Source organism: Pelophylax lessonae, assembly GCF_965119305.1.
Source record: "Pelophylax lessonae genome assembly, chromosome: 6".
In the NCBI taxonomy this organism is placed as follows: Eukaryota; Metazoa; Chordata; class Amphibia; order Anura; family Ranidae; genus Pelophylax; species Pelophylax lessonae.
In genome coordinates, this window is record NC_138773.1 from 165,651,567 (window position 1) to 165,795,745 (window position 144,179).

At 45.3% G+C, this 144,179-nt stretch overlaps 2 protein-coding genes across 2 annotated transcripts in view; one reads left to right on the forward strand and one right to left on the reverse strand.

The window, feature by feature from the left end:
* The first annotated feature begins 1,047 nt into the window (after nt 1-1,047).
* Nucleotides 1,048-70,162, forward strand: EEF2KMT (eukaryotic elongation factor 2 lysine methyltransferase). Its single transcript, XM_082260988.1, has 9 exons — nt 1,048-1,124; nt 11,543-11,636; nt 21,688-21,744; nt 25,758-25,838; nt 44,266-44,367; nt 47,880-48,013; nt 58,979-59,268; nt 62,201-62,350; nt 70,046-70,162. Exons 2-9 carry the CDS (start codon nt 11,553-11,555, stop codon nt 70,150-70,152), a joined length of 1,005 nt encoding a protein of 334 aa, XP_082117114.1. The 5' UTR covers nt 1,048-1,124; nt 11,543-11,552; the 3' UTR covers nt 70,153-70,162.
* A 22,861-nt stretch (nt 70,163-93,023) lies between these two features.
* ALG1 (ALG1 chitobiosyldiphosphodolichol beta-mannosyltransferase) overlaps nt 93,024-144,179 on the reverse strand; it is a 66,813-nt gene continuing 15,657 nt past the window's right edge. The window contains exons 6-13 of the mRNA XM_082261385.1: nt 141,225-141,335; nt 134,976-135,097; nt 125,021-125,059; nt 118,707-118,766; nt 116,875-116,985; nt 107,245-107,359; nt 95,543-95,618; nt 93,024-93,220 (exon numbers count right to left, since the gene is read on the reverse strand). Coding sequence (XP_082117511.1) covers nt 93,089-93,220; nt 95,543-95,618; nt 107,245-107,359; nt 116,875-116,985; nt 118,707-118,766; nt 125,021-125,059; nt 134,976-135,097; nt 141,225-141,335 — 766 coding nt within the window. The 3' untranslated portion in view covers nt 93,024-93,088. The remainder of the gene's footprint in view (nt 93,221-95,542; nt 95,619-107,244; nt 107,360-116,874; nt 116,986-118,706; nt 118,767-125,020; nt 125,060-134,975; nt 135,098-141,224; nt 141,336-144,179) is intronic.

The following is a 144,179-nucleotide window of genomic DNA, read 5'->3' on the forward strand; positions in this document are numbered from 1 at the left end:
TGTATTGGGGATGGGAGAAGGGAATGAGTGGGATACTCCTCTGGCTCAACTAGGTTTAACCGGGACACTTTGTAGAAAAATACCTGTTAGCGTTGTCCTGACACCAGCTGAATGCCGACCAACGCTTCCTGGCGCTTGAAAATACTGTTTTGCTGAAATGTGCTGAAACTTCGACTTTAACAAATGTCATCCGCTCCGTGAAAAAAAAAAAAAAAAGGACCGGAGCGGATCGCAATGCGGTCCACTCCGTGTGAAAGAGCCCTTACACTGCATCCGGTGGTAAATGATAAGCTACATCTGGTGTCAGGAGACTGTGGTAAGTGACACACTCAGGGCTCCCACTGATTCTGCATTATGGTCAGTTAAACTATTTAAATATTAGAAATAATGTGCTTCAATCATCCTGACACCATACCAACCATGGTGTCGTCATGATTGAAGCACTACCACCAGCCATTGCCCAGACAAATTGGCAGCGGAGACCACCTTTATCGCAAAGTTTTCTTCCACTGAACCGCTGCTCTACCTGAGATGTCATCAGGCACTGCATGCAATCAGACGCCATGCCAGCCAATGACATAATTGGGATGCCGCCTTCACTTCTTGGTGTCATCACCCACTTGGAGGGCCAAAGGAAGGTGTCAGCAAGGGGTTAAACAAAATTCACAGAGAAAGAAACCAGTAATTTGATAATTCCTCCCAGTTCATGTAATGGGAGGTGGGGGTGTCCCTCTTTAGAACTGAACACTGCAATAAAACGTGTGACACCATCGTTCCACACTCTGTCAGAGCTGATATATATACATTCATGTTTCTCATAGTAAAAGTGTCAGATCACGTCCTTCTCTTTACATCTGGTAACAGCTCTGATAACATCCGTCCTGGCCTGAGACATGGACACAACACAGCTTCCTCTTCCTTCTCCTAGGTCCCGCCCACCGGCGATCATATTAATGACGTTTCCAACGTTACATCCAATCACAATGATGCTTTTATGTCCTGTCGGCATGTACAGCGAGGAAGGGGTGGGGCTATGTGTGGCGCTGTCTGGGCCATGTGGGAGCTTGTTGTGACTGACAGGAGGTTGGCGGTGTCACTTAGCACAAGAACGGACATCCCTATTGGTGAGGAAGAATAGCAAACCCCGGTAATGGCAGGCTTCCATAGTACCACAGTACATGTTGCATCTTATAGATTCATGTAATCTGCTCTTAAAAGTACATTACCTAAAAACTAGCTGTCAGCAAAGGCTTTATATTGTAGCAGAGGGTTTCTGTAATGAAATGCTTCTTATCTGTTTACTAGCAAAGTGCACAGCGCAGTGTTCAATGTCTTCATGTCTGTACCAGGATGAATGACCTCCTTGTCACACGTGGGTGTTAGGGTTGTCACCTCATCCCTTTAATCCAGGACACATTAATTACACAGGTTCTGAGGCTGATCTAAGGAACTAAGTGAGTTTATTTACCACCTTAAAGCTGTAGTATAGTCATTTTGTTGACTTTTACATACAGGTAAGCCTATAATAAGGCTTATCTGTAGGTACAATTAATATCTCCTAAATCTGCACGTTTTAGGAGATATTTGCACTGCATGCAGCCGCTGACGCTAGCGGTGCATGCGCTCTTAAGGTCCAGCGGACCTTCAGAATTCCTTGCCGGAAAATTAATCCCCCACGCGCATGCGCGGGAGTGATGTCATCGCGTCTCCAACCATTTACAGCGCCGGAGCCGCCGAACATGGAAGAGACGCAGAGGGATCATGTCCTCTCCCACAGCGGTGTTCGGGGGTCCGTGTCAGGAATTCGTTTTAAGGTAAGTATTTCATAATGAGCTAGTATGCGATGCATACTAGCTCATTATGCCTTTGTCTTGCAGGGGTTTTTTTTTTTTTTTTGAGTAAAGAACCGCTTTATTCAGCCACAGAACCTGTGTAAATTAATGTGTCCTTGTTTAAAGGGACGAGGTGGTAACCTTAGTGGGTGTTAGGGTGCTTTCACACTTGCAGGGCCCTCTGAAAAGGAATCTGTTCAGATTGCTATTCAGAGGGTGATGAGCATGAATTAAGGCTGGCCATACACTATACAATTTTCTTGTTCAACTTTCCTTTAGCTTTACCAAAACCATATAATATGAGGTCAAACCTAAACACTTTCAATTTGTATGCAATCAGGCAGGCCCTTGCACTACATAGTTGAAGGTAAAGCCCCGTACACACGTACCGATCGTCGGCCGTCTTTTGTCCAGGGCTGTCGTGTCTGTTGAAAACTGCAAAAGACTGCACACGAATTTTGTCGGCCAACAACAGCCGACTGCAGAAGTGATGTCATGTGATGGTTAACTTTCCGTGTGTTTTTTCTTTTCTGAGCATGCTCAGTCTTGCAAATCTGCTGTCTGTCGACCGAATTCTGTACTGACTGGTGAACAATCGGCCGTTCTGGTGTTGGCCAACAAAAATTTTAATGCTTGCACGACAGATTCTTTTCGGCCGAAAGTGCGCTGTCGGCTGTCGGAAGCATCATACTAACAAGCTGAAAATCGGCCGATCGTTCGGCGGCCGAACATTTTCGGCCGACAATCGGTACGTGTGTACGGGCCTTGGATCTCAAGGAAATTGTATAGTGTATGGCCACCCTAACACTAACTACTGCACTGTGCCGCATTGATCTAAGTAGGGGAGTTTGACAGGTGGTGCTGATTAAAAATACTGCATCACGTGCGTGACGTGAACAGCACTGTCAGTCTATTGTTAGAATTTGGGTAGGTGGCCTGGGGGCAGTAAAACCACAGCTCAGCTGTCTGTCTTTTTTTTTTTAGAGCCCTTATGTCACACTGCTAGGGAATTGACAGTCCAGAAAGTAAGGCAGGTTCACACATGTGCAGCGGCGGTTCCCAGCATGGGGTCCACAGTGAATCAGGTCAGAATTTTTCCCTAAATTCGCACCTGAACCAGACCCAAACACGCACAGAACCCTTCTGGAATGCGGACAGCTGCTGCCCCGGACCTGTGTGAGCCAGCTTCTTTGAGAGCTGGTCACACTCGCATGTCATGCGAATTGGGACTGGGAAACCCACATCCAATTCCCACATATGTGAACCCAGACTAATCCTGCATCTTCCCTTTACATCATAGCCCTCTCCTCTTGGGAATGTCTATTGTTTGGGCTGGTGCTGCTCCTCTTCTCCTCCCCACTCTACCCAGCTTGTTATGTAGCAGCTCAGCGAGGCCCAGAGGAGAATATTATAGATCAGTGTTTGTCAGCCTTAGGCTTGTGACGGAATCAGATTTTCATGCTGCGATTAATTGATTAAGGTTTTGCCACGGTATACGGTATTATCACGGTATTCTATTATTAAATTTAAATTATTAAATTTCCACCTCACTTCAATTTCATTGCTGAATTTAGGGGCTTTGGTTCACTTATGCACATTATTATATAGTCAGTCAGTACAGACTCTGTGAACCAGGCCTAAAATAGGTCATCAAGCAGTGTCTGGCCTAACTGGTGATAACTGGTCCTGGCGCTCGGCTCCGATCCGATGGCCTGGTCATTAAGAGGGCAAATCCTTTTGGTCAAGAAGTGGTTAAACCTGAAGGAGGTGTTGTTTATAAATTACTTTACTATTGCTTTAGGCCTGGTTCACATGTATGCGGGTTGGTGATTCACATGTATGCGGGTTGGCGGTTCACATGTATGCGGGTTGGCGGCCAAACATTTGCACAGGCATAGCAGCCCATTGATTTGAACGGGCTGCTATGCCCTCATTTTCTGCAGAAAAAAGGTGCATGCAGCATTTTTTTAAAATTCAGTGGCCTTGAAATCCATCCTGCTTTTGCACCATGCGACTAAACTGCAGTTCCTGCTCTGGCAAGCTTTCTGCATTTTTTGTATACGTGGGCACGGCATTTAAAAACAGTTTGCGTGTGCAGCAACGGCAGGTAAGTCGCATGGTGCAAAAGAAGGATGGATTTCATGGCCACTGCATTTTTTTAAATTCTGCATGCACCTTTTTTCAGCTGAAAACGCAGGCATAGCAGCTCAAGCCCATTCACATCAATGGGCTGCTATGCCTGTGCAAATGTGGGCCCCCAACCCGCATACATGTGAACCAGGCCTAAAGCAATAGTAAAGTCATTAATTGGTTAAACCTGCAGGAGGACCGGTGTTTTTATCTTGATTTGCCCCTTTAAAGACCAGGTCATCGGATCAGAGCGCCAGGACCAGTCATCACCAGGTAGGCCAGACACTGCTTGATGGCTATATAATAATGTAATGTGGGCTGCTATGCGTGTGTGTGTGTGTGTGTATATATATATATTAGAGCTGCACGATTCTGGCCAAAATGAGAATCACGATTTTTTAGCTTGGAATAAAGATCACGATTCTCTCACGATTCTCTGTGTAACAAAAAAAAAAAAATGGGATAACTTTACTGTTACGTTTTTTTTTATTCATTAAAGTCTATTAATTGCGTTTGAAAGACTGCTGCGCCAATACAGTGTGACATAAAATAATACAACAATCGCCATTTTTTTCTGTAGGGTCTCTGCTAAAAAAATATATAAAATGTTTGGGGGTTCTAAGTACTTTTCTAGCAAAAAAAAAAACTGATTTTAACTTGCAAGCAACAAGTGTCAGAAAAAGGTCCAGTCTTTAAGAGGTTAAACTTCCTTTCTCCCTGGCAGAGGGAAGGAAAAAATACAATGTAATCATTTTTGTTTATAGTTAGGAGACTTAATGCTGAAAGGCATTAGCTGTGTGAGTGAATGAGCCCCCGTTCACACTGGGGCGACGCTACTTCGGACCGCGACCTCCGAGGTCGCGGTGCGAGCAGCGCGCCGCGACCTCGGAGCGTCCGCCACGGACTTCATAACATTGAAGTCTATGGCGGTCGCCTCCTGGTCGCCCCAAAGAAGCTCTGGACCCTTTTTCTGAGTCGGAGCGACTTGTGTCGCTCCTATCAGAACGGGTCCGCAGCTTCCCTATGGGAGGCGACCTGCGGCGACCTGTGAGGCGACCAGGTTGCCTCACAGGTCGCCCCAGTGTGAACGGGGGCTCAGTCATCCAGCTCACTGAAATGTATCAATTCACAAGTCAGACCCAGGAGCAGAGAAACTCGGTATTTTAAAAATGCCACAATAACAATACCGTGGCTATGCAATACCGCGATATATCGAATTACCGAAAACCGGCATATGTCTAGTCAGCCTTTATCCAGTCATCGCACCCTTTAAAAGTGTTTTCCGGCTTGAGGCCCCCCGGTCTAATGCTTGGTTCACATTACTACTGAGTCAGAAGTGCACATAAAATCATGTGTGTTCCTAATGCACTGCTCTTTAGTAGACACACAGGGGTGCCATTAATTCTTAATAGAACCCCCACGCATTGGTAAACGCAGTGCATGCTCGGTGCTGTGCATTTAAAAAAAAAAAAAAAAAAGTTGCGTTTCTGCAGGCAGGACAGCCAGTTGAAATAAACTGGCTTCCCTACATGCAACACACAGCCGCACAGATGTGAATCAAGGGTTTGTTAATGTGTGAGGTTGGGGGATGTTATAGCTACACATATGAGCCTCGTTTTTACCACTCCCAACTGCTCCCTCTTTAGCTGCAGAGGTTGTACATATGCTGTGGCTGCAACAGGAAGCATACCCCCAGATGAATAGGGTCACACTGCATGCAGCATAGGGATGCTGTATTTAGGGGCTTAAAACTGGCGTTGAGGTGACATATGGCCTATTTGCTGCCTGTAAATGCTTCTCAAAAGCGATCAGAGCATGCATTGATTTTCAGAGGTGCAGCTGTCCTTGCCGCTATTGTGAACCAGCCCTAAAAAAGCAGTTCTGATCATACAGGATTAGGGGTCAGAGTTAAAGGTAGCCTAAGGGGTCTGGACATGGATGGCTGAGGCTGCTGTTTCTCTGAGCTCCGTGCCTGTCCGCTCCTAGCCCGGCTGATTTTGTCTGCAGACGGTTGGAAGGAGGTTGGCGAAACGTCGAAAGACTAAGGGCACCTCTGGACATTCGACCACCCCGCGGAGGACCCCGGTAGGGGGAGAGATTCAGCAATTTTTCTCTGCCTCCCCGATTCCCGCTTCTTCGAGCAAGATGGCGGCCGCCCGCTCAGCCACGCTGTCTGATACAGGTACACAGCTGGCCTTCCCAGCCACATCGGCTGCCTCAGAGACACTGTCTGATACACCGGCCGCCCTTCGCCCGCCGGAGCCCAGTCCATCGCTGTTGTCTAATCGGGTGGAAGTGGACGAGGAGCTCCGTTCCATCCTGCGCTCCCTGCCCAGCAAGGCCGACATTGAGGCCATAGTAGGCCGCTTGGAGGCGAGCCACCATCGTGAAGTGAGGGCGGAGGTGCAGCAGGTCGCAGAGAGGGTGACTGCAGGGGAAACAGCCCTGGGCACTATGGACAGACACATAGGAATCCTGGAGAGGGCCCAGGCTGAGGCAACCGTTGCTATGCATTTGCACATGGAGGACATAGAAGACCGTAACAGGCGGAACAATGTCCGGATTAAGGGCTTACCTGAGGCAACTGGCCCGGAGGATCTCTCGGAAACTATATCTGCTATCTTTGCTCAACTGCTGGGACAATCCCTGCCCCCTAATTTGGAATACGACCGGCTGCACAGAGCTCTAGGCCCCCGTAAACCGGATCCGGAGAGACCGCAGGATGTTATCTGCCGCCTGCATAGATTCACCCACCGTGAGATGATCTTCCGGAAGGCCTGGGATGCAGGTACATTGGACTTTGATGGGGCCCCACTTAAATTGATGCCGGACTTATCCAGGGCTACCCTGTACCGCCGAGCACTGCTTCGTCCCCTACTCGACCTGGCCAGAAGATCTGGAGTTACTTACCGTTGGGGTTACCCGCTCTCAGTCACCTTCCGCAAGACCAACTCCTTCTTCACGTTGCGGTCCCAATCGGAGTTGCCAGCCCTATTTGCATTCCTGGAGGTAGACCATATCCAGGTCCCAAATTGGCTCCTCTTACTGCCCCGACCCGCTGAACGCAGGACTGTGCCCTCCAGAGGTCTGTTTGGCTCGCCCCGCCCGCAGCAAACTCGGCGTAGCTCCAGACCGCGAGCCGCAGAGGCACCCAGGGAAATGTGACTGCACCTCCTTAGCCTCGGGGGCTGAACTCTGTTTCCTGGATGGCCTGTCCACTGTTGATTCCGCTCCCCACGGATGACCCTTGTCCTCCCATTAGGTCTGGTTGTTACTACCCTTTCCCCCCTGGTGCTGTTTGTGGGCCCCCTTTCCTCGCCCCCTGCCCACTTCTGCCCCGAACATGTCGGCTCAGACTGCTTTGACTGTCCCCGATTGCCCCCGTGTCATCTCTCGTCCATTATCTGCCTGCTCTGTAATAGACTTGCCACCTCCACCCCGCTGGTGTCCGGGGGATTAGAAGAGGACTGCCGCTCTGACCTGTTACATCCTCCTGCACGCATGATGAGATCGGGGACTTTCGGATGGGACATTGGCCTCAGCGGCCTAGTTTTCGTTGGTGGGTATGGGGATCTGTCATGTGTACCTACTGGGGGGGGGGGGGTGCGGTGGTTAGAGGGAGGGGGTACTGGTGGGGAGAGGGAGCATTTATGGTTATGTGGGTCAGGCTTGTCTGTTTTTTGGGGGGACAGATTGCCTGGATGGGGTGGGGGGTGATTCGGGGGAGACACTCTGACCCTTTGCTGAGGAAGCCTTGCGGCTTGGAGGGAGGGGGGTAACTCCTCCCCCTCTTTGTTTTGTTAAGGGTGAATACCCTGGGGATGTAAATTATTCCCTGTTGTTGATGACGGGGGATCCAGGCGATCTGAGCCTTCTGGGAGTTGTCGTTTTAATGCCTACTTTTTTTTTTTTTTTTTTACATGGGGCTCCCCTGGGTGCGGGTGGCACCTCCTCCGTGCTTCTTGACCCTGGAGAGTATCGCCTGCCTTACGATAGGTTGTTTTTACCTATAGTATGTCTCCTAATCCCTATGCCCTGAATAAGTTATGATTGTTACTGCACAGTATGGGGGTATGGTTTACGAGCTGTGCATTAGATTCCTACCTATATGTTTTCAGAATGTGATTTTATATGCCTCTACTTTACTGTTCTGATGTGTTGACTGAGAACTGCCTTAACATACTCATTCTTGCCCACACGCTTTCCTGTTAGCTCCCTTTCCCTCTAATTGCTTTACAGTTTTCTGGGCTGGGAGGACGGCCGGACTCAGGCTCCCTGGGCTGTGCCATCTCCGCCCTCGACCCCCCCGTAGGTTAGCACACGGTAGACTTATAGTCTCCCGGTGCTGGTGCAGTTCTTCTGCTCTCTAGTGCCTTCGGGCTATTCCATTTTTTTTTCTCTTCCTCCTCTACTACTGCTCTGCTCTACCCTACCTTCCTCCCTCATCCTCCCCCCGAGTCTGGGAGGTCTTTTCCCCTTCTCCCTTCCCTCCTCTCACTACGCCTCCTCCCCCCCTCCCTTCTGCCCATTAATCTCTACTGACCCTTGCCTCCCCTTTGCCCATTCCTCTATCCCTTCCCGTGGGTGTGCTCCGCGCTGGGCCATGGACGCTCTTCACGTGGTCTCTCTGAACGCCAAAGGGCTCAATATTCCGGAAAAGCGGAAGGTTCTCCTCAATGAGTTACACTGCTGCCGTGCGGACGTGGCATTCATTCAGGAGACCCACTTCAGAGACGATCGCCTTCCATTCCTCAAAAATCGTTTCTACCCACTCTCGTATCACGCAACCAATGCTGTGGCAAAATCCAAAGGGGTCTCCATTTTACTGTCCGCCAGGTTGCCCTTGCATTGTGACGGTTCCCTGCTGGACCCGGGGGGACGGTTCATATTTCTCAAGGGGTCCATTGGTTCCTTCCGCCTTACCTTCGCATGTATATACGCTCCTAATGATGGTCAAGACTCCTTCCTGGTGGGTGTGCTGGAGAAGCTAGCTGCATTCCAAGACGGACAATTGATCATGGGGGAGGACTGTAACATCCCCTTAGTCCCGACTGTTGACTCACGGGGTCCGGAAGTGATTCCTGCAAGCTCTCCACAGTGCGCAGTTGGTGGATGCATGGCGACTACAGCATAGTGGTCAACGTGACTATTCTTTTTTTATTCGCCGCCTCATAGGATGTATTCTCGCATTGACTTCTTCTTGCTCCCACATCGACAACTGCATGCGGTACAAGCCACTGATATCAGTTCGATCACCTTCTCGGACAACGCGCTCATATCTCTGACTTATAACCTGTCGGAGGGAACAGGGATGGGGACCAAGATCTGGCGTCTTAGTGACTCCCTGTTGCAGAATACGGAGGTGCACGCGGAGATCCTCCGGGAGCTCAGAGTATTTCCATGAAAATGTGACGGAGGATTGTGACCCTGGGATGGTGTGGGAGGCACACAAAATGGTGGTTTGAGGCCTCTTCATCAAACATGGCTCACGTCTTAAGACTCCGCCTGCAGATGTTGGAGAAATTACTTGGTGATATTCATGCCCTTGAAACTAGGCACAAACGCTCCCTGACCAGAGACGTGGAGATGGAACTCTTCTCCCTCCGTCAAAAAGTGAAAGACCTCTTCATGAAGGGGAAGGCGGATCTGCATCGGTCTCGCCAGGCGTTTTATGCCTCCAGGGAGAAGTGCGGCCGCTTACTGGCGGCATCTGTCCGGGCACAGAGACTAGCAAGCTATGTTCCACACATCCAGTCACCGACGTGTCGGAGGGTGGCCCTACCTAGACTGATCGCAGATGAATTCAAAAAGTTCTATTCTAATCTCTATAACCTACCTGTCTCGGTGGCCTCCCCCTCATAAATTGATGACTATGTGGCTACTGCGCAACTGCCCTGTCTTTCACAGGAAGAGAGGGATCAGCTGGAGGCCCCGATCTCTATGCTGGAACTTCAGGGCGCACTGAGTTAGTTTAAGACGGGCAAAGCGCCGGGCCCAGATGGCTTTACACTTCCCTATTATATGACTTTCCTCCCGATTCTGGGCCCCATTGGTTGGCTTGGCTCAACCTTTTGGGCTCCAACGAGTCCGCTTTTCCAGTGGACTCGCTTCACGCCCACATCTCTCTTATACCGAAGGAGGGGAAGGACCCAGCACTTTGTAGTAGTTATCGCCTGATCTCGCTCCTGAATGTGGACTTAAAAGTCTTCTCTAAGATTATTGCGAATCGCATGAGCCACTCATGAACCGACTGATTCACTTGGACCAGGTGGGATTTATTCCCACCCGAGAGGCGTGCGATAACACTTCTAAGGTGCTGAATATTATACATCTAGCGCAGAAGTCCCACACCCCTTGTGTTCTCCTGAACACAGATGCGGAAAAGGCCTTCGACCGCGTCAGTTGGCGATTCATGACGGGAACACTGCGATCTATTGGTCTCGGGTCCACCATGCTGTCGTGGATCGGACATATCTGGCCCTACCGTACAAGTGAAATGCAATGGCGTGCTTTCGGACTCCTTTGCCATCACCAATAGCACCCGCCAGGGGTGTCCCCTCTCCCCTTTGCTGTTCGCGCTATCCCTGGAACCGTTTCTTTGCAGAGTTTGCAGAGACAATACAGTTGCAAGACAATTGAATACAGGAGGACTTATAAGTCCCTGCTCGTTAGAGCTTACAATCTAGAAGTTGAAAGTCAAATGGCTTTTGTGAAGGTGATTAGCTAAACATGATTGAGTTTACAAGCCATTTAGGAGGGGGGTGATCCTTTTTCCAACTGGGTAATTCTGTTCTTCATTATTTTTTTTTTTCTGACATGTTTGTGTTTATATCTTTTACTTGGATGCTATGTGTTGCACTAAGTAAATACTACTGGATAAAATAAAAACTGTGTATGTCTTCATTTCAGGCTGCAAAGCAACAAAATGTGATTATTTTAAAGGTGGATGACTCTTTTCTATACCCACTGTAACTGCTTAAAATGTGTTAGCTGGTATTTAGCTTAAATGTATTAGGCATGTCCATCTAATGCTGCTTGTGCATCTAACACTCAACTCTACTCTTCCCAGATTGACAGAGCTGCTTTTCGATGGTGTCTCTATTTGTCCTCCAGTGAAGAGGAGACACTCTAAAGCTGGCCATACATGACTCCGTTTTTTTTTTTTTTTTTTTTTTCAGTCAGGAGGCTGAATGGAAAAAAAAAAAAAAATGATCCAATTTCCCTATCTACACATTGGAGGTGAATAGCTATGTCTGTTTTCTGACAGCAGGACTACCCCGCCGTCATAATACATTGATTAGTGCTGCGGCAGCCCATTGGCTGCACGAGTTGATCAAATGTGGGTTTCCAGCAGGACTGTATGACAAACGCAGATCTAATGACTAGCTTATGTTCAACAGAAAGAGCTACACTCTGGAATGAGCCAAATTTGAATCCATGTATAGCCAGCTTAAGACAGGAAGTACGATACTGGCTGGATTGCAAGATGAAAATAAAGGGAAAAGGAAAACCAATGCAGTCACCACATCTAAGAATTTCCATAAATATGGATCTAACCTGTTCCCTTTATGTTTACATAGATATATCTGCATGGACATTACAGAGAATACATTGTGTGATGCATTCCAACGCTACTTTTTTTGCTGCAGGCATATTGGTTCTTTGCCATGGCAGGTAAGTGCTTCTGTTCCCCTGCTAAAGTAACTGCTGCAATGTTTAACTGTAGCACTAGAAAAAAAGTATGTACTAAATTGTATCTAAAAACAAATTTTCCCCTATACACATATATCAGAACCTAATGTTGGCTGCTATCATCCCGATCATTGTAGAAAAAGAGAGATTCCCCCTATGTATATATGGGACTTTGAAAAGGCAACTAAAACATCAAAATTCATAAAAAACCAAATGTGTATTAGTATGTAAAAACAATTATTCACAAATATGTGTTACAAAAAATCCTAAAAGCATATCTTGCAGCCATGTTGGATATATAACCATACAAAGACTTAGTAATTCTTAGAACCCAGTGTGTTTCAGGACTGCGCCTTTCTTCAGGGGTAAGACAGGAGATGTATCAATTCAAGTAGTTTTCTATAGAGAAAAATTATAACATTATAAAATATGTACAGTAGGACTAAGTTTCTTCTAACTATAACGTCCATCAGAATTATACATACCACCAGATGTTCATACATATCATCTAGCCCTGTAGATACATTTAAAATGGAAGGAGTCAGCGCCTCACACAGACGACCGGTATCAAGGAGCTAGAGGCACCAGGGAGAGGGCTAGCATATAAGTTACGCACAGGGGTCCCCACACATTGTGGGTCTCCAGTGTTCCTCTGCCCCCCCAAACGATAATGCACTATAAAAAATAATGAAATGCCATGTAAGGTATTTATAAGTAAGGTATTCCATAGGCACCCACATGTCCTCATCAATCCCATAATGTGGCTTCATCAATATAGTCTCAGATTCTAATATGGGAAGGTATTCCTTTCTGTATTAGTGGGCTTGGTGCAACTCAATCTGATGTGTTCACCCTAGGGGGAAGTATGTGTATATATAATATTTTTTTTATTATCTCACCAAAGTGAGTACACCCCTCATGTTTTTGTAAATATTTTATTACAGTGCCTTGCGAAAGTATTCGGCCCCCTTGAACTTTGCGACCTTTTATCACATTTCAGGCTTCAAACATAAAGATATAAAACTGTAATTTTTTGTGAAGAATCAACAACAAGTGGGACACAATCATGAAGTGGAACGAAATTTATTGGATATTTCAAACTTTGTTAACAAATAAAAAACTGAAAAATTGAAAAATTGGGCGTGCAAAATTATTCAGCCCCTTTACTTTCAGTGCAGCAAACTCTCTCCAGAAGTTCAGTGAGGATCTCTGAATGATCCAATGTTGACCTAAATGACTAATGATGATAAATAGAATCCACCTGTGTGTAATCAAGTCTCTGTATAAATGCACCTGCACTGTGATAGTCTCAGAGGTCCGTTTAAAGCACAGAGAGCATCATGAAGAACAAGGAACACACCAGGCAGGTCCGAGATACTGTTGTGGAGAAGTTTAAAGCCGCATTTGGATACAAAAAGATTTCCCAAGCTTTAAACATCCCAAGGAGCACTGTGCAAGCGATAATATTGAAATGGAAGGAGTATCAGACCACTGCAAATCTACGAAGACCTGACCGTCCCTCTAAACTTTCAGCTCATACAAGGAGAAGACTGATCAGAGATGCAGCCAAAAGGCCCATGATCACTCTGGATGAACTGCAGAGATTTACAGCTGAGGTGGGAGACTCTGTCCATAGGACAACAATCAGTAGTATACTGCACAAATCTGGCCTTTATGGAAGAGTGGCAAGAAGAAAGCCATTTCTTAAAGATATCCATAAAAAGTGTCGTTTAAAGTTTGCCACAAGCCACCTGGGAGACACACCAAACATGTGGAAGAAGGTGCTCTGGTCAGATGAAACCAAAATCTAACTTTTTGGCAACAATGCAAAATGTTATGTTTGGCGTAAAAGCAACACAGCTCATCACCCTGAACACACCATCCCCACTGTCAAACATGGTGGTGGCAGCATCATGGTTTGGGCCTGCTTTTCTTCAGCAGGGACAGGGAAGATGGTTAAAATTGATGGGAAGATTTATGGAGCCAAATACAGGACCATTCTGGAAGAAAACCTGATGGAGTCTGCAAAAGACCTGAGACTGGGACGGAGATTTGTCTTCCAACAAGACAATGATCCAAAACCTAAAGCAAAATCTACAATGGAATGGTTCACAAATAAACATATCCAGGTGTTAGAATGGCCAAGTCAAAGTCCAGACCTGAATCCAATCGAGAATTTGTGGAAAGAACTGAAAACTGCTGTTCACAAACACTCTCCATCCAACCTCACTGAGCTCGAGCTGTTTTGCAAGGAGGAATGGGCAAAAAGTTCAGTCTCTCGATGTGCAAAACTGATATTACTGAGACCTACCCCAAGCGACTTACAGCTGTAATCGCAGCAAAAGGTGGCGCTACAAAGTATTAACTTAAAGAGGAAGTAAACCCTCCTCAGGAAGTTGTACCTATAGGTAAGCCTATATTAAGGCTTACCTATAGGTACTGTAAATATCTCCTAAACATGCACCGTTTAGGAGATATTTACCTTTAATGCAGCCAGTGACGTCACTGGCGCATGCGCTCTGAAGGAACGGCAGATCGTGCCGTTCCTTCAGAGCCCCGTGCCGTGACCGTCGGCTCCCGCGCGCGTGCGCGGGAGTGACGTCACCGCGGCTCCGGCCAATCAGATGGCCGGATGCCGCGATCCCGGAAGACGGGCGACTATACATGTCGCCCGTCATACAGGTAAGCGGACGGCACGGCGGGGGCTCGTTCTAAGGTAAGTATTTCATAATGAGCTAGTATGCGATGCATACTAGCTCATTATGGGTTTCTCTTTCAGGATTTAAAGAAGAGGAAAAAAAAAAATCTCGGTGTACAACCTCTTTAAGGGGGCTGAATAATTTTGCACGCCCAATTTTTCAGTTTTTTTATTTGTTAAATAAGTTTGAAATATCCAATAAATTTCGTTCCACTTCATGATTGTGTCCCACTTGTTGATTCTTCACAAAAAATAACAGTTTTATATCTTTATGTTTGAAGCCTGAAATGTGGCAAAAGGTCGCAAAGTTCAAGGGGGCCGAATACTTTCGCAAGGCACTGTATATATTTTCATGTTTATGGATCCTTCCATCAGTCAGTACAATACTGCATACAACAAACAAACAGTGATCTATAATGCAGGATGGGATGACAAGAACTTACTTTTTAAGCTCTCTCAGGGGTGATGGCGAGAAATTGAGAAAAACATGTCTTGCTGCCCTGGTGTATCTTCTCAAAATGGTGGTTGATTCACTTCCTGTACAAATCCTACCCGGAATGCTCTGGGATCCTAACAACTTTATTAAACACATTCTGAGTTTACAAGTTTTGCAGAACAGCTGAAGCTATACCAGAAAGGAACATTACATGGCGCCTGCGCTCTGCATATACAGTATCTCACAAAAGTGAGTACACCCCTCACATTTTTGTAAATATTTTATTATATCTTTTCATATGGCAACACTTAAGAAATGACACGTTGCTGTAATGTAAAGTAGTAAATATACAGCTTGTAAAACAGTGTAAATTTGCTGTCCCCTCAAAATAACTCAACTCACAGCCATGAATGTTTAAACCACTGGCAACAAAAGTGAGTACACCCCTAAGTGAAAATGTCCATAAAAAGGCCCAATTGGCCATTTTCCCTCCTCGGTGTCATGTGACTCCTTAGTGTTACAAGGTCTCAGGTGTGAATGAGGAGCAGGTGTGTTCAATGTGGTGTTATCGCTCTCACTCTCTTATTGGTCACTGGAAGTTCAACATGGCACCTCATGGCTAAGAACTCCCTGAGGATCTGAAAAAAATAATTGTTTCTCTACATAAGGATGGCCTAGGCTATAAGAAGATTGTCAAGACCCTGAAACTGAGCTGCAGCATGGTGGCCAAGACCATACAGTGGTTTAACAGGACAGGTTCCACTCAGAACAGGCCTCGCCATGGTTGACCAAAGAAGTTGAGTGCACGTGCTCAGCGTCATATCCAAAGGTTGTCTTTGGGAAATAGACGTATGGGTGCTGCCAGCATTGCTGCAGAGGTTGAAGGGGTGGGGGGGTCGGTCTGTCAGTGCTCAGACCATATGCTGCACACTGCATCAAATTGGTCTGCATGACTGTCATCCCAGAAGGAAGCCTCTTCTAAAGATGATGCACAAGAAAGCCTGCAAACAGTTTGCTGAAGACAAGCAGACAAAGGACATGGATTACTGGAACCATGTCCTGTGGTCTGAGACCAAGATAAACCTATTTGGTTCAGATGGTGCCAAGCGTGTGTGGCAGCAACCAGGTGAGGAGTACAAAGACAAGTGTGTCTTGCCTACAGTCAAGCATGGTGGTGGGAGTGTCATAGTCTGGGGCTGCCGGCACTGGGGAGCTACAGTTCATTGAGGGAACCATGAATGCCAACATGTACTGTGACATACTGAAGCAGAGCATGATCCCCTCCCTTTGGAGACTATGTCACAGGGCAGTTTTCCAACAGGATAATGACCCAAAACACACCTTCAAGATGACCACTGCCTTTCTAAAGAAACTGAAGGTAAAGGTGATGGACTGGCCAAGCATGTCTCCAGACCTAAAACCTATTGAGCATCTGTGGGGCATCCTCAAACAGAAGTTGGAGGAATGGAAGGTCTCTAACATCCACCAGCTCCGTGATGTTGTCATGTAGGAGTGGAGAGAAGCTCTGGTGAACTCCATGCCCAAGAGGGTTAAGGCAGTGCTGGAAAAAAAATGTCTGTTTGTTGGTTCCTCAAGCCAACGGAGAAAAAATGGGACTTTTAAGGCAGTAATAAAGTAATAGAAGTATAATGCGATTTTCAAATGCGATTTTTATATAAAAAATATATTCATTTATTTGTGATAACATAGATCATAAAATGTGCTTCATTTGGGCAATTGGCCCAAGAGTGAGTGGTGAGAAAGAGAGTGACATATGTAAGATTGGTGCCCCGTGTCGGCATCGTCTGTTTACCAGCTCTTAGAGCGAGCGGGCTCGCCGCGGCTTCGCGCGCGGCCGGGTCGCGCATGTGCGGCTGCTGAATCTGAAACCCTTCCGCCCTGATAGGACCGCGATGCGCTGTACTGCGTATGCGCGGCCCTAATAAAAAAACGCCGGGAATCCCTGGAGAGTGCCATTCTTCCCTGAGCAGAGGAGGAGAAGCACCTCCAGGAGGACGCACTACTAAGAGGAACTCGGCAGGTCTGGACCAACTAGCCACCAGGTATCTTCTTTACTTTCAATAGGGGATTACCAAGTACTATCTGAGCGATCCTAATACTCACCACAAAACTTTTTTCAATCTAGATTGGCTTGAACAAACTTTGAAACAAATCAATCCAGGCAAATCAGGAACCACTAGCCACCAGGTATTTTTCAACACATGTGAAGGGGGTCCTTCTACCAAACCTATAGGAATAATTAAGCACTGTATATATATATATATATATATATATATATATCCTGTATTTACTCAGATTGGCTAAATACTACTGCAAAACCGGATTGAGGAATCGCTTCCTCTAACCGCCAGCACAAGAGGAGACCTATATGGAAGTCCCTCGCAAGTAAGAATTTACTTATTAATTACTTTGAGTGGACCATTCACACCTCCCCACATAATTTACTGAAATGACTCTTATCTGGTGTCCTCCAACTTTTAGGGATTTTGCTGCTGCATTAGAGAAGATTGTTATGAAGGTACCCTATAAATCCTGATTTTAGTAAATCTGCACGAAAAAATACAATTGTAAGTGATCTGAGTATAAATTCACTAAACCATTGTAATTACTCCAACTGAAAAATATATATCTCACAATGATTTAATATACTCATAGATATGGTGAAATCCGTGAAAAAGGCAAGAGCCGAAAACGCGTGTGGACTGGGATGTCTCATGTAGAATCCAGAAATCGCATGGATAACAGAGCATCCTTAAAAGTCACCAATCTCACATATGTCACTCTTTCTACTCTTTCTCACCACTCCCTCTTGGGCCACTTGCCCAAATGAAGCACATTTTATGATCTATGTTATCACAAATAAATGAATATATTTTTTATATAAAAATCGCATTATACTTCTATTACTTTACTACTGCCTTAAAAGTCCCATTTTTTTTTTTTTTTTTCTCCGTTGGCTTGAGGAACCAACAAACTACACAACCATTTAAACAGGGATGTTGGCACACCTTACTGATAATACTAGGCATCTGAGGCAAACCCCCCCCCCCCCCCCCACTCCAATGGGAAAAAAATGTCCGCCACACAAAATATTGACACTTTGGGCCCAATTTGGACATTGTCACTTAGGGGTGTGCTCACTTTTGTTGCCATCGGTTTAGACATTAATGGCTGTGTGTTGAGTTATTTTGAGGGGACAGCAAATCTACACTGTTATACAAGCTGTACACTCACTACTTTACATTGTAGCAAAGTGTAATTTTTTCAGTGTTGTCACATGAAAAGGTATAATAACATATTTACAAAAATATGAGAGGTGTACTCTAGTAAGATAGCGAGTGTGTGTGTGTGTGTATATATGTATACAGTATGTATTTATATATGTATGTATGTATGTATATGTATATATATATATATATATTAGTGCTGCAATGATGCGTCAACGTAATCAATTACGTTGACTACAGAAATACGTCATTGTGCGTGAAAGGCGTCGACACATCACACGCCCCCTGCTCGTGCCGGCTGTTCTCCTCCTCCCCCCTCCTCGGACTGCACAAGACATGAAAAGACCGGGAAAGACTGAAAAGACTGGGAGATAAGGTAATCCCTCAGCTATGTAGGGGTCAGTGTTTGCTGCAACCCCTGCTGTGAGAAGATCCACAAAGTACGCCATGCTGCTGCTGATGGCAGAGAGCTGTTTCCAGCAGAAATAACAGCTCGTCGCAGCTTAGAGAAAGATTCATACAATACTGTGCAGGCTGATGGACCTGTCTGTAGGTTCAACTGAGAAAGATTTTTCTTAGTTTCGGTTATAACATTTTGTAAATAAGGAATTATTTTTTCTCCTTCACTGATGGGCACTGATAGGCTTTACCCCGCTCTGATCTAATAAAGTATATGCACACTATAGAGCTTTACCCTGCTCTTCTCTCATATAATAAAGTACACTATAGATCAGTGCCAGCAGCTTTGCTTGTATGCTATTTCACTCATATAATTTTATCTTTAGCGCAGAAATTTTTCCCTTTTTTACATTTTATTTTTGCCACTTCATTTTTGTATACTGTAAAAACTTCAACCACATTGAATTTTTTTTTTTTTTTTTCGAAAAAATGTATAATATTTTCAACAAAAGTTGAAATATTATATAAGAAGTTGTACGTATCATTTTTTTGTAAAGTTATTCAAATGATTAATTAGCTATTCAAAAAAAGAACACTCAAGCAAAAAAATAAAATAAAAATAATCGTTAGATTAGTCGACTAATCGGAAAAATAATCGCTAGATTAGTCGACAGACAAAATAATCGTTAGTTGCAGCCCTAATAAATATATATATATATATATATATATATATATATATTGTACATACAGGTTTTCCATGACAGAGTTGGGTTCATAAAAAGTAAAGTACAGCACTCTTAGTGTCAGTCGGGCTTACCTAATGTCATCTGGCTAGTGCAAAAGGCCTCTTTAGGCACTGTTCACATACCAGACTTCCCCTAGGTTTTAAAGATGGCGACGAACGCCCGCTCATGCGCATCTGGAACGTCGGGCATGTGCTCACCGAAGACCAATGGGACCAACTGTCTGTGGAATGCACAGCACCGCCGCTCAACACAGGTGGAGCGGCGTCATGCACTCCACGGACACCGGCGCTTGCTGCAGACCAAACGCTGATGACCACACAGTACCCCCCATTATGCAGGTAAAGGGAGAAGGGGCACAGCAATGATCCGCTATCAGGTGGGACCCACACAGCAAAGTGTAGAAGCCCCATGTGCGCCAGGTGGGTCTCTATGCTGCCTTCCCACACGAATGCATCCAGGTACCACTAACTCACCACCTAGTAGTGACACGGAGGCTCCTTCGTGGCTAGGAAAAGAAGAAAGTGACAATCACGGGGGGCTTCTGTACTTTGCTGTGCGGAGCCCACCTGATAGTGAATCATTGCTGTGCCCCTTCTTCCTTTACCTGCATGATGAGGGGACTGTGTGGTCATCTGCGTTTGGTCTGCAGCAAGCGCCGGTGTCCATTGGAGCGCATGCGCGGGATTCATTGCCATCTTTATAAACCTTGACGAAGTTTGCTATGTCAACAGCGCCTGGAGAGACCTGTTGCACTAGCCAGATGACATTAAGTAAGCCCAACTGACACTAAGATTGTTGTACTTTACTTTTTATGAACCCAATTCTGTAATGGAAAACCTGTGTGTGTGTGTGTGTGTGTATGTATGTATGTGTATAGATAGATAGAGTGTGTGTATATATATATATATATATATATATATATATAATAATCTCTGCTTCCCCCTAGGGTGAACACATCCAATTGAGTTGCACCCAGCCCACTAATACAAAAAGGAATGCCCTCCCTTATTAGAATTTGAGACTATATGTCAAACATTAGGGTAACAATGTACTTGATGAAGCCACATTATGGGATTGATGAGGACATGTGGTTGCCTATGGAATACCTTACTTATAAATCCCTTACATGGTGTTTCATTATTTTTTCATAGCGCACTATCCTTTGGGGGGGGCAGAGGAACACTGGGGACCCCCAATGTGTGGGGACCTCCATGGATAACTTATATGCTAGCCCTCTCCCTGGTTCCTCTGGCTCCTTGATACCAGTCGTCTGTGTGAGGCGCTGACTCCTTCCATTTTAAATGTCTCTACAGGGCTAGATGATATGTATGAACATCTGGTGGTATGTATAATTCTGATGACATTATGGTTAGAAAAAAACTTAGTCCTGCTGTACATATATTACAATGTTCTCTTTTTGCTCTATAGAAAACTACTTGAATTGATACATCTTCTCTGTCTTACCCCTGAAGAAAGGCGCAGTCCTGAAACGCATTGGGTTCTTTGGAGAATTACTAAGTCTTTGTATGGTTATAAATCCATCATGGCTGTAAGATATGCTTTCAGGATTTTTTGTAACACATATTTGTGAATAATTGTTTTTTACATACTAATAAACATTTGGTTTTATATCAGTTTTGGTGTTTTGAGCTGCCTTTTCCCATATATACACAGGGGAATCTCTCTCTTTTTTTTTTTTTTTTTTTTTTTTTTTTCTAAATTTGTATCTAAAGCTATGTTACATGTTACTAAGTAATATTTTAATTTACAATCATGCAGTTGTTGCAGTATATTGAAGGCTTTGACACCTTGCACACTGGGTGACTAGTTTCTGTGCATCCAATCCTGGTATCAGAGGCGCCGTTCACATCTAGGCGTTCTGGATCGCTGCGATTCTGTTTGCAATCCCGATTCACCGCAAAATTGCGCAACGCGCCTGCGATCCCCGTCGTGTCCAGTGGCTTCCAAATCGAGGTAAATTCGCGCAAATAGAATCCCGGGATGCCTGTCGCTCAAAAGAAGTTCCAAAATTGAATTTGAGCGACAGGTGTCCCGCAATTCTATTTGCGCCATTTTATTGCGATTCGGATGCCATTGGACATGATGGGGATCGCAAGCACATCCTGTGATTTGCGTTGATTCGGGATCGCGGGGATTCCTCCCCACGATCCAGAATGCCTAGATGTGAACCGAGCCTTAGTGTACATGGGAGGTACAGGGGCAGTCTGCAGTGTTAAGTCGGCTGAAATACAATGCGGCTGCACAGTGCTGAAAACTGTGCCCCATGCAGTAGTACTAAATATATTTAAAGAATCCTTACAGCATTCGTTTTAATAGCATCAAAATGTATTTTGTCTTTTCAAATACAGAAGAAATGCAAAGAACACAAAACTACAGTGAGAAAACCTTGTTTGCATTAACAAAAACAAAAGTTTAAACCTAATGTAAATAAAATAATAATTAAAATAAATGTCCATAATTAAAAAAAAATTGTTTTTTTCCCCAGGACCTGGCACAACATTTGATGCAGCAACCATCTTTGATTTTAAATATCTTGGAAAAGGTATAAAAAAATTAAGACTAAGTTTGCACCAAATATAGTTTTTCAAGTAAGAACGGCACGGGAATTCAGAGACTGTTGGGTCATACTACAGTAGGATTTAGGTACTGACAAACGAAAAAAAAAAAATTGTGGCCAGCCCCATATAACCCCTCCTACTCCCAGCATGCCTCAGTCGAGAAGGATGGATGACTTGTTCTGCTCAGAATAGTTTAAACCTTTTTGCTATGTTTTCTTTCTTTTAATAGAATGGGGTGAGGAATAGAGATTGGCTCGGGCATGTTTGAGTTCCCATGTGCCCAATCCTGCCAGGAAGCCGACACTTTACACCGCTAATCACAGGCAGCTGCGTTTCGGGAAATGTCTCAGTACCTTTTGATTAGCGGTGTGCAGTGTCGGCTTCCTGGCGGGATCGGGCACATGGGAACTCATACAGGCCTGAGGACATCTCTACTGAGGAATAGAGGCAACTCTAAATTGGTGTTTCCCATGATGCCAAAGGCTAGAAAGTCTACTTACGGCAAGGTATATATTCAGACATAGAAGGCGTACTTTACTTGATGCAATTCGAGAAACTTGCATCCCAGGATAAATCTTGGCCTTTCTGTAAATGAGCGCAGATTAGTATTTGTCCTTAAGCACAATCAAGGGCCAGATCTAGTCATTTGTGATCTTCTTCCAAAGAAAGCTTGCTTCCCATTCTTTGATGAAGATTTTTGGACATCGTTTCTCTCTGTGTCCTGTGGGATCTTAATTTTGGTTCTCCTGATACTTAAAAAATTGCCTTTTAGACCCATCAGGGATTTTCCCTATTGTACTCATGTGTTTGTGTTCCTCTGTTATCACCTCAGTAAGGTGAATGTCTGAGTTGGCGGATTTATCCTGGAAAGAACCCCCTTATATTCATACAGAGAAGGCGGTGTTGAGCCCTAGAGCTTGCTTCCTTCCTAAGGTGGTTTCAGCCTTTCTCTTTAAGCAGGACACTGTTCCTCCCTCCCTTTGTGTGGTTCCAGTTCATCAGACGATTTGCCTCCATTGCCTTGATTCACGCTGTGCATTTCTATCTTTTGACTGTTGCTTCCCTTAGATTGAGTCTCTTTCTCATGATCTCTTGATCTTCCCTGTGAAGGGGAACCTGCTTCTCATTGTATCATTTCTTGGTGATATTATCCAAACTTGGACTTGTGTATTGGCTACCTTTTCCTGTCAAGGCACACTCTATTAGTCTGTGAGTGCTGTCTGAACTTTTAACATCAAGCTACTGTTTCCCAGTTTTGTAAGGCTGCCACCTGGTCTTCTGTTCATACATTTTGTAAGTCTTATCAGGTGAATGTTCTTGCCTCATTTGATGCCAGCTATGGGAGTAAGGTCATTAAAGTAGCGCTTTGAGTTGCAGGCAGTCACTTTTGTGTTTATGGAAATTATAATGACTAGTACGCTGCTTGGGACCCAGTGAATAAGGGAAAAGGATCTGGAGAGGGGTTAAAAAAAGTTTGGTTTGATAACGGGGCGTGTTCTTTGTGCCGAAACACATAGCCATTCCCCCTGATGGAGTGATGTCATCCTCGGTTCTTTCTGGAGCCTGTGCCGATCTCCCCGAGCTGACAAACGCTACCCAGAAGCCAGTGACAAGCTTGCAGCTTGTGTTCCACCCTGGATTCTGCCTGGCAGCTTCCTTACCCATCTCTGCCTAACCCCCGCTACATGCCTGCCAAGCTCTGCTCACATACCAGCTACTTGCCACAAGCGAAGGGAAGTTTAGGAGTAATCCACAGTCTGTGTTCCACTTTGCAGTCTTTTCGGCAGTTTCCCACTCTCATCGTCAGCTTCCTTGCCGAGCTTTGTTTACCCTTTGCACAGTTCCAGGTCCTTGCCTGCCAAGCTCTGCATCTTACACCAGCGGTTTGGCACAATTACCAGTTAACTAATGAGCATCCACCCTGCAGCTCTTCTAGCAATTCTTTACAAGCTCTGCTTGTATGGTACACCAGCCGCTTGCCTGCTGATCTCCTGAATACTCTGGTTTGCCCCAGAAATGATTACTCTCCCGCATTGTGATATGCCCATCCACACTTAATGTAGTGAGTGCATTATTTTACTATTTTCTTTTTTTTTTTTTTAATGAATAGTTTACTCTTAAAGGGTGGTGCCCCCAATTCTGCTTTGTTTCTATGTTTTTATGGGCCTCTATGTGTTTTGTTGGTGTTACTGTAAAAATCTGTTTCTTAGAATATATTTAGGGACACAGGTCCCACCCTTCTGTTTCCATGATCGTGCTTGTGGTACTGCTTTCCCACAAAACTAAGGCATACTGGGAGAAGGAAGGAATAAGTAGTTGTGCTTGTGTCTTTGTTAGTCTCTTGTTGGGCTGCAAACCTCAATTTGAACCAAACCTTTAGTGCAATGTTTAAAGGCTCAACCCAAGATACACTGCAGTTAAAGTGGAAGTCCAGGATTGATTTAACTAAGCTTAAATCTGCTCCCACCCCCTTCAAAATCCTTTACTAACTACCGTGTAGAAGGAAGATGCATATAACTACCTATTCTACAGGCCTTCTGGTCCATTCTTGTGATCTCCCTAGCATCTGGCTTTAGGAAAGAGGAGAGATAGCGGACAATTACTGAAATGCTTGGGCAGTGACATCACCCATAGGCTTCTATGGGTCATCTTTTGTCAGCTGTCCCTCCTTTTTCCCCTGAAGTCAGCAGCTGGGAGCAAATCACATGACCGTACCGGAGCGCCCACAGAATAAGTAAGTCTAAGCATCTTTCTTCTATGAGGAAGTTTGTATAGAAAAAAAGCTGTTCAGTCGAAGGGATTGCATGAGGACAAGAGGGCATACAATGCGATTAGAGGAGAAGCATTTTAACCTCAGGCAACGTAGGGGGTTCTTTACTGTTAGGGCTACAAGATTGTGGAATTCTCTACCACAAGAGGTTGTTTCTGCGGTGAAGTATGGTGGCTTTCAAAAGACTCTTAGACTTACATCTCAAGGATCAGGACATTAAGGGCTATGTGAGATGATTACAGCCACACACACCCACACAGGTTGAACTGGATGGACTATTGTCTTTATTCAACCTCACCTAATATGTAACTATGTAACTATGTATAGGTGTTAGGAGCAGGAAAAACTAAAGGCAAAACTTTTTTTTTTTCATTTTAAATAAAGCAAGGAAGGGTTATAACCCTTTCAGATTTTTTTTTTTTCCATCTGTGTCCTATTGTGGAGGCTTCCCTTCACTTCCTGTCCCATAGCTAAACCGAAAGTGAGAGGAAATCCCTGCAAATTAAGGGAATTCATTGGGGACCCCCAGGTCACTAGAAATTGTGTCCCCATTGGAAGATTTCCCCTCTATTAATTTTCTGGGGGCAACCCAAAATTTCAATGATTATGGTAACAGGACAAAAAGAGAGGGTGACTCTCTCTATAACGAGGGCACAGTCAGCAAAAAAAACTGTTCTAATCCCTCTGCACTCTATCCAAAACTAAAAAAGAGTTTTGCCTTTTATTTCTACTAAGCTTAGTTGGATCAATCATGATCTTTAGGAGTGTATGCATTTGCTTTCTGTAACAGTTTTAGTGTACAATCTCAGAGTTCCCTAGTGCCCATTGCAGAAACCTTTTATGAAGTTGGACTATGTGGTCCCCATTTCCTTCTAGTCCTTAGCCCTGCAGTCCCTTGCTTCCCTGCTAAGCCTAGTCACTAAATGCCTGCCATGTGAATTTTCCCCATTGGTCGTGTGTGTATATTTTTCTTTGGTCCTTTCTCTTTACTTCACATTTCAGCAGGCAGTGCAGCTACTCCCACATTCAGCTAAGCTGTAATTTGCCGTGTTGCATTAGGAGCAAAGTGTAAATTTTTGTGTAAGAACTGGACTTTTCTAAAAGTTACTAGTAATCTGATTTGTGGATGAGGAAAGGTCATTTCTAGAAGAAGAATGCAGCTTCACATCATGCATTACATATTATGTATATATTTTTGTAAAATGTTTTTATATATTTATTTTCTAGACTGTTAATCATCCATTATGCCGAACCTACCCTCCTTCTTTGCAGTACAGAAGATTGTTCTTGCTGGAGTTAATCAAAAAGGTGATTATTGCTGAAAATGGAAATGACTTCCTATGTATCATAAAGCAATCCTGTTTTGGTAAAATAAATGAAATAAAAATAATTGTATTGATGTAAATGTAAAAGAAATTGTATACTTGTACTGATGCCCATTTATAGAATTTTTGCTCCTTTGCTAAGAAATATTGCTTGAAGGGTCTTCACATCCGATACTTCCAGGTTGTTGGATGCCTGTCTCGTCTGCCACATTCTGTGATTGCCACAATTCTTCATAGGGATAAAACCCAAGCTTTATATAGAACATTCCCCTCCCTGCTTCTTAGCGCTGGAAGAAACCTCTACCATTCTAGTTTTATTACTGCGGGAAAAATACAAATATGCAATTTTTTTTATATCTTTAATATTGTTTTATATTAAAGATGTAACAATATTAAAAATATAATATTGTTATATTGTTAAATAGTCATGTCCTAATATAGAACATATGTACAAAACTATAATATAATCCATTTTCCATTCCATTAAAGCAACATCTTTATAGGCAGATACTTTGATTACTCTGTTCATTTGTTTTTCAATACCACTAGACTATGCATCACTTGCTTCGTTTTACATGTAAAATGAGAACTTTTTTCCTTGCCAAATCGCAAGGAATTCCCCATGGCCAACAACATGGTTTAAATTATAGTAATAGTATCTGCATGATCTTTACAAATCAGAAGCACTGGTGGTGTGTGCCAACCATTAGTGCTATTCAAGCTGCCAAATAGCCAAAGTAAATATCCAGAGGCCATATACATTAGCCTAAACACCAGATATCATTTAGGCATAATAGCAAAACACCACCAAAACCACAGCCAGCACACGTCGTAATCATTATAAATATGTTGGTATTCACAATATGTTAAAAACCATTTCAGTAATACCTAGGTTTGGATTTGATTGCTACTTAAAGTGATTGTCACCTCGTAAAATGACCCATTCAGCTAAAAAAAAAATTGAAAAAAACAAAACATTTTTGTATAGATATAAAAAAATATATAAATACCATTTTCCCTTTTTTATAAATGATTGCATTCACTCTGTTCTCAGCTGCATAAGAGCTGGGGGGAGGAGAAGTGTCAGCAGTGGAGCTTGCCAGTGAATGGCTGTGCAGCGGGGGCATGTCAGGACAAGTCGGATCATTGGAGAGTACACTGAGTTCCCAGCAGCGCTAGAGAGCTGACCACGCTGTGCTCTCCTGCTTAGTGTGGTCATTTGTTAATAGGAAAACAAAGGGTTAACAGCAGGGATTTCACAGAAAGGAGATATGCAAAGAGAACAGGATACTTTCCCATACAGGTACATGGTACAGCAGGTACATATCAGTAATGTGCAGTGTTAGAATTACAAATGTTTTAAAGCAGATTCAAACCCAAAAGCAAACATTTATCTCTTTGCAGCTTACCAATTCTTATCTTTTCTGGCTGCATTTGTTTCCTTTTTTATGCTTTCTTCTATTTCTATTTTGTGATTCGGTCAGGAAGTCTGTTGTTTTTCAACAGAAAAGCTCCTTTGCAGTCACAGGGATGAGGCAGACAATTTAACACTGGCAGGGGTGCTTAAAATGGTCATAAATGTTATTTATGTAAAATCTTTTTTTGCAAAAAAGAAAAACACTGTTTGCTGTAACCAGAGTTGTATAAAGTACTCGAAACCCATACTTGAGTAAAAGTACAAGTGCTCGATTAAAAAGTGACTTGAGTAGAAGTGCTCGATCAAAAAGTGACTTGAGTAGAAGTACTAAAGTATTCAACATTTTTTGTACTTAAGTATTGCAAGTAGTTTTGAAAAAAAAATTGCTACTCAAGTACTGAAAGTAAAAGTACAAGTACTGTGTTATGTAGTTATTAAAGAAAGAAGTCAAAAGTTTGAACATCATATTGTTTATTATTTCAAATGCAGCTTTTATTTATACATAGAGTAGCATTTATTTTCGTATGCGCTGATAATACACATGTTTGAGCTTCATGAAACCTGCCATCTACTGTTCTGGCAGTGGTAATTTTTATAATAGTAACGAGTAACTATGCAGCACAAAAAAAAAAATATCCGAGTAGAAGTATTGAAATCATTGAAAAAATGTAGTGAAGTAAAAGTGGAAGTAGGAGAAAACAATTCTACTCTAGGAAAGTACAGATACTGCCTTTCGGTTCTTAAGTACAGTAGTGAAGTAGTTCTACTTAGTTACTATACATCTCTGCCTGTAACTGTTTATAAAGTATTAGCTGAAGTTTGGCTTCAGTTTATTGTATATAAATCTGCTAATACCTCCCTTCTCCCCAGACTGACTGCTGCTGTCCAAATCTGCCCCTTGTGGTCATTCATCCAGGAGGTGTTTTACTAGCCAGATCACCAGGTGAAACAAAGGGGAAATAAGCCTTAAAAAAGAAAACTAATGCAGCCACCACGTACTAATAATTGATGAGCTGCAATATTACAATAATATATATATATAACAATTTGGGTTTAATACCACTTTAAGTGACTTCGACTCAAATGTTACTGTAAACAATAAATACACTTCAAATGAACCTTTACATGATCAGGGATCACTGAAACCTGGATGCTCGGGCCAAATTTAAAGTGTTTGTTACCCCAACATTTCATATTCCTGACAAGTGGCTGCTGTACCATGTACTTGTACGAGAAAGTATTCTGTTCTCTTTGTATTGCTTACTTTGTGGGAAATCCCTGGTGTTCCTGCCAGTCCCTCTGCTTTCCTAATAAAAACTGACCACACTAAGCAGGAGAGCACACCATGGTCAGTTCTCTAGCTGTGCTAGCCTACTCTCCTCCAATGATCAGACTTGTCCTAACACACACCCCTCCTGCACAGCCATTCACTGGGAAAATCAGTGTACTGTTGCTTCTCCTCCCCCCAGCTGTTATGCTTTTGAGAACTGAGGGAGCAGAGGGAATGTGATCACAAAAAAAGGGGGGGGGAAGGTATTTATGTTTTTTTAGATCTAAACACAAATGTTTTGCCTTTTTTTTTTTTTTTTTGTTTCATTTTTAAACCGAATGGCTTCTTTTACAAGGTGATCGTTTACAATCACTTTACCAGTTTTAGTATGCACTGATCAACCTTAAGGCTCCGTTCACATGTCAGCGTATGGATCGTGGGCAGAACCGCCGCGGTTCTGCCCGCGATCCGTAGATTATTGCAAATCGCGGGACGCCTGTGCGTTTCCCGTTGATTTGCAATAGACCCCCAAACGCTGAGCGATGTTGCCGCGATTTCCGCCTGCCGAATCGCGGTAACATCGCGCAAAAAAAAAATCGCGGGCGCATTACGCCCAAAAAAGTACAAGAGCTTCTTTGGATCGTGTTGCGTCCCGCAATTTTTTTTTGCGCGATGTTATCGCGATTCGGCAGGCGGAAATCGCGGCAACATCGCTCAGCGTTTGGGGGTCTATTGCAAATCAACGGGCAACGCACAGGCGTCCCGCGATTTGCAATAATCTCCGGATCGCGGGCGGAACCGCGCCGGTTCTGCCCGCAATCCATACGCTGACATGTGAACGGAGCCTAAAATAACTCGGAAAGATGCAAGCTGCTACTGACTGCCTTCTTCTGACCTGAGAGGCACTGTTTCCCAGTAAAAGATTGTGCATTGCCATTTTTTTAATACCTAATTAACGTGCTATTATTAATGCACAATATCTGTGTTCTCTGCTTTTTTATTCTCTTCAAGCCACTACAATGGCTGTCATTTCCCAACTGAACTGGGATGACATAAATGTACAGCCAGGCTATTGTGAACAAATGAAATAGAAAAGATGATTATGTCCGTTTTGATAAATTACAAATTATTTCTAGGCTACAAAATGTGTGTTTGTGAACCTGTGAAAAGCTAAGATACCCTAAAAAATGCAAATAGATGTATGCCTATTTGACCCCTGATACCTCCCATCACTAGCTGAAGCAGATCAGGACAGAAAACCCTAATCTGCTTCTGCACCTAGCATCTATGCCTGGAGCTTCAAACTTTTAGCTTTAGTTTTAGCAGAAGGAATTTACGAATGGACATCCCTGAGCACCTTCTTTCATCCTTGCTTGTTAATGTGAGTTGTGTTACAGCAGCCCAATAAACTTTCATGCAGCATTTTTGGAAGCGCATGGCAACACATGTTTATTGTCCCTAATGCCTCGTACACAGGATCAGATAATCGGACGACTTATCGTTCGCATTTTGTTGTACAGAATGCAACAATGATTACTAAACGTATGATTTTTTTTTTTTTCGTACGATTCTGGAAAAGCTTCCTGGTTGCGTAGCTACGTATTGGATAGTGCAAAACAAAAACCATGGCAGACAGGTTTTTTGTGGGTTATTTTCGTGTTTCTGATCATGCGTGGTATTTGTCTATCAATTTTTAGCAGATGCAATATTTTTTCCTTCGCTAGGCTATCTTACGACAAATGTTTTCGTGTTTGTCCCTTCGGATTTTGTTGGACGAAATGTGGTGATCGGCTTACGATCAGATTATCGTGCGATTAATTCAAAAGTGATTTTTTTTTTCTGTAGGATTATCTGATCGTGTGTACGAGGCATAAATCTACATGGGATTAATTGTTGGCCAGTGTAATTGCTATGACCTTCATTTGTGACTTAGTACTGTGAATTGTCTTTCATTCATCTTTAATGATTATTTTTCAAGGTGTTTTGAATTGTTTTTTTTTTTATTCTGTATATTGACTAAATACATTTATAATTATTAGCTTTAAATTATCTGGATTATACAACACATCTGCATTTACAAACCCAATTCCAAAAAAAATTGGGACAGTGTACAAATTGTGAGTGTACAAAGGAATGGCCTAATTTACAAATCTCATAAACTTATATTTTATTCACAATATAATATAGATATCATATCAAATGTTGAAAGTGAGACATTTTGAAATGTCATGCCAAATATTGGCTCATTTTGGATTTCATGAGAGCTACACATTCCAAAAAAGTTGGGACAGGTAGCAATAAGAGGCTGAAAAAGTTTAATGTACATATAAGGAACAGCTGGAGGACCAATTTGCAACTTATTCGGTCAATTGGCAACATGATTGGGTATAAAAAGAACATCTCAGAGTGGCAGTGTCCCTCAGAAGTCAAGATGGGCAGAGCATCACCAATTCTCCCAATGCTGTGGCAAAAAATATTGGAACAATATCAGAAAGGAGTTTCTCAGAGAAAAATTGCAAAGAGTTTGAAGTTATCATCATCTACAGTGCTTAATATCATCCAAAGATTCAGAGAATCTGGAACAATCTCTGTGCGTAAGGGTCAAGGCCAAAAAAACATATTGGATGCCCGTGATCTTCGGGCACTGCATCACATACAGGAATGCTACAGTAATGGAAATCACAACATGGGCTCAGGAATACTTCCAGAAAACAATTTCGGTGAACACAATCCACCGTGCCATTCGCTGTTGCCGGCTAAAACTCTATAGGCCAAAAAAGAAGCCACATCTAAACATGATCCAGAAGCGCAGGTGTTTTCTCTGGGCCAAGGCTCATTTAAAATGGACTGTGGCAAAGTGGAAAACTGTTCTGTGGTCAGACAAATCCAAATTTGAAGTTCTTTTTTGAAAACTGGTACGCCATGTCATCCGGACTAAAGAGGACAAGGACAACCCAAGTTGTTCTCAGCGCTCAGTTCAGAAGCCTGCATCTTTGATGGTATGGGGTTGCATGAGTGTGTGTGGCATGGGCAGCTTACACATCTGGAAAGGCACCATCAATGTTGAAAGGTATATCCAAGTTCTAGAACAACATATGCTCCCATCCAGACGTCTTTTTTCAGGGAAGACCTTGTATTTTCCAACATGACAATGCCAGACCACATACTGCATCAATTACAACATCATGGCCCCATAGAAGAAGGATCCGGGTACTGAAATGGCCAGCCTGCAGTCCAGATCTTTCACCTATAGAAAAATTTAGCGCATCATAAAGAAGAAGATGCAACAAAGAAGACCTAAGACAGTTGAGCAACTAAAAACCTGTATTAGACAAGAATGTCTCCTCAGTCCCCAGACGTTTGCAGACTGTTATAAAAAGAAGAGGGGATGCCACACAGTGGTAAACATGGCCTTGCCCCAACTTTTTTGAGATGTGTTGATGCCATAAAATTTAAAATCAATTTATTTTTCCCTTAAAATGATACATTTTCTCAGTTTAAACATTTGATATGTCATCTATGTTGTATTCTGAATACAATTATTGAAATTTGAAACTTCCACATCATTGCATTCTGTTTTTATTCACAATTTGTACAGTGTCCCAACTTTTTTGGAATCGGGTTTGTACATTGTTACTTAAGTGGGCCCATCCCTAAAATGCACACTAGAATTTTTAAGGCACAAGGCAGCATTACCATATGTCACTGTATATAAAATGTACCTGTAATCTCCATTGGCCTAGTTGGGTCAAGATCAATGCCTCTGGCTGCCTGGAGCATTATGAGTGTTTAAAGCCAAGTCCAGACTGATATTAATACACAAATAAGTTTTGTATTCTTTAAAAATTTGCTGCCTGGAGGGAAGAGCAAAGTGCGCTTAGTTGGTGACTTTTCAGTGTGTTGCTGCTCCTGTGTTGTCCACTCAGCAAGATGCATTTGAGGTTATGACTCCACTCTATTCGTATAACCGAGAAATTATTGTCACTCTTTTAGCCTAACTTTCTCCTGCTAATGATCCCTCTAGTGATACATCCTGGAATTCTATTTGTTTTTCCCACTGCCTGGCCACAATCCTTGCTCACTTTGCAATCCGCACCTCCAAATCTTTTTCTACTGTAGCTTTGTCCAACACTGTACCCCCAAAATTGTACTCACTTAAGGGATTATTTTACCCTAGGTGCATTTTTATACATTTAGAAACATTGAGCTGCACTTTCCACTGCTTTGATCAATCATCCAGCAATGCCAAGTCATGGTTCATGTTAGACACCTCTAGGAGGGGGGCGTGGTCTAGCAGCGGGTGTAGCCTGGGCGCTTGCTGTGTCCTCTCCGCCAGGAATCCGTACAACAATCCTGTGTGTAACTATCCTAGTCAACTATCCTAGTCACCCAATCGGTCCCCATCCTACGCTGTGGGCTTCCTCGTACTTCAGGCTCCCCCCCCCCCCTCATACCCTCCGCGTGTGCCGCTGACATGTCCAAAAGGCGCAGAGAACACGTGCCAAGATGGCACTTTGCCACAGCGCTCCATGAAGGAGATGTATAAGGAGGCTGCACAGAAACTTTTCTCTCGGACGCTTGCTAAGGATTCACCTTTCCCTGCCATTCCACCAGAGGAATCCTCAGGGGGTCAGTCTGATGCGGATGACACAGTTCCCCTGGAAGATGCTGCCGGAAGAACTATTTATTGGAATACGTGAGTACACCAAGGGACATATTTGGTATGCCTTCTGCTCCCTCTGCTTACCATGAGGACCCTGAACCTACTTATTGGCAGTCACCTCCTGCAACTCCTCCATTACTGCCCTAACAGATAAGATTAAGGGGGTTTAAGCAGAGATCACATTCCTCAGGCAGGATATGCAGAAGTTGAGAGACCACACATCAGCATTGGAGGGGCTGGTCAGCACCATTGATGATATGGAGCCATTACAAAGGAATGTTAAGTATAATGTCCACCTTACTGTCCAGCATGCTGCCTGCCTCGATGATCCAGAGAATAGAATTCCCTGCAACAATGTGCGCGCCATCGGTATTCCTGAGAGAGTAGAGGGTAAGAACCCCGTTGCTTTCATTGAGCAGTGGTTAATCTCTGTATTCGGCAAAGACTCCTTCTCACCCATGTTTGCCACAGAGCGAGCACATAGCGTGCCGGCACATCCCTTACCACCTGGCAACCATCCGCACCCATTCCTATTCAAGCTCTTGAATTTATAAAGACAGGGATGCCATGCTCTCTAAAGCTAGAACTGCGAGTGGCACGCTGGTCATCTATAATTCCAAAATATCACTGTTTCCAGACTTTTCCGCTGATCCACAAAAGCAGCAAGCTAAGTTCATTGATGTCAAGAAGCATCTTCGTGATTTAAATCTACAATACGCAATGCTTTATCCTGCACACCTGCGAGTGGTTGCCAAGGGAGAAGTTCATTTTTTTTTTTGACTGTCCTTCGGCTGCTACACAATGGCTGGATAGGGAAAGAAAAGGAAGAAAGATCGCTCTGTGTCAACATGGCTCAATGTCCACCTACAGCCTGAAGTTTCCTCACTACAACTGCTTTGTTATGCTCATCGGGGGTCTTTTGTTTTCCTTTCAGACCCTGGCTTTCTCCTGTGCCAGGTGGAAACTAAAGACCACTATTGATTTGCCACAAGTACTGTGGCTACCAGTCTTCGGCTAATAGTGAAAATTTGCAACAGCTATCAGTGCTTCCACCGTTCCCCACTGTGGAGGTCCTATGCGGACTACTTGTTTCATTATTACAATGGCAATGGGCCCTGTTTGTTCCATATATGTTTTTGAGTGGTTGTTTTTTTTTTTTTTTTCTTTAAATGGTTATGATGCTATACCAATGAGTCTTATATGGAGCAATACATACAAAATCATCTGAATAGGACAATTACAGATATGACCTGTAAATGATTTCTGTTTTTTCATAGGCTGTGGATTGACATTACAGTACTGTGTTACATAGTTACATAGTTAGTGAGGTTGAAAAAAGACATAAGTCCATCCAGTTCAACCTATGATGTGTGAGTGTGATTGCTTTTAACCGTACATTGTATACCCCTGTATGTTGTGGTCTTTAAGGTGTCCATCCAATAGTTTTTTTGAAACTATCAATGCTCCCCGCTGATACGACTGCTTGTGGAAGAGAATTCCACATCCTTACCGCTCTTACAGTGAAGAACCCCTTACGCACTTTAAGGTTAAACCGCCTTTCCTCAAGTTTTAGTGAGTGGCCACGTGTCTTATTGTATCTCCTTTCTCTGAATAGTTTGTTCCTTATGCTAGGGTCGCCAGTACAGTATTTGTACATTGATATCATATCCCCCCTCAATCGTCTCTTCTCCAGAGAGAATAGGTTCAGTGCTTGTAGTCTTTCCTCATAGCTGATGTCCTCCATTCCCTTAATTATTTTTGTTGCCCTTCTCTGGACTTTCTCCAGTTCCAGCACATCCTTCCTGAGGACCGGTGCCCAGAACTGGACAGCATACTCCAGATGTGGCCGGACCAGTCTTGTAGAGTGGAAGAATAATCTCTTTATTTCTGGAGTGAATCCCCTTTTTTATACAACCCAGTATTCTGTTGGCTTTGCTTGCGGCGGCTTGGCATTGCATGCCACTGCCAAGCCTGTTGTCTACCAGTACCCCCAGGTCCCTTTCCATCCTAGACTCACCCAGAGGTTCCCCCCCTAGTGAGTAGCTTGCTTTCTGGTTTCTGGCCCCCAAGTGCATTACTTTACATTTTTCTACATTAAATCTCATCTGCCATGTAGTTGCCCACCCCGTTATTTTGTTCAGGTCTGCTTGCAAGATTTCCACATCCTGCATAGAAGATATTGGCATGCCTAATTTAGTATCATCTGCAAATACTGAGATTGTACTAGATATCCCCTCCTCTAGATCATTTATGAATAAATTAAACAGGATTGGTCCCAGGACAGAACCCTGGGGGACCCCACTTTCCACACCCGCCCAATCCGAGTACTCCCCATTAATCACCACCCTCTGTACTCTCCCCTGGAGCCAGTTCTCTATCCAGGTACTCACCTTATGGTCCATACCTACCTTCCTTAGTTTAAACAGTAAGCGTTTGTGGGGAACGGTGTCAAAGGCCTTTGCAAAGTCCAGATACACCACATCCACAGGCTTACCTTTATCTAAGTGGCAGCTCACTTCATCGTAGAAGGTTAATAGATTGGTTTGGCACGAACGATTTTTCATGAATCCATGCTGATTACTACTTATAATACCGTTTTCATTACTAAAGTCTTGTATGTGGTCCCTTATCATCCCCTCCAAAATTTTGCAGACTACTGATGTTAGGCTGACCGGCCTATAGTTACCCGGGATATACCTCGGCCCCTTTTTAAATATTGGTACCACGTTGGCTTTTTTCCAATCAGCTGGCACCATACCCGTCTGTAAACTATCCTTAAAGATCAAGAATAATGGTCTGGCAATCACCTGGCTGAGCTCATTAAGAACCCTTGGGTGCAAGCCATCCGGTCCCGGGGATTTATTTATGTTAAGTTTCTCTAGTTTAGCTCTAAGTCTATCCTCTGTTAGCCATGGCGGCACTTCCTGAAGGTGTATTATTTAGTTCGGCCTTACAAGCGGGGTTCGTGTAGCCCCCGATTCCTTTGTGAAGACTGAAGAAAATAAATTATTTAACACTTCCGCCTTTTCTCTGTCCTCTGTGGCCATTTTTCCTTTATCATCTTTTATGGGGCCAATGTGCTCTGGCCTCGCTTTCCTACTGTTTATATACTTAAAGAACTTCTTGGGGTTCATTTTACTCTCCTCCGCTATATGTCTCTCGTGTTCTATTTTAGCCGCCCTGATTTCGTCTTTACATTTCTTATTACACTCTTTGTAGTGCTTAAATGCTGCCAATGACCCCTCAGTCTTGTATTTTTTGAAGGTCTTTTCTTTAGCTCTAATATACATTTTTATGTTGGAGTTTAGCCACCCAGGGTTTAGTTTTGCTCTTTTAAATTTATTTCCCTGTGGAATGCACTGGCCCACCCCCTTGTTAAGTATGCTCTTGAAGCACTCCCATTTTTCCTCCGTGTTCTTTGTTCCCAGGGTTCTATCCCATTTGATATTTTCTAGCAGCGAGCGCAGTTTAGGGAAATTGGCTCTTTTGAAATTCAGTGTCCTTGTATTACCCTTGTGTTTCCTATTACTGTAATTAATACTGAAACCAATTGACCTATGGTCACTGTTCCCTAAGTTGTCCCGTATTTCTATATCCGTGAACAGGTCTGTATTGTTGGTAATCAGTAGGTCAAGTACCGCATTGTTTCTTGTCGGTGCATTCACCATCTGACCCATGAAATTGTCCTGCAAAACATTAAGGAACTGCAGAGCCTTGGCTGAATGCGCGGTTCCTTCTGCCCAGTCTATATCAGGATAATTAAAGTCCCCCATTATAATGACATTTCCCATCCTTGCTGCCAATCCTATCTGTAACATGAGGTCCGCCTCACCCTCCTCCCTCTGGTTGGGGGGCCTATAGCATACGCCCAATATTACCTTCCCCACCGTGCCTTTCCTTTGAAGCTCTACCCATAGGGATTCTGCCTCGTCCATAGCTCCATTATTATCATCTCTCATATTTACCTGTATTCTTAATATACAAACATACCCCTCCCCCTTTTTTACCCTCTCTATCTCTGCGATAAAGGGAATACCCCTGAATGGTCGCCATCCAGTCATGAGAGCTGTCAAACCAAGTCTCAGTTATCCCCACAAAATCTAAATCCACCTCAAACATCAGCAGCTCCAGCTCTCCCATCTTGTTGGCCAGGCTTCTGGCATTGGTATACAAACCTCGTAATTTTGATCGGTTACATTTATCCTCATTTGATGTTTTTAGGCTGCTCTCTTGATTTTTCCCCTTACCCACCCTGGGTATAGGAGCTCCGAACACCCTACCGCTAATGCCCCCATTTCTGCCCTCTGAAACTTGCTTTCCACTGGCTAATTCTACATCTGTACCCTCCCCCCCCATTCCCTAGTTTAAAAGCCCCTCTAACTTTTTGGCCATCCTCTCACCCAGTACGGCTGCACCCACCCCATTTAGGTGCAATCCGTCCCTACCAAAGAGCCGGTGACCGACTGAGAAGTCGGCCCAGTTCTCCAGGAACCCGAAACCCTCCTTACTACACCAGCTCCTCAGCCACTCGTTAACTTCCCTAATCTCCCGCTGCCTCTCTGGTGTGGCTCGAGGTACAGGTAGTATTTCGGAAAATACTACCTTGGAGGTCCTAGTCCTCAACTTAGCGCCTAAGTCCCTGAAATCGTTTAGGACTCTCCGTCTTCCTCTGCCTATGTCATTGGTACCCACGTGTACCATGACAGCTGGGTCTTCCCCAGCCCCACCCAATAATCTGTTCACCCGATCCGCGATGTGCCGAACCCGAGCGCCCGGCAAACAACAGACTGTTCGGCGCACACGGTCTTTGTCACAGATTACACTGTCTGTCCTTCTAATAATTGAGTCCCCTACCACCAGCACCTGTCTTTCCTTTGCCTTTCTCCCGGCCTCACTGGAGGAGTTCTTCCCCTGGCAGCTAGGGGCGTCGCTCTGCTCCAGCAATGCTGGTCCCTGACTGGTTTCCCCAACATCACACAACGGGGCGTATCTATTGGGGTGCTCCAGCCCAGGATCAGCCTCCTTGCCTTGTCCCCTTCTACCCCTCCTAACTGTCACCCCTCTACTCTGCTCTGATGCCTGCACCTCCAATACTCCGCCCACCTCTGTGCAGGCCCCTGTCTGCACCTGACTGGTACGATCCTGGCTCTCCTCCGGTATGGACATTCGTCTCAGTGTTGCCAGCTGCTTCCCTAGATTCAGGACCTGAGCTTCCAGGGAAGCAACGTGCTTACATTTTGCGCATTTGTATTCGCCCTCGATCACATGTCTGAGGAACGCATACATATTACAAGATGTACACCGAATCGCATCTCCACACCCGCTGGGCATTGTACCTACTATCTAATCTAATGGGGATTCAGCGATTTAAGTCTATCCTATGTGGCTATTTCCTGGCTTCCTAACGCTACCTTCTCACCCTCTGGTATTCCGCTCCACTCACTTGACACCGGTCAGTCACACAACACTCACAATCTCACAGCCCGGTCAGACGCACAACGCTGAGTCGCACAGCCCGGTCAGACGCACAACACTAAGTCGCACAGCCCGGTCAGACGTACAACACTAAGTCGCACAGCCCGGTCAGACGCACAACACTAAGTCGCACAGCCCGGTCAGACGCACAACACTGAGTCGCACAGCCCGGTCAGACGCACAACACTGAGTCGCACAGCCCGGTCAGACTCACAACACTGAGTCGCACAGCCCAGTCAGACGCACAACGCTGAGTCGCACAGCCCGGTCAGACGCACAACGCTGAGTCGCACAGCCCGGTCAGACGCACAACGCTGAGTCGCACAGCCCGGTCAGACGCACAACGCTGAGTCGCACAGCCCGGTCAGACGCACAACGCTGAGTCGCACAGCCCGGTCAGACGCACAACACTGAGTCGCACAGCCCGGTCAAACGCACAACACTGTGGTTGTTGTTTTGTTTTTTTTACTATGACTAATACAATAAAAGTACTGTCCTGGAACGTGCAGGGATTCAATAACCCGGTCAAAAAACTGGTGGTGCATAGGACTGTGAAAAGACTGGATGCCTCGGTTGCCTGTCTACAGGAGATACATCTATCCTCTTTTACTAAAACCCTACCTATCCTCTTGTCAATTTAGCCACCAATACCATTCCAGTTACTCCTCATATTCCAGAGGTGCGAGTGTCCTTATTCGTCATGGCATTGGGTTTACCTGTATTAATGTGGAAACTTATACTGAAGGAAGATATGTAATATTATTGTGTAAGATACAGGGTCTGACTTGAATAATAGCGGTTGTCTATAATTCTCCACCTTTCTCCTCTGAGGTTCTCAGGCATTTGGCGAGTTACATGGCTCTTTTTGCAGACTCTCCATTACTAGTGATTGGAGATTTTAACAATTATCTGGACCCAGAGTGGGATAAACTTCCCCCCCCCCCCCATTCCTCTTCTTGGGATGGGGGGTCCTACTCTCTTCGCTCGTTTGCTTGGGGAGCTTGGATTGGTTGACGCTTGGAGGATGAGACATCTTGACACAAAAATTTACTCTTTTCTGCCACCTATGTTGGGTTATCTAGAATGTATTTGGGGTTATGTAATACTTTGCTGCTTCCGCTATTGGGTTCCTTTCACTATGAAAGTAGAAATATATCAGATCACTCTCCCTTTTGGGTAGAGATAGTTGTGCCTACTTTTCTTAACCGCACGGCCTGAAAGCTGAATCCTTTCTGGTTATCTCTGTTTCCCGAACAGGGTCCGTTACCGAATATTATCAATGCTGTTTTTTTTCTCAGAATATGGGTACTGCAGAGATGAATACAATATAGGACACAACTAAGGCTTACATGCGAGGGCAGATCATAAAAATGATCGCATATATCAAGCCTGACACCAAGGCTTGGGAGACATTAGTTATTGCAGAGGCCCAAAGAGCGCAAGAGGTGTACATTGCAGGTCTGACTTGACACTAAGAGGGCCTGGCTTAAGGCTCAATCTATTTCTCAGCAGTTAGAGTTGCAGCTAGTGGAAAATGAGCAATTCTTTCTACAAAAAAAAAAACACTTTGAGGAAGGGGAGACTACAGAACATATGTTGGCAATGTTAGCAAGATCTCAACAATCCACTTAATTTATTACTTCTATACAGAGCGCTGAAGGTTCTCTACAATTTTCGATGGCTGACATCCTTACAGTATTCTGTAACTTTTTTTGCTGATCTGTACTCATCTAAAGTACACACTGTTGCGCTTGTCAGCCTCGGATGCTCAACAGCGGAATGCCACTTTTGCAGGGGAAAAAATATTGGCAGCACTGGCACAGTCCCATAACGGGAAATCTCCTGGGGCGGACAGCCTTCCGTCTGAGGTCTACAAGCTTTATGCTGGGAGCTTGATGCCGGTTCTCTTAAAAGTCTGTAATAATGCTTTTCAGTCAGGAATGTTACCTATGTCTATGAACAAAGCAGTAATTGTTATGTTGCTGAAATATGGGAAGGTTGCTTTTCTACCTGATTCATATAGACCTATATCACTTCTTACAGCAGATGTTAAGATTTTGGCCAGGGCACTCGTGTCTAGGCTGGCAAAGGTTATTCATAAACTGGTACATAGGGATCAGTCTGGATTTTATCCCTACTAGATCTACGGCTCAGAACATCAGGCAGCTCTTTTTAAAATTACAGCTACCTGTCGATAACCCTGGCAATAAAGCAAACTTCTCCCTTAATGCTAAGGCCTTCAACAGTGTAGAGTGGCCTTACCTGTGGGCCGTCTTGTAGCGATTAGGTTTGGGGAAAAATTTCAGGGATGCTGGGAGAGGGATTTGGGTGCCATTGACGGAGAAAACTGGGCGCTGTGTATCTTCTGCTCCCTTGATCTCAGTGTCGGCATCCCAGAAGCTTTCCCATTTATATGCCATATAAGGCCTATAGAACACCTGTTCAGCTACATAGGTGGGGAAATATTCACACCCCTTATGCCCCAAATGTGAGCAGGACTATGGTGATCTTCTTCACATGTTTTGGAGGTGCCCCAAGCTTTTCCGTTATTGGAAAGAGGTTTTGGATGCAATATCACAGGTTTTCATGTTTAAGACCTGGAGGGAACCCATTGTTTGTCTGCTTGGGTGTATTGGAGGAGAAGTCCCTTACCCCAAATGCACATACTGCTGTTTTACACTTATTATATGCTGCACTCAAGTGGATTGCGCGGTGTTGGATTACTCCTTGGGTGCCCACCAGGAGACAGTGAGTGGAACAATTGAATAACACACTTATACGTGAGTATACCATAGGAATGTTCTTTGCAAGTTTTATTCTATGTGGCAACCATGGCTGGATGTTCCGGAATTGGCCCCTAGTTGGTGGGTGACAGAGTTTTCCAGGGATAGGCTTTTATCAGGATTTATACGGATCTTATGCTAGATTGAACAGGTGATGATGCTCCATATGAATGTTTGTTTTTTTTGTTTTTTTTTCCTCACTGTTGGAGGAGATTCTGTATGCCCAGAGTTCTGGGCCTTATATCTGACTTATTAATTAAAATCTTTTGGGTACATATGGTTTGTTGCTTTTTTCTTTTATTTATACCTGTGTAAACGCATACCATTTTTTGATACGGGGTGTTTTATGCAATATTGGTGCTTGCTTATGTTTTGTATTTTTCTATTATGCCATATTTAATGTATGTACCATGCTTAACCACTTTCAGACCGGAGGATTTTCCCCCTTAATGATCAGGCCCTCTTTTGCGATTCGGTACTGCATTACTTTAATGGACGATGCTGTACTTAAATAAAATTGACGTCCTTTTTTTCCCACAAATAGAGCTTTCTTTTGGTGGTATTTGATCATCTGTGCGATTTTTTTTTTTTTTTTTTTTTTTTTTTTTTTTTTGAACAAAAAAAAAAAAAAAGAGCAAAAAAAAATATTTTTCAAATTCTGCCATATAACATTCCCCAAAAAAAATTAAAAAATCTAATTTTTTTTAACATTTTAGGCCAATTTGTTTTCTGCTACATGTTTTTGGTAAAAAAAATTGCAAGAAGCGTATTTTGATTGGTTTGCACAAACGTTATTGCGTTAACTAACTACAGGAAAGATTTATTTATGTCCTTTTTTATTGCTTTTTTTTTTTTTTTTTTTTTTTTTTTACTAGTAGTGGCGGCGATCTGCGATTTTAAGCGGGACTGCGACATTGCGGCGTACAGATCAGACCCCTAACTGACATTTTTGACACTTGACACCTATAGTATAGGTGATCAAGGGGTTAAATGTAAGCCTAGGGGAGTAATTCTAACTGTGGGGGGGTTGGGGTTGTGAGATGATCAGAGACATGTGATCCTATATAGCAGGATTACATAGCCTCTGTGATCATCCGAGGGAGAAGGACTGACGGCTGTGTTTACATCAGCCGTCCGTCCTTCTCTGTCAGCGGGGGGAGATCGCCGGTGTCAGGCGGCAATCAAAGCCGCCTGACACTCGCGCCAGCTTCCCCATCGGGGGGCGGGAGCGCACCACCGGCGGCACATGCTCACCCCCTAGCTCCTCCCAGGCACATGACGTTTATTAACGTGATTCTGCCTGGAACTGCCACTTTGCCGACGTAAATGTAAAGTGCATAGTCAGCAAGTGGTTAATGTGTATCTTATGGTTTACCCAATAAATATATTGTTCTGATTTTTTTTTTTAAAAGAACACTTTTAGGAATTTGAATCCTATTGCACACCAAATTTTTATTTAAATCACTTACAAGCAGATTAAATAGAACAGGACCTAGCACAGAGACATGTGGTACACTACTAGCGACTGGTCTCTGTTCTGAACAAACTTGATTTACAACCACATTCTGATATCTCTCCTTCAGCTAACTGCATATCCACTAAAGTGATTCTGAAGGTATATGTGTGTGTGTATGTGTATATAAATAAATAAAAAGATGTTCTACTTACCTGCTTTATGCAGTGTTATTGTAGAGCGCACCCCTTTACCTCCTCTTCTAGGACCTCCTGCCAGCGCTGTCTGCTTTTCATTACAAGCCCTGTACTATGGGGCACATGTGCAGACATGCTTCCGAGCCAGGCTTTGTGCGGTCATAGACAAACACAGCTTGTTCATACCCCTCGGCTATGCAATGTAGATGGTGGATGCATCCGCTAACGCGGGAGTGCCGACGAGGGAGTGGAGCCCGTCCCAGCTTCTGTGATCACTAGAGGGAGGAGGAAAGGGATCCCCGATGCCGCACATCCACACAAGTAGTTTCATGGTAGGAAAGACCACCACTGCCTGGGCTCCAGCTAGGCCCCAACGTGTTTCACTCTGCCCCCCCCCCCAGAGCTTAGTCATGGGGATCAGCAGGAAATTATGGCAGTGGGGGCAGTGGAGGAGGATTTTAGCTAATGGAGAAGATCGCATTGGAAGGGACACATACATCTGACTGTAAGTATGTCCCTTGTGCTGAGAGGTGGTTCATTTACTAATAGTAGCAATCGCATCTTTCAGGGTCAGTTCTGCTTCAGGCCTGGCAGAGTCAAAGGCAGCTAGCTCAGAGCCCTGTGCTAGGTTAAACTGTGCCTTTGAATAGTCTGTACTCACTGTGGCCCACTGCTGTTTAGTTCTTTATGATTTTCTCTTTCCTCATAGCCTTCCTTGGGATTAACCTCCGAGGTAGAGGCGGTAGTCGTGCAAGGCACTTTTATAGCTGTGGTACGATCAGATCTCTCCATTTTTTACCTGCTCATATTTACCCTGCCTCATTTACGGTTTTGCTCCAGGCGAGGCCCTGCAGTTTTGTTGCTCAGCCACAGTTGCCACATTTTCTCTGCTTTTGCATAGAGAGAGTGAGAGTCCCATGAGTCAGCGTGGGTCCATTTACTCACCTCTGAGCCTCCTGCACAAAAAAAAAAGGCGATTCACAGAAGAGGGAAGTACAAGTTGCATATGAGCTCTGTAAGGGTATATTTTTTTTTTCGCATGTCCATCTGGGCCATGGCCCCAGTATTTTTATTGTAACTGCGTTCTTCAGTAAAACAGAATAAAATAAACTATATATGATAAAATTCTCTTCCCTTTTTTTTTCTTTGCAGCATGAAAGTACTGAATCAGAACCTCAAGATGAATTATACAATGCACTTGCTGAAGTCTTAAATACAGAAGAAACTAAAAATTGCTACAAAAGTTACTTTCTGGTAAGTGGATACTTTTTGTTTCCTAACAATTGTTCAACACCTATTTTTTATGTTTTCACCTGTTTATGGCACATGTGGTGTTTATTTTCACAAGGAGATGGCGAATATGTATGATACATACTTTACTACTGACCCCAAACTCTGCGTGACTTTCTACTGACCCTGAACTCTGCATGACTTTCTACTGGCCCGGAACTCTGCTTGAATTTCTACTGACCCTGAACTCTGCTCGACTTTCTACTGACCCCGAGCTCTGCTTGACTTTCTACTGACCCCGAGCTCTGCTTGACTTTCTACTGACCCCGAGCTCTCCGTGATTAATAATGAACTCTGCATGACCCACTACTGACGCCGAACTCTGCATGACTTACTACAGAATTCAGGGGTCAAAAGTAAGAGATTAGGAAGTCAGTAGTGACACAGAGTGCAGTAGTAAGTGGCCCTCTGTCCCACAGTATAACCAACCCTCATTGCTTGCCTCTGTTTTGCTTCTTTCTGGGCTCTTCACAGTACTCGAAGTACTGCAAAGCAAGTGCACTGTCACTATGGTGACATTGTACTGCTGTCATGGTGATTATGTACAATGACTGGCTGTGCTGACATCACTGTATGTCGGTGCCACCAGGTGATCACCACTACAGCAGTTCAATGTCACCAGACCAGTGCTGCCAGTAAGTATCCCTAATCACCACCATCCACTCACAGTGGATCCCTAATCACTGCTGCATCATTCACAGTGTCTTTAATCACCGCCACACCAGTCATAGTGTCACTATAAGCACTTGTTCACATGAATGATCTTTGTTTGGATCGCTCTTCAGAGAGCATTTGGCAGGCAGTGAGGAAGTCTTGTATCACCTCCTCCCCACCTGCTTTAACCCCTTGGACCCCACACAAGTACCTCAATTCACTTGAATGCAACATGATCAGCGAGCGTATAGGAGCTATAATTCCTGCCACAACTACGAAGCAAAGCATGGCAGCCATAGCATGTGTACACCCTGGCCGTTGCCTTTACAGCTAAAAGAGGTAGCGGTTTAGGGGTGGTTGCCTTTAGCGGATAGAGGAAGAAGAGTACTCTTCCCACCTGTGAGTCCTTTGGTCAGTTCATCCAACAAAGACACAAATAGGTGGTCCCCTGGTGGCCGAGATCTTAATATGAACTGGCAGGCGGATTACTTGAGTCATTAGCTGTTGGATCGGGGAAATGGTCCCTGCACCCGGAGGTTTTTCACCCATTGTGTGTCCGGTGGGGGACACTGATGTAGACCTGTTACAATTACAAAACCCACCATTTTATTCTCTAGTGCCTCTGCTAATATATAAGATTTGGGGGTTCAAAGTAATTTTCTAGCAAAAATACAACTGTCAGAAAAACACAGTCCCAGCTGCTTAGAGAACTTAGGGAAGGCCTGGAAAAAAAACTGGGGGAAATTTTTTTTCCCAAAGCCGTTTCCCGAAACCCACAACCCCCCCCCCCCCCCCCCCCCAGGACAAATTGAAATAAAAAAGTGTGCGGAATATGTTCTCTTACAATGATAAATAAAATATCTATGACATGGTGTTTAAACTAACATGAAGACCCTAATAAAAGATTACTGAGACTTAATGTAAAGTCTTAAATTATTTCAGTTATTTCTCTGAGGCTCAGTTAAAGACAAGCAAACGCTAGAATACTATTCAGGCAACAATGGAGTTTTCAAACAAAAGAAATATGCATTACTGATCACTTCAACACACCATTGAAGGTAACGTTGTGTTAATATTGTGTGACGAAAAAAATGCACCTACCACCATTTTATTCTCCAGGCTCTGCTTTCAGAAAATGTTTGTGGGTTTTAAAGTGGAACTTCATTCAACAGTGACTATTTTTAATCCTTAAACTGCTAGCATAAATAGGGAGGTATATTACATTTACTTGTTTTTAAAGGTGTTGTTTTTTTTTTTTTTTTTTTTATATTCCTTCAGTTACTTTCTGGTCTCCATGCTCAGACATATGATATCAAACATCCCAGGAGTCTTCAGGAGGGGAGGAGGGGTTTTCTCAGCTAAGCACACCACCCTGCCTGCAGTTCTGAGCTAAGGCCAGGTGGATTTCGGTTTGTGGTGCTCAAATACCGCGTAGTTCAGCGGTTAATGTACTTCAAGAATAGGATTTGATGGTCCTTCAAATCAAATTTTTAGATGCTTTTCTTGTGTGGGGTAATTCAATGATGTCATCCAAGAAAACTAGAAGTCTGGTTCGCTGACCAGCATTTTAGCCGGGTAATAGGCTGAAGGACCACTGCTGAGACAGACAGTCTAGAAATCAAAGGAGCAGCATCCAGAGACATTACAGACAAACTGTAGCCCCTGGACCAACTGATCCCCCAGCTCCGCAAAGGAAGGGGGAAGCGGTTCCCCCTCCAGGTCCCGACGTAAAAGTTTAGCCCACTCGGTCAGAGTACGCCACACAAGGGCAATAGTAAATACCAGCCTAAGTGCCGAACCAGCCACAATGAACATATGGTGGGCCAGAGCCTCCGACCTCCTATCAGCTGGATCTTTAAAGTCCAGGGATTCCTCAACCGGAATTAAGGTTGAGGAAGCAGCATCAGCCGCATCCTCCATGTTTAAAAAGTTTCACGCACTAACACAATCAGAGCACCCACCAGCGCCTTTTTCATGTGCGGCTAGAGGAATCATCCTCACTATCTGAGCACACAGGGTGTGTGGACACAGAGACCCAGAAGGGTAACTCACATTCGCAGCGGCTGAATCAGATTCAGGATCTGATGAGACAGATGAAGGCGGGAGACCCTTTTTGCTAGCCCGTTTTCCCAGAACCAAATCCACCTTGGACACTAAGGACTCCAGGACCGCCGTCAGTGCAGTCAGGGATTGATGGGACCCGGAGGGCCCGGCAGCCTCTGAGAGGGGTTCGGATCAGGTGGGGAAATGTGCTGCGGGGAAATATGCCCCAGGGACCCCATTAGTGAAGAGGGGGGGGGGACACACAAAAAAGGTGTATAAAATGCTAGGGACACCCCCACCTACCCCCATCGCCAGCTTGACATCCCAGACCAACCTAAAAAGGTATAGCCACCCCATGGGAGGGGAGGGGGGGTGTGGGCAGATGGGGATAAAAAATGCAAGGTAAAATCCACTCCTCTTGGGATCTACTGTACTTCCCCGGCATCATAACACACCTAAAATGTAACTCTCAATGATCTTTGTAGGGAAAAACTTACCTTTCAACGTGCTTTAGCTTTTCAAGATCTTCCAAGTTTTGCAGCTCATCCCTGGGGCCTGTGTAGCTTCTGACCCCCAATGAAAATGTCATACATTTCGCTTCATATATGTAAAAAGAAGAAAATGGTGAAATTGTGATATAAAAAAAAAAAAAAAGAGAATCCCACAATAAACCAGACCCTATTACTTTATTGCTCAGAATATAATGCTTCCAACATAAAGTTTTTATGAATTTGAATGCTATAGCTGAAATAATTGAAATCAAATTTTTTCCTTTGCAGCCATCAGGGGGCGCTGTGACACTATGTGAAAGCACAGCAATAATCTCGGAAGGAACTACAGGCTTAGTGACATGGGAAGCAGCTCTCTTCTTAGCAGAATGGGCTATTGAAAATGTTGATCTCTTCAGAAATCGGTAATCTTTTTTTTATATATATATATATATATATATATATATAATATATTTTTTTAGTCTCTGCTCTAACAAGCCTTTTGTGATGTATTTTTAGGCCTCTTTAGTTTTTTCCAGGTGTCATATGCCTGTGTAAATTGGTTGTATCTTTACTAGTGAAGTGGTGGTCAGCTTGGTAAATATTTAGTTTTTTTTTATAATGTTTTGTTCATTATTATGTTGTGTTTTTTTTGACAAACTGATCCATCTTTCCTGATCACCTATGTAAAAAAGCGGAAGTGTTTAAACGCATAAGCTTTTTTTTAACCCTTTTATTGGGATTAAGTGGGGTTTGTGCAGGCAAAAATTAGTTGGCACAATGGTGACATTTTATCATCCAGGATTTACAAGTTATTTTTGGTACTTAGGAATAAGCAGGCAGAGTTTCTTAGTGCTATAATTATTACATATATACATATATATATATATATATATATATATATATATCATTTTTTTTTTTTCCATTTGATTTCTCCCTTCTGACCCAATTGGGGGCTCGTATTAGGTCACAATAGAGCCTTTCATCCCCCATGCATATTAGCAAAAATGCATAACCGCAAGCAATAAGCAATAGAACATGAATATGTTACCAGCAAACAATAGAGCACTATTGTAACGCTCTCTTGTTGTGGCGGACGGCAGAGCAGAGCAGGATCAGCTCCACTTTGGTTAAATATTTATAGTTTATGGAAGTATCTAGGCCATGGTTTCTCAACCTCTTTACCTTGGAGGAACCTTTGGCAAAAAGTTTGAGATGTTGGGAACCCCTGAAATATTTTTCAGATCTACAGCTCACGAAACATTGATGTGATCGGCGACCTGTTGATGTAACAACAGTTTTGTTTTTTTTTAAAAATAGCACTGAATAATAAACTACATTTCTCTTTCGTTCATTGACGAACACAGCTCCTTATCTTGACCATTGGGTTATACTGCCCTCTACAGGAGTAAAACACTAGGCAAGAAAAAGCTTGACTACGCCTATGGGGCAGTCCCAGGGGGTATACTCCCACTCTCAGCTATAGGCACCTATCTTTGTTGTTTTGTTCCTGTGAGAGTCTACAATCCATTGCTGGACTGAGCGACAGATTGGATAATCTAGATCCAGAGGGTCCCCCCAGTCTGGCCAGAGAGCGCACACAGGCCCCAGCTCCGCATTAGGTCAGCTGTGACATAGCCCCCCTGGACGGGTCTGGCCTGTGAGTTAAATGTCTTTTGAGGGTGCATTTGACCTGGCCTCGGCCTGAGTCGCAGGGCCGACAGCCCCCCAATTCTGATGCAGCAGTGGTCTGTCAGGAGCGGTGCACACCCTGTTCCTGGTATGGTAAGAAGCTGTCCCCCCTCTAACCCTGGAGGGTTTTGGGGTGGGCATGGGCCCCACCCTGGGACAGTCTGGTTCCCCTCATTCCCATGCAGCTTCCCCCCCCCCTTTTTCTTAGGGGGTCCTCTGTGGACTTGTTACCCCCATCTGCCCACACCCCCCCCCTCTCCTCCCATGGGGTGGCTATACCTTTTTAGGTCGGTCTGGGATGTCAAACTGGCGATGGGTAGCACGCCGCCAGCAACCGGACAGTTGACTTTTGAGGGGGGGCAGTTACATAGTTAGTGAGGTTGAAAAAAGACATCAGTCCATCCAGTTCAACCTATGATGTGTGTGTGTGTTTGCTGTTAACCGTACATTGTATACCCCTGTATGTTGTGGTCTTGGTGCCCATCTAATAAGTTTTTCGAAACTATCGATGCTCGCTGCTAATACGACTGTTTGTGGAAGAGAATTCCACATCCTTACTGCTCTCACAGTGAAGAACCCTCTGCGTATTTTAAGGTTAAACCGCCTTTCCTCTAGTTTTAGTGAGTGGCCACGTATCTCCTTTCTCTGAATAGTTTTTTCCATATGCTAGGGTTGCCAGTACAATATTTGTACATTGATATCATATCCCCCCCTCAATCGTCTCTTGTCCAGAGAGAATAAGTTCAGTGCTTGTAGTCTTTCCTCATAGCTGATGTCCTCCTTTCCCCTAATTATTTTTGTTGCCCTTCTCTGGACTCTTTCCAGTTCCAGCACATCCTTCCTGAGGACCGGTGCCCAGAACTGGACAGCATACTCCAGATGTGGCCGGACCAGAGTCTTGTAGAGTGGGAGAATAATCTCTTTATTTCTGGAGTGAATCCCCTTTTTTATACATCCCAGTATTCTGTTGGCTTTGCTTGCAGCAGCTTGGCATTGCATGCCACTGCCAAGCCTGTTGTCTACCAGTACCCCCAGGTCATTTTCCATCCTAGACTCACCCAGAGGTTCCCCTCCTAGTGAGTAGCTTGCTTTCTGGTTTCTGGCACCCAGGTGCATTACTTTACATTTTTCAACATTAAACCTCATCTGCCATGTAGATGCCCACCCCATAATTTTGTTCAGGTCCGCTTGTAAGGTTTCCACATCCTGCCCAGAAGATATTGGCCTGCTTAGTTTAGTATCATCCGCAAATACTGAGATTTTACTCGATATCCCCTCTAGATAATTTATGAATAAATTAAACAGGATTGGCCCGAGGACAGAACCCTGGTGGACCCCGCTTTCCACACCCGCCCAATCTGAGTACTCCCCATTAATCACCACCCTCTGGACTCTCCCCTGGAGCCAGGTACTCACCTTATGGTCCATACCTACCTTCCTTAGTTTGAACAGTAAGTGTTTGTGGGGAACGGTGTCAAAGGCCTTTGCGAAGTCCAGGTACACCACATCCACAGGATTACCTTTTATCTAGGTGGCAGCTCACTTCATCATAGAAGGTTAATAGATTGGTTTGGCAAGAATGATTTTTCATGAATCCATGCTGATTACTACTAATAATACCGTTTTCATTACTAAAGTCTTGTATGTGGTCCCTTAACATCCCCTCCAAAATCTTGCAGACTACTGATGTTAGGCTGACCGGCCTATAGTTACCCCGGATATATCTTGGCCCCTTTTTAAATATTGGTACCACGTTGGCTTTTTTCCAATCAGCTGCCACCATACCCGTCTGTAAATTATCCTTAAAGATCAAGAATAATGGTCTGGCAATCACCTGCTGGGGGCTCCTTCTTGAGCCCCTCTTCCTGCTGGAATCGTGTTCCGATCTCCTGGGCTCCCCCCTGGGCCATGTGGTGCCACCATTTGCTTGTAGCCTTTTGTGCTGTAGATCAGTGGCCATGTTTGTGTAGCCTCGGCGGCCATTTTCTTGTTTTGTTTTTTTTTGTTTTGTTGGGTTCTCTCTCCCTCTCTCTGCTATAGCAGCGGTAGTGCTCTGTGCTGGGCCCTGTGTTGCGGGGATGAGGTGGGGGTGTCCCTAGCAGTTCATACACCTTTTTTGTGTGTCCCCCCCTCTTCACTATTTGGGTCCCTGGAGCATATTTCCCAAAAGCGTATTGTGATGCGGTATCCTTATGAGGATTCCCTGCTTAAAAAGTGGACGGTCCCACCTGTAGTGAACTCGCCAGTTTCCAAGTTAAATAAAGCCACCTTAATTCCGGTTGAGGAGTCCCCTGCCTTTCAAGATCCGGCTGATGTGGGCCAAGGCCTCCGACCTCCTCATATGTTCACTGTGGCTGGTTCGGCACTTAGGCTGGTATTTACTATTGCCCTTGTGTGGCGTACTCTGACCGAGTGGGCTAAACTTTTACGTCGGGACCTGGAGGGGGAACCGCTTCCCCCTGCCTTTGCGGAGCTGGGGGATCAGTTGGTCCAGGGGCTACAGTTTGTCTGTAATGTCTCGGAATGCTGCTCCTTTAAATTCTAGACTGTCTCTCAGCAGTGGTCCTTCAGCCTATTACCCGGCTCAAATGCTGGTCTGCGAACCAGACTTCTAAGAAGACCTTATCTCCCGTTTGTGGGGGATTGCTTGTTTGGAGTTTCCTTGGATGACATCATTAAGGGCCTCACAGGGGGGAAGAGTACTCCTTTTTTTTTTTTTTTCCACAGGCTTCGAAGGGCAAGGAGCCCCGTCGTAGAGGCCTTTTCGTCCCTCAGGGTCTTAAGACAAGGGATCTAAGCCCTTTAGGGCCTCCACTGGAGGTTCCAAGAGGACCTGGTCTAGCAAGCCACGAGCAGGCTCTTCCAGATCTGTGGAGAAGGCTTCCTTTGCATAAAGGGGTGCCCTCACCCAAATCTGGGGTGGGGGATACGTCTTTTGCTGGTTTCCGGATCTCTGGACCTCCCTGGTACATGACAAGTGGGTCCATAAAGTAATTTGTTCTACCTACAAGATCGAGTTTCGGTCATTTCCTCCAGAAAGGTTCTTCCCTTTCAACCTGCGCTTGTCTCCAGATTGCTTACTGGGTCTCATGGGGCAGTGCAAGACTTCAAGGGGTGATTGCCGCGGTTTCCGACTTTGGAAAGTTTTCAGGGGTTTTTTCAAACCTGTTTACAGTTCCCAGGAAGGAAGGCAAGGTACGTCCAATTCTGGACTTCAAGGTGCTAAACTGCTTTGTGCAGGTACAGAAGTTCCGAATGGAGTCCATTCGCACGGTAGTGGCGACCCTACATCAGGGGGATTTTCTCGCTTCTATCAACATCAAGGATGCCTACCTTCACATTCCAATATGTGCCAGTCACCAGCACTTCCTCCGCTTTGCTGTGGGCGAGGAGCATTATCAGTTTGTGGCCTTACCTTGTGGTCTCGCCTCCGCTCCTCGGGTTTTCACAAAAAAACCCCTGTACTAGCATTGTTGCGTTAGCGGGGGATCGCGGTACTGGGGTACCTGGATGATCATCTTCTGCGAGTGGAGTCTCCGACTGCTCTGATGGACAACTTGGAGATTACTCTGCGAACTCTGAGGGAGTTTGGTTGGTTTCTGAACCTTCTGAAGTCTGCTCTGGTTCCGTCCACAAGACTGGCCTATCTGGGTCTGACTCTGGACTCGGCCTCAGCCAGAGTGTTTCTTCCTCTGGAAAACCTTGAGAAATTGCAGAAGGCAATTAAGCTTCTGCTGTCCAGAAGACGGTCATCCCTCCGGGCTTGCATGCAAATGCTGGGCCTGATGGTGTCTACCTTCAAGGCAGTTCTGTTTGCACAGTTCCACACGAGATCTCTGCAAAAAAGAGATCCTGGTAAAATGGCACAAGAATCTCAGTCTCTAGACAACCTGATCCTGTTGTGCCAGGCTACAAGAGGATCCCTGATCTGGTCGTTTCGTTCTCAGGCACTTCGACAGGGAAAATCCTTTCTCCCCCTGTACTGGATGGTTGTCACCACGGATGCCAGCCTGTCCGGGTGGGGAGGCGTCCTAGGTGCTGATTGTGCTCAGGGGATCTAGACTCCCAGAGTCCAGACTGCCAATCAATGTAATGGAACTCCAAGCGATCAGACTTTGTCTGGTTCATTGGACAGTTTGTCTTCAGGGGTGTCTGGTACGCATTCAATCGGACAATGCAACGGCCGTGGCCCATGTTAATCACCAAGGGGGCACAAGAACTGTTCTGGCAGCTCAGGAAGTAGTCGTTATTCTAAGGTAGGCAGAACGATTAGTTCCAGCCCCCTCTGCTGTACACATTCCAGGGGTGGAAAATTGGCAAGGTGGATTACCTCAGTCGACAAGCGTTGGGCCAGGGGGAATGGTCGCTTCATCTGGAGGTGTTTCATCAGTTGTGTCTCCAGTGGGGTACTCCCGAGGTGGACCTGTTGGCCTCTTGTCTCAACAGTAAGGTACAGAGGTTTGTGGCACGGTCTTGTGATTCTCTAGCCAATGCCACAGATGCCTTAGTGGCTCCTTGGAGTCAGTATCGTCTGATTTTCACCTTTCCCCTCTCTCAAACATCTGCCAAGACTTCTGTGCAGGATCGAGGCAGAAGGGATTCCAGTCATTCTAGTGGCTCGAGACTGGCCTCACCTGTCTTGGTACGCCGATCTGTTGGGGCTGGTCGCCAATGCTCCTTGGAGACCTCCTCTCAGGGAAGATCTGCTGTCTCATGGGCCATTCTTTCATCCTGCTTTACAGTCGCTGGCTTTAATGGCCTGGTTGTTGAAAGCCAGGTGCTGTCTGAATCAGGGAAGGCTAGAAAATCGACCTCCTAGGAAGATCTCCCATCGTACTTGGAAAACGTATATTGCGTGGTGTGAGTCTCTTGGGGTTCACCCTCGCTCCTTTTTAGTGGCTCGGATATTGGGCTTCCTCCAATGGGGGGTTGAGCAGCGCCTGGCCTTGCGTACCATCAAAGGCCAGTGTTCGGCCTTAGCAGTTTTATTTCAATGTCCATTGGCCAAACATTCCTTGGTGCGTACCTTTATCCAGGCAGTTTGACACTTGGCTCCTCCAGTACGGCTGCCGTGGGACCTCAATTTGGTGCTGTCAGTTCTTCAGAATTCTCCTTTCAAAAGTCTTCGGGAGGTTCCCCTGCTTACGTTTTCCCAGGTGGCCTTTTTGGTGGCTATGCCATGTGCAGGGTGTCGGAGCTGGTGACGTTGTCTCATCCACCTTACCTGGTGGTTCACAGAGATGAGGTGGTTCTTTGTCCCTGTCTGTCGTTCCTTCCAAAGGCCGTATCAGATTTCCATTTGAATGAAGACATTGTGTTGCCTTCCCTATGTCCCAGGCCTAAACATCCTAAGGAAATTGCCTAGCATTCCCTGGATGTCTTTTAGGAAGTCACACTCACTATTTGTACTCACGGATGGACCTCGAAAAGGTTTGGCTGCTTCTGCTGGGGACATTTCCAGATGGATCAGACAGACAGTGATTCAGGCCTATTCAATTAAGGGTCGGGTTCCTACTTACCTGTTAAGGCACACTCTACTTGGGCGCTTAGTGCCTCCTGGGCCTTCCCTCATCAGGTGTCAGTGATACAGGTTTGCAAGGCAGCAAATCTGGCCGTCTGTGCACACTTTCACAAAGTTTTATAAGGTAGATGTGTTGGCATCTGCGGCTGCTTCTTTATGCTGCATGGTTTTGCAGGCAGCCATTTAGAGGACCAGAGAGAGTGGGAGCCTCTCTACTGCTATAGCTACTAGTCTCCGAGCCTGACCCCTGATCGTAACACAGTTACTGCAATAATCAATTCCATAAATAAAAGCTGATAATTTTAACCACCCTTGCCAGTGTTAAATTACTTGTCTCACCCATGTATACTGATACATTCTGCTGGAGAGCTTGGGCTTTTGAAAAACAACATATTTGCTGGCTGGATCACCAGATAAAATTGAAGAACAAAAGCCTAAAAAAGAAAATAAATGCAGCCATCACGTCTAAGAATTGGTACACTCTATTATAGTGCATGTTCGCTTTTGGGTTTAATAGTGGGCAATTACGTTCTGCCCTTCTCTTTTGTGTGGATGCCCTAGAACAAATAATCACACACATAGAATGACTCTATTCTCTATTCATCTATTCACATATGCAGAATCTCGTGGCTCAATGCCTGGTTAGCTGGAGCTTCCTGTAAAAGACACACCACCTCACTATGCTCTTTAAAAGGGGACATTTGATTGAGGAACTGGATAAATTTATCAAAGATGTCACAGGAGGGAAGGTTCTTCATCCACAGCTGAAAATTCCACAGTCCAGAAGCACCTCCAAGCTCTACTATGCTTCAACTTCAAAACATAATTTCAGCCCTTCTTTTCAGCATAAAACTTGGGCCACAAAGCCCACCAAGTCTTCCCTCGAAACCCTCTCCACAATGAAGGGGGAGCAAACTACTAAGAGCGGGGGAAGTCTGTTACAGTTTGCCTGTCTGTGGGTCACAGATGCCCCAGACCTGTAGGTTTAATCTTTTCAAAGGGGTACAAAATAGAGTTCACATCTTTACCCTCACCGCTTTTGTCTCTCAAATCAACCAAAATCTTCCCAAGAATAGTAAGATTTGCAGAATGGCCTTAACCATCTTTTGTCCCAGGAAGTAGTTGTGCCAGTACATCTACAGGACAGGTTGAAAGGATTCTATTAAAACCTGTTCATGGTACCAAAGTCCAAAGGGAGTATTTGTCATCCTGAGCCTAAAATACCTTAAACCTTCAAATTCTCAAAAATCACACAGTATCCACAAGAAAAGGTATTGCTCTTCTGAGGCAAGGGAAATACTTGGCATTCATAGACATCTAAGATGCATATCTGCATAATCACATTTATACACCTCATCTTTCTATGCTTTGCAGTTTCAGTTAAAGGGGTTTTAAATCCAAAACCAAAAATGTTATATATTACAGATTATCATAGACGTGGCGGCTTCATTCGTTTTCTTTTTTAGGCTTTTTTCTCTGTTCTGCCCTGGTGATCTGCCCAGTAACACACCTCCTGTATTAGAGCGTCTACACTCTGGATGAAGGAGCACAGGAACACCTTTGGACAGCAGCATGGACAGCCTGGGGGAGGGGAGCTTTAGATGTACTAACAGATTTAGATACACTAACAAATTGAAGCCAAACTCCAGCTAAAACTTATAAGGCCCCATGCACACTGGTTTCTTGTAAACACCGCTTATACTGACAGGAGAAAACCAACGTTGTAAACTTTTTCACGCCTATTTAGGCAAGTTTAGCAGTGTTTTGGAGTTTGGGCGTTTTATTTCATTGTCCAGAATTGTAATTTATTCTGGCTATTAAAATAAACAAATTCTGAAGTGCTAAACGCGCATAGCATTTTAGGTATGTTTAACAGCATTTTTTGTGGTCAAAATTTCCTCTTCTGAACACGATTTTAGGGCATTTATAAAACACTAGACATTAAGCCCGTTAAATTAACGGGCGCTAGAACATATGTGGTCAAACATTTGTAAAAACAGACTTGTTCCAGTTAACCGAGAGCCTCTGTTAGCTCTGCGTCCCTGTTGCCCTAGCAACGTCGAGGACATGCGCTACTCTCGCTTATCTCGTTCTTTTTTTCTAACAACGCGAGAGCCGCATGACGTAGCCAGCTTTGCGCATAGCGTCCCTGTTGCCCTAGCAACATCGGGGACACGCGCAGAGCTGACGAGCGGCTCTCGCGTGACATCGCTCGCCCGCCGCCACTTGTAATATCCGCTGCCGCTTAGCAGTAAGTCCGCGCGAGCGCACACCCGCCGCTTCAACAGTTTCGCCCGGTGTTCTATCAGATTTCCCTATCTACGTAATTTCCAATTGAGATCAGTTGTGGATTCGTCTTGCAGCAGCTTGTACCTGCGTCACACGTCCTATTGGGCATGCGCAGAATAGGTAGGGAACTATGATAGCATCGTAAGGGGTCAGACAAAAGTCCTAGTGTGCATGCACCGGCGCATGCGCATCAACGGGTCGGGCAGCGGGATCTCTTATAACAAACATCCATCCAATCTCCATGGCACACACTGCGCTGACCCGACACTGCACCGACCCGACAATCCGATCCCCATGCCCCACACTGCGCCGACCCGACAATGAGACAGTGGGCGTGTGGGTAGGGAATAGGATTGTCCGATCGGCGCAGTGTGTGCCATGGAGATGGGATGTATGTTTGTTATAATAGATGGCGCTGCCCAATCCGTTGGTGCGCATGCACCCGCTCATGCGCAGTAGGACTTACTGTGTGATATAAAAAGTTGCGACAACATTTTATTTCCTAAGGCAGCCTTTTTCAACCATCCTAATAACCAATGATGTCATCAGGTAATAAGAAAGATGTCTGTTGCCTTCACCCTCCTGTGCCCCTCTCCCTCAGCACTGGGGGGACATTAGCTGACTGATGGAAAGAAATTGGGGGAGAAGAGAAACATTGGAATACTAGTCAGTACCAGTGTGCAAAAGTGGATTAGCTTTGGAAGAATAAATCCCCTCGAACGATGGGTGTCCTACATGTGGATTTTGCTGCATTGTGTAAATCTATATGAACAGTTTTTTTTACATTTTACAATGGGGCGCCACAAGACTGTCCATAAGTTTAAAGGGTGCCTTGAGATTGTCTATAATTTTAAAGGGTGCCTTGACTAAAAAAAAGGTTGAGAAACCCTGCCCTAGGGTCTCTGCTAAAAAAAAACATATATAATGTTTGGGGGTTCTGAGTAATTTTCTTGCAAAAAAGTGCAAGAATAGGCCCAGTATGGAAGTGGTTAAAGGCTAATTCCATATTTTATATTACATGAGTTTAGGATTCTGGTTACCCATAAAATCCTCTGACCTTTCCTTTTTTTATATGCTGTGTGGCATGACTTGGTACAGTACCTCTAGGATCATAGAAATAATTGTCAGGAGCACATGCTCGGTGGCAGTGCTTAAACTATGCCATACTCCAGCAAAGGAAAAGAAGAGCCATTGACAGAGTGGTGAGGGTCTAGAGCCAATACAGGCTGCACAGAGGTGAGGGAGAAGAGTGGGGATTTCAAATCCCCAGGCTGCTAGACCTGCCGTGTGTGCCCTGACAGCTCAGCATCAACGAAGGTAAGTATGGCGGGGACCGGGGTGGATGGTGTTAGTTCACTGTTACATTTTTTCTGTAAGGCTCGGTTCACACTGATGCGATGCGGGAAGGCTGCGAACTCGCAGCCTGTTCCCGCATCGCACACGCACCCCAGGCAGTTCACACTGCCATATGCGATCCGCTGGGGGTGTCAATGTAATCTTAACAACACCCCCAGTTTGATCGCATATCGCAGTGCGATCGTGCAGTTCGCACAGGATCGGATCGCACAAGTGTGAACCGCTGTGCGATCCGATCCTGATGCGGCAGCAAAAATGCCTCCTGTGCGTGTTTGCTGCGGGTGCGATGCGAATTTAGCCATACAAACTGTATGGCTAAACTCGCACCGCACAGCTGATCGCATGTAATGTCGGAGCAGTGCGCTCCGACATTACATGCGAACCCCGCACACGCAGAAGTGTGAACCGGGGCTAAAGGTGAACGAACAGTTTACGTTCAGCTTTGATTTTTTTTTTCAACTAGAAAAGTTTGTATAGTTCTGGTGAATATTTGTGAATTATTTCATGCTGTGAGAATTGTGTTTTTTCCCAGAACCATATTAGAGCTTGGAAGTGGAATCGGACTAACAGGACTGGTTATATGTAAGAGCTGTTTTCCTAAGAAATACATGTTCAGTGATTGTCACCAGAAGGTGCTTTCGAAGCTTAGAGAAAATATTCCCTTGAATGGCTTTGTGCTTTCTGATGAAGATGTTTACACAGAAAAACCTGAAAGAGTAGAAGATTCAGACACTGTTCAGATGTCCGTTTTAGAACTGAATTGGGAGTCCATTACAGAACGACAACTTTCCCACATTGATGCTGATGTGATAATTGCAGCAGGTAATACAATGGCATGTGAAAAATAAAATCACTATGAAATATTTAGGTTTACGTTTCCACTAGTGCGACTCCAAAGTTGCGCAATTTAGAGTGCGACTTTAACTGCTTGCCGACTGCGCACAGTATATTTACTGCGGCAGTCAGCCCCAGCCAGGCAGAGTGACGTAGGTCTACGTCGCTAGCCTGTCACCGGGTTTTGAGCCAATAGCGGGCGAGCGCGCGCCCGCTGAGGCTCGTTCACAGAGGAGTCCGGGCGTGTGACCGGCGGACCCGATGTCCGCCGGTCACACTACGATCGTCGGTAGAGTGGGAGAAAGGCGGGCGGCTTATGTAAACAAGCCGCCTGTCATTCTCCCCTGTGTAAAAATGGAGATCAGACGGTTCAACTATGTAGAACTGTTGATCTCTGTTTTTACAATAGGAGACATGTCCCATCACAGTTAGAAACACGCCCCTAGGACACACTTAATCCCTCCCTCTCCAATACAGTTAACCCCTTCCCTGCCAGTGTCATTTTTACAGTAACAGTGCATATGTATAGCACTGATTACTGTAGTAATGTCACTGGTACCCCCAAAAGTGTCAAAAATGTCAGTCAAGGGTCCGATCCGTCCGCCGCAATGTCGCAGTACCGCAAAAAAAAATCGCAGATCGCCGACATTACTCGTTAAAAAAAAAAAACACCAAAAATGACAAAAATCTTTCCCTTTGTTAGTAAACGCGATAACTTTTGCGCAAACCAATCAAAATACGCTTTTTGCGATTTTTTTTTTTTTTTTACCAAACATATGTAGCATAAAACAAATTGGCCGAAAATGTTAAAAAATTTTGATTTTTACATTTTTTTGGGGGGGAATTTCATATAAAAAAAAAAGTGAAAAATATTGTTATTTTTTGCAAAATTTACGCTCTTTTTTTTGTTTATAGCGCATGATCAAAAAATCCCACAAGTGATCAAATACCACCAAAAGAAAGCTCTGTTTGTGGGAAAAAAAGGACGTGAAATTCGTTTAGGTACAGCGTCGCACGACCGCGCAATTGTCAGTTAAAGTCACGCAGTAAAAAATCGCAAAAAAAACCCTGGTCAGGAAGGGGGTAAAATCTTCCGGGGCTTAAGTGGTTAAAGCAACTTTGAGTGCAATTTTGATCTGACTTTACACTCTGATTCAGTCACATCAAAAGTAGCATCAAAGTAGTGCAGGCACCTTTTCAAAGTCGCTGCAACTTTAAGTCGCATAGATTGGAACGGGTGCCATTGAAATCCATGGGCTGTGACTTGTCATGTGACTTTTTGTGTCCAAAGTCGCATTATATGTCGCACTAGTGGAAACTGAGCCTAGCTGTAGAATCTGACTGGGTTACATGGAAATTGCATTTATTGCCAATCTGTTGTAAAAGAATAATTGATATATACATATTATTATTCTGCTATAATTGCAGTCCATGTATGGCCGGCTTGTGCAAGACACTTAAATAAATAATTTGCCGACCAGCAGTTATACCTTTACTGCTGGCTGGCGGCTCTGTCGTTCTTGGTTTACAGGCGCGTGCCCCATGCTGCTCATGCTGTGATTGGATACAGCATGAGTTTGCCAGCAAGTTCACAGCCAATGATTTTGACTGCTGAACCTGCTGATAGTTGTGGTCAATCACAGCACAAATCTGGCTGTTTCAGTGATTTCACTCACTGTTAAGAGCTGAGATCAGGGAGAAAGGCAGGCCAGTCTGTGAGTAGTTTCACACACAGGTAATCCCTTGATTGCCCTCCTGATCACCAATGTCACCCAGCCAGAGTCAGTTAGTGTCCCTCCCAGCCAGTGTCAGTTAGCACCAGTCCCTGATTGCCTGCCACACTAACACAGTCACACTATAAGTCCCTGATCACTGCCATTACCAGTATAGTGTCTGTCTGGATATCCTAGTCATGGTCAGAAATACACCATGTGAGAGACTTTTTGACAACCTAGCCACATACAGAGGCTCAAAATGCTATGAGCACCTTTAGAGTTTCAAGGGGTGTTAATTACGCATTGGATTTCCTGACTACCCATTACATTTTCGGAGGCTCTAAAATGCCAGGACAGTATAAATACCCCCAAATGACCCCTTTTTTTGGAAGTAGGCACCCCAAGGTATTTGGTGAGAGGCATATTGGGTCTTTGGAGGATCTTATTTTTTTAAAATGAAAAAAAAAAAATACCATTTTGTCATTTTCCAAAAACGTGGCAAAAAGTTAAATCTTCCATGGACTCAACATGCCTCTCAACAAATACCTTGGAGTATCTACTTTCCAAAAAGGGGTCAGTTGGGGGGGGGGGGGGGGGGAGTGGACTGTCCTGGCATTTTAGCGCCTCAAGAAATGTGATAGAAAGTCAGAGCTGTGTAAAAGCTGCATCAATTCCAGTATATATACCATAGTTTGTAGATGCTATGACTTTCACACAAACCAAAGAATATACACTTATTGAGATTGTATTACCAAGGACATGCAGCAAAATACATCAAATTTTGATTTTGTTAGATATGTTTTAAAATAAAGTAGAAAATATCTTTTTTTTTTTTTTTCTTCAAAATTTTCAGTCTTTTTATGTCTATATAATAACAAAAAACCCAATGGCGCTCAAATACCACCAAAAAAAAGCTCTGTGTAAAAACAAATGCTATAAATTTTATTTGGGTGCAGTGTTGCATGAGTGAGCAATTGCCAGTTAAATAGTTAAATTGGCACAGTGCTGAAGAGCAAAAAAAATGGCCTGGTCATGAAGTGGTAAAGCCTTCTGAGGGTCAAGTGGCTAAATACAATGTTTTTAGGTTGCATCATAATGTAAAACTACCCATATACAGTATATTGGGAAAAAATAAATGAGCAAAAACACTGAGCTGTAAACTGGTATTAAAAACCATTTACATGAATTTATTTTGTGGCTTTCAGATGTTGTGTATGACCCTGATATAATAACATCATTCTCAAACATCCTCTGCAAGCTTCTGCTTTGTAAAAAAGTTGAAAAGTTTTTGGATATCTTTGTAGCTTCTACAGTTCGCAATTCAGAAACCTACAAACTGTTTCAGACAAAACTAGGTAAGTTTACGCGGAAGTCTCTGATTTTGTAATTAAGGCAATGTTCCCTTACTTAGTTTGCGGAAGTAAGCTTTAGAAGCTGGCATATTACATTCTCATTATCAACTATTCACACCTTTTATTTTTTTGGGTGACATGTTGTCCCTTGTTTTCTTTGTTTTGTGGTTGCCCTGCCTTGCACTGTGCTGTGTAATGAGTTGTCTTTTCTTGAAAACTTTTAATAAACAGAAATTTCCAAAAAAAAAACTATTCACACTTTTTAAAGTGGCTGGAACTTTTTTGTGATAGGGGTTGATGATTATGTACAGTGGGGAAATGAATTTCATCCTCTGCAGATTTTGTATATTTGCCCACTTATAAAGAAATTAAGGGTCTATAATTTCATCATAGTATCATAGGTGTATTTTAAATGATAGAGACAGATTATTAACCAAAAAACACATGATAAAAATGTTATAAACGGAGTTGCAGTTTAGTGAGTAAAATAAGTATTTGATCCCCTACCAACCAACAATAATTCTGGCTCTCACAGACTGGCAACAGTATGTGCTTATGTGGTACACAGATTATTCCTGTCAATTTAAAAAGGTGCTCCTAACAACTCGTTATGTGTATAAAAGACACCTGTCCCCAGAATGTTTCTTCCATTCAAACTTCACAATCATGGGCAAGACCAAGGAGCTGTCATAAGATGCCAGGGACAAGATTGTAGACCTGCACAAGGCTGGAATGGGCTACAAGACCATCAGCAAGAAGCTTGGTGAGAAGGAGACAACTGTTGGATCAATTATTCACAAATGGAAGAAATAGAAAATAACAATCAATCGCCCTTAGCCTGAAGCTCCATGCGTGATTTCACATCATGGGGTAAGGATAATTGAGAGAAAAGTGAGAGATCCGCCCAGAACTACACAGGAGGAGCTTGTGAATGAGTGAGCTTGTGAATGATCTCAAGGCAGTTGGAACCACAGTCACCAAACAAACTATTGGTAACACAATACGCTGCCATGGAGTGCCCTCAAGGTCCCCAAGCTCTTCAAGGAGGTACATGTACAGGTCCGTCTAATGTTTGCTAAATCTATTTGTGTATTGCTCTGGATTCTGGATGCCATCTCTTTCTCTCTCTGTGATTGTGCACTGTGTAATATTCAGTCATATATAGCCAGACCATTATTCTTGATCTTTAAGGATAGTTTACAGACGGGTATGGTGCCAGCCGATTGGAAAAAAGCCAACGTGGTACCAATATTTAAAAAGGGGCCGAGGTGTATCCCGGGTAACTATAGGCCGGTCAGCCTAACATCTGTAGTCTGCAAGATTTTGGAGGGGATGTTAAGGGACCACATACAAGACTTTAGTAATGAAAACAGTATTATTAGTAGTAATCAGCATGGATTTATGAAAAATCGTTCTTGCCAAACCAATCTATTAACCTTCTACGATGAAGTGAGCTGCCACCTAGATAAAGGAAAGCCTGTGGATGTGGTGTATCTGGACTTTGCAAAGGCCTTTGACACCGTTCCTCACAAACGCTTACTGTTCAAACTAAGGAAGGTAGGTATGGACCATAAGGTGAGTACCTGGATAGAGAACTGGCTCCAGGGGAGAGTACAGAGGGTGGTGATTAATGGGGAGTACTCGGATTGGGCGGGTGTGGAAAGTGGGGTCCCCCAGGGTTCTGTCCTGGGACCAATCCTGTTTAATTTATTCATAAATGATCTAGAGGAGGGGATATCTAGTACAATCTCAGTATTTGCGGATGATACTAAACTAAGCATGCCAATATCTTCTATGCGGGATGTGGAAACCTTACAAGCGGACCTGAACAAAATAACGGGGTGGGCAACTACATGGCAGATGAGGTTTAATGTTGAAAAATGTAAAGTAATGCACTTGGGGGCCAGAAACCGGAAAGCAAGCTACTCACTAGGGGGGGAACCTCTGGGTGAGTCTAGGTTGGAAAAAGACTTGGGGGTACTGGTAGACAACAGGCTTGGCAGTGGCATGCAATGCCAAGCCGCTGCAAGCAAAGCCAACAGAATACTGGGATGTATAAAAAAGGGGATTCACTCCAGAAATAAAGAGATTATTCTCCCGCTCTACAAGACTCTGGTCCGGCCTCATCTGGAGTATGCTGTCCAGTTCTGGGCACCGGTCCTCAGGAAGGATGTGCTGGAATTGGAAAGAGTCCAGAGAAGGGCAACAAAAATAATTAGGGGAATGGAGGACATCAGCTATGAGGAAAGACTACAAGCACTGAACCTATTCTCTCTGGAGAAGAGACGATTGAGGGGGGATATGATATCAATGTACAAATACTGTACTGGCGACCCTAGCATAAGGAACAAACTATTCAGAGTAAGGGAATACAATAAGACACGTGGCCACTCACTAAAACTAGAGGAAAGGCGGGTTAACCTTAAAATGAGTAAGGGGTTCTTCACTGTAAGAGCGGTAAGGATGTGGAATTCTCTTCCACAAGCAGGGAGCATTGATAGTTTCAAAAAACTATTAGATGGGCACCTTAGAGACCACAACATACAGGGGTATACAATGTACGGTTAAAAGCAAACACACACACACATCATAGGTTGAACTGGATGGACTGATGTCTTTTTTTCAACCTCACTATGTAATATAAATGATGTCTAGTCTTTGCTATATATATATATATAATATATATATATATATATATATATACATACCCTATTTATCGGCGTGTAACACGCACCTCAATTTTAGGAGGGAAATTTTAGGGAAAAAGCTTAAATTTGAAATAAACAGCTTTGAACTCCAGAACATTTTTTTTTAAATCAAATGCAGCCTCACCAGTGCCCATTAATGCAGCCTCGCCAGCGCAGTGTCCATAAATGCAGCCTAGCCAGCGCAGTGTCTAGCAATGCAGCCTCGCCAGCGCAGTTTCCAGTAATGCAGCCTCGCCAGCGCAGTTTCCAGCAATGCAGCCTCGCCAGCGCAGTTTCCAGCAACGCAGCCTCGCCAGCTCAGTTTCCAGCAATGCAGCCTAGCCAGCGCAGTTTCCAGCAATGCAGCCTAGCCAGCGCAGTTTCCAGCAATGCAGCCTAGCCAGCGCAGTTTCCAGCAATGCAGCCTAGCCAGCGCAGTTTCCAGCAATGCAGCCTAGCCAGCGCAGTTTCCAGCAATGCAGCCTAGCCAGCGCAGTTTCCAGCAATGCAGCCTCGTCAGCGCAGTTTCCAGCAATGCAGCCTCGTCAGCGCAGTTTCCAGCAATGCAGCCTCGCCAGCGCAGTTTCCAGCAATGCAGCCTCGCCAGCGCAGTTTCCAGCAATGCAGCCTAGCCAGCGCAGTTTCCAGCAATGCTGCCTCGCCAGGGCAGTGTCCACCAATGCAGCCTTGCTAGCGCAGTGTCCACCAATGCAACCTCGCCAGCACCATTGTACAGAGCGGAGATATATTTAAAAAAAAAAAGGCCAGGCAGCGCAGAGGGGAATGGGCCAGGCTGAGGAGAAGGAAGGACAAGCAGCCGCTGTCATCTGAAGTCCCGGCACCTATGATAGGCGTCACACATTCCGGAATTGGGCCACTGTGCTGTCTCTCATAGGAGGCGGGACTTCCTATGACAGCGACCGCTCGTTCTTCCTTCTTCTCGGGCCCGCCCCCCTCCTCCTCTCAGCGCTGCCTGGCCTATTTTTTTTTTCTAATATATTGGTGTATAACACACACTGCTGTTTTGCCCTCCATTTTTAGGAGGAAAAAGTGTGGGTTATACGCCGATTTTTTTTTTTTTATATATATATATATATATATATATATAGGCCTCCTTTTTTCTTCCTATTCCTTTTTTTTTTTTCTTTCCTTTCTTTCTTTCTTTCTTTCTTTCTGTATTTCTTACCCAACCTCTTTTTTCCTTTTTCTTTTCTCTTCTCCTTCTTTCTTTTCTTTTTCTCTTGCTGTTCCTTGATGTTCTTTGTGTTTTTTTTTTTTTTTTATGCCGCATGTTCCTCTTATCTGCCACTAGGGAGCCATCATCCACCTTCCTACCCTTTTTGGTTCCACTCAGCGCACATAGGGCCGTCAGCTCCTTCATGCTGCCGCCCCTATCTTAGGTGCTGGGAGCCAGGCAGGGTCCTGGTCTCCATGACACCAAGCATGTGCTGGCGAGTCTCCGACACAGGATGTCGCTCCACGGCGGTGGCTGGCGTCTTCTGACGTCATCCCCACTGGCTGTCATCGCCACTCCACGCGCTCTGGCGAGCCGATGGTGCAGTATGCAGCGGTGATGCCATGTGCCATCCACTCGGGGGGCAGCTTGGACCCCCTGTATTCCAAATCAGCAACAGCTGTGATCCCTCCCCCAAGACCCCGGAGGCCTTTACACCCGCCCCTATATAAGGGTATTTTTTTTTAAGACAGACAGGACGCGTGGTTAAACTGAGTTTCTGGATTATAGGTATGTGCACTGACACCATATGATACTTCCTGTTTTTTTTTTTTTGTTTTTTTTTTGTTGAATGTTCCTGGGGGCTATATAGATATCCTTCATACATATGCTATACATTCTCTATTTTCTTTTTTTTTTTTTTTATAAAAAGCTATTGTCATGCTTTTTTCGTGAGCCAAGATTACCGTGCTTGGTTTCACAAAAGACTCTATTTTAATGATGGCTTGTAATGATTTTTTTTTTTTTTTTTTAGATTCTACCTTCATCCAGTAATACTGGCTCTCTAGTGGTGTCCCCACTCTCTCCACACACCTCAACCAGTGGTCACGGGAGACCAGGGGGTCTGTCTCACTGTCTGCCCCCTCAATTTCTCTACCTTATTCCATTTTTTTCTATTTGGATCCCCATTCAGGGCTTGGAGGTAGGCACACCAAACTATATGGAAGTTGGGTTAGGTACATATCCATATGTATGATCAAATGTACCTTTCACATACCATACTTTTCTATTTCTGACAGATTTTTCATACTTATTGGGGTCCCCATCATGACTGCCCCTTGTGGTTCCATGGAACTGAGGGTGATGGTTTCCCTTCTGGCGTGATCTTTTGAGGCAATAAGTGACAGCAAAAGATCACATCTGTGTGTGCTTTTAAACTAAGCAGTTGCTCTTTGATTGCTGTGAAACCAGAGCAGGTCAGTGAAAAAGAGGCATAAGAAATGTACTGGACGGAAAGTGTGTGTACATTTAATTGTAATATATTTTCTTTCTATACAACAGAAAAACTATACTGTGTAACCATACACCCCTGAAGAAGAAAAATACATGATATTTAGAAACGTGTCGGGTTCATATCTCTGTCATCACTGTTTGGTTTACATTCCTGTCATCACAGTTGATTTGAAGTTACACTTTCACAACTACCGGTATATTGTATTTGACAAATTGCTATTCAGAATATGCTTTTGTATATATGTGAATTAAAATTTGTATAGTTTTAATTATTTTAGTATTACTCATTGCCCTAAAAAATCCCATACTAGGGGGTTTCATTACAGAATCTAGAATTCAGGGATGTCTGTCAGTATTTAGCAGCTATCCATATTATTGTTTGCTAGTGAACATCTAAATAATTCAGAGAGGATTGAGAGAAAGTGCTGTGGTCAGATGAGACCAAAATTGAAATCTTTGGCATTAAAGCGTAACTCCACTTTTGTTGAGAAAAAACATTCCCTTTTGGGTGATCTATATACATTGCAAAGATTATAACAAACTTTGTTGCAGATTCCTACCTTTTTGTTATTCTGAAGCAATCCCTCCAGGTTTCTCTGTGCCCATGTGGGAAAATGAGTCTAATGGGAGTGGTTTCATAATTATCAATCAGCTGCAGCACCTGCAGAGCATTAATGAGGAAATCTGCTTGGCCTGCATCCCTTTAGACGTGTTCCTATTGGGAGTATCTCACCAACATTTTCGTTACAGGGGATGCCTGAAATCTGATTTATATCTTTGTGCAGACTTCTGAGAAAATTGATGAGCAAATCACACAAGCAGAAAATGTTTCTGGGGGGCATTCTATACACATTCTGTGTACAGAACCGCTCCAGGTAGCCATATTGCATTTTCAGAAAATTAAAGCAGTTGCAGATTGAAAAGGAAAGGTAATTTTTGATAACATTCAATTACAATTTGACTTGTGTTGCAATTGTATACGCTATATTATTTTTTCTTTATTTGCTATTTTTCCCCCCACAAAAGTGGAGTTATGCTTTAACTTGACTCGCCATATTTGGAGGAAGAAAAATGCTGACTATGACCCTAAGAACACTATCCCTACAGTCAAGCACAGAGGTGGAAACATTCTGCTTTGGGGCTGTTTTTCTGCTAGAGGTACAGGCCGACGTTGCCGCATTGAGGGGCCATCGGACGGGGCCATGTATTGTAAAATCTTGGATGAGAACCTTCTTCCCTCAGTCAGAACACTGAAGATGGGCCATGGATGGGCCTTCAGCATAACAATGACCCAAAAGATACCACCAAGGCAACAAAGGAGCGGCTCAAGAAGAAGCACATTAAGGTCATGGAGTGGCCTAGCCAGTCTCCCCACAGAAATCCTATAGAAAATGTATGGAGCGAGCTGAAACTGCGAGTTGCCAAGTGACAGCCAAAAAAACTAAAGGATTTAGAGAAGATCTGTAAAGAAGAGTGGACCAAAATCTCTCCTGAAATGTGTGAAAGCCTGGTAACCAACTGTAAAAATTTCCTACCTTGCCAACAAGGGTTTCTCCACCAAGTACTAAGTCATATTTTGCTTACTCACTGAACTGTAACTCAAGTTATAGCATTTGTATTATCTGTTTTTTTTTTCTGGATTTTTGGTTAATATTCTGTCTAGTGTCTTTATCTTTTAAAATACACCTATGATAAATTATAGACCCTTCATTTCTTTGTAAGTGGGCAAACTTACAAAATCTGCAGGGGATCAAATAATTATTTTCCCCACTGTATATATTTTTTATACAGTTTTTATTTACAGTTCCTACAAATGGTATTTACCCTCTTTGGTAGTTTGTTTTTTGTCATAGAACCTTGATTTCCAGTGGATTTTTGTGCATGTTGATTAACATGCATGGACTTTTTGGTGTCAAAATGTAAAAGTACATCTGCAAAGTAATATTTACAATAACAAAACACAAAATTGTTGTATACTTTATAGTATTTTTTAAGTGTGTTTAATAGATGCACCCTTGGCCGAAATTGCTTACATTGTCATGCTGATGCTGCGACTGCGGATCTTTTTAGTTAATAACCCAGAACGCTGACAAGCGAAGTGTGACTCAGAGTTTGAGGCCGGGTTCACATATGTGCAGCCGCGGGTTCCTGCCTGGGGTCCAGTGCGTGTCTGTTCACGGGTTCAGGTGCGATTCAGGTCTGAATGTTTGCCTGAATTTGCGCCTGAACAGGACCCAAAGGCGCACAGGACCCTTCTGCAATCTGGACCGTGGCTGCCCCGGACCTGTGTGAACCGGCTCCATTAAAAGCCGTTCACACTCGCCTGTCATGTAAATTGGATGCGGGGAAATCCGCATCAAATTTGCATATATGTGAACCCAGCCTTAGAGGTGTTGAATCAGCATGACAAGCAGCAGCTACTATTGCCTTTGAGTACATATAGGATATCTGACACATGTCTTTCATTACAGGTGTGTGTAATTTATATCTATATCTTTTCATTCATGTGTGGTTTTTTTTCTTCTTTTTTTTTGCCCCTTTTAGATGAGGCTGGACTGAAGTGGCAAATTGTTGCTGATCATAAAAGAAATATTTTTGTATATGATGCAAACTGCACAATACAAATTCTTCAGGTTTCATTAAAAATGTAAATATTAAAAATTTTGTTTTTTGTACATATTTTCCTAAGTTTTGTAAATTGCATATTGTAAAGGTATATTTATTTGCAGCCAACAGTGGCACAACCAACACTGTTCTTTCGTTAGCTATAATGCTGTCGATAGCAAGACTAATTTGGTCTCCTGCTATTCAAGTATCTTCACAAGACACACACCGCTGAATGAGTCTTATAGATTTTGGGTTGGATTTAGGCAGTCAAAGGAGCAGGCGGTGCTGGAATTTCTGCTCTAAAAGTTCAGCTTGTGCTGTAAACCTGGTGGGGTTGATTTTACCAAAGAAAAAAATCAGGTTTAGCTTAAAATGAATTTATTATTTATTACAGGTACTTGTATAGCACTCTCAATTTACACAGCACTTATACATATACAGTATATTGTACATTCCCATTAGTCCCCGCTTTCAAGGAGCTTACAATCTAAGGTCCCTAACTCACTTTCCCAATTCATTTTCCAGGACAGCTACCCGAGAAATAGGCTTCTCCCACCTAACAGGAAACACATGATGCACAATAGTTAAAAGGCCATCACACATATAGATGCTCGGTTTCATGTGTTCCCTCTGGCCTGACAGGATCTTCTTCTTGTTTGTTATGTTTTCATCCTTTTTAGGCCATCTTGCTAGAGGGCAGGGGCCTCTCGGTTCAGCTTTCCCCTGGAAGGTGCATGGGCGCCTGGTAGGTGGAGTATGAAACCGAGTTTAGGGAGACCCCCTCTCTCCAGTTTTTAAAGTATGTCTTGTTATTTTTATTGTGTGCGGGCCAACATTTCAGGGGAAGTGGGTGCCTGTTCTCTCGGTTATGGGGCTCAGAGGATTCTCTCCTCTTACTCACTATTTACCTGCAAGCTCAAAAGGCCTCATCAAGTCCAGGGTGGGCTGCATAGAGATGCTGCAGGCTGGATAGGCTCCTCATGGATCCATCATGGTGGCTGGGTGGAAGCGAGCATCACTTCAAGTGCTCAGGTCTGACGTCACTTTTAGCGCTTGGGGATGATGTCACTTCCGGGTATCCGCATGAGGGCAGCCATTTTGTTGGTTAGTATCACCTATGGGGCACTGTGATTACAGGCAATGCGACTGCAGATCCACACAGCCACAGGGCAGTTAGAGAACACACAGACAGATGCAGTGGGGCGGCGCCCATCTACCTCCCTATATAAAGGCTGAACAGGAAGCATTTCTGGGGGTCAGCAGCTGCTGCAGAGACACCATGGAGAAAGATCTGTCAGAGACAGGGGAGGCAAGCACCAAGGTAAGAAGGAGGAGGGGGGTCCTCTTGTCACTTTCTACTATCTTTATGTTCCTATTAAAGATATTCCACAAAGCACGCGGAAAAAAAGGGGTTAAATGGTTGGTTTCTAATGTAGGCAGAGAGACAACAATGATGATTTTCTAACGATTCAATAGTATCATATTAGCATGTATAATTACACTGACATGCAGGTATTCAATTAGAATGTGAACAAAGTAGTGACATAAAACACAGAAGACAAGACTTATAAACATAAGACAAAGATTACTATAACCGGCCGGTGTGGATAGTGAACATTTGTCAGGGGCAATGGAATTCCTCTGCTGTTGCTGAAGCAAAACAAAAAATAAGCCCCCGTAAAAGAGAGGACCTACTAGTTAACAAGAAAAGGGAAAAAACTATTAATGACACAAAGGATACAACTCGGATTATCACCCAATATGGAACACGATGTAAATCAGTCCCCCAAACATTGCATAAATATTGGGAAATTCTCAGTAACACATCAAACTTGAAAAACATTGTATGCTCACGTCCCAATATGGTAGCACGCCGCGCTAGAAATTTAAGTGACATCCTAACGAAATCTGAGTTTACTAGAGAATCAGAAGGAACGTGGTTATCCAAAATACCTAGAAGTAAAGGCATGTTTCCATGCGGCCGGTGCCAACTACTGCAGTAGTGATTTAAAATGATTGTAGTCAATGCAAAACTGCTAGAAAAATAGCTAGGCAACAGATAGACAGTGGATTGGACTGGAGTCAATGGACTACCGCTGCAGTAGGGCACTCAGTGACTGCAGTAGTGATTTAAAATTATTGCAGCAGTGAGTGGCGCACTACTGCAGCAGTAGTCCACTGACCCCAATCCACTGTCTAGCTTTTTTTCTAGCAGTTTTGCACTGACTGCATCGCAGTGCAGTCAGTGCAAAACTGCTAGAAAAAAAGCTAGACAGTGGATTGGAGTGGACTGGACAGACACTACTACTACAGTTCAATACTCCCAGTTAAATTGAACAGTATTATAGTGCAGAAAGCATAACATTTCAGCATGTTCATCAGTTAAATGGCTTCTTTTCTTTTCATAAATTGCTGCCACTTCACTAAAAACACGCAAACTTGGTACTGAGGAAGGAGGAGCAGAAAGGTATCTTCTAGCATGAGAAGCAATTCTTTTGTAGCGTGCCTCATTTCCTTTCCACCACTGAAGAGGATCCCTTCTTCTGTCAATTACTGGTTCCTTCAAATAGAGATAAAGTTCATCATCCAGGCTCATTATTTCAGATTCTGAAGAATCCTTCACATGAGGCTCCAATAAAACGCTGAACATGGCATCCATTTGACCACAATGAATTTTCTGTCCGTTGTCTTTTTGGACATATTTCCCCTGCATCCTGCTCTTCCACATCAGAAACCTTCTCTTCTTGACTTTTCTTTTCGTCAGGAAACTCCTGTACCTTCTGTTGAATATTTTCTGTCAGGCATTGTTTTGCCTTGGCCAATACATCATCAGAAGAGAAAGGGTGGTTCTTGTATCGAGGATCCAAAAGACATGCAAGCACAACATTTTTTTTCTCATGCGTCTCAAAACGTTTGGGGAGGCTGTCCCTCATGGCCTTCCTACATGCTTTGATGGGTCCTTCATTCTGTTGAAGAAGCATCTTCAGCACTCTCACACATGGGATGACAGAGGACACAGATGATTCGTAATGACTCACCTCTAGTGTCACTTCCTCAATGGGTAGGAGGGTCTCAATGATGTTGGCTACTATGTCCCACTGATCAGCAGTAGGACAAGAATGTCCTCCAAGTCCATATTCACCAGAATATATGGTGAGAGCTCGCTTCTGCTCCAGCATCCTTTGCAACTTGTGTAGCGTTGAATTCCATTGTGTTGGAACCGTCTGTATCAAGTTGTTTTTGGGTAGGCCAAGGTCTTCCTGAATGCACCTCAGTCGCTGCTTGGCAAGGATAGAATGGTGGAAATGGCCTACGCACTTCTTCAGCATGCTAATAATGTCAAGCAAAGCTTTCTGGTTTGACAGACCATCATTTACCACAAGTTGGAAGGTGTGTGCCATACCTTTTAACCATGTTCACTCCGCTGTCTCGCAGCACAAGCATCACTCGGTCTTTGGTCATTCCCCATTCTTCTAGCATGCCTAGAAACATTTCTCTAATGTACTCTCCAGTGTGGGATCCTTGCATCACTTTTGTATTCAACACCAAATGCCTTCTTGTCCATCCGCTGTCAATGAAGTGGCATGTAAGACTCATTAGTGATTCTGTTTGTCCTGACCAGCAATCAGTCGTGAATGAGAGTGAGTTGCCAGCATTCTCTGGTTGCAGCATAGCCTTTACTTTCTCAACGACCTTTTGGTGAATCTTTTCCAGCATTTCAGTTCGATAAAATTTGTCACTCTTCAGTGTGTACCTTGGCTCAATGATGGACATCAACCGCTTAAATCCAGAGTCAGACACTATTGTAAATGGCTGGTTATCACTAACCATCTCTGTGATTACTCTGCCCAGCAGTTGGGATCTTCCATCCGATTTTAGCCACCTGTTTTTTTTTTCTGAAACATATTTGTTATTGTTGCCTGGGATAGTGATGTTTTACCTTGTGATTAATTTTTTTTTTTTCTGTGCTGCATGATCCAATATAACATGATGAACTCTTAAATGGACCCAAAGATTAGACACATTTTTGTTTTTTGCAGTTATTGATCCCATGCTTACATTGTTTTTGCAAGTGTTGCACAGTGCTGCTGATTTTCCTAGAGATGGAGAAGAGAAATAGTCCCAGACCACACTTTTAATTTTTCTATTTCCATCCATCTCCATTGAAACTTGAAAGACACTAATGAATATATAGGCTTAAAAAAAAATGGGTGGTGATGAGTGGCTGGCACCCTTTGGTGGCTGGCTGGCTGACACCCATTGGTGGGTGGGTGGCTGGCTGGCACTCTTTGGTGGCTGGCACCCTGTGGTAGGTGGCTGGCACCCTGTGGTGGGTGGCTGGCTGGCACCCTGTGTGGTGGGTGGCTGGCAGGTATAGGCCCAGGGTCTGTGGCTGACTAGCTGGTACAATAAGGCAGGGCCTGTGGCTGGCTGGTACAGGCCTGTGGGTGTATGGGACTGGGTTGCTGGCTGGCACCAGGCAGCTGTTGGTAGGTGGTGTTACACAACGTGCACTCTGTCTGTGACTGGTCACTGTACTGTGATTTGATAATCACTCACTGTCCCGACTGCACTGCATGCAGAGACTCCAGTGTGGCCGTGGCGGGTGTAAAACACACTGTGTGCGCACATGTGAGACTCCAAATGAGGCTGAGGGAGGCGGCCTAAGAAGGCCGCAGAAGCTGTCCCAGACTCCCAGTGCGCGGAGGCGCATGGTGCAACATACGCAATGACGTCACGGCAATATCGGTAACCGCCAGGGCCGATTCTGATATATCGGGGATAGTGCATATCGGCCCTGATGCTGATAATCGGTCGATCCCTACTTTAAATGTCTTTTTTTTTTTTTTTTCTGTTGCACTGGGTGCTGTAGCTTGTCATAGTTTGCAGTTGCTTAAGTTCGGACTGGGGTCTTCATTGTATTCTGGTGGAATACAGAGCCAAAAGTATAAAAATCGTGTCCAAATATATATGGACCTAACTGTATGTCAGTTTCAAATTTATCAAAATAATTATCGGGTGTATACTTCAACCCTAGATCGAATATTTGTAGTTCCTCCAGACTAAATTGTTCACTCTAGGTAAAAACGTCTTCCTCTAATCTCGTCTCTCACTCTCGCCCGCCCCATCTTCTCATTCTATCCTTTTTTCCCTGTTTGTGTGTCTTCATCCATACTGTTCTATTCCTCTCCCTTCCTTCGGGCCTCCCAATCAACCTTTCATATGAGGTGGTCTGTATTCCCTCTACTCCTGTGTAGAGTGCGATTCCTGTATCCATTCCCTTGTGGTCTGTACATGCCCCCCTCCCCCATTTCTTTCTGGGGTATATCTTCTGCACCCGTTGCCTTGTGGTCTTTAACTTCCCCTGTTCATTCTGGGGTATGATTCGGTATGACTCCTATTTCTGTGATGTTTGCTGTGTACCCTCTGTCTAAAAAATCCCCCCTATATTGGGGTCCTCCATTACGCATCCTTTCTGGTGTGTTATTATAGAGCTGTTCGAGCCTAATAAAGGTAGGTAAAATTCCATTTGGGGGTCTATCCCCCCTAGGTGGATCCCAGTTGTTTCCTTCTCTCTAATGTTGTGTTCCATTATTTACATATCTATAACTTTTCCCATCCCCCTCCTTTCTGAAATCCCCTTTCTTATTGTTCACTATTTGCCACTTTCCTTCCTCCTCCCTTTCAATAGATGACTCTTTGGAGTCCATACCTTCTTCCACATTATCCTCTTGCCATTTGCACACTTGATTATTACTATAATCACAGTATCTCTAAAGTATTTCTCTTACGTCCTCCGACAGTCGCCGCCGCCTCTAAGTCATCACTGTTGGGTATTGACTTCCACTCCGCAGGAGTAGCTAGGCATAAAGACTTAGTCAAAAGAACAAAGGCATTTGCATATACACACCCATGGGGGCTGTCCCATATGGTCAATACCCCCCTGCAGTGAACACTCCCAACTCAGTTTCATTCTGCCTAGCGTCAGGAGTAGTTAGGCTTCCCGGTGCTGGGGCTACAGTCTCAGCATATCTTATCTTTTTTAGTTGATTTTCTTTTGAAAATGTCAGGTTTTTTCTTACTTTACTAGCTGTTTATTTTGTCAGCTTTAGTTTTAGTCGATTCTTCGGAAGAAGATGGATTCATGCGGTGCTGGGATTCGGACTGACCGCCCTGGTTCTCCAGGGCAGAGGGTCAGATGGACCCCCAGCCCGCCATCGAGCGTTCAGCCGTGGTTCGTCCTGGCACTATGAACGACCCATCCCTGTTCGCAGCAGGGATGCAGCCGTGAGGTGGCTACCTCACAGGACACATCTGCGATGCTGCAGTGTCATGTCCCTGGCTAACGGCACTCCCTGTCAGATGAGGACAGTGGCTTTCCGTTCATAGAGGCACCCCACGCCATCTGGTACAGGTAAGTACTTCTGTGTGGGGCCTCTGTCTGGGGTGGCAGTCCTGTTGCTGTGTGTCCCCCATGTCTGTGCCTGTGTGACTCCCTGATGCGGTCCCTGTGGGGATCGCTTGTGCATGCGCTGCGGTGCTGTATGTTTTTGGGGGTCCCCTTCCCTGTGTCACTTCGGTGCTTGTTGGGGGTGCAGACTGTGTGTGTGGCGGCTGCAGCGGGGAAGATCCGCGCGGTCCACCATTTTAGGTGTGGGCAGGCATGTTTGGCTTCTCTATGGGCAATCTTCATGCTGTTTTTGGCGCCATCCGCCGCCCTTTTGCGGTAGCAGAACTATAGTTCCGACCGCATGTTCGGCGGCCATTTTGGCGAAGCCTTCCATGCATTCCTATGGGGCAGCCATTTTCCCTGAGTCATGCAGCCTATAAGTTCAGCCTACTCTAGCAGCACTTCCTTTTCCTCTGAAGCAGGACATCGGTGGCAACACTCTGCGGGGCTCTGCAGGTTATTGCTCTCAACCTTTCTGTATTGTCATTTCTGGCTCAGTTTTTTCTTCTCCTGTTTGGGGGTCTTTGTCACTGTAGCTGTAGCGGTGGGCTGTGCACTCCGCAGCGATCTTAAAGGGGCAGTACTAACTTTATTGCACTGTTGTTTGTCACCTTTGAGCAATGGATTCTCAGGACAGCAAATTCCCCCCAGCTCTGGTGGGGGTCCCCAGTTCTCCTGTGGCCCCTCTGAGACCTGATTTGGCCGCTGTAGTGGCGACTTTGGTGTCAAATATGGAAATGCTGATGGCTGAATGTGCTGCTAAAAAGAGGCCCAGATTGTCTCTCTCCTCTGATTCAGATGGTGATATGGCTGCTGCTGCTGCGAGCGTGCCCTTTTGAGGGTCTCGCTCATCCTTGGACCCGCCGGGGTTTAAGGGGGAGGCAGAGGTGGAAGGGGTTGATACCTCCTCCCCAGGGTCGCCTGAAGAGCGGGCGACCATGGATGAATTAATTGTTTCTGTTAAGGAAACACTACATTTGGAGGATGAGCCCTGTGTTCAGGGCGTTGTGTCTCATTTGGGACGCACAGGACCCACAAGCCGGCGCAGGTATTTCCCTGCCCAGCTGAGTTTCATTACACTGTTAATGAAATGTGGCGCACGTTAAAACGTCAGTTCCTGGTGCCTAGTGGGTTCAAATTGCTTTATCCCTTTGCACCGGCTACGGAATCACGATGGTGTGTGCCTCCACAGGTAGATCACACTGTGGCCGTGTTAAACAAGGCTACCTTGGTTCCTTCTGAGGATACCCCGGTTTTTCGGGATCCCACAGACCGGCGGTTGGAGTCTCTAGCCCGCCATTCCTATACGGTGGCGGGCTCGTTGCTCAGACCCATTTTCGCGTCCGTTTTGGTGGCTCAGGCGGTGGCTGATTGGACAAAGGTGCTTAGGAGCAACCTCGTGTCTGATGATGTTCCGCCTGCCCGGCTGGAAATGGTGGATCAAATCCACCAAGGAATCATGTATCTGTGTGATGCGGCCTTAAATGAGGCCCCTTTAGTGGCACGCCTCTCTAGTGTCTCGGTACTTAACTGGCGACTGATATGGCTGAAGAGCTGGTCGGCTGACCAGTCCTCGTGGAAAACAGTTGCTGATTTTCCCTATGCTGGCTCTCGCCTTTTTGGCGAGGCGTTGGATACCCTGGTAAAAGGCGTCACGGGGGGCAAGAGCACTTTGCTGCCCCAGAACCCGAAGAACAAGTCCTTTCGAGGCAAGCGGGGTTCTGCACCTAGATCCACTCAGGAGTCCTTTCGTGCCTTACGGAACCAATCCAAGGGCAAGCCCTTCAAGGCCCAGGGCAGTCAGAAAAAGCCCTGGGCGGGTAAGCAGAAGTCAGGCAATGCCGGCTCGGCGGGTCAGTCCGCCTCTGCCTGAAGGGGCGCCCTCACCCATTTCAGGGGTGGGGGGACGTTTGCGCGGTTTCCTCCAACCTTTGCTGCTCCGGATTTCGGTCAGGTGGGTTCTGGAAATCATTCGATCAGGGTACAAGATCGAATTCCTTTCCAGGCCGGCGGACAGATTCTTTCCCTCAAATCTTCATTTGCCTCCGGGACGTCTACAGGACCTGCACCAAGCGGTACAGGACCTTCTTGCTCAGGGGGTGATTGTCCTGGTGCCTCATCGGGACAGGTTTCGGGGATTTTATTTGAATCTGTTCACTGTGCCCAGAAAGAGAGGGGAAAGTGCGTCCTATTCTGGACCTGAAAGCGCTGAACCGCTTTGTGCGTGTTCGGAAGTTCCGTATGGAGTCTCTCCGTTCGGTGGTGGCCTCCTTGAGTCCAGGAGAATTCCTGGCCTCGATAGATCTAAAAGATGCGTACCTGCACATCCCCATTTTCGAGGGTCATCAGCGGTACCTTCGGTTTGCTATCGCAGAGGACCACTACCAGTTTGTGGCGTTACCTTTCGGTCTCGCTTCGGCACCAAGGGTTTTTACCAAAGTGTTGGCGCCGGTTCTGGGCCTGCTGAGGGCACAGGGCATTGCGGTCTTGAGTTACCTGGACGATCTACTTCTGAGATCACGTGCCAGCCAGGACCTAGTGCGCGATCTGTCCACCACGGTACAGACACTCCAGGAGTTCGGATGGACCATCAACGTTCAGAAATCGACGTTGTCTCCCATCAATTCGTCTTCCCTATCTGGGAATGATTCTGGACTCTGCTCAGGCAAAGGTGTTCTTGCCGGAGGACAAGCTCCGGACTTTGCGGGGACGAGATCAGGTCCCTCAAGGACAACCCGTCCTCGTCACTCAGGACCTGTATGTGGGGCCTGGGGCTGATGGTATCGGCCTTCGAGGCGATACCCTTTGCTCAGTTTCACACGCGGGCTCTCCAGGCGGAGATCCTGGACAGGTGGGGCAGACTGCCTCAGTCCCTGGATCTGAGTGTCTCCTTGAGTTGTCAGACCAGATTGGCTCTTCTGTGGTGGCTCCAGTCCCCGTCGGTGGCGGAAGGCAAGTCCTTCCGTCCGTTGGTGTGGACGGTGATTACCACGGATGCCAGCCTGTCTGGCTGGGGTGGGGTCCTGGGCAACCTGTCTGCCCAGGGCACTTGGTCGGAGGAGGAGTCCTCCCTCCCGATAAATGTGCTGGAATTGCGAACGATAAAACTCTGTCTCTTTCAGTGGTCGGACCGTCTTCGGGGCCGTCCTGTCCGGGGTACAGACGGACAATGCTACCGCGGTGGCTTACATCAACCACCAAGGGAGCACCAGGAGTGCTTGGGCGGCCCGGGAGGTGACCGACATTCTGGCTTGGGCAGAGACATGTCCCGGCAATCTTAGCATTTCACATTCCGGGTGTGGAGAATTGGCAGGCCGACTATCTGAGCCGCCAGACCCTGGACGAGGGGGAATGGTCCCTGCACCCGGAGGTCTTCCAAATGCTGTGTGCGAAGTGGGGATCCCCTGACGTGGATCTGTTCGCATCTCGGCTAAACCGAAAGGTGGAAAGGTTCGTGGCAAGAACGCGCGATCCGCTGGCAGACGCCTCGGATGCGTTAGTGGCCCCTTGGCATCAGTATCGTCTGATGTATGCCTTTCCTCCGATTCAGTTGCTATCCAGGTTCCTCCGCAGGTTGGCCTCGGAACCGCACCTGGTGATTTTGGTGGCTCCGGACTGGCCACGCCGGTCCTGGTACGCCGACGTTGTTCACCTGGCAGTGGCGCCTCCGTGGCGACTGCCTCTGCGGGAAGATCTCCTGTCTCAGGGTCCGATCTTCCATCCTGCTTTACAGTCGCTGGCTTTAACGGCCTGGCTGTTGAGACCCAGGTCCTGAGGGACAGGGGTCTCTCCTCTGAGGTCCTTCCTACCCTTGTCAAGGCTAGGAAAACCTCCTCTGGTAAAAATCTATTACCGTACCTGGAAGGTTTATTTCGCCTGGTGTGAGTCCAAGGGGTTCTCCCCTCGCTCGTACTCGGTGTTGAGTGTTGGCCTTCCTCCAGTCTGGTGTGAACCAGCGCCTGCCGCTGGCCACGATCAAGGGCCAGGTGTCCGCACTGGCTATTCTTTTCCAATGCCCTGTGGCGTCTCATTCCCTGGTTCGCACCTTCATTCAAGGTGTGCGACATTTGGCTCCTCCCAGGAAGTAGCCCTTACCTCCATGGGACTTGAACTTGGTTCTGTCCGTGTTACAGCGTGCTCCCTTTGAAAACATTCGGGATATATCGTTGCCTCTGCTGTCTAAGAAGGTTGCCTTTTTGGTGGCGATCACTTCGGCTCGCAGGGTGTCGGAACTGGCAGCGTTATCTTGCCGTTCTCCATACTTGGTGATTCACCGGGATAAGGTGGTCTTGCGTCCGTATCCCTCCTTTCTTCCTAAGGTGGTCTCTGAGTTCCACATTAATGAGGACATTGTCCTGCCTTCGCTTTGTACAAAGCCTAAGCATCCTAAGGAGGTTGCTCTGCATTCCTTGGATGTTGTCAGGGCGATCAGGGTTTACCTGTCGTCTACAGAATCCTTTCAGAAGACGGATTCACTCTTTGTCCTTCCTGAGGGACCTCGGAAGGGCATGGTTGCATCTGCAGCGACTATTGCCAAATGGATCAGACAGACCATTGAACAGGCTTACGACTTGAAGGAACGGGTTCCACCCTTCCCTGTTAAAGCGCACTCTACCAGATCTGTGAGTGCGTCTTGGGCCTATTGGCATTGGACCTCGGTGACCCAGGTGTGCAAGGCTGCGACTTGGTCGTCGGTGCACACTTTTTCCAAATCCTACAAAGTAGATGTTCTGGCATCAGCTGATGTCTCCTTTGGCCGCAAGGTTCTCAGTGCGGCAGTGCCATGAAGGACCCTTGTTTTTGTTATGGGTCCCTGGCTGTTGGTATTTGCTTTCCTGGGCTGTTGCTCCTGTTGAGCATTGTTTTCTGTTGCCCAGCAGGTTCTCTTACTGTGCATGTAAGGTTCCTTTCTCTGATGTGGGTACTGCGTTGCCTTTTCTACGGTTGCGTCTCCCACCCCTCATGTCTATACTGCTTTGGGACATCCCAACAGTGATGACTTGGAGGCGGCGGCGACTGTCGGAGGATGTAAGAGAAAACTGAATTTTTGTAAAATCTTACCTGTAAAATTCCTTTCTCTGAGTCCTCCGACAGTCGCCGCCCCCGCCCCTCTTTTGGGGTTCTTATTACCCACTGCTATGCTACCAAACTGAGTTGGGAGTGGTCACTGCAGGGGGGTATTGACCAGATGGGACAGCCCCCATGGGTGTGTATATGCAAATGCCTTTGTTCTTTTGACTAAGTCTTTATGCCTAGCTAGTCCTGCGGAGCGGAAGTCAATACCCAACAGTGATGACTTAGAGGCGGCGGCGACTGTCGGAGGACTCAGAGAAAGGATTTTTACAGGTAAGATTTTACAAAAATTCAGTTTTTTCAGTTTCTTGTGTTCAGTATCCACGGCTAGCTTATACACACACACACACACACACACACACACACACACACTTCTGAGAATGGTTGGAGTTTTTCCTTTAACCACTTAAGCCCCCGGAGGATTTGGCTGCTCAAAGACCAGGGCCTATTTTGCGAAACGGCATTGCGTGACTTTAATGGACAATTGGCGCGGTTGTGTAACGCTGTACCCAAATGAAATTGACGTCCTTTTTCCCACAAAAAAATTTGATCACCTGTGCGATTTTTACTTTTTGCGCTATAAACAAAAAAAGAGCGACAATTTTGAAAAAATAACAATATTTCACATTTTTTATATGAATTCCCCAAAAAAAAAAGTAAAAATCTAATTTTTTAAAAAAAAATTTAGGCCAATTTGTTTTCTGCTACATATGTTTGGTAAAACAAAATCGCAATAAGCGTATTTTGATTGGTTTGCGCAAAAGTTATTGCGTTTACTAACGACGGTGAGTGACCGGTGGACATCGGAGCCGCCGGTCACTCGCGTGGGGATGTTAGTGAACGAGCGGGAGCGCACCTCCAGCCGCGAGCGGGAGCCCCCTAGAGTCTCGTGGGCGAGCGACATAGCCCTACGTCGTTTTGCCCAGTAGGGGCTGACTGCCGCAGTAAATAGTCGTGTGGCGGTCGGCAAGTGGTTAAAGCCTGTATTTTTGTCTCCCCTTTTTGAAGTTTTTTTTCTTCCTTCTCCATATAATTAGAAAGGAGAAGTTCAGCTTTAAAATAAATAAATAATGCATGCACATATTTTTGCAGGTAAACAAATGTGCATTTGCTTTATTTTTCTAATTTGGAGCCTGTATAGCAGTTCACCAGTGATCAGCAGATCATGGGTGCAATCTCAGGCTCCTGCAGACTGTCAGTGTAGCTGTCTTCCCATACCTTGTAAGGGCAGGCAGTTACAGAATGACAGGATGATTGACCGGGTCCCACTAGACTAATCCGTTTATCCATGGAACGTTTCAGTTGTCTACGGAACGGAACCATCTCTAAGGTAGATACAATCAGGCCCAGCACCTGCATGCAAGTCTGGAGGGATAACCATTTGTTGGACAGCAGGAGGCGAATTGCAGTCTGCAATTTCTGAAGTCCAGAGGAAGGAGCACTCTGGCTATGGCCGAGTCCAGAGTCAGGCCCAAATAGTCCAGCTTTGTGGACAGAACCAGGGCAGACTTCTGAAAATTCATAATCCAGCCAAACGTATTGTGATCTCCAGGTTTGGACCAGAGCAGAGGGAGATTCTGCTCGCAGAAGATCATCCATGTAACCCTGTACCGCGATCCTCCATTGGCATAGCAAGGCTAGCACCGGAGCCAACAGGAGACCCGAGGAGTGGAAGCGAGCCCAAAGTTTAATGCCACAAACTAATAATGCTCTTCTACCACAGCAAAGTGAATAGAACACTGGTGACTGACACACATTGGAATGTGAAGGTAGGCATCCTTGATATCTATAGAGGTGAGGAAATCCCCCTGACACAAGGATGCCACCATTCGAATGGACTGAACTTTTGTACCCGCACAAAGCAGATTAGCGCCTTGAGGTCCAGGATTGGACACGCTTTGACTTCCTTTCTGGGGGACTGTGAAAAGGTTTGAGTAAAAACCCTGAAAACGTTCTGAAATTGGAACCGGAACCAGGGCAATCACCCCTTAAAGGATCAGGTCTTGTACCGCCCCAAACAGACCCTGTAACCGGTCTGGGGACAGGTGCAGGTTGGAAGGAAAAAAACCTTGCCCGGGAACAAGAGCGAAACTCAATCTTGTAGCCGGACTGAATTACTTTGTGGACCCACTTGTCTTGTACCAGGGAAGTCCACAGCTCCGAAAACCAGCTTAGACGTCTCCCCACCCCCGATATAGGTGAGGGTCCACCTTCATGCAGAAGAAGCCATGTTCGCAGGTCTGGAGAAGCCCGCTCTCGGGCCAGGTTTGTTTTGATCCGCCAGAGGAGGCCCTGAAAAGCTTTGAGCCCTTGTCAGTCGACCCTGAGGGACGAAAAAACTTTTATGGGCCAAGAAGGAAGGTCCACATCTATGACAAGGTTCCTTGCCCTTAGTAGCCTGCGCAAGAAAGGTACTTTCCCCCTGCGAGACCTTTAACCACTTGCCTACAGTGCACTTTCACCCCCTTCCTGCCCAGACCGATTTTCAGCTTTCAGCGCTCTCACACTTTGACTGAGAATTACTCAGTCATGCAACACTGTACCCATACAAAAATTGTGTCCTTTTTTTCACACAAATAGAGCTTTCTTTTGATGGTATTTGATCAATACTGGGTTTTTTATTTTTTTGTGCTATAAATAAAAAAAGACTGAAAATATTGTGAAAAAAACGCATTTTTCTTTGTTTCTGTCATAAAATTTTGCAAATTAGTCATTTTTCTTCACAATTTTTGGCCAAAATTTATACTGCTACTTATCTTTGGTAAAAATAACCCAAGTAAGTGTATATTATTTGGTCTTTGTGAAAGTTATAGAGTCCACAAGCTATGGTGCGAATCATTGAAAATTGATCACACTTGATCACACCTGATGTACTGAAGGCCTATCTCATTTCTTGAGACACTAAAAAGTCAGAAAAGTACAAATACCCCCTAAATGACCCCTTTTTGGAAAGTAGACATTCCAAGGTATTTAATAAGGGGCATGGTGAGTTTTTTGAAGTTGTAATTTTTTCCCACAATGCTTTGCAAAATGAAGATTTTTTTTTTTTTTTTTTTTTATTTTTTTTTATTTTTTTTTTACAAATTGCCGTATTAACATTAACAGGTTATTTCTCTCACACAGCATATGTATACTTGCAACTACACCCCAAAACACATTCTACTACTCCTCCTGAGTATGGCGATACCACATGTGTGAGACTTTTTCACAGCCTGGCCACATACAGAGGCCTAACATCCAAGTAGCAGCGTCCGGCATTCTAGGAGCACAAATTACACATATAATTTCCTGACAACGTATCGCACTTTTGAAGGCCCTGGAGCACCAGGACAATGGAAACCCCCATAAAATGACCCCATTTTGGAAAGCAAACAGCCCAACGTATAATTTTTGAGGCATAATGAGTCTTTTGAATATGTCATTTTTTTCCACAAGTTTTTGGAAAATGTGGAAAGAAAATGAAAACACATTTTTTTTTACACAAAGCTGTCCATTTATGCAATATTTCTAACACATAGCATGTACATAGCAAAAATTGCACCCCGAAATACATTCTGCTATTCCTCCTGAGTATGGCGATACCACATGTGTAACACTTTTTCACAGCCTGGCCACATACATAGGCCTAACATCCAAGTAGCGCTTTACACAAAGTTGTCCATTTATCCACTTTAAGACTGGGCCTATTTTTGACACTTGGTGTTTACAAGCTAAAATCATTTTTTTTGCTAGAAAACTACTTGGAACCCCCAAACATTATATATTTATTTAGCAGAGACCCTAGAGAATAAAATGGAGATCGTTGCAATATTTTTTATCACACCATATTTGCGCAGCAGTCTTCCAAATGCGATTTTTTTGAAAAAGATTCACTTTTTTGAACTAAAAAATAAGAAAACAGTAAATATAGCACAATTTTTTTTCCATAATGTGAAAGATAATGTTACGCCGAGTAATTAGATACCCAACATGTCATGCTTCAAAATTGCGCATGCTCACAGAATGGCGCCAAACATTGGTACTTAAAAATCCCCATAGGCAACATTTTAAAAATTTCTGCAGGTTATTAGCTTAGAGTTACAGAGGAGGTCTAGGGCTCATATTATTGCTCTCGCTGTAATGATCGTGGCGATACCTCACATGTATGGTTTGAACACCGTTTACATATGTGGGCGGGACTTGCGTATGCGTTTGCTTCTGCGCGCGAGCTAACGGGGACAGGGCGCTTTAATTTTTTTTTTTTTTTTTTTTTTCCTATTTATTTTATTTATTATTTTTTTTATTTTTACACAGTTTAAAAAAAAATGTTTTGATCATTTTTATTCCTATTACAAGGAATGTAAACATCCCTTGTAATAGAAATAGGCATGACAGGTCCTCTTTATTGTGAGATCTGGGGTCAAAAAGACCTCACACCTCACAACTACACTAAAAAAGAAAAAAAAAAAAAATTGTTGAAAGAGGAAAAAAAAAAAAGCGGCCCTTTAAACCGGTTGCTAGGCAACGTCTTTTGACGTAGCTCCGGTCCTCCAAGACCATAGAGTTGAGTGAGGGCCATCTTGCCCTCACTCGACTTCCTGTCTCTGAGGATCCGGGACCTGATAGTTTTCCCCGCTGCCGGCGGGTCCGGTAAGCTGGGAAAACGTCTGGGACGCGGCAGGAGGGGGGGCGGGGGGGTCACCTCTTCCCCTGCACCGTAAGGGTAATTCCGCGGCGAATCTGCCACTGGGACCACCCTTATCTGAAAGCCGACCGCCTGCCGTTTCAAAAAATACCGGGGTTATGATGGCTATCTGCTGCCATAACCCCAGTATTTAGCTTTTAATGGCCGACGCATATAGTCGTTAGGCGGTCAGTAAGTGATTGCATGTATATGGCAAACAGGTGACGATGACTGATGGGGTGACAGGTGACAATGACTGATGGGGTGACAGGTGACGATGACTGATGGGGTGACAGGTGACGATGATTGATGAGGTGACAGATGACGATGATTGATGAGGTGACAAGTGACGATGATTGATGGGGTGACAGATGACAATCACTGACGGGGTGACATGTGACGATGATTGATGGGGTGACAAGTGACGATCACTGATGGGGTGTCAAGTGACGATGATTGATAGGGTGACAGATAGCGATGACTGATGGGGTGACAGGTGACGATGACTGATGGGGTGACAGGTGACGGTGATTGATGGGGTGACAGGTGACGGGCGATGGTGACTGATGGGTGACGGGCGATGGTGCACGGCGGTACTGATGGCAGTCTCTGGTGACCGGTGAACTTTAGGCTACGTTCACATGTGAGCGTAGCGATCGCGGGCAGAATCACTGCGATTCCGCCCGTGATCCAGAAATCATTGCAAATTGCGGGACGCCTGTGCGATGCCCGTGATTTGCAATAGCACCCCAAATGCTGTGCGATGTTGCTGCAATTTCCGCCTGCCGAATCGAGGTAACATCACGCCAACAACGCATGACGCCCCAAAGAAGCTCCTGTACCTTTTTTGGGCGTCATGCGATGTTTGCGCGATGTTACCGCAATTCGGCAGGTGGAAATGGCGGCAACATCGCACAGCGTTTGGGGTGCTATTGCAAATCACGGGCAACGCACAGGCGTCCCCGCAATTTGCAATGATTTCCGGATCGCGGGCAGAATCGCGGTGATTCTGCCCGCGATCGCTGCGCTCACATGTGAACGTTATGGGTGTCAATTTCTGGACACTGATGAGGTGACTGTTGGGTGACAGGTGACATTGGGGGGGGCTGAGGACTGTGTGGGGACCTTTTATTTGTGTGATTTTTACTTTTGACAGGTGTACAGATCAGTAACTCACTATTTCTAGCTCTGCTCCCCTCATACTGGAAACTGTATGAGGGGAGAAGAGCTAGTAACAGTGAGTTACTGCTCTTTGTTTACATTTTGTGATCGGCTGTGAATGGATTCACAGCCGATCACTTAGTAAACAGTCACTGTCAGTGACTGTTTACTACTGCCGGTGACAGCTGTGTTCCTACGGAACACAGTGCCACCGACATGATCGCGCGGTCATCTCCCGGGCGCCTCCATTGTGATCGGCTGTGTCATTGGAACACAGCCGATCACGTGGGAAACAGCCATGCCTATTGGCTGTTTCCCCCCTGCCGGTGACCGGCTGTGTCCCGGGGACACGCCGACACTGGCAGTGCACGGCGGCGCGCCCGCGATCGCGCGCCTGCCCTGCATTTACTGGGTCACGTCATATGACGTCCGCCCAGGATAATAGCCGCACCGTCCCGCCATCATATGACGGCGGGCGGTAAGTGGTTAATGATGTCATCCAGGATAGCTCCAAACAGGCGAGCTCCTTGAAAGGGAAAATCAATCAAGGCCTTTTTATAAGTCTGGTCCGCAGACCAACATTACAGCTAAAATACACGCCGAAGGATCACCGCCAAAACAGAGAGGCGAGCCATCAGGTAAGCCGCATCCAAAGAGGCATCACAGATAAACTGCAGCCCCTGGACCAGCTCAGCAAAGACAGGGGGGAGCAGTACCCCCTCCAGGTCACGGTGTAGGAGCTTAGCCCACTGGGTCAGTTTGCGACACCAGGGCAATGGTAAATACCAGCCTCATTGCCGAACTAGCTAAGGTGTACATAGTGCGGGCCACAGACTCTGCCTTCCGGGTCCTTTAGGGTCGGACTGGAATCATGGAATCACGGTTGCCTTGTTTAGTCTGGAAACCAGAGGGTCAACCACCAGCGGCATAGTCCACTTCTTAAGAAGGGACTCCTCATGGGGTAATGCCGAGTAAAACGCTTTGGTCATCCCCACTCTTTAGCGAAAATTCTGTCAAAATAGGCGGGGAAAGGAAAGGCAGGGGGTACTTTTTGCTGGCCCATCGCCGCAAGCCACCTCCACCCAGGACACAAGGGACTCCAGGACCGCCGTCAGTGCATGCATGGATGGTTGGGAACCGGAGAACCCTGCAGCCTCAGAGAGGGGGATCAGGTGCAGAGACGTGCTCCAAAGACTCCGTGAGTCACCAGGGGGACCCCGCAAAAAAGTAACACACTGCTAAGGGGTTAATCCGTGTTGTTTATTTCCTCTGACCACTGCTGTTCAGCTCTGTTATTCTTATTTCCTGTGTCTACAGGAAGTTGGGCTGGTCCTTGGTTGAAGGGGGTGGAGGATTTCCATTCCCCTTCACTTCCTGTTTTGTAATGACCTGGCTTCTGGTTGCTATGAGACGCCTTTATAATGAGCGGGTGCGGTCTCCCTCCTTACCCCTGCTGAGGAAGTCATGCTTATTGACGTAATGCATACGGGGGAAGGAGTCTGATGTCACCCGCAGCTCTCTGAGATCCTGGAACACATGTCTGCACTTTCGCTTTCATCTGGCACTGTGACAGTGCCTTGCTTGTGAGTGATGCTTTATTTTTTACTTTAATAAATGTCCTTAATTAAGCGGAGAGCATTAGATCGTTTTATTTATCTTTTCCGGATTGCCATACACGAGTTTCTGTGAACCTGTTGGATCCTGGATATTCAGATCTTTTGGCTGCTTACTGATACAAAGTGTTGTGACTCCTAGTGGTCGAATACAGGAGGTGAGAGGCTGTATTATCTGTGGTGGAGGAGTCACGTTTGCAGTGTCGTTTTAAATATTCCTGTTTTTCACTTTGGAAATCAGCTTTTAAGGACTTTATGATTTATGATCCACATGCTTTTTATTGTGCATTTTATACATTTTAATGTGAATGATTTTATGCACTATTTGTAATTTTATAGCGCTGCACTTTATTTTCTCTTACACTGCTAAGGGACAACCCCCACAGCGCTGGCAGGGCCATCCGGTAGCCAAGCACAAGGCATAGAGACATCCTCAGGAGAGAGGGAGAGGACCCCACCAGACTCCCTACCTGCCAACACAGGCACCTGCAACCACCAGGAGAATCTGCACTACACGTGTGGCGATCAGGATGCTAAATGATCCAGGAGTCAGCACCAGGGGATAAGGAGCGGCCCCCACTGCCAAAATCACCGCCCATAGGGCTCCACTGTCATGAGCAAAACCACAAGAAAATGGCCCCCATCGCCAGTTAGCGCCCTGCCCCCACCCCAGGAAAGTGGCCAGACCACCCAAAAAAAAAATACATCCCCAGCGTGTGTGGAGGGGGGGCAGAATGAGGGACTTGGCAAGGAGGAGACCTTGAGGGTCTGACTGTCCCAAGGAGGGGCTCCCATCCACCCCAAAAATCTCCAGGGGTAGAGAAGGGACAGCTACTCATACCTGGAACCAGGTGGGCACCGCTCCAGACAGATCCTCCTCTCCATCGAAATGGGGGGGGGGGGGACTGTCAGCCAGCAGGAACGCTACGACTCAGGCCGAGGCCAGGTCGTATGCGACTTTGCAAGACGTTTAACTTGCAGGGCCAGCCCCTGTCCAGTGGGGCTAGGTCGCGACCGACCCAGCGTGGAGCTGAGGCCTGCGCGCACTTGCTGGCCAGACTGGAGTGACCACTGGATCTAGATTATCCAACCCGTCTATCTAAAACATTTTGCCAGGACCAAAAATCCCAGCAAGAACTTATGTCCTTACTCCTGACTGGGCAGAAAAAAAAAGTGACTATAGCAGGAAGAGGGAGTATTTCTCCTGGGGACTGCCCATGGGTGTAGCCAGAAGTTTTTTCTGCCTAGTGTCCTACTCCTGTAGGGGGCATCATAACCCAATGGTCAAGAATGATAGGGGCTGTGTCCGTCAATGAAAGAAAGAGAAAAGTATTTTACCCTCAACCTAGACAATTAAATTCCCATGCTTTTGGTAAAGCAACAGGCTACATGAATGAGTTGTTTGTTTTTTGCCTTCTTTGTATTTTTACATGGGGGATTTTAGGATTTTTATTTTCACCTACTGCAGCATAGGTAGCACTTCCGTAAAAGGAACAGCATTTAGTATTTCAACTACAATATGGTGTTCAATTAAACTAAAAAAAGTCAAATGTATGGAGTTACTCACTAGAGGGAACCAATATGGAATGCATTGGGCAGGAATAACAACTAGTGGTACATATAGGTAGATGAGGTGGCAGGCAACCATTGGTCCCTAAAGACCTCAATAGATGGAAAACCGTTGGACAAGGTTTCCTGTGTGACATTACATCTGCTTTTGTCACTTTAGCCCGGTGGAATGCAAACTGGAAGTACCAAAAGTTGAGGTTGTGGAGGCCATGCTGGAGTACCTTGAGTTATACTAGATGACTGCGTGGCTTGCATTTTACGGTCTAATGTGACTGCAATATTTTTCTTGCTGTATGGTTTTTAGTTTAAAAAAAATCTATTGCCCTGTGGTACTTTTTTATATTTTATTACCAGTGAGATCTACTGTATGAAGGGAAATACTTATTAAGTGGATTTGTCACCTGGAGGAAAATATTTAAGGTTGCTATATACACACACACACACACACACAAACAAGAAGTGGTGACTGCGGGAGAGTGGATTGTAACAAAGCTATTCCAGACCCACCTATTAGCTTAAGTGGTCATTACTGGTGAGTGCAATAGAGTGTGGGAGTGAACACCAGTGGTGAGTACAGAAGTGTATTCTAGTCATGGATATTGGGTAAGAGCACAGTGTATGACACCAAAGTTGGACTAATCTATATTATTTCCAGGAGTGTCCAGGGAGGACTTTCATAGCACTGTGTTGTCTTTGAATGGAATATAGTTCTGCATATTGGGAAATATGGTGAACAGCATGGGAAACAAATAGACTTTTTTGTCACAGTGTTTTTATTTATGCTAGACTTTTATATAAAACATTTCATACTAGTGTTTAACCTCCCTGGTGGTATGATTATTATGTCCAGATTTCTGTGCTAAAAGCGGTACATTGTTTTGCATGGAAACCTGTTTTACATTTTAAAACTCCCCTTCCCCTGCGATTCCCCCCTCCGTCCTCCTGCTGTGTGCTTGCCCGATGCCGGCACCTGTCTTCCGGTTCCCTTCCCTGCGAGCGTTGCGACGCAGGGGGGTGGAACCGGCGGCAATTTCAAAAATGTAAGTATACTAAATGACATGATACAAAGCTGTGATCCTAACAGATTATACTGTATCATGCCATTTCACCACAGGATTGCACCTGGTGACTTTTCCAGTGCTCTGCCTGTGCTTTTCCAGGGCTTTGTGCCTGGAAAATTGAGAACGACCATGGCGTCCAAGAAGCGTTCTTTTTGCACAAAAGCGCTTTTAGACAAACTGGAAAACAGCGACAGCGAAACTGAGTTACTTGAAGAACTAAAGCAATAGCAATTCGTGGGAAAATTCGTCATCAGGTACGGAAAGTGGCGATGTCTCTTTCTGGCACATAGCTCAGTTGGAAATTCTGAATAATCATTTGATAGACTTCCTAAATTCCACAAACTATGTGCCAGAAAGAGACATCAGAATCGTCGCTGTCGTCACTTTCCGTACCTGATGAAGAATTTTCCCACGAATCGCTATCGCTCAGTTCTTCAAGCAACTCCGTTTCGCTGTTGCTGTTTTTCAGTTCGTCTAAAAGCGCTTTTGCGCAAAAAAAAAAGGTTCATTTATGTGATGCGTGGGTGCCTGCATCATGTTTTGGCAAAGTACACCACAGCACATTGGTGTGTCCTTGCATCTGGGCACAGTTCCTAAAATGTATTTAGCTGTAAAGAGCAATGTAACAGAATATAAGCAACAAGGGTAATTTATGCATTTGGTTGACGTAATACAGTGCAATTATGCGTGGATGTAAAACACAATAAGCAAGTTGCTCCTGTCTAATTTTTTAATAAAATATTAATAATCATAAAAAATGAAATTCTTCCCTTCCTCCATTCATTCATTAGTTCAGGCTCCTTTAAACTGATGAATTTCCAAAGGCAGGCTATTTAATAAAAGCTTCAGGAGGGTAAATATAAAATAGTTAATTTATTTCTTATCTAATAAGGAATACAATGGTTGATTACAGGTTGAAGTGTATGCATAGCCAACACCTTTTTTCAATGTTTAATAAGAGATGGAAAGGGTTAAATTTCCCTGCCAGGTTATTTTTTGCAATCTAGGACAGGAAGTGAAGGGAAATTTTCCCAATGGTGCACAATGACACAACAGGAAGTTACAGGAAATCACCCTTTTCACCTGTTAGAGAGATGTATTTGGAATAGGTATCTCCATTGGAAGATTTTCCTTTATTCCTCCTAATTTTGGAGACAAACAGGGTTTTAGGTTTCCCCTGACTTTCTTTCTGAGTGTCAATGGTCACCAACACAAATAGGGTGAATGATCCCAATAGTAATACAGACAGCAATAAAAACCTGACATTCTAACCCTCACTCTATCCAAAATGCAAACGTTTTTTGCTAAAGATAGACTTTAATTATTGTGCATACATAGTGATGTAGAACAAATTTTGCATCATACAAAAAAAAAAAAAAAAAAAAAGTTTTAATTTCCTTTAAATAGTGGAAGAACAGTTTCATCCCAGGTTTCGTCCCAACGCATTTGCTTAGATTCTGTGAGATTTTGCCGAAATTGCTTCAGTTCACCTGAGTCACTTGTAAAATTAGTGAATAACGTCTAAGAAAAAAAAAAAAAAAGATGAGAAATAATGAAAACAACCATCTAATACAATGTACTTATAAACGTGGTAACACTTAACAGGTTATACATGTATGAGACGTGGGGTCAGTAACTTGCTCCTTTAAATTGACAACTTAAAAAGGGATTGTAATAATTTTAATGCCTCGTTAAAAAAAAAAAAAAAAAAAAAAAAAAATCAGATTGAACTTTACAACATATACAGTACATTTATAAAAATGGATTCTGCAATTACGTATCTACACACATAAGAGCTATGTTTGCTCATTTAATATGCATACACTTCAGCTTTGCATTGCTAACAAGTAAGCAAGTTTTACTGCTCCTTGACAAAGATCAAGACTATGAAAAATATGGGGGAGATTTAGTAAAACTGGAGCACTCAGAATCTGGTGCAGTTGTGCATGGTAGCCAATCAGCTTCTAACTTCAGCTTGTTCAATTAAACTTTGACAATAAAACAAGGAAGCTGAATGGTTTCTATGCAGAGCTACACCAGATTTTGCATGCTCTAGTTTTAGGTAATCAACCCCTGTGTTGGCTGATTCATTGAAAAGAGGGTACACCCTGCCTGGCAGTTATCTTGTATCAACAATTGTTAGGAAGGGAGGAAATTGGAGCTTCTTTTCTCACTTTAGTGTCAGTGGGTCTCAGGCACTGTGTTGTCATTGCATGCAATGCAGGACTGCTGTCCCTACATGGTAAGTGAGAACACAAAGGCTCCACACACAACCCAGTGGGATAAGTAAAATATATTTTACCCCTAAACAATCATTTAACCCTTGCAGTGTGGGTGAAACCTCACTACAAGGGTAACTTTTTATTTTAGTTGAGCTTGAAAAAGATAGGTGCTGCAAAAATAACTCCAAATATCAATTTTCTGAACATTCAGCTTAGTAACAATACAAGGTTTCCTTTTTACAGTAGGGTCCAAAGGTGTTGCACAAGTGACTCACTGAAATGCAGTCCAGCACAGAGAGGGACTCCACTGAGTGCAGTAAGGTTTACCAAGGCACACTATAACCTTTCCTTTAAACTGCTAGTTCTATGAATTTTCAAGGCCTAGCCATGTTTACAGAGCTATGTTACTTCCACACTGCAATACATTTTGGATCCCAAACACATAGGTAGGAAGTTCAGCTGGCGCTGATGCTTCTAGCTTACAATTGGCTATTTCCGACACAGGGCCTAAAAAGGACAACCTGGATTATTGTCCTCTGCTTGAATTATTGCCATCGGCAGTCTCCCTTAGCTCCAGTGGTCATGCCCCTCTTCTCTGCTTTTTTTAAGGGATTTAGCAGTTTGTGCCAAACTGTACACTTGATTCGAAGTTTCTGTAACAGTGGTGACACCTCTGACCTAGCCCGATTTCACAACTCAGTTTTGCCATGGTGTAGACAGGGGTCTTCAAACTATGGCCCTCCAGTTGTTCAGGTACTACAATTTCCATCATGCCTAGTCATGTCTGTAAATGTCAAGAGTTTACAATGCCTCATGGGATGTGTAGTTCCACAACAGCTGGAGGGCCGCAGTTTGAGGAATTCTTGGTGTAGAGTTTAGCCCCGTGCACACGCACTGATTGTCGGCCGAACGATCGGCCGTCTTTTGTCCGGTGCTGTCCTGTCGGTTGAAAAGTGCTAAAGACTGCACACGAATTTTGTCGGCCAACAACAGCCGACTGCAGAAGTGATGTCATGTGATGGTTAACTTTCCGTGTGTTTTTTCTTCTCTGAGCATGCCCAGTCTTGCTAATCTGCTGTTTGTCGGCCGAATTCTGTACTGACTGAAGAACAATCGGCCGTTCTGGTGTTGGCCAACAAAAATTTTAAAGGCTGCACACCAGATTCTGTTCAGCCGAAAAGTCGCAGTCGGTTGTCGGAAGCATCATACTAACAAGCCGACAATCGGCCGATCGGACGGTGGCCGAATATTTACGGCCGACAATCGCTACGTGTGTACAGGCCTTTAGGCTTTTCCTCACCCAGTTTTAACCCTACTACACAGCTATTTCTGTTTCAATTAATGACCATGCTTCAACCTACATATGAAATCGATCATTAGCACCTGCTTGGTAAAATTGGTTAATCATACACCTGACTTTAATCCTACAGAATCCCTGAAGTGTGCAAGTGTAGGAATTGATGCTGGTTTGAAACCAAAAGGGTAGTCTCACCAAATATTTATTTGATTTTTCTTCTGTTCATAAACAGGTCAAAAACAATAATCGTAAATTTAGCACTTTTGTCACAAGCAGCACACACTGCCCCTATAGAAATATTTAAGTATGTAGTAGTTTTTTTACCTTTAGCTGTTCAGCAAGTTCTTTAGAATCTTCAAAAATCAGTCCATTTTCTTTATGTTTCACTAGTTCATGTAAACTGAGAATACAAATGACAAGTTGCTTACTTTGCATCATTTTGAATACTTTACTAATAAATTATTAAAGTTTTATGTTGCGGAAATAAAATATTTCCTAAAGAGAATTACAACAGATGTTTTTTTTTTGTACACTACAGTTTTACCAAATGTTATTGATGTACCACCCTCCCAACTGTAGTGTCTCCACGTCACCTGTAGGACTAAATATTACCATGTGCCACGCACCTACAGTACCTTGCCAGCATGTAGTTGGGATACTATCTGTAGTAGGATTGAGGTTGGAGTCAAAAATACATGTAGAAAGCTGTAAAGCCTTCTCCCTGTGAGCCTAGAGCAAAAACTGGATTTTTGTCTTACCGTAAAATCTTTTTTTCTCATGTTCATTGACTGACACAACTCCATATCTCTTTGACCCTTGGGTTATGCTGCTCTCCATAGAAACAAATTTGACTAAGCCCCCTAGGGCATTGCTAGTGGATATACTCCCCACTTTCTAACCAGCAGTGTCTGAAGAATACATAACCCAACTCAACAGAGGGGTGGGTGCTGTGTCCGTCAATGAACATCAGAGAAAAGGATTTTACGGTAAGACAAAAATCCAGTTTTCCTGGTACCTCCATGGCAGCATACATATGGTTGGTTGCTCCGCCCTCAACCAACCCACAGGACCTCTTTAACTCTATAAAAGTCAGAACTGCCCCCCCCCCCTCATGCCATTTTTTTCTGTCCTCAAGCCGGGGGGCTTGCAAGCCGGCAGTGGCTCTAACCTTAGTATCCAGAGCAGCACTTGCCTGGAATGATAATATAGAGTTGGCCCTCAAGCAAGGCCTAGACACAGACCAGATCGTGAAAGCGCTGGATGAGTTGAAATTGGCGTCAGATTTTGTGGCAGAAGCAGCCATTGATACTCTGAAATGTTCCGCCAGAGCCATGCTATATTCAGTCACGGCGAGAAGAGCACTTTGGCTAAAACCATGGGCCGCGGATCCCTCCAAGCAAATGTGGTGCTGCATACCCTACGATGGAAAGGCCCTATTTGGCGAAATGCTGGATACAGAGATTACCAGAGTTACGGGGGGCAAGAGCGGCCTGATTCCTCAGGATAGGAATAAGAGAAAAAAGTTAGCGGCAAGAGCGGTTTTCCAGCAGAAAGCCAGAGAAGCCAGGACATACTATCCAGGGAGAGAATATAGAAGAGGTTGGAAGGGCTCCAAAGCTACCTTTCTGAGAATGGGGAAACAGAAGACAGCTACCTCTACACAGGAAGGCCAGAAGTCCTTTTGACTTCATGCCCACCCAAACCGGCCCAGTGGGTGCCAGTCTCAGGTTTGGGTGGAAACCTGCTCGGATCATTGGGTCACCTCTACGATCCTTCAGGGGCATTTTTGGAGGTTCAATCGCCAACCGCCCCGGTTTCCCTTTCTATCCACCAGGATTCCAAAATCCGAGGAGAAGCGCAAGATTCTCCTACAATATGTCCAGACGTTAGTTCAGCAGCAAGCAGTGGTACCGGTTCCGGACTCGGAAAGACTCTTAGGCTTTTATTCCCCAGTCTTTTTGGTACGCAAAAAGTCTGGAGGATGGAGGCCGGTTCTAGATCTGAAGCGGTTGAACAGGTTTATCCGCCGCGAACAGTTCAAGATGGAATCTCTCAACACGGTCATCCTAATGGTGCAACCAAACGACTGGATGGTCTCTATAGATCTTCAGGATGCGTATCTGCATATACCGATACATTGCGACTTCCAGTCGTTCCTAAGGTTCAAGATAGGGGAACTTCACCTGCAGTCCCGGTGTTTGCCCTTCGGCATATCCACAGCCCCCAGAACCTTCACCAAAGTGTTGGTGGCAATCCTAGCACCTCTCCCGGAGGGGGGTCCGTGTCTTACATTATCTGGACGATATTCTTGTCCTATCTCAGGACAAAGAACTCCTGAAGATCCATGTACAATGGGTCTTGGACACACTGAGGAGGTACGGATGGCTAATTATACAAAGAGCCAGCTCACCCTGACCCAAAAGATGATATACCTAGGGGCACTGTTCGACACACGGAGGAAGGCAGTGTCCCTTCCACCAGAGAAAATTCCCATGATCACAAGGAAGGTAAAGAAGGCCCTGGAGAGAAAAGCCATGTCGGCTTCAGAATGTCTGAGTCTCCTTGGAACTTTTTCCTCATGCATCCCAATGGTGAAATGGGCCCGCTGGCATCTCCGCGGTTTTCAACAGGGGTTTCTATCCCAGTGGATGAGGAGGTCCCTTTCCCAGGAAGTATTGATCACAATATCGATGAAGTCCAGTTTGTGGTGGTGGACGAAGCCGCCCAACCTTCTAAACCACTGCCATCTTGGCTCCATATCATGGATCACGCTTACATCCGATGCAAGTTGGTTGGGCTGGGGTGCACACTTCAGAGACCCGTTGATCCAAAGAAGATGGCAGTTCGACTCGGAGGATGTAGTATCAAACATTCTGGAGCTGAGGGCAGCCTGGGAAGCTATATCGCACTTGGCACCTCATCTCGCGGGCAACTCCCTCTTATTACGCATGGACAACAGAGCGGCGGTGGCCTATGTTCAAAATGAAGGGGGAACCCACAGCAGGTCATTATAACGGGAAGTGGCCCCGATCTTAGCATGGGCCGAGGAGAACCTGGTAAACCTTCGGGCGGTCTATCTGCCAGCCCTCCAAAATCATCTGGCGGATCACCTGTCCAGGGAATTCATCAGCAACAACGAATGGTCCCTGGACAATTCTGTGTGTCGGTGGATCTGTCAACACTGGGGCAATCCTCAGTGGGACCTTTTTGCATCCCCACAGAATGCCAAAACACCTTGTTTCTTCACAAGATGCCCTGCCCAGAAGTCAGCGGGAGTAGATGCCTTGGTGAAGCGATGGTCTTTCCAAGTTGGGTATGCGATCCCTCCTACCCCACTGATTCTCAGATTCCTTCAGCGCCTAACAGGGGAGGAAGTGACCATCCTGGCAGTGATTACCTATTGGCCGAAGAGGCCTTGGTTCACGCTGCTGACCCAGCTGTCTCTTTGCAACCCTTTAGTCCTTCCGAAGTTCCCCTGTCCCCTGTCTCAGGGGGACTACACCCACCCGCATCCAGAAATCCTGGATCTGAGGGCTTGGAAGTTGAGCGGAAGAGGTTGGAGGAATTAGGATGCTCTCATGATGTAATCCAAACGTTGCTCGAGGCCAGAAAATCGTCCACTAATAGCTCCTACTACAGAATATGGCAGAAGGTTTCGGAATTTGCCAAATCCAACAAATTTAACCCATTGAAGCCAGGTGTGCAGGACATTCTACTGTTTCTACAGAAAGGTCTGGATTTAGATTTAGGGCTCAATACCCTTAAAGTGCAAGTTTCAGCCTTATCAGCCCTGACAGACATCAGATGGGCCTTGCATCCTCTGATAGAGTGGTCTCTGAAGGCAGTATTGAGGTTAAGACCACCTAGAAAAACATTGTACCCGAAATGGGATTTGCCTTTGGTGCTGGATACTCTAGCAGCACCTCCATTTGCTCCTACTGAGGACTGTACTCTGGAAGATAATACTCTTAAAACAGTTTTCCTCGTAGCCCTCACTTCAGGCCGTAGGGTTTCGGAAATCCAAGCCTTGGGGGCTCAAGACCTGTACATTACGTTCTTCCCAGACAGGGTCGTTCTACGACCAATCCAGCTACATCAAAATTGCATGAACTGGATGTTGCAAGAACTCTACGTCAGTACATCGATTTAACGCAGTCTTTATGTAAGGACCAACGGCTATTTATCGGAGGTAGGAAAGGCTTGGCAGATTCAAAAAGAACTATCGTAAGCTGGATTGTACGTCTGATTCAAAGGGCTTATCTGGATAGCGGTCTTCCAGTGCCTAAAGCAATCAATGCTCACTCGACGCAGGGGATAGCCTCTTCTTGGGCAGCTCTAGCACAGGTCTCTCCGGAAACAATTTGTCGTGCAGCCAGTTGGTCCTCATTTAATACCTTCATGGTCCATTATAGCCTGGACCTAGCTGCTCTAACTTCCCGTGATTTTGGGAAGAAAGCGTTGCAATTGGCGGTCTTGTGAATCCTAATAAACTATATTTCTATGCAGTATCCCTCCCTATAAGCAAGTTATTTACCATATGTATACTGCCATGGAGGCACCAGGAAAACGGAAAATTGAATACTCACCTTTCCGTAATTTACCTTTCCTGGTGCCTATACATGGCAGCATACGCCCTCCCTTTACGTAATCTGCATTTTTGAGTCTAGTTACAGGAATGGCGTGAGGGGAGGCAGTTTTGACTTTTATAGAGTTAAAGAGGTCCTATGGGTTGGTTGAGGGCGGAGCAACCAACCATATGTATGCTGCCATGGATAGGCACCAGGAAAGGAAAATTACAGAAAGGTGAGTATTCAATTTTCCATTTTCTCTTTCGTTCGTTGACAGACACAGCTCCATATCTACTTTGAGCCTTGGGGCGTCTCAAAGCAGTGTCAATATGAGGCCCCCCGAGACTCACACCAAAAAATGTACGCCCTCCAAACTCGATGATAAATCTTCCTAGAGGTAGATTTTCTAGCTTTTAACAGGTTAGGAATCACCGAATCCGAAAACCCTCTATCTTTCAGTACCTGGCTTTCAATAGCCAGGCTGTTAAGGCCTGCGACCATAACGGGATGGAAGATCGGTCGTTGAGACAAAAGATCTTCTGAGAGGGAGTCTCCAAGGAGCCCTATGAAGCCTGCGTACCAAGAGCGGCGAGGCCAGTCTGGAGCCACCAGAATGACTGGAGTCATTTCTGCCTCGATTCTGCACAGAAGTCTCGGCAGAAGCTGTAGTGAAGGAAAAGCGTAAATCAAGACAATACTGACCCCAAGGGGCAGCATCGGCGGCCAAAGGATCCTGAGATCTTGCCATAAACCTCTGAACTTTCTGGTTGAGATGAGAGGCCAAAAAAGGTCCACGTCGGGAGTCCCCTATCGAAGACACAGTTGTTGCTCCAACGCCTGTCGACTGAGGTAGTCTGCCTGCCAATATTCCAACCCTGGAATGTGCACAGCAGAGAGGGCTGAACATATCGTTCTGCCCACCTTAGAACGCCGGCTACTTCTATGGCCGCTAGGGCACTTTTGGTGCCCCCTTGATGATTGACATATGCCCCAGCCGTGGCATTGTCTGATTGATTCCTTACTGGGCACCCCTGCAGACGATGCGTCCACAGGGACAGGCAAAGCCTGATCGCCCAAATCTTCAGGATAGAGTCCAAACCCTTTGAGCCAATCTATGCCAAAGACACCTCCCAACCCAGACAGGCTGGCGCCCATGGAAACCACTGCCCAGTACAGGGGAAGAAAAGGACTTCCCCTGTTGAAGCGACGGGGAACAGAGCCACCAAAGCAAGGATCCCCTCGAACCCTGGCTCAAAAGGATCAGATTGTCCAGAGATTGAGGATTCTTGTCCAATTTGGCAAGAATCTGGTATGGAACTAAGCAAAAGGAAACACCTCATAGGTGGAGACCATCAAGCCCAGCACCTGCATGCAAGTCCTGAGAGACGACCGATGTTGGACAACAGGAGCCTAATCGCATGCTGCAACTTCAGCAGTTTCACCTCCGGAAAAAAGACCCTGTTGTCAATTCCAGGATCTAGGATATCCAGTGCGTCACCCAGTCTGGCAGTTGATTGTAGTTCACAGGAACAGAAAATAACACATGAAGAAAAATAAAATTCCATTTAAAAATGAAAAAATGCCAGGACCAGAGATCCCAACAAGGAACCAGGTCCCTACTCCTGACTAGGCAGAAAAAAACTGAAGTAGGAAGTGGGAAGTATATCCCCTTGGACTGCCCTAGGGGCGTAGTCAATTTTTTCCCGCTTAGTCCTACTCCTATGGAGAGCAGTAGGCCTGCAGAATATAATCGAAGCATCGATGCATCGCGATTCGACCCTTCGCGATTCTGCATCGATGCGGGGTGCCATCAACATCGATTAGGAAATTACGTCATCAGCCGCGGCCACGCCCTATCGCGCCTGGGAGAAAAAAGTCACAAGATCACAGCTGATTGTTGGATTAGTGCGGGAAGTCACAAGAAGACAGCTGATTGGTGGATTAGTGCGGGAGCTTAATAAAAAGGCTCCTCCCCTCCTCTTCCCTCTCTTTGACCCGGGCCGAGGCGCAGCAAAAACATCCCCCGCGTGTATCGGCGTCCCACCTGCAGCCTTGCAGCCAAGAAGCCAGTCAAGCCAGTCCACGCAGGAGCCCCGAGTGTTGCAGCCATCTAGGACCTGGAGCCCCAAGCGTCCCCATCGCAGCCAGCCAGCGCCACTCGCCTCACCGTGGTCGTCCCAGGCCCAGCCGCCACCCCAGTGACGCCACACGCCAGTCGCCACTGAGCCCAGAGAGCAGCACAGCACTTGTCCTCCTCTGCAATGCAGTGCAAAACAACCCACACAGTCACACAGCAGGTAAGTCCGAACGAATAATTGTAATCATGGGGGTCTCTCTGTATCTCTGGGGGGATGTCTGTGATGGGGGGGCCTGGGACAGGGGACGGTCGGTCGGGGCCCGGGGTAGTGTTCTGCGGTGGCAGGCTAGCAGCCAGGGGGGTCTCGGACTGTCAGTGTCAGTGGGGGGGGGGTCTCTGTCAGTGTCAGCTGTGGGGGTCTGGGGAAGGGGGGTCTCTTGTCAGTGCTGTGGGGGATTGGGGAAGGTGTGGGAAGGAAGGTCTCTGTCAGACTCAGTGTGTCAGCTGAGCTCAGCTGTGGGGGCACTGGGGGAAGGGGATGGGGGTCTGGGCAAGGGGGGGGGGACTCTGTCAGTGCTGTGGGGGATAGGGGAAGGTCTGGGACTGGGAAGGTCTCTGTCAGTGTGTCAGGCTGTCAGCTCAGCTGTGGGGGGAGGGGGGTCAGTGTCACTGTCAGGCAGCTCAGCTGTGGGGGAAGGGGGGGGTCTCTCTGACTGTCAGTGTCAGTCAGGCAGCTGTGGGGTAAGGGGGGGGCTCTGGCTCAGTGCATGCATAAGAGGGACTGACAGACACACAGTCATATTTTATGAAAGATGTTGCTTGCTTGTTGCGGCTTAGTTTACAAGTGCTTTTTTTTTTAAAACAATGACAGAGTTTGGCAACTTACGTCATCCGTCTCCATCACATACGTGGTAGTATGGTAATGGCAGAAGGAGAAAAAGATCGTGAGATAAAAAATGCTTCTAGCGTTTTAAGAGCAAACATCTGGGCACATTTTGGATTTTACGAACACACAGGGAAGCGGGAGTTGGACAAGACACACGCTGTGTGTAAAGCCTGTCACACAAAAATTAAATACCTAGGGAATACTACGAACTTGAGAAACCATGTTAGCCATTTTCACTCTGAGTTAGTAACACCTGTCGCCACCAGCAGTGCCACCACTGCCAAGGAAAGACTGCTAGACCCAGATCAGCCAAGAATTGATGCCATACTGTCAAATTATCCGCCCAACTCTGAAAAAGGGAAGAAACTAACCAAAGCTGTGGCAGCTTTCATCGCCAAGGACCTACGGCCTTACTCAGTTGTGGACAACGCCGGGTTTTTGCTACCTTTTGAAGACGCTAGAGCCACGTTATAAGATCCCGTCACGCAGTCACTTTACAGAAAACGTTATACCTGCACTCTACCACGACACCAGAGCTCAGGTACTTGCGTCAATGAACCAAGCCAGTCGAGTCGCAATGACGTGCGATTCATGGACTTCAGTCACAACCGAGTCCTATGTTACAATAACAGCACATTACGTTACTAAGGACTGGCTTGTCACATGTGTTGTCACATGTGTTGCAAACGAGAGCCATTTATGAGTCTCACACAGGTGCTCATCTGGCAGAGCTACTGTCTCATGTCGTGGAAGAATGGCAGCTGTCTGATAAATCTGTAGTGCTTGTGACCGACAACGCGGCGAACATGATAGTTGAAGCTCAAGTTGGTAAATTTCCTCATGTTAAATGTTTTGCCCATACACTCAATCTTGCATGTCAGCGGGCACTGAAAGGGGCCACGCTCTCCAGGCTTCTCGCCAGAGTGCGAAGAATATCCACATTCTTTCATTGCAGCACTAGAGCAAGCCACTGTCTAAAAGAGAAACAGAAATGTCTGGGCCTGAAGAATCATAAGCTAATAACTGATGTGCCAACAAGATGGAACAGCGCATAGGACATGGTCGAGAGGTTCTTAGAACAACAACCTGCAGTTTGTGCCACCTTGCTGTCTCCAGAAGTCAGAAAAGGAGAGTCTGATCTCTACGCTCTCAATGAAACAGATGTGTCAAATGCAGAGGACGCTGTGAGTGCATTAAAGCCAATGAGGGATGCAACCTTGCTGATGTCAGTAGAGCGCAACCCAACAGTGTCTCTCATTGCCCCTCTAAATGCACAACTGCTCCAGAGCATGACAGACACCATGGAAGACACACCCATGACCCATGAGATCAAGAATGCCATCAAAACAGTTTTCCTGAAGAGGTACAGCAGTGAGGCAGAGAAGAAGAGGATCTGGGCTTCTCTGTGCAAAACCACTGCACAGAGTAGGTTAGTATGACAATTTGAATGAATTGAAATGAATTGAATGAAGTATGAATTTTTAAATGAAAAAATAAATAAAAAATTGACTTTAATATAACTTTAACTGAATATGGATTATTGCTACAGTTTGTAACAGCAAGAGGTAGTCTGGTAGGGTAGGCTGACAAAGTGGAAGTTCCATCCACAAAACGCTTTGCTGTACCCTATGATGTAATTTCAAAGGGGCAACAAATTTTGGCATGCTGTCACTTTTCCACTCCCGCTTGATGCCAGTGTTATTGTTCTGATGCTAAAAGCAGCTGGCAAATCAACTGCCTGTGGCCAGGGCAGTCTTCCCATCTTGTTGTACAAAGCCATCTCCAAAAATTGTGTGAGTGCATTAAAGCACTTTTTTAATCTACAAAGATATCAACTACTACACTATGGAATCTTTCGCTCTGCTCTGCTTTGCATTGTTTACCAGATATTCTTGGCACTCCCACTCCTCTTCCATTGGAATTGGTAGCATCACACCTTTATAGCTTAGCGCTAGTTGATTTATATTTAAAGCGGAGCTAAACCCTCCTATCCTTTACAGCGAAGGGAGCTGCCATCTTAACCTCGGTTTGATCTGCAGTTGTCATGGTGTTGAACATGTGATCAGTTATGGCATCAGCCATTTGATAGCTTGACAGTTCAGCTGAGAGCACAAGCAACTGTGACAGTTATCAGTCATGTAATACCTTGGATTTAACGGTTTTGGAAAATGGTTAAATTGATGGGTTTAGTTCCACTTTAAGTATATGGTTACCTTCGCCAACTTATAAAATTGTACCTTTTTATGTTGGTTGATATTTTTTCTTTTCCCTTTTTAGCCTGAGTGCCACAGAAATAAAGCAGGACCAAGTCCACAAATCCAAATACCCACCTCGCAACTGTCTGACATCTGCAAGTTCCCTCACTGGCATCTTCTCCCTGGCTTTTTCCATGTGCCATAGGAGTTCAATCATCCCAACACCAAGGCACCGTGCATGCCTAGCTCCGTGTACATGCTATAGATGACTGCTAGCAGGCAGTCAATTTGTTTTATGGCAGAAGAGACATAGCATGCCTGTTCTGCAATAAAGCTCCTCCTCTTTGCCTTGTACTTTTAGTTCTGCTTTACGTTTTGTGTCTAACATATGCTGTATTGTGGTGTATTAAAGAATAAGTGTTTGAAAAAAAAAAAGAAATGCAAATTTTTTGCAAAGCAATGCACCCACAAATCAGCATATCGTTGGTGTAATGTCAAGCTCCTGCAGACTCTTGCAAATACCTCCTTTGCACTTAAAAGTATTCAAAACGCCAAAGTCTGCATTTTTGAATGCGGACATTTTTCAAAATCAGCGCTATTGGCAGCCAAGTGAACCGGAAGTGACGTCGCTTCCGAGTTACTTCATCAGAGACCCAATTGAAGCCGAATCCGGCTTTGTTCGGGACTTTGACCAGCCAGAGGACGTGCTAGCTGCTCGCTCGAGTCCTGCTCCCATCCTGCTCCCTGCAAAAAATGGCCAAGCGGCTGCTGAGCCACAGCAGTTATCATTGGAAAGCCAACCGCCGGCTCTAAAAAATGGTACCGGGGTGATGCTTCTAGCTGCAGGCATCACCCCGGCACAACCACTTCTTCAAGCCAACGTACAGGTATGTTGGTTTGCGGGAAGTGGTTAATAAATGCAGGGTTGTGTTGATTTTTTGTCTCATACCTGCCAAGAGTTTTATTTTAAACTGACTTTGCTCTAAGCTAAATATTTGCAAAAGTCATCTCAGACAGAAGCTCTGAATCCTTGAGTTTTGACCTGCATGCTAGTATCGGGATTTACAGCTGATACTCTCACAATCTTTCTCATAAAATATCTAATACCAGAGGCCAAGCTGGGGCTCTAGTCACTCTAAATCAGCTGTAAACGGGATCAGGGATCTCTAACCTCTGCACAACTGTGCAAAGAATGATAGGAGTGAAAAAAAGGGTTTGCTGCAAAAAGTGTTTGAAAGCCGCTGGAGCCTAAAACTCCTAAATCCCCCAAATCTCCACCTGGAAAAGTGAACCTTTGTCTAGAACAAGAAGGATTCCCAGATTGCTCCAAGTTAGGAGCACAAACGGATAGAGTTCTCTAATAGAAGCTAACACAGAGATATTTAATCTGACTCTGAAGAAGATGACTGAAGTTTCATTAAAAAAAATGCATGACAACAGAACCATTCGCCAACACAGTCAGTAATCACATTTAGGCACACATTAACCCCTTTGATCACCCCCAGTGTTAACCCCTTCCCTGCCAGTGTCTTTTATACAGTAACAGTGCATATTATTTAGCACTGATTACTGTATTGAAGTCACTGGTCCCCAAAAAGTGTCAAAAATGTCAGTTAGGGGCCCGATCTGTCCGCCGCAATGTCGCAATCCCGCTAAAAAACGCTGATCGCCGCAATTACTAATAAAAAATAAATAAATAAAAATTCCAAAAATCGATCCCGTAGTTTGTAAACGCTATAACATTTGCGCAAACCAATTAAAATACGCTTTTTGGGTTTTTGTTTACCAAAAATATGTAGCAGAATACAAATTGGCTTAAACTGATAAAGAAATGTTTTATAGCAGAAAGTAAAAAATGTCCTTTCTTTCAAAATGGTCGCTCTTTTTTTGTTTATAGCGCAAAATCTAAAAAACCACAGAGGTGATCAAACACCACCAAAATAAAGCTCCATTTGTGGTAAAAAAAAAGGAAATCAATTGTATTTGGGTACAGCGTCGCACAACCGCGCAATTTTTCGTTAAAGTAACGCAGTGCCGAATCGTAAAAAATGGCCTGGTCATTAAGGGGGTAAAACCCTCTGGAGCTGAAGTGGTTATATTACTACTGTTTAAGAGTTCAATGTAATCCTATACTTTTTGTGTCAACTGTATCCATTAAAATGGATTGTATTATTTTTTTTTTATACCAGAGCGTCTCTACTACATCCCCAATAGCAAACTCTGTGGTTTGGTGTTAAATCTTTGTCACTTTGTTAAAGGAGTTGCTTATATAACACTGCAAAAAATGTCAGCATTATTACCATTTAAAATTTACTGCGCATACAGGAAGGCAACAGCCAAACATATCAACAACTTTCATAGGAAGGTCCAAACCACTGGAAGACTTGTGGAGACAGACTCCTAGGTCAGCTGATCCTACAGCGGTAAATAAACAAACAAGAAAACTCGTTTTTAACATTAATCCTTCAATAATATATACTGAAAACACTCCTAGTAGTTTGTTGTAAAGTTAACATCAATTAACTGGGAGATGCCCCAAACTACTCATCTAGTTTTAGATTTTAGAGGACTTCCAGTTACTGGCCACTACAAGCTCTTTTTTAAGCCCTGAGTGTTATACACTGATATTGGAAATCTAACGACTCTCCTTCTCATAAAGAGTGGACACAATGCATGGGTGAAACTCTTAGATTAGAGAAGTACATCTACCAGCATAGGGGATGTTCCCATTAATTTGAAAACCTATGGGGCCCATACTGGATACCCCAGGATTGAGCCCGCTAGGCTTGGTTATGGACAGACTACTCATTGGCTATGTTAGACCTCTGTGACTAGAGAACTTACTATATTCTCTAAAGCAGGAGCCAAAAGTGGTGGGTAAAATTTCGAATGTCTATATCATGGTCAATATTGTACTGAATTTTACATGGATGAGTCGTAACATGTTTGTACTATTGTGCATGTCCAATTATACATGTGCTGCTCTGTAAGGATGTTCAATGTATCTGTGAGGCTGTCTTGAAAATACTTTATCTGTATTGTTTATCTCAGTTTTTTTTTCCAATAAAACTTTTCTTGATTTAAAAAAAAAAATGTTAACATTAAGCAAAGTGTTACTAGACCCACAACAGTAAAATCAGTCTGTATATGCAGTAAAGCATGCTTGTCATAATCACTGTGGAACCTAAGGGGTTAATCCTCTGTATTGTGTATAAAGGGTGTGTGATCCTGTCTCTCTGATTTTCCTCTTCTTTAACTGACTCCAATCCATCTCGTAAAAGAACAGAGCATTAGGAGTCAGGCTGCACATGCTCAGTTTTGTGTGTATTGCTAGAGGGTTTTTTTTTTTTTTTTTGGGGGAGTGCATGTAATCAGCACAGGGCCAATCAGCACTGCCCAGACAGAGGATCATGGGAGAATGAAAACTCCTCCTACAAGCTTTAAGCAGAGACTGATACAAGTCACATGATTGTTATATACCGCTAATTAGAAAAGGTATTTAGCAGTTAATATTCACTAAAAAAAAATTGCCAATAATTTCCACGTTCTGTGTACTGTGGAAGACCAGATATAGTGAAAAAACTGAATTTTTGTAAAATCTTACCATAAAATTCCTTTCTCTGAGTCCTCCGACAGTCGCCGCCCCCTTCCAAGTCCTCACCAATGGGTATTGACCTTTGCTCCGTAGGAGTAGCTAGGCAACAAGAATTGTTAATACAAAAGCTTTTAGCATAGACACACCCCTAGGGGCTGTCCCCTCAGTCAATACCTCCCTGCACCAGCATTCCCAACTCAGTTTGGTAGCATAGCAGTAAGAGTACACAAAAACCCCAAAAGAGGGGCGGGGGGGGGGGGGGGGGGCGGCGACTGTCGGAGGACTCAGAGAAAGGAATTTTATGGTAAGATTTTACAAAAATTCAGTTTTCTCTTACGTCCTCCGACAGTCGCCGCCCCCTTCCAAGTCCTCACCAATGGGACGTCCCAAAGCAGTGTAGACATGAGGGGTGGGAGACGCAACCGTAGAAAGGCAACGCAGTACCCACATCAGAGAAAGGAACCTTACCACAGTAAGAGAACCAACTGGGCAACAGGAAAGTTTGCTCAACAGGAGCAACAACCCAGGAAAACAAGTAACCCAGGGGTAAAACACCCCAATAACCAAGGGCCCACAAAAACAAGGGTCCCTAAGAAACTGCCGCACTGAGAACTTTACGGCCAAAGGAGGCATCATGCCTGAACATCCACCTTATAGAACTTTGAGAAGGTGTGAACGGACGACCAAGTCGCCGCCTTACACACCTGGGCCACAGAAGCCTGATGACGGTAAGCCCAAGACGTACTCAAAGACCTGGTAGAGTGAGCCTTCACAGGGAAGGGAGGAACCTTCCCCTTCAAGGCATAGGCTTGTTCAATGATCTGTCTGATCCATTTGGCGATGGTCGCAGCCGACACCGCCATGCCCTTCCGAGGTCCCTCAGGAAGGACAAAGAGGTAATCTGACTTGCGAAAAGACTTAGTGGACGACAGGTAAACCCTGATCGCCCGGACAACATCCAAGGAATGTAAGGCAACCTCCTTCGGATGCTTAGGCTTCGCGCAGAGCGAAGGCAAGACAATGTCTTCATTCAGGTGAAATTCCGAGATCCTTTTCGGAAGAAAAGATGGGTTAGGCCGCAGGACTACCTTATCCTTGTGGACCACCAGGTAGGGAGAGTTGCAGGACAAAGCCGCCAGCTCCGACACCCTGCGAGCCGAAGTGATCGCCACCAAGAAGGCAACCTTCTTGGACAACAGAGACAACGAGATCTCCCTGATCTTTTCAAAGGGAGCCTGTTGCAACACGGACAGAACCAAGTTCAAGTCCCATGGAGGTAAAGGTTCCCTCCTAGGAGGGGCCAAATGTCGCACCCCCTGAACAAAGGTGCTAACCAATGAATTAGACGCCACAGGGCGTTGAAAGAGAACAGCCAGCACAGAAATCTGACCCTTAATCGTGGCCAATGCCAAACGCTGGTCCACTCCCGTTTGAAGGAAAGCCAACACTCTCGACACCGAGTATGAGCGAGGGGAATACCCCCTGGACTCACACCAGGCAAAATACGCCTTCCAAGTACGGTAGTAAATCTTCCCCGAAGAGGCTTTTCTAGCCTTGATCAAAGTGGGAATGACCTCAGGGGAGAGACCCCTATCCTTCAGGACCTGGCTTTCAACAGCCAGGCCGTTAAAGCCAGCGACTGTAAAGCAGGATGGAATATCGGCCCTTGAGACAGGAGGTCTTCTCGAAGTGGCAGACGCCACGGAGCGTCGACTGCCAGATTTACCAGGTCTGCATACCAAGACCGGCGAGGCCAGTCCGGCGCCACCAGAATCACCGTGTGCGGTTCCGAGGCTAACCTGCGAAGAAGCCTGGACAGCAGTTGAATCGGTGGAAAGGCATACATCAGACGATACTGATGCCAGGGCGCCACTAACGCGTCTGAGGCGTCTGCCCGAGGATCGCGCGTCCTTGCCACGAACCTTTCCACCTTGTTGTTCAGACGAGACGCGAACAGGTCCACATCCGGGGAACCCCACTTCGCGCACAACATCTGGAAGACATCCGGGTGAAGGGACCATTCTCCCTGGTCCAGGGTCTGGTGACTCAGATAGTCCGCCTGCCAGTTCTCCACCCCCGGAATGTGAACTGCCGTTATCGCCGGGACGTGCGTCTCGGCCCAAGACAGAATGTCGGCTACTTCCCGAGCCGCTCGGGCACTCCTGGTGCCCCCTTGATGGTTGATGTAGGCCACCGCGGTGGCATTGTCCGTCTGAATCCGAACTGGACGGCCCCGAAGCCGGTCCGTCCATCTCAGAAGGCAAAGCTTTATCGCCCTCAATTCCAGAATGTTGATCGGAAGGGAGAACTCCTCCTTCGACCAAGTTCCCTGGGCAGACAGAACACCACCCCAACCCGACAGGCTGGCATCCGTGGTGAGCACCGTCCACGATAATGGACGAAAAGACTTGCCCCCCCGACACCGCCGGGGACTGGAGCCACCACAGAAGATCCCTTCTGGTGCTGTGGCTCAACGAGATCCGCAGATCCAGGGATTGCGGCCGCCCGTCCCACTCGGTCAGAATCTCCGCTTGAAGACTCCGCGTGTGAAACTGGGCAAAGGGGATCGCCTCGAAAGACGAGGCCATTAAACCTAGACATCTCATGCATGCCCAGAGAGACGAGTTCCGGTTGTCCTTGAGGGACCCGACCTCGTCCTGAAGAGTCTGAAGCTTGTCCTCCGGCAGGAAGACCTTTGCTTGGACAGAGTCCAGAATCATTCCCAGGTAGGGAAGACGAACCGAAGGACACAGAGTCGACTTCGGAATGTTTATAGTCCAACCGAACTCCTGCAGTGTCCGCATCGTGGCGGATAGGTCGTCACCAGGCTCTGACTGGCGTTTGACCTTATCAGGATATCATCCAGATACCCCAAGACAGCAATGCCCTGTGCTCGCAACAGGGCCAGAACCGGGGCGAGCACTTTGGTAAAAACCCGCGGAGCCGAAGCGAGACCGAAAGGTAACGCCACGAATTTGTAGTGATCCTCCGCAATGGCGAATCGAAGGTACCTCTGGTGACCCTCGAAAATGGGGATGTGTAGGTACGCATCCTTCAGATCGATGGAGGCCATGAATTCCCCCGGACTCAGGGCAGCCACCACTGAGCGCAGGGATTCCATGCGAAACTTGCGAACCCGTACAAAGCGGTTCAGAGCTTTCAAGTCCAGAATCGGACGCACTTTGCCCTCCTTTCTGGGCACAGTGAACAGATTGGAGTAAAACCCCCGAAATCTGTCCCGATGAGGCACCGGCACCACCACCCCCTGGGCCCGCAGGTCCCACACCGCCAGGTGCAAATCCTGCAAGCGCTCCGGGGGCAGCTGAAGATTTGAGGGAAAAAATCTGCCCGCCGGCCGAGAGAGAAATTCGATCTTGTAACCAGACCGAACGATTTCCTGAACCCATCTGTCCCGAATGCGGGTCAACCAAGGTTGTAGGAAACCGCGCAGACGTCCCCCCACCCCAGAAACGGGTGAGGGCGCCCCTTCAGGCGAAAGTGGTATGGGAAGTTGAACCGGACTGGCCGGACTTCTGTTTCCCCGCCCACGGCTTCTTCTGGGAGCCTTGGCCCTTGAAGGGCTTGCCCTTGGACTGTGACCGAAAGGCACGAAAGGACCCCTGAGAGGGCCTAGACGAGGAATTCCGTTTACCACGGAAGGACTTATGCTTATTGGACTGGGGCAGGAGAGTACTCTTGCCCCCCCGTAACCCCTTTTATCAAGGTATCCAAAGCCTCGCCAAAAAGTCGAGACCCCGCGTAGGGAAAATCCGCCAGCGTCTTGCGAGAAGATTGGTCGACCGACCAATTCTTCAGCCAAATCAGACGACGATTCAGTATCGCCACGCTGGACAGGCGCACAGCCATGGGAGCTAAATTCAAGTCCGCATCGCACAAGTACATGACACCCTGATGGATCTGGTCCACCATAGCCAACGTGGTAGGTGAAGCTGAGTCAGCCACCAAGGTGCGCCTGAGCATCTTAGTCCAATCAGCAACAGCCTGTGCCGCCATAATGGAAGCAAAAATAGGCTTCAGCATAGAACCAGCCACCATATAGGCATGACGGGCAAGAGACTCAATTCTCCTGTCCGTAGGGTCCCGGAAAACCGGGGTATCCTCAGAAGGCACCGCAGTAGCTTTGTTCAACACGGCCACCGCGTGATCCACCGGAGGCGCCACACACCAACGCTCGTCGGTGGCAGGCGCAAACGGATAAAGCAGTTTAAACTTATTTGGCACAGTAAAGGGCTTCTTTAAATTGCGCCACTGTTCATTAACCGTATGGTGAAATTCAGCAGGGCAGGGAAAAACCTGCGCCGATTTGCGAGTCCTCTGTGTTCCAAAAGAAGACACCCTAGCAGGAGGAGTAGGCTCATCCTCCAGGTGCAAGGTATCCTTTATGGAAGCAATTAGCTCATTCATGAGTGCAAGCTCTTCAGGCGAGCCAGGGGGAGAAACATCAACCCCCTCCACCTCTGCCTCCCCCCTCGGACCCCACAAGGTCCAAAGATGAGCGGGACCCCGAGAAGGGTATGCCAGCCACAGCAGCCACATCGCCCTCTGAATCAGAGGAAATGGATAACCTGGCCCTTTTTGCGGATCGTTCAGCCAACAGCATCTGCACCTGAGACACTAAGGAAGCCACTACAGTGGTCAGATCGGCCCCCTCGGGGGGGGGGGGGGAAGCAGCCCCCTGGTCCCCCACCAGGGCGGGGGGAAACTTGCTATCCTGAGAATCCATGCCCCAGTACAGAAAAGTAATAAAGGTACTGGCCCTTTAATACCACGGCGAGCGCAGCCCACCGCACACTGCTGTATGCACTGACCCCGCAGGGATAGACAATACTGAGCAAGGAGTGACAGGACAAGAAGGTAAAAACCTGGAGAGAGCACACCAGACTGCTGCCACCGATCGCTGTTCCCAGAGAAAGAGGAAGTGATGCAATGCTGGCTGACTGATATAGCCTATTGAAGGCTCCGGCAAAATGGCCGCTCGGCCGGGGGAGAAGGCTACAATAAAATGGCGCCGCCATGTGCATGGATGAGCACCGCCCGCCAAAATGGCGGCGAATGGCGCCAAAACACGGCGCTGCATAGGGACAGGGCCGGTCACAGTAGTTAGGCAAAGAAAAAAAATGGCGGATCGCCGCAGCGACCGCCGCTCACACACATGTCTGCACACAAAAACTGCATCCAGAGCATAATAAACAGCAGAGCAGGATGGCCCCCCCTCGCAGCCCACAGGCAGTGCAGCCACACAGGGATCTGACAGGGAGCCCGCAGTTACACAGACATGAAGGGTACTACACAGCCACAGACTGACACCCATACAGAAGGTCCCCACACAGAAGGTGCTTACCGTACCAGATGGCGTGGGGAGCCGTCTCCAGCAACAAACCACTATCAAGGCAGACAGGGAGTGCCGCAGCCAGGACGCTTGTGGACCGCAGTCATGGCGTCCAGTGAGGTAGCCACCTCACAGGCAGCATCCCTGCAGCGAACAGTCCTGTCACTCCTTGCTCAGTATTGTCTATCCCTGCGGGGTCAGTGCATACAGCAGTGTGCGGTGGGCTGCGCTCGCCGTGGTATTAAAGGGCCAGTACCTTTATTACTTTTCTGTACTGGGGCATGGATTCTCAGGATAGCAAGTTTCCCCCCACCCTGGTGGGGGACCAGGGGGCTGCTTTCCCCCCCCCCCCCCCGAGGGGGCCGATCTGACCACTGTAGTGGCTTCCTTAGTGTCTCAGGTGCAGATGCTGTTGGCTGAACGATCCGCAAAAAGGGCCAGGTTATCCATTTCCTCTGATTCAGAGGGCGATGTGGCTGCTGTGGCTGGCGTACCCTTCTCGGGGTCCCGCTCATCTTTGGACCTTGAGGGGTCCGAGGGGGGAGGCAGAGGTGGAGGGGGTTGATGTTTCTCCCCCTGGCTCGCCTGAAGAGCTTGCACTCAATGTGCCAGGGTAAAACCTAAGCTGAACGCTCGATGGCAGGCTGGGGATCCATCTGGCTCTCAGCCCTGGGATCCAGGGCGGCCAGTCCGAGACCCAGCTCCGCATGATGATTCTTCATCAGAAGATCCCTAAACTAATGCTGACAAAATAACAGCTAGCAAGGAAAAGAGAAAAAATACTTGAAATAAAATCAAATAAAGGGTAGAAGGCTGAGACTGAGCCCCAGCACAGGAAAGCCAGCTACTCCTAAGCTAGGCAAGATCAAACTGAGTTGGGAATGCTGGTGCAGGGAGGTATTGACTGAGGGGACAGCCCCTAGGGGTGTGTCTATGCTAAAAGCTTTTGTATTAACAATTCTTGTTGCCTAGCTACTCCTACGGAGCAAAGGTCAATACCCATTGGTGAGGACTTGGAAGGGGGCGGCGACTGTCGGAGGACGTAAGAGAAATATAGATTCTGGGTTTAGTAACACTTTACCCTTTTACTGCCAGATCCGTACGGTGTACGGACCTACAGCACTAACCGTATGGACCTAATTTCTCCCTCTCCTATAAGCTCATGGTCACTTCAATGACCGTGAACTTAAAACAGAATTGTTCAGCAGACTCTGCTGAAAAACTATTTAACTCTGATCAGAGGATTACAATCTGCTGATCAGAGTTATTAACCTAAAATGTGACTGCCCCCCCATGCTGCTTCCCTGTCCCCAGCCTCTTCACCTCCTGCCAGCTCCCTGTCACCTAAAACTGCTCCCCCCACTCTCCTTTTCTATCCCCTTAATTCCCCTTCTTGCCCCCCAGCACTGATGCCCCCCACCAGGTCCCCTGCAGCTGCCTTTAGAAGCCAGCATCCCTCCTCTGCCACTCCTGCTGGCTACAGGTACTGCTGGGACTTGGAGGGGATCAAAGTTTGCCCCCCCTGCCAGTCTGATCACCCCCCCCCCCCCCATACCGGTCCCTGCACCCCTGATCCATCTATGCTGCTCTGGCGGCATCCCTCCTTCCCCTACCGCTGCTGACCTGCACTGAGCTACAGCTGTCAGGAGGAAGAGGGGTGGGTTTCTGGTAAATATGGGGCTCTGGGGGCTTGGTAAATGTGTTTTCTCTACAGTGGACCTAGGCAGCCATCGCTACCGACGGCTCCTATGTCAACTGACAGCTGATAATAGTGAACTAAGAGTTTACTATTTCAGACTGTCAGTTTATGAATGGATGAGGAGTCTCTATGCAGACTCCTTATGTATTCATGTAAAGAGATGCAGAGACTTTCTTTAGTCCCATTCTCTTTTACTGTTGATTCAGTAACACTACATTTTTTTCATATAATTATACATTTGTTTGCCTCTACAGCAGTCTAATGCCCCGTACACACGTGCAGATTATCTGAAGACTTTTGTCTGTAGACTTACCAAAACCATATAATATGAGGTCAAACCTAAACACTTTCAATTTGTATGCAATCCGGCAGGCCCTTGCACTACATAGAAAAGGTAAATCTGAAGACAAAAGTCTTCAGATAATCTGCACGTGTGTACAGGGCATTAGGCTCACATAGGTCTAAAATGAAATGCGGGGGATCAGGAGGCCCAAACAATATCGATACACATACATGTAGAAAAGCTCACTGCTACAACAGACCATGTAAAATAACTGCCAGATTGTTTTCCTCCTTCCACTGCCCCCTGTAACAGACCCATGGCAGTTGGCCTTGAAAGTGTTAATCCTGCCTATGAATAATATGACATATCTAAGTATTTGTTTTGTTTTTTTTTAACTGTAAGGCCAGCTTTTACTATGGGGTGGAGTATTCCAACTATTGACACCTGAAGAGTTTTTCATGTCAGCACTTTTCTAATTTCGTTGAGAAAAAAAATAGCTAGTTTGCCTGGCAGTCATGCTGATTCTTTGACTTCACAGATTTCAGAGTAACTGACCTAGCTGCTAATGGCATGAATGTCCGTGTCAGTGACTCAGAAAGTACTGAAGATGTTGGAAAACCATTATATCAAAAGACTTTGCATTTTCAGTAGGAAACCAACGATAGCTGTTACTCTCTGTATTCCTCTCAGTAACTGTCATTTAGTCTAAATTGATGTGGTTAGAGATTATATATATATAAATATATTTACTTATTTATTTATATATATTTTTCCTAGCAACGTCTAACAAAGTAACAAAAAAGTGTGGATCAAAATCAACCCACTATCAGCGGTTTATATACTAATGGTGGTAGATTGCCCTGACCTGTTTAACTACACTTGAAAGATCCTCTTTAAATGCACAACTATGAATTCTATATTAGCTCCTAATCTAAAGAGAATAGATTTGTCTATACAACCCTTTAAATTACACCAGTCATGAGAATAATGCTACTTGTCTTACCAAGTAAAACAGGATAGTCTTCAGCTTCTAACCATGGTGTACATATCTGGATGTTTTGAAACTGCAGCTCTTTTATTAACTTACAATAATATTCCTTCAAAGGACCTTTTCCTGAAGGTGAACAACAAAGAAAACAGGATTGTGAAAAACAAACTGCAATCAGGGCAATATTAGGACATCATGCTTTCCTAAATTACGACTAATTGTAAAGTCCTTTTATGCACACTTCAACCAATAGGGTTGACTTACTAAAACTAGGGAGTACAAAATCTGGTGCAGCTCTGCATGGTAGCCAATCAGCTTGTTCAATTGAGTTTTGACAAAATGTTTCTGTGCAAAGCTGCACCAGATTTTGCACTCTCCAGTTTTAGTAAATCAGCCTCATTGTGTCATTGGATTATTTAAGTAAAATTGAATGCAAGAATGTGCTATTGGAAGCAACATTTAGTCTGCTTTTTCTGCAGATGTTTTTACTTCACATACCATTACCTAGAGAATGTAGAGATGGTTTGATGTTGCTTGAACTAATAGAAGCGGATTCATCTCAGTTCCCTATTCATAGTGAGAACTACAACTCCATTCCACTAACACTCCATTAGCATATAGTGAGCTCCTCTTAGTAAAAAATGGCTTCAGTCAGTGGGCAGTAACACCATTCCTCCATGCCCAACAACATTTATTTCTATATAGGCACCCTTGACAAAAATCTAAACCCAATTACTAAAATTGTATGCAAGCCTAACATTGTATGTTTACCCCCTTCATAACCAGGCCATTTTTGCGATACGGCACTGCGTTACTTTAACTGACTATTGCGCGGTCGTGTACCCAAATAAAAAGTTTATGGCCTTTTTCCCCACAAATCGAGCTCTCTTTTTTGTTTGCGCTATAAAACAAAAAAAAAAAAAAGACCAACAATTTTGAAAAACAAACAATCTATTTTACTTTCTGCTATAAAACCCATCCAATAAAAAAAAAAAAAAAATCGAATTTCTTCATAAATTTAGGGCAAAACGAATTTGGCTACATATTTATTTATTTTTTTTAAATCCCAATAAGCGTATATTGATTGGTTTGCACAAAAGTTATAGCTTCCAAAAACTATGGGATATATTTATGGAATTTTTTTTTTATTTTTTTTCTTGTAATGGCGGTGATCAGCCACTTCTAGCGGGACTGGGATATTGCAGAGAACAAATCAGACACCTAACTGACACTTTTTTGTGAGTCAGTGACACCAATACAGTGATCAGTGCACAGTCCCTGTAGTAATGACACTGGTATGGAAGGGGTTGACATCTAGGGTGATCAAGGGGTTAACTGTGTGGTCAACGTGTTTTACTGTGTGAGTTGTTTTTACTAAGCAATGTGCTTTGCAGGAAGTAAAAAACAGCACATTCCAGCTGTCAGAAGAGAGCCCTGTGTTTGTTTACCTACACAGGGCTCTCTTCGGTAATCTCCGGAGCGGATCGTCAGGTGCCGGCAACCAATCAGCAGCTGGCACCCGCTGATTGGTTTGTGCTGCAGGTACAGGCTACAGCACAGGCAGGGGCGCTCCCTAGTCCAATGCAGATCACGTGCTAGGTACATGAGCTAGCACAGGAGAGCCGCCTTGCCCCCATATATGTACTGTATAGGGTCGGCAAGCGGTTAAAAGATTAAAGTGTACCTAAAAGGAGAGTTTGGTTCCACTTGAAGACTATTGCCCCTTTACTGTAATAGGCAACCCCAATGGCCAAATAATTAGTCTCAGGAAGCAGGAATAGGAAGGGCCAGGCATGCAACCCAGCAAGCTTTTCAACTTCACTTTCACTTTAAAAAGTAACGGTTACCTGTAATAACGCAAACAAGGGAAGGAAGAGTGCTTCCATTGCTGATGAACTCATCATAGTCTATAACAAAAAAAGAAACACAGAACACATTAAAGCAGAAGACTTAACATGGATGAACAAAGCAACAAGAAAAGCTTTAGACGAAAAAAATCATCTCTGAAAGAAGAACTCCAGGTAAACAGTGCCTATCAAAAATATTCAACAATTTTGGAAGTTTACAGATTTTATTGTTATAGAGAACTAAATCGCATTCTTTTTTTCAACTGATGAACAGAAATAGACCAAATCATGTCTATGCCCAATCCTACTCCTATACTGCTTTCAGTGCCTCCTTGTTTTATATACACATTCCTACTCTTTCTCCCTTTTGTAATGTAAAGGATAAGGAAGTATTAATCTGCATGAAATTGTGTCTTTGTTATTCTACTGTATGTTCACAAATACTTTGCAGAACAGTTGCTTTATCTCTCTAATGAGCAGGGCACTCTGATCCCTCTTGAGGTGATTGGTATTGTAACTGTGCTGTCTCTCTTCATTTTGTAAAGTGTTGCCCAAACCTTTGGTGCTATACAAATCCTAAATAATAAAAATCAATAAACATTATTTGAATGTAAAAACAGCCTGTTTCAAATCTTGCCACAAATTCGGTTTTGGGTTGAGATCTGCACTTTGAGTTGGTCATTCCAGAACATTTGAGATGTATACCAAGAGATTACAGACCAGTCAGCCAAGAATTAATAGTCTGCAAAGTTTTGAGGGTATTGTAAGGGACTATATTCAAGAGTTTGTCTCTGAAAATGCTATCATAATTATCAACCATCATGGCTTTAATAAATATAATTCTTGTCAGACCAACTTATTCATGTCCTATGAGGAAGGAAGTGCGTAGTATTTTAAAAGTTCAGTGGTTTAACTGGACCTTGCTCAAGCATTCCACAATGTATCTCAAACACTAGGAACTGTGTATATATATATATATATATATATATATATATATATATATATAGATAGATAGATAGATGAAAAATTGGCTTCAGGAACACATCTAGAGAGCAAAGATAAATGGCCAATTCTCCACTTCCCTGGTACCCAACTCGACGCCCACCGACCCTCTGCGGTCTGTTAGGCACCAAGTAGTCGACAGAGTGACAGCGAATGCAGGACAGTGGAGTGCTCTGGTATGTTCTACTGCTTGCACTGAAAGGGATACTGTACTGTGAGCGGAGTTATCTCCACCCACAGTAAAGTCCCAGCCTGGAGAGAAAGCCACGTGGGAGAGCATGAACAGGTAAGTTATCAATTGTGGGAGAGAGGAATGAGAGGGTAAAACTTTTACTGCCATTAGCATGAGTACCAATACAGGGGATTGGTGAGGTTAACAATTTTACTGCCATGACTATTGACCAGTGAGGTACTGAGGGTCAGTTGGTTATTTGATAGTTGTACAATATTGGTTAGGAGGTTTAAAGATGTGTTTAGTATATAAATGTAGTGGATACTTTATCAACATTTGAGTTTGGCTATCATTGTAAATACGCCCCCTTTCACAGAATTGGACCGATCATGTCCGCCTGTCTGTTTTTCAGGCGGACCTGATTGAGCCACCCATTCTACTCTTTGTAGAGGTGGATGTCAGAGGTGATGTGTCTGCTGACACCCATCTGTCATCAGAGCCGACATAATCTGCTTTAAACAGGCAGGTGGCGATACGTTCACCATCCATCAAGCGGGTCGGATCGGAAAGGATAAAAACAGACATGCTGTCCTTTTTTTATCAGATCTCCCCATAGAGGACAGCGGGACTCTGTACAGGCTGAAGAGGGTAGCCGCTTAGGTGAGATAAAGCACTCCGGTGCTGGTCAGATCCGCCATCCAGAAAATGTCTCAAAACCAAAGAGAATGGACCGCACTCAGAAGTAGATGAAATCAGAACTGTCATTTATTCCTCATGAATACATCCATACAGACAGTGCATCAAAGACATGCAATAGGTTGACGCGTTTCACGATACAGAGGACCCTCTGCCATAGGGAAACCTTCTGGATTTTTACCCTTAATTCCTTGGCCCCTGGGGGGTTAAATGAGGAGCTTGAGATCAATACGATCCTAAAATGAGCATTCTAGACATTGTTGACGTGTTTGTCATCTTTGGTCATTTAGTCAATTTCCTTTATCAGTACTATTTTTAAAAGGCCCTTTGCTAGTATCTTTATTTGCAGCACAGTTTTTTATGCCTCAGTTGGTACATCTCATGTCATGGTGGTCAATTGTCCCACACACATATTTTGGTCACCAACCAATAGGGCTGTTACAAGTTAAGGCGCTATCTATATCTATATTTATTTATTTCACCAACAGCTTTTATCCAGGTAATTTTTATACAACCTTTTATTCAGAGACGGGTTCAGAGACACCTGACAGGAAGCCCCCGCGCCTGTGGTACACAGGTTGGGGGTTTGCCTTCTCTTTTAATAAGCATTAATTATGCCTTTTTAATGTAAATTCATTTAATTCATATCTTTGGTATTCGCTAAGCATAGAGATATACAGCGCTCTCCAGGGGCGTAACTACAGGGGTTGCAGGGGTTGCAATTGCTACCGGGCCCCATGCTCCAGGGGGCCCAATAGCAAACCAGTGGGTGAACTTCCAGGATCTCAAAGGTCACACTTGCGACCGGGCCCTGGCATTGCACCACTGTGGGGAGGCCTCAAGACTGCAGGAAGGGGGCCCACTGCAGAACTTGTGAAAGGACACTGCTGCGGGACCAGAATAAAAGGCCATGCAACAAGAGTAAAGAGCCCCAGGATTAGTGGGAAGAGCCCCAGGCTTGAAGGGAAGGGCCCCGGCCAGGGGTCTGGGGGGCCCTTCATGGTTTCTTGCATCAGGGCCCTGAAGGTTCTAGTTACGCCTCTGGCGCTCTCTATTATGTCTATAAGTGTCATGCCTGTGCAATAGTCATTTGTGAAGTCCATAGATGGGGCTCTCTTTTTCCATTTTGATGGTTTCTTTTAATTCTTATTGCGGCCAATCACAGTCACCATTCACTCAATAGGTTTCTCTGTGTTCCCCATATAAGTGTTCTCTGGTGGAGGGGCGGGCCTGCCTGATGAAGGAGGAGGACCTCCGAAACGACGTTGCGGCCTCCACGTTCTATCCAGGCCTTTGATCCCTGTCGGAATCCGTGGAGGAACCGACAGGTCGTCCACGCTACTTCCGGTTCCGGGTTATCGCCCTTGCCGGCCCCGCTGCATACGGACATCTGCGAGGCTGCCCATCCAGGGAGCCTACACCATCTACAGCATCAGCCGGCACCTGGAACTGAGTCACTGCCACACAACACAGGACTGTCAAGTAGGCTCCTAGATTTGATCATCCCTTACGTGTCCTACTGCGGGTACTGCTGATTCACGTCCGACTGGTTGTACTCTGGACCGTTGTTTTTAACATGTAAGTTGCTACAATAAATTGTCATCTGTTTATTCTCTATTGTGACCTGGTGCCCTTGTTCTTTTTTCCTGCTGCATGCTTGGAGGGTTCCCTACCTCTTGAGGAGCTGCCTGCACAATATACACCCTATATACCCTGATCTGGACCTTATGACCATCCACAACAAGGAACTGTCACCATTGTGATCACTACATGACTGAAGAAGGACTTCGCTCACAGATGAGGTTTATGTACTCCCATCATTGATTTGTTTGTATCCCATCTTTGGATCATTATTCCATTTCTTTCACCATTTATGGGGATTGTTACATTGTGGAACAGCGAGCGCTGACTTACTGATTTAGGTCAGTTTTTTTGTTTACGATACAGAGGACTGCTTACTCATAACCACACAGCGGGACTCTGACAGGTCCATCTCTGCACAGTGAGCGGAGACGGATCTGTCATCCGCCTGCTCAGCGGGGATCAACAGAGCGATCCCCACTGACCAAGTAGAGTCCGCCGAGCAGATCTGCCCTGTGAGTAAAGGGCCTACTACTTGTGTTATTTTACATACACTTGTGGTAAAATTATAAAACCCAGATTCTCCCCAGATAGGTTTCCAAGTGCAATCAATTTATAGTGTTATTACTCTTACTTGTATGAGCTTGTTGTTTTATACACCAGTTTTAACTGGTATCTACATTTCAGTGGGCACCTGCATAATTTGCATTATGCAGGATTTTTGATTTTTGGGGTTTAGGGCATTGCTTTCTCAAGGGGATTGTGGTGGTTTCATATTTAGTCTTTCTCTGGGCAGCACCCAATGTGGTGTGGCTGTAGTTTGGGTTATCCAAAACAAATACATTTATGGTGTTTTATCAAACACATGACATAATTAATAGTTTCTTTTTACATCTGTCTGATGTACCCATTAAAGAAAAGCTAAAGCCAAAACTTTTTTTTCTCTCATCATGTTTGATTTAGTAGTGGAGGGCTAAAACCACAGTCAGTTCTCTTTAGCTATCTGCTACCTGGAGATTTCCCTTTACTTCTTGTCCTGTATACTCAAAAGAAAGTGAGACATATTTTGAATGGGAGAGAGATCACATTTTAGCTGTCACATGACCAAATGTCCCCAATGAAAGAATTCCCCTCTACTCATGTCATGGTGGCAAGTCATAATTTTGTGTTTACCCTAACTTTCATTAATGGTTACATTGGGAGTGAATCTCCCTGATGGAGACCCAGAAAGCAATAAAAACTTGACAGTGGTTTTAACTCAATTTTTGGGCTACAGGGGGCCTCAACTGCACACCCTGACATCACCAAAGGGTTGCACATAATATCAATACATGTAATGCTTGAGAAGACTACCAGACTGCAGACCTAATAGAGGAAATGATAATCACAGATGGTGCACATCCTACATTTTTGGCCTAGAGACATGCTGCAGAAGACCATATGAAACTGGGAACATGTGGCTGGTGAAGATCAGTGCCATTATTCCTAACCAATGTTCCCACTATGGACTGCTGAGGTCCGAGGGCCACTCTATCCAAAGAAAAGGATTGTTCTACCTCTAGTTCTACTTTCATAATCTCAAGCTATGGGTGCCTGGAGGAACCAATAATCTTTACTGATTATGAAAAAAACAGCATGGGCAGTTCTTTCCCTCATTGACAAAGGTTTCCTCACAAAACAGTTATAAAATAAATAATATAAGGAATATACTGCCATTAACTTGTTGCAATAGAAGGGTTAACAATTGGAAATTACCCTGAACAGTGTTATCCTTGAAATATTTCCCTCTCCCCTGCAATTCTTATACTTAGCTGTCTCCACTCCTCTATATTTGTTTGTTGCGCAGCCCTCTTGGAGCTGTACAACCTTTTTATTGAAAGTCTTCTGGTCTGGATTTGCTATTCCACACATGGGTCTTAGGAGGTAGTGGGGAGTTTAGAGAAAACTGTACTACAAGTAGTTATCCTTTCATATTAATAAGCGGAGTAGTAACCACAAAGCTTATATAACCTTTACAAATTACATAAAATATATAAATCTTAATATTTACATCATACAGCTAAAAGGGAAAATAGGTAAAAATAGGTTTATGGTCATTTTCTGATATAAACATTGAGGCTACCAGTGTTAACCTGTAAACTGTAAATGCTAGTTGTCTGGCTGTCATAATGATTTTCTGACTTCAATAGTTTGGGTCACTATCTCAGAATTAATATGCAGATAAGGAGTTGCCTATATTCTGGCTTTACTAAAATGCACAGGATGTTTCCAGTCAGTGATTCACAACGTATTAAAGCCAAAGCCTCAGATTAACAGCAAGGCAAGTAGCATAGTCACAAAGGGGCACTGCTATTAACCATGTTTCAGGAAAGGTTTTCTTTATTGACTAAAGCCCCGTACACACGTACCGATTGTCGGCCGAACGATCGGCCGTCTTTTGTCCGGTGCTGTCCTGTCGGTTGAAAAGTGCTAAAGACTGCACACGAATTTTGTCGGCCAACAACAGCCGACTGCAGAAGTGATGTCATGTGATGGTTAACTTTCCGTGTGTTTTTTCTTCTCTGAGCATGCCCAGTCTTGCTCATCTGCGGTTTGTCGGCCGAATTCTGTACTGACTGAGGAACAATCGGCCGTTCTGGTGTTGGGCAACAAAAATTTTATAGCCTGCACACCAGATTCTGTTCGGCTGAAAATTTGCAGTCGGTTGTCGGAAGCATCATACTAACAAGCCGAAAATCGGCCGATCGGTCAGTGGCCGAATATTTACGGCCGACAATCGCTACGTGTGTACGGGCCTTTAGAAGCATACATAGTGCTGCATGTGTATATAGAAACAGATTATAAAAAGAAAACAACAGCATACCTTGTAGTGCTCTGAGTAAAACACTGAAGTCTTCATCTTCTGCAAAAAATATATTATTTAAAACGAGGTTAGAAATCATAAATCCTGATCAAAATATAGAAATGTGGTACTGGCATGATTATAGTTCAACAAAATGTGCAATTGACATTTCCATTATGCTTTTAGGTACTTCTCCTTGTGAACCACCTCTGCTCTTGTTTCCTGTGTTTTCCAGAGTTTAAAGAGGAAGTAAACCCTCCTCTGCAACTTGTACCTATAGGTAAGCCTATGATAAGGCTTACCTATAGGTACTGTAAATATCTCCTAAACATGTACCGTTTAGGAGATATTTACCTTACATGCAGCCAGTGACGTCACAGGCGCATGGGCTCTGAAGGAATGGCCGCTCGTGCCATTCCTTCAGAGCCCCGTGCCGTGACCGTCGGCTCCCGCACGCGGGAGTGACGTCACCGCGGCTCCGGCCAATCAGATGGCTGGATGCCGCGATCCCGGAAGACGGGCGACTGAACATGACGCCCGTCATAGAGGTAAGCGGGTGGCACAGTGGGGGATCGTTCTAAGGTATTTCATAGTGAGCTAGTATGCGATGCATACTAGCTCATTATGTGTTTCTCTTTCAGGGTGAAAAAAAAAATTGGGTTTACCACCTCTTTAATACCTGCATGTCAGTGTAATTATACATGCTAATATGATACTATTAATTAAATCATTAGGAAATTATCATTATTGTCTCTCTGCCTACATTAGAAACCAACCACTTAACCCCTTTTGTTCCGCGCTCTTTGTGGAATATCTTTAATATGTCTAGTTTGGTTAGGTTGGTTATCGCACATAGTGTCATAGAGGTAAGCGGGCGGCACGGCGGGGCTCGTTCTAAGGTAAGCATTTCATAATGAGCTAGTATGCAATGCATACTAGCTCATTATGTGTTTCTCTTTAAGGGTTAAAAAAAATATATATATATATTTCGGTTTACAACCTCTAAAGGGGAATTTGTGGCTCTCAGAGAACAGTGGTGTGTACATGCAAAGTTGGTATTTTTCCATCAAAAGGCCTGTCCAACCACAACAGTGAATGTCTCTTCCCAAAGTTAAAGCACTTCTAGATTTCATCAGAAAAAAGGGAGGCAGACTCCAAACCCAAGGAAATGTACTGTAGGCCTATAGGAAGCAGGTCAGGCTCACTTCACTAAGCCCATACACCTGAATAAGGCCCCATTCACACACAAGCGTTTTGGGATCGTAGCAGAATCGTTGGGATTCTGCTTGTGATGTCAAAATGCACTACAATCGCAAAATGCAGGTTCAGGTGGCATTTTTATCAATGGCACCCCTAAATGCAGTGCGGTTTTTGCCTCAATTATCGTGCGATTTCTCATGCGGAAAAATGGGATTTTTGACTTATTGTAAAATACATTTCTCTGATGTTCATTGCCAGACACAGCTCTTGATTCTTCTTAACCATTAGGTTATACTGCCCCCTACAGGAGTAGGACACTAGGCAGGAAAAAACTTGACTACACCTATGGGCAGTTCCAGGGGGTAAACACCCACCCACTCTCAGCTATAGGCAGTTTTGTTACAAGCAGTGTCAGAAGAAAGCCAACTCCACAGAGGGGTTGGTACTGTGTCTATCAATGAATATCAGAGAAATGGATTTTACGGTAAGTCAAAAATCCCTCTCTTTTGTTCATGGACGGATACAGCTCCTGATTCTTCTTAACCATTGGGACGTCCCAAAGCAGTGTTAAACATGAGGGGTGGGAAAAAATTCCCAAGGCTAACCATAGCCAACCAGGTAACATGGAGCACAGCCCATAAACAGCACCAGCCAGCAAAACCTTGTGGCCAAATAAAGCATCCGCAGAATCCAACACATCCACTTTATAAAAATGTTGTAAAAGTGCGCACCAACGATCAGGTGGCCGCCTTGCAAACCTGAGTCACCGACGCTTTATGACGGAAGCCCAAGAGACACTAAGTGCCCTTTTAGAATGCTCCTCGACAGGAAAAGGAGGAAACTGACCCCTGATGCAACAGGCCTGAACCACCGTCTGTCTGATCCATCTGGAAATGGTTGCAGAAGAAGCGGACAACCCTTTGTGAGGTCCGCCCGTGAGCACAAATAGAGAGTCTGACTTCCTAAAAGACTCCGTAGCTGTCAGGTACACCCTAATTGCCCAGACCACATCCAAGGCATGCAAGGCAATTTCCTTCAGATGTTTTGCCTGGGACACAGGGAAGGCAACACAATCTCTTCATTCAAATGACAGTCAGAGACCACCTTAGTGTAACGCTCCTGCGTTTTTGTAGTAGGCTGGATTTGCAGCTGCAGAATCTCCACTCAGTAGTCATGTAGAGATGTGTTGAATAACCAGATCCAACTCTCCAGACTCATCACTGTGGGCCCGTCAGCTTCAGCATACAGATATACACACACTCAATAAGATGTTCCTGGAGTGATAGGATGTATATGATAGTATGAAGGTGATGTGCTGAAGGGACAGGTGTGAACAGTGACAGAGATGGTAAGCACTTGATAGAAATGTTCAGGAGAGTGTTAGATGGTATTTAGGTAGAGTGCAGATAGGTTAGTAATCGAGTATGGTAACAGGTGGTAAGGACAGCAGATGACAAATACAGGATAGGCTAACCCAGTGCAAGGATAGATGGTAGTAGACTCAAGAGCTAGCAATCTATGTAACAGTGCAGATGATAGAATTAGTATGCATAGATAGTAACAGTCCTTAATGAGCAGAGGTAGGTAGTGTAAGTTAGGTTATGGAGGATTCCCCTGTGGGGTACTTATCACTAGTAAGGTTAGTAGTAGAGGGGTCCAGTAGTGAGGGAGTGATCCGGTAGCGAGATACAGGGATCAGTAGCGAGGTTCCGGTCTGTTCCAGGTAAAAGCAAATAGCTGGAGGTTCCGGCAGGGAGACAAGCTTGTAAGCATGTAGACACACAGGCACATAAGCACAGGCACAGGCACATTGAACGAACAACGTGAGAGAGAACGCCGGCGGTTGAAATAGCCCCTCAGAGCGGCGCTCGGCGATGACGTCATCCGTCTTAAAGGTGTATGCGTACCACCTAATTAGAAAGGTGGGATGCATATTGAAAGAGAATGGAAATTAAGGGTACCAGAGGTACCAGAATCTTACACTTAGGAAGGAATGACGGACAGGGGTGAAGCACCACCTTACCCTTGTGAACCACCATAAGGTGAACAACAGGATAACGCTGCCAGTTTTGACACCCTGCGTGCAGAGGTGATAGCCCCCATAAAAGGCCACCTTCTGGGGCAGCGCAAGCAGGGAAACCTCCCGAATATTTTCAAAGGGAGGCACCTGTACAGCTGAAAGCACCACATTAAGATCCCAGGGTGGCACTGGAGCCTGCACTGAAGAAACCAAATGTAGGACACCCTGAATAAAAAAAAGGTATGTGAGAGGACAAAAGGTCTTTGGAAAAAGACCGCCAAAGCTGATACCTGGCCCTTGATGGTACTCAAGGCCAATTTCTGTTAAACCCCCCCTTGAAGGAAGCTTAATATCCGATCCACCGAGAAGGAGCAAGGATGAACCCTAAGAGACTCACACCATGCAATGTATGTCTTCCACGTACGATAGGAGATCTTCCTAGAAGTAGATTTACTAGCTTTCAACAGCGTAGGAAAAGCTACGCTGTAGAAAAAGCTAACCTTCAGCACCTGCCGTTCCAACAGCCAAACCGTCAAAGCCAGTGACTGTAAAGCAGAATGGAAGATCGGTCCTTGGGGACTTCCTCTCAGGTAGGATCTGCTGTCCCAAGGAGCATTGGTGACCAGCCGTACCCAATCGGTGTACCAAGACCGGCGAGGTCAGTCTGGATGGAATCCCTTCTGCTACCTGCACAGGAGTCGTGGCAGAAATTTGAGAGGGCTGGAACCAATCGGTCAGCCCACCTTAGAATGCCGGCTACTTACCGAGCTGCCAGGACACTACTTGTACCCCCATGGTGACTGACATAAACCATGGCCGTGGCATTGTCCAAATGAATTCGTACCGGACACCCCTGAAGACGAATTGTCCAATGAGCCAGACAAACACTAATCGCTCGGATTTCCAATATATTAATCAGCAGCCTGGACTCTGCCAGAGTCCAGACACCCTGAGCACATCTGTACTGAGGACGCCTCCCCACCCTGACAGGCTGGCATCTGTGGCGACAACCATCCAGTACAGGGGGAGAAAGGATTTTCCCTGTCGAAATGCCATAGAACGAAGCCACCTGTGGAGACCGTGGATCCTTGTCCCATTTCACCAGAATCTCTTTAGCAGAGATCTCGTGTGGAACTGTGCAAACAGACTACCTCGAGGGAGGACACCATCAGGCCCAGCACCCACATGCAAGCCCGGAGGGATTACTGTCTGCTGAACAACAGAAGCTAAATTGCCTCCTGCAATATCTGGAGTTTTTCCAGAGGAAGAAATACGCTGGCTGAGGCCGAGTCCAGAGTCAAACCCACAGCAGACTCCTGAGGGCACAGAATCCAACCAAACTCCCTCAGAGTTCACAGAGCAATCTCCAGTTGTCCATCAGAGCAGTTAGAGACTCTGCTCGCAGAAGATGATCGTCCAGGTATCCCAGTACTGTGATCCCCCGCTGATTCAAACAATGCCAGCCAACACTTGTGAAGACCCGAGGAGTTGAGGCGAAACCAAAGGTCCACGCCACAAACTCATAATGCTCCTCGCCCATGGCAAAACAAAGGAAGCGTTGGTGACCGGCACATATTAGAATGTGCAGGTAGGAGTCCTTGATGGTAATAGAATATGAAATCCCCCTGACATAAGGATACCACTACCGTGTGAATGGACTCCACATGGAAATTCTGTACTCGCACAAGCAGTTAAGCCCCTTGAGGTCCAGAATTGGATGCACCTTGCCCTTCTTTCTGGGAGACTGTAAAGAGGTTGGAGTAAAAAATCCCTGAAAATGTTCCAAAATCGGAACAATCACCGCTTGAAGGAACAAGTCTTGCACTACCCCAAAGAGACCCGCAAGTGATCTGGAGACAAGTGCAGGTTGGAAGGGAAGAACCTTTCCGGAGGATAAGAACGAACTCGATCTCGTAGCCTGACCAAATAACTTTGTGGACCTACGCGTCCTACACCAGGGAGGTCCATGGATCCGGAAACCAGCGAAGATGTCCCCCTACCCCAGATACGGGTGAGGGCGCCTCTTCATGCAGAGGCAGCCTTGTCCGCAGGTCTGGAAGAGCCCGCTCGTGGCTTGCCAGACCAGGTCCTCTTGGAACCTCAAGTGGAGGCCCTGACTTTTGATCCCTTGTCTTGAGACCCTTAGGGACGAAAAAAACCTCTTATGAGCTAAGGAGAATGGCCCACGTCTACGACGGGGCTCCTTGCCCTTGGTAGCCGGAAGAAGAGTATTCTTTCCCCCTGCGAGACCCATAACAATGTCATCCAAGGAAGCTCCAGACAGGCAATCCCCTACAAGGGGGAGATCAGAGGCCTTTCTTAGGTATTTCAGCCAGATAATAAGCCGAAGGACCACTGGTTATACAGACAGCCTAGAAAGCAAAGGAGGTGCATCCAAAGAGGCATCACAGATAAACTGTAGCCCCTGGACCAACTGATCCGCAAGACAGTGGGAAGCTGTTTCCCCTCCAGGTCCCGACGTAAACGTTTAGCCCACTCTCAGGACTTGCTACACCAGGGCAATAGTGAATACCAGCCTAGGTGCCGAACCAGCCACAGCGAACATATGGCAGGCCAGAGCCTCCTCCCTCCTATCAGCTGGATATTTAACCACTTCTAGACCGGAATATTTTTCCCGGTAATGACCAGGCCATATTTTGCAATTCGGCACTGCAGTAATTTATCGAACAATTGCGCGGTTTTGCAACGCTGTACCCAAATAAAATTGATGTCCTTTTTTTCCCACAAATAGAGCTTTCTTTTGGTGGTATTTGATCACCTCTGCGATTTTTATTTTTTGCGCTATAAACAAAAAAAGAGCGACAATTCTGAAAAAAAAAAAAAAAAAATAATATTTTTCACTTTCTGCTATAGAACATTCCCAAAAAAAAATTAAAAATCAAAATTTGTTAACATTTTAGGCCAATTTGTTTTCTGCTACATATTTTTGGTAGAAAAAAAAAAAAAGAAAAAAATTGCAATAAGTGCATTTGATTGGTTTGCGCAAAAGTTATCGCGTCTACTGATTTATGACATTTTTATAGTTTTTTTTTTTTTTTTACTAGTAATGGCGGTGATCTGCGATTTTTAGCGGGACTGTGACATTGCAGCAGACAGATCGGACCCCTAACTGACATTTTTGACACTAAAAATATGCACTGTTACTGTAATAATGACACTGGCAGGGAAGGGGTTAACACTGTGGGTGATCAAGGGGTTAAATGTGTACATAGGGGCGTGTTTCTAACTGTATGGGGGTTGGGCTTGTGAAATGATCACAGAGGCCTGTGATACCATATAGAAGGATCAATCACAAAAATAGTGTACAATGCTAACATTAAGACATAATATACACCACAAGTGCCAAGCCGTAGGTATAAAGGGGAGATAGAAGGAACACATAGCGTAATACTGCTTGGATTAAAATAAACCCTTTGGTAAAAAAATCACTTACAAACGTCCGGATAAACTGTGCATGTCAAACACAACAGACAAGAAGGTAAACCGCGGCGTCCCGCGTTCACAATGCAAAGCCAGCGTCCAAGGGGGCGTGGTGACGTCATGTCTGGAACCGACTTGGCACTTGTGGTGTATATTATGAGGAGCTAAATTTGGTGCATCCAACTGCCCCTACCCACATCTCCTGTCACATATATGGCCTGTCCTATTGGTGGCTGATATGAGGATTGATCATTACTGATTGCATCATCTGTGTGTTCATTGTGCATATGGTCTACCCATTAGTTTGGGGGCCACTGATTTCTGGTAAGCAGCCATTTTTTCCATCCTACTCACAGGTGCTTTTTCCGATTTCCATCTACGTTGGGAAAAGGCCTCCTACCCATCACATCTCTGCTGGGACTTGTGGTTCATTCACCAAGTATTGCACTGTTTGATTTTGTTCACGGACTGCGTTCTGGCACCCACGTGATCGCGGGTGCCAGAAGGCAATCGGAGCCGCCTGCCCCCTGCATCAGAGTCCCCGCTGCCGAGTCGCCCCCTAGCTGCAGGCGCGCGACCGACATAGACCTACATAGTTTCACGCAGAAGGGCCGTCCTGACGCAGTAAAACGGACGTGGGCAGTCTGAAAGTGGTTAAAGGCCGGGGACTCCTCAACCGGAATGAAGGTAGCTTTATTTAACCTGGAAACCGACGAGTCCACTACAGGTGGGACTGTCCACCTTTAAACGCAGTTAATTCTCATAAGGACACTGCAAGCAAAAAGCGCTTAGGAACCACTGCAACCCCGCAGTTTTGTGACAATGTTGTCAAAGTAAACGGAAAAGGGAACACCCTCACTGCTTTGGAGGGCCTGTGGGTGCCAAAAGGGTCCGGCGCCACCGAGGCAGCATCAACAGCAACCTCCATTTTAAGTGTCACGCAGTGACACAAACAGTGCATCCACCAGCACCTTTTCATGCGTGGCTAGAGGAGCAGAGGAATCATCCTCACTATCTAAACACTCAGGGTGCTTAGACGCAGACCAAGTAGAGTCACTATATACTAAGCTCACCTGGAAAACATATCAGGGGAGGCCGCCAACTGCGATCCTGCAAAAGGGGACGCCGACCAAGGGCCCACAAATGAACCACCTACTGGACCCCGCAAAAAAACAAGGGGGGTCGCCCTTTGAGCCCTGCATAGAGGGCATAATAGGAAATAGCTCTCTTAAAAAGGGAGCCGCCCGCCGTGACACGGACGCACAGGCAGGGTACCCTGATGGTCCCGCAGCACTAAAAGGGGCATGTGCTCAACACAATGGTGGCAAGGCTGTCATTAAAAAATTATGCGGCCCCCACAAGGCCACACCTTCCAGGGGGGCACCCGACACGGCCGCATGGTCTAGCAGGCTGCAAGCCGCATCCTATATTTTTGTGGGCACCTGGCCATTTGTACGCGAGCCCCAGCGGAGCCAAGTACCCAGGGGCAGTGGATGCCCAAACGGGAGGCAGTGGCTTCAGCCACCCCCCCCAGGGGCCGTATCACATAGTTTGCGACTAGGAGGCCGCAAAGCCACGGCCTAAATTATCGGCCGGATCCAGCCGGGTGAGGCGCGTACCAGCGGATGCTAAACTTTCAGCTCCCCCAGCCCAACAACTGCCGCAGGGAGCCCAGAGGACATCCCTGCCCCAGTCATCGACCCCCAGGGTGGCAGGGAACCCTGCTCACACCCCCCCCCCAATACGCGCCAGGAAAAATGCGGTTAGCAGCAACTCCAACCAGCCCCCCTAAGGAGCATGTGGCAACAGCCAGCTCATAACCTCACCCAGGGGAGGGGGGGCGAAAGACCCACAGTGACCACCAAAATTTTAGAGGGGCTGGGGTGAAGGAGGGGAACCTGGGGATCCCACCGCCCCAGGGAGGTGCCCACGTCCACCCCAAAACACTCCAGTAGAGGGGGGGACAGCGACTTACCATACCAGGAATATGGGCACCGCTCTGGACAGACCACCACTCCATCGTAATGTGGGTGCTCTTGGCCAGGAAAAACGATGCGACTCGCAAGATGTTTAACCGTGTTTACTATGCTTCAATTTGTGAATGAGCAGGAAGCCTCAGCGCATTTCCTATTGAATCATCTGTGCAGCTGAGGCTGTAGAGAAAGGGAATGATAAATCTTTGTCCTCAGTCAGTTTTGGCAAGGGAGGAGGCCCTGTCAGATAGGCTGTATGGGGTCCCGTGATTTCTAACAGCAGCCCTGGTCTACACCACACTGTGCATGCACCGTGAGGTTTCAACACTGCAAAAAAACGGAAGAGACAGCCGACCCTTGATGACACAAGAAGAGAAGAGGTCAGTGTGGGACCCAGAGTGCAGCAGCATGCAGCGAACACCAGACATAATGGATTTGCTGGGGGTGTATTTTTTCTTGAGTACAACCCAAAGGACAAAGCAAAAGGAGAAAGCAGAAAAAAATAAAAAACATTGCATTGGGTGACAGGAGTTCCTCTTTAAGTTATTGATTTGTATTTATATAAACAAAGAGATAGGTGTGGATAGCATTGATTCCTTCTCACATTTGTACAAACCCGAAGCACTTCAATACTTTTAAAGTGCTTTAGGCAACTGTGTAATCATTTCAACTGACACCCAGCATAATAGAAAATATGTGCAACTTTACTTGATCACACAAATGTGCCATCCTATAGCAATCAAAATCTATAACCACGGGATCCAATAACCAATAAGCTGGTAGATTTATTTATTTATTTTTAAAAACTTGTTTATTCAAACCAAGTGCAACAGAAAATATTGACACCAATGTTGGCCATAGATGGAGCAATTTTCTTTTCTGCAACCAATCAACACTGACTGAATCCCTCCCGTGGAGCAAACCGTCCCGGCCGGGAGTACACACAACGATTATTGCTAACTAGTATATCCACTGGCAATAATCGCATGAAAAATCCAACATGCTGGTTGTACCCAAGTTGATTGATTGATCAACTTGAGTACCATCAGTCTGCCCATATGTTGTTCGAATCTCAGCCGGTCACTGCTGAACTGCCCAAGATTCGAACAGTCTATGGCCAGCTTTAAGGGGTCTATTTATATAGGTTTTCACAAGATTCAAACATTTAATAATTTAATTAAAATTAGAAAAATGTGTGAATCTCGTGTGCAGACATTTATAAATAGCCCCCTTCAGTCTATCTGTACAATAAAAGCAAAATTATGTACATTATGTAAGTAAATAACTAGCTTTAAACTGTCTGCTACATTTGGTTCAGAATAGAATTAAAATGGCAGATTACCTGTCCAGCTTGTGCTACTGATTAGCAGTGCAGGTCTTCCAGCGCTGTATTTAATAATGTTGCTCTCTCTGTTGAATTCTGTGAATGCAGATTTTTCAACTTCTGACTTGTCATATTCTACTCTGTATGTAAAAAAAAAAAATGTTATTTTAGGATTTTTGAATTCTCTGTAAAAATCATTTACTCCCACAACATGTTCTGAGTTTTGGGGCAAAGCAGTATTAGGAACACGGTCATAAACACAGAGGTGTGGGACTTGTGTCCTTCCATGAACTACAAGAAATATTTTATTGGGAGTACTGAGAACATTTTTAAGAGACACAGTAAGTCTTGTACTGTCAGGAAATTCCTCGGACATTCAAGTGCCTTGCACTAGCATGGTTCCCAGGGCATCTCCCCAGCCTGGCAGGCTGGCATCTGTGATAAGTATCTTCCAGAAGACAAGACCTGCCTGACTCCAGGGCTAGATTCCTGAGCTACCAAGCCAACTCCAGTGCAAAATAAATGAGTTTGTTTAAGGAGTGAACTGACTTATGCCATGTATTGCGGGGGTCTGGAGTGCAACTGCAGGGCTCTCATACAGATGGGAAGAGTTAGGACTAATCCTGAAGAGTCTATGAGAGAGGGGTTTAAAGTTTTTCCCTATGTCCTTCATCCAAAGAATTGCCTGTTGGGCGTGTTCGGTGACCTGTTGGTTTCGGGCTGCGTCAAACGCTTGCTTCGCATCCTGTATTTTTATGCTAAGAAGGCTATTCTTCTGTGCTGCAAGGGCCCTACGGGACCTACGATTGCTACCTGGCTTCAATTGATTAATGGCTGCCTTCCCCTTTATAAACTTACCTTTGAGTTGCGAGGTCATCCGCACCTGTTTGATAAAATTTGGCATGGCTGGATATCCAGTCCTCTCACTCTACCTCCTCCGAGCTCTGTAGAGACGAGTTCACCTTCTGCTACCCCGGAATACCCAGGAATTATAACTGCCGTTCCAAGTATTGAGTGCAACATATTTTTTCTTGAGTATTGACTTGTACTTCTTGTCTTGTTAATTTACAGCTTATCCAATCTTATTGGTCCGGGGGGGGGGGGGGTGTGGCCGGGGAGTATCAGCAATCTAGGTAATACTTGTTAAACATTGACCTGTTTTGTTTCCCTTCTTTGTCAAGAAGGTCTTGTTTTCTGTTGGTTTGTTGTATTTGTCTGTTTGTTTGAAATCTCAATAAAAATATCTTTAAAAAAAAAAAAAAGTTTTCCCTGTGGTAGAAAAAAATTTGGCTTGAGCTGTATCTATGACTATACCCAGATATTCTAAGTGAGGGATCTGTTTTAGCACATATTTTTGAAGGTTCAGGATCCGACCAAACCTTTGCATGTCTGGAACGGCTCTGGCTACATTATCTGCCAGATTCCATGCCAACTGCAGAAGATCATCTAGGTTTTCAACAGTAGGAAAGCCCTGAGAGCACAGTAAAGCTGGCACCTTGGTGAAAATCTGGAGTGCAGAAGATAGGCCAAATTGCAGTGCCACAAACTGGAAATCAAGAAGAGCCACTGCAAAGTGATTGGATTGCTACTGCACTGGATAAGGAAAGACTTGCAAGTATGTGTTCTTGATGTCCACAGAGGCTAGAACGTCTCTGTTTAAAAAAGGGACATACCTAGTAGATTCCATACAATCTTTTTCTGTGCATAGCTGAAGACTGAGATTCAAGATGGGGTAGATGCCCCACACACAAGTATCTTAAGTGCAGTCTCTTCAAGACTCTGCAAAGCCTAACAGATGTCCCCCAACTTTGGAAAGTGGACGGATATCCTCATGGTGAAGACAACTTCTCTGACAGTTTAGGGGACTTGGAAGCCAAATATTTGCCTGCAGACTGGGTGTTAGATTTGATTCTGGAGTTTGAGGGCTTTTTCTTAGCCTTGGTTAAGGGGTGAGTCTTCCCAGAGTAGTACTCTTGCCACCGCTGGCATCTTTGATGGGGGGAATTCAGGGCAGCTCTGAAAAGGCATTTTTCCTACGAAGATCGTACAAAGCAAGTGCTTTTTACATGCAGGCTCTCCACAGCAAAACTATTTACCCAAAGAGTCCTACTCATGTTAACTGAAATGAAACTCATTTAGAAAATAAGGCGGGAGACCTCCAGCAATCCATCAACACTGTAGCTTAAGGCCACAGGCATTAGTTCTAAATCATCCATGACCAAGGGATCAACTGCTATAATGATCAGATCCCCATTAAACAGCCACAGTTGAGAGGTTGCAATTCAGGACTTATCATGGAGAATAGAACTCTAGAACAGGCCTCCAATCTCTTGTTTGTGGAGTAGTAAAGAGAAAAAAAAAAAAACACACCTGCAATCCCTCTCTACTCCTATTCTACCGAGATGGTGGATATTATATTAGTATAGGATACGGTTAAATTTTTTAGAGGGGGCAGCCCACTTTTTAACAAAATCTTTATGAAATGATCACAAGGCTGAAAGGCTGATAAATATTTAAGAGGTACAAAAATCCTATAATCGATGCTTCCAGTGTCGATAAAGGAAGACCAGAGTGCTCTTGAGCCCTCTAAAGAATCCTAGACTAGGGAAAATGATGGTCAAAGCTACAGGCCGATTAATTGGTTTTAAAGTGGTGCACAATGCTTTAAGAGCTTAAAACAAACTCTATTTGGCAGTGATGGCAGAGGACTCCTCAGATGAAGGTTTGTCTGTCCAGGACTGGAGAGACTCAGCATCAGACATCAAAGTCTCAAAGACTGTGGGCAGATCAGATAGAGATTATACAGGAGAAAGCACAGGAGCACGCTTAAGGCCTGTGATAGGAGTCTAATAAACATTAGTGCTATTTGTCTATAAAATCCTGCATAACTGCAGCCAAATCTCCACCGGATAAAGCAGCAAAGGTGGCAATGCCTGAATGACCTAGGGGAAACTTTGAAGATGGCAAAAACTCTAGCTGGGAACTAAAATTCCAGGCCACAGTGATGGTCATTATCAGCGGGCACGGTGCAGGCAGCAGAGTTGTTATTGGAGTGTGAGCTGGAGGCACCTGGTACAGCAGAATCGGCAACTCTGTGTAGAATCAGACAGGTTAACCACTTGAGCTCCGGAAGGTTTTATCCCCTTCCTGACCAGGCAATTTTTTTAGATACGGCACTGCGTTACTTTAACTGACAATTGCGGGGTCGTGCGACGTTGTACCCAAATAAAATTGATGTCCCTTTTTTTCCCCCAAATAAATACAAATATAGCTTTCTTCTGGTGGCATTTGATCACCTCTCCAGTTTTCATTTTTTGTGCTATAAATCAGTGGTCCTCAACCCTGGCCTACAGGGCCCACTAACAGGCCAGGTTTTCAAGATAACTGAAATACATCCCAGGTGATATCATTTGCTGCTCAGTGATTGCAGTACTCTAGTCTGCATCTCCCCAAGGTAATACTTAAAATCTGACCTGTTAGTGGGCCCTGAGGCCTGTGTGGATGCGAGTTCAGCCATACAATTTGTATGGCTGAATTTGCAGCACATCCGCAGCAAAATTGCACATGAGGCATTTTTTGAGCCGCCTCAGAATCGGATCGCACAGTGGTTCACACTTGTGCGATCCTATTCTGTGCGAATTTGCAGATCGCACTGCGATATGCGATCGCAACTGGGGGTGTCGTTAACTTTTAATTGACACCCCCTGCGTATTGCATATGGCAGCGGGAACTGCCAGATTTGCGGATGCGATGCGGGAACATGCTGCATATTCGCAGCGTTCCCGCATTGCACAAGTGTGAACCGCCACTAAAACATACCCAATAAATAAAAAAGAAAAAAAAAAGAAAATGGAAACAAAATTTAATTTTTTCGTCAGTTTAGGCCAATATGTATTCTGCTACATATTTCTAGTAAAAATAAAATCCTAATAGGTTTATATTGATTGGTTTGTACAAAAGTTGTAGTGTCCACAAACTATGAGGTATTTTTATTTATTTTATTTGCTAGTAATGGCAGCGATCAGCAACTTATAGTGGGACTGCTATATTGCGGTGGACAAATCGACACCTAACTGATACTTTTTGGGGACCAGTAACACTAATACAGTGATCAATGCTAAAAAATATGCACTGTCACAGTGTACCAATGACACTGGTAGGGAAGGGGTTAACATCAGGGGCGATCAAAGGGTTAACTGTGTGCCTAGGTTGTGCTTACTGTGGGGGAGGTGCTTTGACTAGGAAAAGCCAGGGATCCGCGTTCCTGCTTAGCAGAAACATAGGATCTGTGCCTTACCTTCTGGCAGAACAACAATCTGCCTTGTTTACATAGGCAGATTGTCGTCCGGCCTGTGCCCTATATAATTGCTGGGTGCCGGCAGACATCGAGTATGGGGTACACGCTGCTTGGCTCGCGCTGTGTAGAATCACAGTGGTAGGGGATCGCTGGCGACACGCAAATGACCCAGACCTGTGAGTTTTAGATCACATACTAGGTATGGGATCTGGCACAGAGGGCCCACCCTGCAGAATATATGTGCGGTGGACGATCCGCAAGTGGTTATACTGCAGGGTGCAACACAAATTAGGTCACCGTATGAGGCAGAGCCTCTGGTACTTAGCAATCCAGCTGCTTGGAAGCAGGTGTAGGGTCATATGGACAAAGTTTATCAGGTCACTGTATGTGGGCCGCAGAAATGGATCAAGAATCAGAGTTTCATGTGGCAGCGGGAAAGTGCTTACTCAATACTGAACATCAGGAAAAGAGCGCAGAAAAGTCATGTGTGACACACCCAGTTGATGTCAGTGCTCAGTCCTTCAGCATTAACCCGTTCCTCAGTAAAAATGATGGAAAGTGGGAAATGTTAAGGCATTCAGTGGTCCCAACAATGAGGCAGCTCCTGGAGATCGGCACAAACTGCCTGCTCCTCAAGTGAGTCTTTAGAGGCAAGACAAGTATTGTGTCACTGCTCCAGATGTGGGAAGCCCTCCACAACTAACTTTACCAGCACATGCAGGTCTGCAATGCACCCCAAGTGGAACCCTGTGTCTGAAAGTCACATTCCAGGTCTAGGTATGACAGACCAAAGTGAAGCTAGGGAAGAGCTGATCTGTGTTGCTGCATATACAGACAAGCTCAGCAGCAATATAGCAGGAATCTTAATTGAAGGTAAAAAAAAAAATAGCTGGTAGAAAGGGTAGACTTCCATCCTTCTAGGACACTAGCATAAAACTGAGGCAAGCTGAGAATAGGAGGGTTAGCTTTTGTCTTTTTTTTTTGTCAGTGTCCAATTCACCTATAGCCTGCAATATAGCCCAACGTACAAGACGTGTCCCTCCTCAAGGTGTCCCTCCTCAATGGGCAAGAAAGAAAATGAGAGAACACATAATTCAGCTTATTTCTTGGAATGCCTAAGAACTCAGATATTATAAGCAGTTACTACAACAGATACACAATTAGAATAAAGTTTTGCGTTTTCTATTTCTTCAAAGATTTTCACTATGTTACATGTTTATTTCAAGTCCATTTCAGGTGCAGTGCCAAGTTTAAACTACTGCTTTCACTTGCAGTTGTTGCAGACAAGAGTCACTTCCCTCCAACGTTTATAAAAGTTGCGCCATTATGTCAGCCACCTCCACTTTGAGAAAAATGTGAACCTCCCTGGGTGATCAATGCAGTATTTGCTACATTCAGTAGCAAAATTCCTACCCTTTGTTGCTCTAAAGTTTTCTATGTTTTTTAAACATGTCCTTTAAATACTGATTCTGAATGGAAAGACTGGTTCAATATAATCACCTGGCGCACTCTCCGTGTTCTATTGAGAAAAATTGCAGTGTTTGTATCCATTCAAAAGTATTTGACTCTTGGGGAGCATCTTGCAAAAAATGTATTTCCTATGGCAGGGGGTGCCTAAATTTTGACTTGGTGCAGACTATTGGGAAAAATCAGTGAGCCAATCACACAAGCAGGAAATTACATTTCTGGTTGGTGTACAGAACGCTTCCAGGCTGCCATACTGCACTGAATTTTACAGCAGCTGTAGATTACGACATGGCTTGTGTAGCATTTGTACATACAGTATATATGCTTTATATTTTTTCTTTGCTGCATTTTTTCACAAAAGTGGGAGTTACCCTTTAAGTATAGTTTAAATAGGATAGTAGGTTTATTGTGTGGCGTTTTCAACAGATATAATCAATGCAGTCCTTCTTAGTAAATGAAAACATAACTTTATAATTTGTACATCAGTTCTCTACCAAACTTACGGAGATCTGAATGGAGCATAGTCTTTTGCTAGCTTCATAAATAATTGATGCTGCAGCTCAACCGGAGTCTCTTTGAATATGGAAGCAGGTTTATCATAAAGAGTAATAGCTCTGCAAAAAACATTATCAATGAACAATTAAAAAAAAATATTGATGTGAAAGGCAAAGGTTTTTTTTTTTTCTAACATACAAGTAAATAAATACATTTGCATGCACTGAATAATAAAGACTACAGAAGCAGCAGAATACAGTAATGTGTGACGTTGCCAAGTGACAACATCCTAAAATTATGATTCTAATAGCACTGCAATGCCCTCTGATTTAATTAAACACAGGATATGTCATCAGTAGAAATGTACAATTTATCTAAAAATGGGAGGATGGGTACATATGGAACAAATCCACCCTCACATCATTCTTGGTCATTATTTTGCTTATATTTCCTATTTTTAGAAGTATGTCCTAATAAATAGTTGCAGCATGAAAAAGAGTGTAGCAGAAAACAGAGCGGATCTGAAGTATTTTTTCAACAGCAGTTCTAGAAATGTAAAAATCGCAAAATATAAAGAGATCTGAAGTTGCCACTATAGAAAGCATTGTAGCATGATAAATATAACAGAAATCGCCACAGGGGCTGCCAAAACCTCACCCCCACCCCCTTTCTTGCCAGGCTTCCTTAAGAAATCGCACTGAAGACTGGATCGTGACAATATCACGTTGTGGATTGGAATTTGTGGAAGGGAAATGATTGCTGGGTGTCAGGAATGGCCAAGTGTCAAAACATGCAAACAGTTTGTGTTCACAAAGATCCTAGCTCCAGTATTGGCCCAGAAGCCTCCCTTTGAAAATCTTCGGGAGATTCCCCTGCTTGCGCTGTCCCAAGAGGTGGCTTTTTGGTGGCTATCAACTCTGCGCGCAGGGTGTAAGAGCTGGCAGCATTATCCTCTTGTTCTCCTTTCCAGGTGATTAACAGAGATAAGGTGGTTCTTCACCCCTGTCTGTCGTTCCTTCCAAAGGTTGTCTCTGCTTTTCATTTGAATGAAGACATTGTGTTGCCTTCCCTGTGTTCCAGGCCTTAACATCCAAAGGAAATTGCCTTGTATGCCTTGGATGTGGTCTGGGCAATTAGGGTGCACCTGGCAGCTACGGAATATTTCAGGAAGTCAGACCCTCTCTTTCTGCTCACGAATGGGCCTCGTAAAGGGTTGTCCGCTTTCTCTGCGACCATTTCCAGATGAACCAGACAGACCATGATTCAGGCCTATTCCATCAAGGGTCAGGTTCCTACTTTCCCTGTTAAGGCGCACTCTTTTCGGGCGCTCAGTGCCTCCTGGGTTTTCAGTCATCAGGTGTCAGTGAAACCTTCCCTGAGAAGAAGCCTCCAAGGAGCGTCAGTGGCAAGCCTGACCAGGTTGGCGTACCAAGCTTGGAGAGGCCAGTCCGGAGCCACGAGAAAGACCAAAATCCCTGCCGCCTCAATCCTGCGATGGATTCTTGGCAGCAACTGGAGAGGAGGAAAGGCAGACAGCAGCTGACCCTGACCTTGGCCCATCTGCGAGCACTCTCGCATGACCATGCCGGCGTCAGCCTTGCACAGGTGACCACGCCAAACATCTCAGCATCGAACATGTTGAACCTAGCGAATGTTCTTGCCCAAGACAGAACCCATGGTGCCACCACTGCACCCGTCAAATGGTCCCGGGAGCAGGCCACAACCTCTGCACTATCCTGTAGATGCGATGCCAACAAGCCCATGTCCAGAGTGCCCCCAAACGAAGGCACAACTGCTGGCACGACTCCGGATAAAAGGGACCATTGCCCTGCATTCAGGGCCTGTTGACTGAGGCAAACCGCCTACCAATTGTGTGGTTTCCCCCCTGGAAAGGGAATAGCAGATAGAGCCGGAACAAGGCACTCTGCCCAATGAAGAAACATTCCTTCCAAGGCAGCAAGGACACTTTTGGTGCCCCCATGGTGAATGACACAAGCCACGGTCGCGGCGTAGTCAACTGAATGTGCCCTGGACAGCTGCAGGTGCCCGATCCAGTGAACTAGGCAAAGCTGGATCGCTCTCAGCCCCAGGACAATAAGCGGTACTGGATCCTCCAGGGACCATACTCCCGAAGCAGAAAACCTCCCGAGGACTCCTCCCCACCCAGACAAGCTTGCATCCGTGCTGACAATTGTCCAGTAGACGGGGAGGAAGGATTCCAGAGCAAGACTCCCCGGGCATCCGGCCCAGCCGGATCCGCAAGTCCAGAGAGTTTGGATTCCAGTCGCCTTAGAGAAGGATTGCCTCCTGGGGGGATCCCCAAGAGGGATTGAGCGAAAGGGACCGTCTTGAAAAACAACACAATCAGTCCCAGAACTTGCATGCAGGTCCAAAGGGAAGACCATGTGCGGAACAGCAACAGTCGACCGCAGTCTAAAGTGCCAAGAGTTTTGCCCCCGGAGGGAGAAACACCCTGACCGAGGACGAGTCCAAAGTCAGACTCAGAAAGTCCAGTCTCATGGAAGGGACCAGGGATGATTTCTGAAGGTTCAGAACCCATCTGAATTCCACCAGAGTCCTCACGGTGACAACCAACTTCATTGTCAGCACCATAGGGGGACTCCAAACGGAAAAGCAGAGCAGCCAGGAAACCAGGGCCAATACGCCCCACTGCCGCAACAGCGCCAGGACCGGAGCCAGCACCGTCGTGAAGACCCTAGCAGCATAAGCCAAACCAAAGGGTAACCCCACAAACCAAGAGATCCTTCCCTACGGCAAAAAAACGGACATTTGTAGCTTTACAGAACATAACAGGACGTGAAGGTAGGCAGCTTGATGTCTTGGGAGGCCAGGAAGCCCCCTGATGTAGAGAAGTCACCACCGTGTGAACCAATACACACTTGAATTTGTGATCTGCACAGGCCTGTCAAAGGACCAGTAGGTCCAGCTTGTTGAACCATAGC

What these genes read in the sequence shown, in the direction of transcription:
- EEF2KMT (XM_082260988.1), top strand. Translation starts at nt 11,553, where the DNA reads ATGGACATTACAGAGAATACATTGTGTGATGCATTCCAACGCTACTTT. An exon ending in TTGGTTCTTTGCCATGGCAG is followed by an intron (nt 11,637 to 21,687) that starts GTAAGTGCTTCT and finishes TTTTTTCCCCAG; the next exon opens with GACCTGGCACAACATTTGAT. An exon ending in GTTGATCTCTTCAGAAATCG is followed by an intron (nt 48,014 to 58,978) that starts GTAATCTTTTTT and finishes GTTTTTTCCCAG; the next exon opens with AACCATATTAGAGCTTGGAA.